At 49.1% G+C, this 139100-nt stretch overlaps 7 protein-coding genes and 1 long non-coding RNA gene across 12 annotated transcripts; 4 read left to right on the forward strand and 4 right to left on the reverse strand.

The window, feature by feature from the left end:
* Window positions 1-1695: 1695 nt before the first annotated feature.
* On the reverse strand, window positions 1696-8204 carry MRPL27 (mitochondrial ribosomal protein L27). Its single transcript, XM_030534974.1, has 4 exons — window positions 8078-8204; window positions 4885-5007; window positions 4008-4075; window positions 1696-3541 (listed from the first exon to the last, which is right to left on the reverse strand). Exons 1-4 carry the CDS (start codon window positions 8115-8117, stop codon window positions 3335-3337), a joined length of 438 nt encoding a protein of 145 aa, XP_030390834.1. The 5' UTR covers window positions 8118-8204; the 3' UTR covers window positions 1696-3334.
* EME1 (essential meiotic structure-specific endonuclease 1) lies at window positions 8151-16299 on the forward strand. Its single transcript, XM_030534968.1, is given in 10 exon segments — window positions 8151-8206; window positions 8703-8884; window positions 8887-9567; window positions 9650-9780; window positions 11182-11271; window positions 11692-11813; window positions 12115-12253; window positions 13247-13362; window positions 14266-14455; window positions 15791-16299. Coding segments are annotated over 9 exon segments (1788 nt in total). The 5' UTR covers window positions 8151-8206; window positions 8703-8742; the 3' UTR covers window positions 15968-16299.
* A 402-nt stretch (window positions 16300-16701) lies between these two features.
* On the reverse strand, window positions 16702-27035 carry LRRC59 (leucine rich repeat containing 59). Of its 2 annotated transcripts, none has more exons than XM_030534970.1 (8): window positions 26961-27035; window positions 24399-24507; window positions 23760-23819; window positions 23023-23181; window positions 22548-22652; window positions 21230-21302; window positions 19692-19865; window positions 16702-18891 (listed from the first exon to the last, which is right to left on the reverse strand). In XM_030534970.1, exons 2-8 carry the CDS (start codon window positions 24501-24503, stop codon window positions 18647-18649), a joined length of 921 nt encoding a protein of 306 aa, XP_030390830.1. In that variant the 5' UTR covers window positions 24504-24507; window positions 26961-27035; the 3' UTR covers window positions 16702-18646. The 2 variants fall into 2 exon arrangements, with proteins under 2 accessions (XP_030390830.1, XP_030390831.1); XM_030534971.1 differs by having other exon boundaries at window positions 24399-24510; window positions 26961-27026.
* Window positions 27036-39800: 12765 nt separating this feature from the next.
* On the forward strand, window positions 39801-91932 carry ACSF2 (acyl-CoA synthetase family member 2). Its single transcript, XM_030534267.1, has 16 exons — window positions 39801-40735; window positions 53414-53609; window positions 55175-55303; window positions 56371-56424; window positions 60242-60360; window positions 60889-61051; window positions 61511-61606; window positions 62005-62153; window positions 62652-62743; window positions 63764-63840; window positions 88697-88804; window positions 88929-89080; window positions 89718-89859; window positions 91130-91240; window positions 91522-91590; window positions 91690-91932. The coding sequence occupies exons 1-16, from the start codon at window positions 40644-40646 to the stop codon at window positions 91738-91740; spliced, it is 1800 nt and encodes a 599-aa protein (XP_030390127.1). The 5' UTR covers window positions 39801-40643; the 3' UTR covers window positions 91741-91932.
* On the reverse strand, window positions 65307-76442 carry CHAD (chondroadherin). The gene is made up of 4 exons (XM_030534269.1): window positions 75554-76442; window positions 70454-70617; window positions 70082-70227; window positions 65307-66325 (listed from the first exon to the last, which is right to left on the reverse strand). The coding sequence occupies exons 1-3, from the start codon at window positions 76331-76333 to the stop codon at window positions 70086-70088; spliced, it is 1086 nt and encodes a 361-aa protein (XP_030390129.1). The 5' UTR covers window positions 76334-76442; the 3' UTR covers window positions 65307-66325; window positions 70082-70085.
* A 685-nt stretch (window positions 91933-92617) lies between the features above and the next one.
* LOC115635463 lies at window positions 92618-95970 on the reverse strand. The gene is made up of 3 exons (XR_003996597.1): window positions 95651-95970; window positions 94329-94424; window positions 92618-93498 (listed from the first exon to the last, which is right to left on the reverse strand). It is a non-coding gene; the product is annotated as an uncharacterized LOC115635463 (long non-coding RNA).
* Window positions 95971-104849: 8879 nt separating this feature from the next.
* On the forward strand, window positions 104850-114668 carry RSAD1 (radical S-adenosyl methionine domain containing 1). Its single transcript, XM_030534885.1, has 9 exons — window positions 104850-104987; window positions 107228-107361; window positions 107795-107999; window positions 108300-108665; window positions 109198-109261; window positions 109443-109590; window positions 110493-110547; window positions 112292-112395; window positions 112473-114668. Exons 1-9 carry the CDS (start codon window positions 104850-104852, stop codon window positions 112579-112581), a joined length of 1323 nt encoding a protein of 440 aa, XP_030390745.1. The 3' UTR covers window positions 112582-114668.
* An 8422-nt stretch (window positions 114669-123090) lies between these two features.
* On the forward strand, window positions 123091-138711 carry MYCBPAP (MYCBP associated protein). Of its 4 annotated transcripts, XM_030534721.1 has the most exons (20): window positions 123167-123255; window positions 125332-125423; window positions 126582-126709; window positions 127346-127505; window positions 127682-127788; window positions 129182-129365; window positions 129753-129868; window positions 130562-130712; window positions 131100-131215; window positions 131398-131513; window positions 132476-132584; window positions 132927-133116; window positions 133663-133850; window positions 134437-134583; window positions 134798-135142; window positions 135885-136006; window positions 136817-136932; window positions 137492-137625; window positions 137849-138031; window positions 138559-138711. In XM_030534721.1, the coding sequence occupies exons 2-20, from the start codon at window positions 125405-125407 to the stop codon at window positions 138658-138660; spliced, it is 2733 nt and encodes a 910-aa protein (XP_030390581.1). In that variant the 5' UTR covers window positions 123167-123255; window positions 125332-125404; the 3' UTR covers window positions 138661-138711. The 4 variants fall into 4 exon arrangements, with proteins under 4 accessions (XP_030390580.1, XP_030390581.1, XP_030390583.1 ...); XM_030534720.1 differs by lacking the exon at window positions 125332-125423 and having other exon boundaries at window positions 123091-123255; XM_030534723.1 differs by lacking the exons at window positions 123167-123255; window positions 125332-125423; window positions 126582-126709; window positions 127346-127505 and adding an exon at window positions 127965-128121 and having other exon boundaries at window positions 127696-127788.
* The last annotated feature ends 389 nt before the right edge of the window (window positions 138712-139100 follow it).

Here is a 139100-nt window from a genome sequence, read left to right on the forward strand (position 1 = left end):
AACTCTTTAGAAACAGCAGTTGGCCTAGAATCTCCTCCTGCACGCTTATCTAGTTGGCAACGTGGAAAGTGCTGCTGTTCTAAGAAGAGTTCAATGGATGGCCCAGAGTATTTAATTTTAGAACTGTGGCAACGGTGTGAAAGAACTCACATAAACCTGTTCTATAGCATGGGGTAATCTTCGCCACCATGTTTCTGCTCAGTATAATGGATTCCTCTTTCCTCTCTAATAGCTGCCACCTCCCTATGACCAAGCCCTAAGGCATCCTCCAGCTATCCTAGGAACTGGAGCAGGGTCAGAGTTACCAGATGGACACAGATTGCTGGACACATTCCAGGCCTCTGTCAGCTACCAAACTCGAAGGAACACAGCTGTGTAGAATGGGAATCAACCCTGGAACACCTCCCCTTCCTTCTGTGGCAAGGACAGCAGGGCCTGTGCTGTCTCTCCCTTCTGGCAGGGCAGAATGGAACGTCATGCCTTCATCCAGTCACATGCAGCTGAGAACCCCTTGTGCAAATCACAGGCAAAGCAATGGAGATTTCCATCAATGCATTCCCCTACAAGAACGAAGGTGGATTGAATACCAGGATCTATTTACGAGCCAGCTCTCTCTCCCAGAAACAGTGGACTAAACCTGAGGGGATTTCTGCCCCACTATTTTCACTCTAGTAACCTTATCTTAACCAAAGACCATGGAATAATCCTCAGCCATTTCTGCTGTACATGAGGGGGCACAGCAAAGGTGATGGTCCACTCAGCCAAGGACTCTGGAGCAAAGGCATGGGGCTGTGTCACTGTAACGTACGCCTCTGTGGGGCTGCAGCAGCTACTGCCGCACACTCCAAGTATTAAACCTCAGAAGCTAGGCATCTCGTCAAATGCTTTATCTTATCTACTTCTTATGTTGTAAAAACATTTACCTTATCAGATACCAGTGGGAATCCTGACCTGCAGGTGACAAAATGAATGTATTTGTTTTAGAGCTGCTATCATCAAATCATAGCTCCCTGCTCCACATTCCTCGGGGATTTAAAAATGCTATGTGGAGGAAGGCTTGTAAGTTCAGACAAAATAAAGGTTCAGCAAGGGCTAGGACTCTTGTGATTGTACAGCAAGTTACTCCACAATGCTGTAAACAAAGGCAGGGAACAGCCACATTTCAGAACAGCATGAGCTGTATGCCAAATCGTGCAGCTGACACTTCACCCTGAAAGGTGCAAGGGTAGAACCATGCTGATAACACCCTAAGTTACTCGGTTCCCCTTCATAAACAAATGGCTGTTTGAATTCTGGACATTAGATCATCTAATTTCCCCAGTGCTGATGTAACTGCAACTCACATTTTCAACTACTTTTTTGTATTTCAGGACAAACTCTGAAAATGTTGTTTACAATGTTGTAGATAAAACAGGGCCAGTCCAATCACAAGATGTCTGCTGTGTGAGTGCTGTGGAATGACTGCAGCCTGACAAGACTGAAGTTTTGTTGTTTGGATTACACCTCTTTCACTCTTCAGCTGATGAGTATGATGCTCTCACAGACTTCTTTGCCCAGTTGGGAGTTCCAAATTTAGACAAATTAGCTTTGGAACTGTGAGCACATCACCTCCTCTAAGTCAAGGGGACATGGAGTTAATCTGTTGACAAAACCTAATCAGGCTTTCATTTCTTAATATTTCCCCCACACACACCCTTTTTTTTTTTTTGGTGGTTACAAAAGGGGAAGAGAAAAATCTCTTCTGCAGGATGTGGAACCTAAAGACAGCAATATAGTGTCAGTGACTGAGAACCAGGAAGTAAAAATGACTTGAAGTTGAGTAATCTAAAGAGGCAGGAGGCACGGATAAGGATTTTTTAAATGCACACTATGCTAGAAATTATAGGAACAGAAGTTTAATACCTTCTACGATTAAAACCAAACATTTTAGAAGTCATCTGGCCTTATTTTTTCACTAGCTCCTCTGCCTTTGCACAATGCTGTAGTATGAGCATTAAAACACGGGAGGGACTCAAAATCCAGACAAATTGCTTTGGAATGAAACTTTAGGATGTCATGAAAATATATTTCTATTGACCGTAGGGTTTTATTTTTGGCCACAATGTGGCAGTTTCCCTTTTGAATATGCTCATCATGGCAGGACTGGACATCGTTCTAAAGCTATTGCATGATTAATTCAGAAAAACATTTTATTCTCATTCTCTGAAACTGTCTTTTGGGCAGGGAGCTCCTGGAGTTCCCTCTTCTACCTAAGCAGACAGGAGTTTTACAACAAAACTTCTGGCAAAGATGCCGGCTTCACACAGTACAACCAGAGTTCACCATGTGAGCAGAGCTGGCTGTTTATGTCTCCCTGGACTTTCCCCTCAGATGATAAGCACAAACAGTGGAGACAGCTCCTTCTGGTACTTGTTCATGCCAATAAACTGCAGTAACTCCTTGCATAAAGGCTTCTAACTGTTACCAATATGCTGCAAACTCTTTCATTAAGAGGAGGGGGAGTGACAACAGGGATTCAGTTCAGCCTCTGATGTCCAGTGCAATTAGCTCCCACCTATTAGAAACAATGATTATAGTTAGTCTAATGATGATGCCTCTTGGGGTGTGCTGACTCAGTAACTCCTAAGTAATGATCCTGACACCGGAGCCTTCAGCAATCTTGTGCCTCAGTTTCCCCATGTCCCATGAGAACAGCTGCTTTCCTACTTCACACACGTTGTTATGAGAGTTCATGTTTGTAAATGTTTGAAGGCGTGGTGGTGGTTATCCCGATTTTACCGATGGGGAAACCGAGGCAGAAGTTGAGGCTCAGTGCTGCAGAGTGAGTTGGTACCAAAGCTGAGATTAGAACTCAGGTTCCCCTTCTTGGACTGACTTCCTCCCCCACACCCCATTCCCTTTTCAGAATTCCCACTGTACATCAGGTGCAGTAAGGAGCCATTCCAAGCAATGTTGAGAATCAAAATGGCTGTTCCTAGAACTAGAGAATTCCTGTGCAGAAATTGCAGTATATCTGGCTGGATTGGAGCACAGCTGTCCAGACGGGAAAGGCAGCTTTATTGAGCCCTTTTTGTTCTACATTTATTCCATATACACCCTCACACTGTTAGAACATCTATTTGATATATATTTCTCCAAAAAACTTCAGGGCAGTCCAGATTACCTTGTAACTCTCAAATCCACACCCAATGAGTTGTAGGAGCAGGAAACTGCAGTTGCCAACAAGTCATTTCAGACCTAGAGGAGTCCTCAGACGTCTTTTTGATTGAGTGCCAGGTTTGTCATGGTGATCAGTCCCACCCCACCAGTCGTTACTGCGTGAGGCAGCAGAGCCTCAGAGCATGGTGACTAGCTTGAAGCTCCCCACTTCTTTGGTGGGGACAACATTGATGAAGGTTTTGTAAAGCACCACCCCTTTTGGTAGACGACAGATCACTTCCCTGGTCTCTTTGCTGCGGGGTGGTGGCACATAGACCTCCTTGGTGAATCGCACAATCCCATCCTCCAGAGCATAGAGAGTCTTGTTACAACCCATCCCCACCTGAAAGAGATGAACGATCTATTGTTAGAAAGGGGAGGAGGTGTTTAGGTCACTATGTATCATTTAACAAAGTGGACCAAGCCACTAGTCTGATATCCTGGCTTCAGCCATAGTCAGTACCTGATGTGTCAAAGGAAGGCAATACACACAATGCACTCAGGGAACTGCAAACCATTCTGCATGGTGGGGAGGAGAGAGATTCTAATTCTGAAGCATGAGAACCAATTCCCTTAACTTCATGTGCAAAACTTTCAATAGTAATAATCAAAATTCTCCAGTTGTTTACTAAATCTGGCTCATGCACTGACCTGGTTCTGAATGAACTGTAAAAAGCGTTTGGTAATGAAACAATGATTTCAGGATTTTATAGAATACAACTGAGGAAACAGAGAAGAGCCGTGAGAGGGCTAAGGCTGGATTCTGGACTTTGCTGTGCAGAGCTATAATAAATGAAAAAGTAACTCACATGAGCCCCTGGATGCCAGCGTATTATCCGTTGGGTGGCTAATGTGTTGCCTGCATGAACAAAGGCGCCTGCAACAGAGAGAGATGGATTCAGATTACAAAAGAATAAGTATCTCTATAGCCTGAGTGCTGACAGAATGAGAACTGCTCACAGGCTCACAAAGCCAGCATTCGTTGGGATGTTTCCTAAGGAGGAATTATCCCAAACTCTAAAAACATTTAGCGCAAGAATGCTCCAACCAGGGAATACAGGGCTGTTGATATGTAATGGCAAGAAGCAGTTTCAGCCTTTGAAAAGATTAGTTCGAGGGCACAAGGCATTTTCTGTTTACTGCAGGCATTTTTTTTTTATTGCCTTTTACATCAGTTTTTTCCATCAGCAAACCCACCCTAATTGTTAGGCACTCAGTTACAGGCATCTGTACTTTGGCTTCTACTAAGCCTCATAATTCTCCTCTTTATCAATACTTGAAATGCCCAGCTTCTGAGCTCAGTGTGAGAGGAAAGGGCACTTAACTTATCAGGTGCCCCCTGGGGTGTTCCTCCTCCAGATTCCCCAGAGACAAGTTAAATTAGAACCAATGCATGTTTCTTATTGGTAACTTCATTTGCTGCACGTAGGCAGATCTGGAAGGGAGCTTGTGTCACTCTAGCCTCCTGCTGGCTACTCTCACAATGGTAGCTATGTATGCAGTGTTGTTGTAGCCAATGCTGGTTGGACCTTCAGGTTTTTTTCTCTTGCAAAAAGTCACAAACAACCCCTATCTGAACTTAGAAATACACAGCAGTTTCACATGTAACAGCCCTTGATAACCAGGCAATGTGGGGAGGGCACATTCCAGAGTGTATAAAGCAGCAGGACAGACCAACTGACCTACCCTCTGTTTTCTTATAGCCATAGTGTTTCCCGGGGCTGTGGCCACCGAGATTTTTTGAGCTGCCTCCACTCTTCTTGGATGCGCATCGCACTGCAATCGCAGTCACCTGCGGAGCAGCCAAAACTATATTCAAAGGAGGAACAATAAAAAAAGTTAAAAATATTATCTACAACAATGAATTCAAAATGGGCAAATATTTACATTTCCTTTTAAATCAGGGTAAAAATGGATTCAAAGTGTCATTTCAAAACAAATGTTAAAGCCAAAGACAAAAAAGCCCTTAGAATAAATGTATTATAAAGATAATTCATATTTAACCCATTGCGTCTCTCCTGCACACAACCAAGTCGCACTTCAGAAAGCATCCTGCTATCTAAATGGGAGTAGCAGAACTCTAAGCAGTGCATCTAAATGCAAACATTCTGCTGTTAGTTGTGGCCAAGCACTTTAAATTCTGAGCTACAGAAACAGTCAAAAAGAACAGGAGTACTTGTGGCAACTTACAGACTAACAAATTTATTTGAGCATAAGCTTTCGTGGGCTACAGCCCACTTAATTGGATGCATGTAGTGGAAACTACAGTAGGAAGATATATATACACACAGAGAACATGAAACAATGGGTGTTACCATACACACTATAAGGAGAGTGATCAGTAAAGGGGAGCTATTATCAGCATGGCTGAAAAAGATCTGTTTGTAGTGGTAATGAAAATGGCCCATTTCCAACAATTGACTAGGAGATGTAAGGAACTGAGGGGGATAAGCATGGGTAAATAGTTTTACTTTGTGTAATGGCCCATCCACTCCCAGTCTTTATTCAAGCCTAGTTTGATGGTGTCCAATTTGCAAATTAATTCCCATTCAGCAGTCTCTCGTTGAAGTCTGTTTTTTTGTTGTAATATTGTGACTTTTAGGGCTAACTGAGTGGCCAGGGAGATTGACGTGTTTAATATAGCCACCTGATACGAGCACAGCACTGGAATTCAGGACCTTTGGAGTTTATCTTCCACTAACTTAGTTAGTAAACTTGAGACAAGTCACAAATATTGTATGCCCCAGTTTCCCCATCTGTGAAATGGGTATTAATACTTAATCTCAAATTGTGAGGTATTAGTTAAAGCTTTTTACAGACACTAACAACCCCAGATAAGTGTCTATAAAAATGCACAGTTTCATTATCAAGACCCCGATATAGGACAATACATAAACACGTATTTAATTGCTGTCCTGAATAGGGATGAATTTAAGCACATGCCCTAGTATACAAGGTCTGGGTTTAAAAAATAAAGTTGTTACAGTAAGTGATTCGTTTTTCTCCTTCTTGGAACATGTCGCCTTTTCACATCACAGAGTTCTTCCATTAAAAGCCAAATACACAAAATCCATTGTCAATAAATAAATTCAAATGTTTAAAATCAAGAAAGTCGACCCGTTTTGTGTCTCGGATATAATTAGTTCTTTTTCATGCAATCAGCAGCCAGTTTCACTTTACTCTAAATCCTTCTATTCAGCTGTCCAAGTAGTGTTTCACTAAACAGGGGTTACCACAAGTGTCTCATTTCCTTATTCAAAGAATAGCAGATGAATTTTATCTTACTTCAATTATAACAGATAGATACTAGTCACAAAGATTTGGGGCACGATGTCTTTATATACACACACACTCCTGGCAGAGTATTTTTACTAGATTGGGATTAAATTTAATCCGTATCTAAATAAAACTACCTTCCTTTGTTTGATCTCCTATGTAATTATTTTATATGTTAAATCATTCTGTGCATTGGTATCTCATGTGAGGACAACAAAGCACTTTACAAATGTCAGTTAAAGCCACATAACATCAAATGTAGTAGGAAAGTATTTACATTTTATAGATGAGTAAACTAAGGCACAAAGATCAAGGGATTTACTCAAACTCTATGAATGGTGACAGAATTCAAAAGTTCTGAGCCTCTCCTGGAGAATGCACTGTCAGCAGCCCTCTGGTTTTTATTAAGAGAGGACTTTTAAACTTGAGCACTCGATCTGACCTCCCAGCCCACCACCAGTTTCAAAGAGAAATGGAGATTAGGAAGTGGGCATCCACTGGATGGCAGGGAGGGAGAGGAGCAACAGACTTTTTATTTTTTTTTAAATGAGAACTTGGATTTTCCTTTTTGGGCACAAAGGCTGCTATGTTAAAGGGCCCACCTGAACCCATTCCAATTCATCAGTTAACAGTAAAAAGATAAACCTGACCTGGTGCAGAAGGATTACATACTACATACTGCTCAACAGGCCAAGTGTAAAACCAGAGTAACTCCACTGAAGTCAATATGCAACCAGGCATATGTAATATATGCCTGCCTACTCCCATGTCAGATCTTATACGTGGGCAAACTCTACTCTCAGATAGACATGTAAAAACCAGAGTAACTTCAGTGACTTTAATAGTTACGATGATGTCACTGACAGCAAAACTGGCCCAACCTATAAGAACTGGCATGGGCAGATGTGCATGGCATATAGATTTTAATGTCCCAGACTTGGCAGAACTATACACTTCTATTAGTCCTATTAACACATCAGACTACTCTAACTTCAGATGCTCTGCTAGGGATCAAGGCATGATAGAGAACGCTAGACAGAGTTACCAATGGGCAAAAAGGGGTAGCTAAGAAGGGGGCAATGGCGGTTAATAATACCTAGCACTTCTAGAGTGTTTTTTATCCATTGATCTCAAAGTGCTTAAAAAAGGTATCTGGCACCTACGGGCACACGTACAACCTTGCAGCTAGATCACAGCAGGTACCCAGTCCACAACCACCTCTTTGCGCCACCCTTCCTGGCACCTTTTAGACTTTCACTGGTTCCAACATCACTTCTGAAGCCCAGGCAGCCCTGCATTGGGCTGTAACCCCGACAAACAGGTGGCGCCACAACAGCCCCCCTGCCCCTACCGGTACTAACAGCCCATAGGCTGGTTACGGGGCTCCCCGCCTTCCACACGCACCACTGGGGAGGCCGCACTGCGGGAAGGGGCGATTTCCTACCCCCGCCCGGGCCGCACTGAGGTCAGGGCGGGCGAGGCCCACCCAGCCCCCTGGGTCCCACCACTGCCTCCCCCTGACGGACTCTCCGCTTCCAGGGCTAAGCCCTACCCCCAGCCGGTCTCCCCCGACCCAGGCCCCTGCTCTCCCGCGCACACTCACGCAGCCTCTTCACCGCCGCCAAACCCCCCAGCACCGCCATCTTCCTGCACCGCCACTTCCGCTTCCGGCGCGGGCCGCTTCCGCCTCCGGCGCAGGATTTCCGGTCAAGACTGAGAGGAGGCGGAGGCGGTAGGTTTCAATGTGGGGGCGGGGTCAGAGCAAAGGCCGCGGCCGGACTCGGATGCCTGGGTTCTCTCCGTGGCCTGGGGGGGCGGCGGCCTCGGCCATCGCCTCTCCGCGGACAAGGCTGTGCTGAGCGCCCAGCCCCCGCGCACGGCCGCCTCGGGGTATCCTGCGCTGACGGGGACCCCCCCCCCGGCGGCTCGTGCTCGGGGGGGAGGCCCCCCCCGGCCCCCGAGGCTGTAAATTGGTTTATTTCTCTGGGTCTTGAAGCCCGAGATCGAGTCACCTCTCCGGGGCGCGCGCTGACAGGTCCCCAGAGTGACCCAAGTTACCCAGCCCCTTCAGGATCCCCACCACAGCGTGGGGACTGACTGGAGCCGGTGTAACGACAGAAGCAGTAACCGCTCCAGATTCCCGACTTTGGCTGCACCGAGCATGCGCAGATGAGGTTGCTCAAACTGACGTTACACCGGCTCCTCATTGCTCTGCTTCCCGATCCTAGATGCCGCATGCTGCTCGTTAGAAGGTACTGACTGACCACGATGGCCCTGCAGTCGGATGAGAGCGACGTTGAGGACCTGCCAAAGTTCACTTTTCTGAAGGAACAGCCTCCTGCGGTAAAAAGCAGCAGCTGCCAGACTCCTTCAAAGGAGAGACTTGTGGTGATCTGCAGCTCTGACTCAGAGGATCCTCTCCTCCTTCCCCGGGGCTGGAAAAGTTCCCTGGCAACCAGGATTCTGACCGAGCCAGCTCTTGTAAGGATGCGATTGCAAGGCTGAGCAGTGAGAGTGAGGAGGAAGAGGAGATAATACCCTTGTCTGAAAGACTAAGGGGGAAATTGGTGAACAGCAAGTCGTCCAAAACTAGTATTCTGCTTTCTGAGGCCCAGCAACCGAGTAGCTGTGATGCAGTGTGTAAAGCTAGGGGTACTATGCTCCGTCAGAACTACAAACAAGTGGTTACTGACTGCAGAGAACAGTTGCTGCCAAAGGCTTCTGACACCCAGACAAGAACCCCTGTCTTATCCTGGGAAATTTCAGATAGTGACCAAGATGATGCCACAGAGGATTCCAAGAGGGTACTTTTGCACCAGCCTCCAGTTTGTCTATCAGACTCTCCAACCCAGAATAGCAGGTCTCTGGTGGCAGAGGCAAGTTCAGAAATGTCACCCCCTCAGAAGAAGTCAAAACACAGCCAAGAGGAGAGAGAGAGGGCTCGTCAGGCTGCGTTGCAGAGGAGGAGGGAGCGGGAAGTGCAGAAGGGGCAGCGGGAACAGGACCGAGAGAGGAAAAAGGCACTTGCCAACATGCTGAAGGCCCAGCGACCAGAGGAGTGCCTGAAGCACATAACAGTGGTGCTGGATCCGGGTACCATTCCTTATCTTTTCTTTCAGCTTTGAATTAAATGACAGCCCTCATTGTGAACCCCTGACCTTTGCACCCATCTCAGTTCTCTTGCAGATAGAAGGAGGTGGGCAAGTTCTCAGTGCTTTGCAGTCCATGAACTGTGGCTGTGTGATTGAGAGTCAGGCTGTTCCCTGTAGCATCACCTGGAGGAGAAGGAGGGCTGGGTCATCTCAGGTAGGGGACCACAGTGTCTGAAGTTTACACCTTTTTCTTCCTCTGTGCTTAGCACCTGGCGTTGTGTTGCCTGGTGATCTCCAGTTACTGGTGGTAACCTTGTATCTGTCTGTGAGCTACCCAGAGAATCTTAAAATGAGACTGACTTCTTTTTGGTCTATCCTTGGCATGCAAAACTTCATTTCCCACTTGTTCTCACTAGCTCTTCTCCATACTATGTAACTAAAAACTCCAAGACTTACTTTTCCCATCTCATGTCTTTTTTCCAGTCCCAGTAACTCTGGCTACTTTCTTCTCAAGCTTCCTGTGTCGTCTCCCCCGCCCCATTTAACTGTTGGCATTATTTCTAGTGAGATAACACCCATTTTGACACTAACTGCTTGCTATGACTCTGTCAGCTCCTGGTAGACTAATTTCTGAAGCATTCAGCAGTAAGGTCATTCTCCTGAGTTAAAACTCCTTTAGTGATTTCAGAGACATGGAATAAACCTGGGTCACAAGCCTTGGTTGCCAGGGCAGAAATCTTGTAATGTTCTCCTTGATCTGAACTCTTTCTGTTTTACCTCTCCCTTGAGATAGGGCCAGGCCTTGTCTTGGCCTTACTCCTCTTAAATGCATTATTCCCATTCTGGACTATTCTGAATCCCTTTCTTATGGTCTTCTTAAATCTCAGCTATGCTCTGGCCAGACTACTTTTCCTCCCGGAAGTGGAACCGTTACATCCCCATCCTCCCTTTGCTGATGTCTTAGCCATCTTTGAATCCAATTTCAAATTCCTTTGCTGGTATTCAGACTTATCGATAGACAAGTCTGACCTTGTGCCCATCTACTGCCCCAATCACTCACTCACTCTCTCTTGTTCTCATCCCTCCCCAGAAGGGTAGTTGTTGTTCACTGTGATCTGGAACTTGCTCCCCTCACTTCAGGCCACTGTGCTGCTTCCTTTGTTGAATCTTTTCTACCAGTGACACTCTGTAAAGCAGATTGATACTATCTATTACTGCTTTATAAACACAGTGAATTGTCCATGTCCTCAGACCCTTCTTTCTTCTGAGCTCTCTTAATGTTCTTCACTTTGGTGTCACATTTCTCTGCTCTCTATAGCCACACTGGTCTCTTGCTGTTCCCAGCCTTTTGCACATTCTCGCTCTTGGGTTACTAATAAACTGATGCCACATGTGCACTATAAAACTCATCAGCAGTCAGAGTAACTCTGCCCTTCAGCTTCCTTTTAGTGAGCAATGAGCAGGAGCATCAACTTAAGGGGGATGGGTCATTAACAAGCTCTCAGACTGAAATGTTTCATCTGTGGCTAAAACCCTGGGTACACAAGAAGCTAGGATCAGAATAGGATCGCTTTCACAAATATCTTGAATTCAGTATGTGTTCAACTCTGGGCAGGTTGAAGAAGGCAGTTGGATAGAAGAACCCAATATCCTGGTTCTGGTTCGCCTGGAGGATTTTGTATCCATGATCTACAGCTACAGACAGGTGAGGTTGCCCGTGGCTTCTGTGCGCTGTCCGAACATGCCTTGCTCAGACAGTTGGGTTACCCATTTCTCTTTTTACAGAGGTTTGTTTTGGAGGCTTAGGGTGAATAACAATTTACCTGTTTTAAAACAATATGAATGTCCAATGTCGTCAAGGTTTCTGAACTGATGAGATGGAACCTCCTGCTCTCCGTCCCCACCTCGCGCCATTGCTGCTGTATTGGAAGGAGGCCTTGGGAGTGCAGAAATCTCTCTGCATGTTTGACTTAACTGCAGCACTTAAACCTGAGACTCCAGTTCTGCAAGTGGATCTGCACAGTTTCAGTTGCAGGATTGTGGCCTGAGGTTCTCTTTGCTAGTGTTGTCCTGAACTGTATGGTTCAAAGGGGTTTAAATGCTATTTTCTGGCTCTCCTTTGCAGGAAGTCCAGGGTGGCACAGAAGGACCGAAAGAGACTTTACGGAGCTTCGTAGCTTGTGTCATGGAGAGAGCTCCTGGGAAAACTCTAGCCCTGGCTGTAGTTGAACTAGAAAAATATTTCAGGTTAGAATTCTTCTTTCAGAGATTTCTATGCTGTTTCTTGCAGAATAAGTGCTGGCAGTGGCCACAGCTAGAATGCCAGAGGTGTTCTGCATCATTACTTGTACTTCCTACTGGCAAAGGCTGAAACATGAAAAACTGCAGGAAGAGCCTCTGTAACCAGAGTTCCTTCACTGTTTCATACAGCGTCTCCTACTGGGGACAGCTGGTAACTGTGAGCTCCCCAGCAGCCTGCACTCCTGTACCATTCCCACAGTGGCACTGGAGCAGATGTGGACTCCTGGGCTATTGTTTCTCTTCTCAGATCTCACAAAGTTCAGTCCCGGAAGAAGCTGCGGCAGGCAGTGCTGAATGGAAGCCAAGTAGAAGGACAAGGGAAACGGAAAAAACGGAAGGGAAAGCGGGATTCTGGCCCAGAGCTGTCCAGGGTGAAAGTGGAAGAAGTGGGTAAACTTGGAGCATTATTCTCCTTTCCTGGCTCTCTCGATGATTTGGCATTTTTTACCTGAGAAGAACCATTCTGTGGTGAGGGGAATTCAACCCTCTTTAATACCTGAGTTTGTGGGTAGGGCCTTTCAACCTCAGCTCTCTCCCATAGGCAAAGAGAAACAGACCTGAACATATCTAATAGAAACAGGATAGGCCCAGGGATTCTGATGTTAGTGAGAATCAGGTACTAGTTTTTGTCTCTCTCTTTTGGCCGTGTTGTGTCTAAGCGCATTCTCTCGCACGATCCTTGCTGCTGGGGAGGCAGCCTGAATGAGATGGAGATTTTCATCTGTGATTAGCTGCTAGAAGACCCTAATGCTGCACATGTATCCCACCTCCCTGGAGACCAGGGTGTCTCCTCCATGTCAATTCCAGATGTCATTCCCTTTACGTAGCTCTCTGATGTAACACCCATCATTCTTCACAGCCTCCTAACCAGAGTGTGTGCAGTAGGTGGCAACGAACACTGGATGGGGTAAATGGTGCAAAACAGGCCTCTTCATGGAGACAGTCATCTGCTACAATTTAAATTGCATTAAATTGTCATGCAGTACATCTTTATATAGAGCAACTCAAGAGGCAATGGCTAGAACATCCCAAACTGTATCTTTTAATGCTTCAAACTAGCCATTCCTAGGTGGGGCAGCCGGCTAACTTGAGGCAGCCGCCTTGTTCTACAGCAGGCTGTAATAAGGGACTGGGGCAGTGTCTGAAAAACACCTTGCCACCTCTGATACTAAGTCCTATGAAGGCCCCTGTCGCTTCACAATCTTGTGTTGTTTGGTTTCTTGATCAAGTGTGGCTGTTTTCGGAGGCTTCTTGGGTTTGTGTCCCCTCCCTAAACACCCCTAAGCAAAAAGGGTAGGGATTGGACTTGAGACTGGTATGTACTGGAGAAGGGTGGGGAAAGTCACCTCACTCACTCTTGGGCCCTATCATATCTACAGGCATTGGTCGATCTGCAGCTTCACACCGGAGTCCAGGTTAGAATCCTCGAGAGTTGGAAGGAACTTGGAGACTTTGCCAGTATGTTCACCAAAGCAGTAGCTGAAGCACCATTCAAGTGAGCAAGCATACGGGATTTATTTTATAAGCTAACTTGCTTTTGGAGAGGCCTCATTTCCATGAGCATGGAGGGAACAGTAATCATACAGCCTTACTTCAGTGCTACATGGCATAGTACATTCTTTGCTGCAAAAAAGAGGGCGTGTTCTTAACTCAAGTTAGCTAACTCAGGTTAAAATAGCAGTGAGGACACAGTGGCTCTGCTTTAACTTGGGTAAGCAACATGAGTTAAAGCTTATAGAGCAACCTGGGGTTGAGACACACTATTGTAATTGTTCTCACAGGTCATTCCCCAGCAGTGTAAAGTAGAACTCCATACTAGCACACCCATCACAGTAGCTTCACTGTCTGTCTCACAATAACATCCATGAAAACGCACAGACCTTTAAAATTCTTTTATATGCTGCTTATAATGTCTCTTTGACAGCTTGAATCCTGTTTCCCCAGATTGCACATGCATTGGTTTGTTGCAGGGTTGCTCATAGTGCAGGGCCATTGGTATCAAAAATAAAAAGAGAGATTATTTGGGCCAGTTTCTGCCCTATACCCAGTTCCTTTTGTGCTGCCAAAAGGGGGCCTGAGGCTGCTCTTGCTAAGAGGAATCCCTTGGTAGCACAAAGCCAGCATAGCTGCCTTTGTGCCCTTTGTTATAGCCAGCCCTGCTTCTAATGTGCCAAGCTCTGGTTATTTTCCACCCCAATAAAAGGATCTTGCTAACACTTGTAGGGAAGGTAAATCAGATTTTGCACATCTATCTTGATATTGATCTCTCCAATTCTGTCCTGGATGTGAGGGTTCTCTGCTCTGTGGCCATTGCATCTCTCAACAGATAACTGGAGAGAGAAACAGAAGATAAGTTTTGTGATTGTCTTGTTCTTCTTCCCTTCTGTGCCCTCTGCAGGCAAGAGCGAGAGAAGACCGGCTTCTCCTTCTACCTGGAGAGTGAGTGGTGTAGAGGGGTGAAGGTGGACCGCTCAGGGAAGGGACTCTCGCAGGTTTGGAAGAGGCAGATCCAACAGTTCAACCGGGTGAGTCTGGAGATGGCCAGTGCCATTGTGGCCGCGTACCCTTCTCCACTGCTTCTGGATCAGGTAAGGGCGCTCTGCGGTTATTGATACAATTGTGCAAACACAGCTACTAATGCAATGAGGGGAAGAATGTTACTTGTGTTAAATAACTTCATAGAGATTAATTCTGAGATACTGATCCCATGTCAGCTTAAAATACTTTGTTTGAAACACCCAGTCCCCTCATGGCAGTGCGTGGGCTAATCGTGGCAAACACTTTGTCCTTCCATAGTGCTTTTCATTGGTGGCTCTCAAAACACTTCCAAAGGTGGCCCTTATCCCCATTTTACAGAAGAGAAAAGTGAGGCACAGATTGTAACCCAGCCCCAGCACTCCAATGAGTTAGTAACAGAGCCAGGAATTAAACTCCAGTCTCTTAATTCCTCTACTTTAAGCATTTGATTGCATCTGAGGGAGATGTTAACAACAAGGAGAGCTGTTTTTATAAGACACCAGAGTAATCTATGGAAGAACTGGGACTGCCTGACAGCCTCTTTTCCTGTTCACTCCCACTCCCCGCCCCTCCCCTCCCACAAATATTTGAAATAATTAGTGGTAGTTCATAAGGAACCTTCCATTGTGTTTCTGGCAAGAGGTACCTCGAGCCTGAATGTTTCAGATTTGAGGCATGTCTGCATCTGAAAATTAATCTGAAATAAAGCAGGGTGTGAATTTAAAGCAGACTATTCCTGATGAATTGAATGTGTGGATGCTTTGATTCAAGACTTATTTTGGCTTAATCCACTCCTAAAGTGGATTAAACTAATTTGGAATAAGCATCTACACTTGAGTTAATCCAGAATAACTCTTCTGGATTAACTCCCGGTGTAGACAAGTGGCTCACAGGCTTTGTTGAAACTCCTCTACAGGGGTGACTGATGCAGTTTGAGTCGAAGGCTTTAAATGACAGAAGACATGACTTCTCTGCAGCAACTGACTTTGGCAGAAAGTCACAGACTGGCGTTCAGAGCAGAATGAAGCTATTGAGAGGAGATCTGTCTTAAAGTTCAGACCCTCATTTGCTTGAATAAGTGTTCCTCTTGCAGAGAGGGAAAATGTATCTCCAGTCCTGCATAAGTAAAGCAGCACTGGCTGTTCTAGAGGTATCCAGGCTGCACATTTTTCTGTTGCAGTTGTGCTCATGGCACAATCCTAACAGTGCACATAGTCTGTACGTATTGAATTCCTGCTGACAGTGGGTGCTGCTGTTGGCTACCAAGTGAGGTCTGGTGGGAGAACTGATAAAAGGAGTGTAAAACATGAAAGGCTGAAGCAGTGAAGAAACCCTTCCCCTCTGTCCTTTTTGGACAAAGGAATGTGACAATGGATGAAATCACCATTCCTTTGTCCTGTTTTTAGGCCTATCGTAGATGCCTTTCAGAGCGGGAGCAACAGAATCTTCTCGCTGACATACCTGTGCGCCGTGGCAATGGCGTAACTGCCACATCACGGCGGATTGGACCAGAACTCTCCAAACGGATTTACCTGCAGATGACCTCTCACCATCCTGATCTCTCTCTCAATGTAACTGGCTAGCCCAAGAAAACATGGATTTTACTGGTTGCCTGGTTAAACGTATTCATCTCCCTTCTAGGAGGAAAAGTGTATTAACTAATAAATGGGAGTCCTGGGTCTTGCTTGTAAAGACTTAATCTCCTGTTTCTGAAGCCTGCAATGGAGAACACTTGCCCTGTGGCACAGGGATGCCTGAAATGCTCTACAGGTGGTGGTTTCAGATGGCGCTGAGATGTTTTCCTTGGCCATGGTGCTGTGCTACTGCCCTCAAGTGCTGTAGTGATAGCTTCTTTCTGCCTGGGATAAACTGCATTTTCTGTCCTGGGAATAAATCTTCTCTGGTCTTCAATGTAGCAGGTTTGCTTTAGGACCTATTAGGATTGCTGTATGGGGCCAGCTCTCCTCTATGTGAGCTAAGCTATTTCCAGAGTCATCCTTTAAGGAAATCAGCTGCTACTATTTGTACTTTCCCACACCAGTGAGTTTAAAAAAAACAAAACACAACCTAACGCTAATACTGGAGAGACATTGGCTCATTCGTAGCTGTCTAATAACGCTTGGAAACAACACAACCCTGTAGTCTACTAGAATGGGAGAATTTTATCTCTGGTATAGAAAGAATTCCCCCCCACCCCTCAACAATGAAAGATGTTTTGTACCCCACTCACAGAGTTTAGACCTGCACTGACTCAAAGGCTCCAGCTGCAGCTTGATCTATGGGGGCCTGAAGTGTGATTTATGGATCAGAGAATGAGTGGAGCTCTAACAAAACAGGCTTTATTTGCAGCAAGAGATGCTTTAAGCTAGGGAGCATCTACCTTTGGATATGTGCACTTCACTTCCCCTGAAGCCATCAGCAATCAAATACATGTGTGAGGGCAGCTGAGATCTTTCAGTATTCATGTAACAAAGCAGTTATTGAAATGAGTACTAAGTAAAGTCAAATGCTATGCACTGTATATAACTTATTGCACTTGTGACACTACAGAGCAGACAATATCCATTTTTCTCTAATACATCCATGCTGGGATCATCACTACAGCTAGTAAGTGATTTTTTGCATTGCCATTAAGGCTTTTGGGACAGTCCTACTGTTAGCCTGTGATATACATTTTAATATTGTTACCAGTACATCAGCTGACTGCTACAGGTCTTTCTCCCATGAGGCAAACTTCACTAGAACAGTTGTCCGGTAGAACACACTCCTCTACTAGCAACAACCTGTGCCTATAAGGGGGGTACTGATGGTTCATAAAGAGTAGTTGCAGCACCTCAGAATAACATGCTATTCAGATAAAAAGCAAGCACTTGTTTCAGCATTATGGTGGCAGTGTATGGTACAACTGTCAGGTACTCCATGTCTGAACTTCTCTCTGTGGGTTAAGTAGTGTGCCACTGGAACAGCCTCCAGTGTATCTTCCTTTTAGCTGAAACCCCCTCACCACTCTGTTACAATGGAGCCAGGGAGCAGTACCATTACCTTTTGTCCAGCTGGATTAAACAGCACAGGGGCAGGTTTATCTTCCTTTCTGTGATGAACTGTTGGAAATTAAATACTGGGGATGTGTGAGTACAGTAATCCCACCCACTGCTGTACAGCAACAGAACAACTGTGCTGAATCTCAGGGGCCAAACCACCAGAATGTGTTGGCTGTTACAGTTTAAACACAAAGGCAATACAAGATCCTATATTGCTAAGGCCCTAGCAGACAAGGTGACCTACAGAAACAGGAGGATGCTAATGTGAAGCTGGCCAGTTTGAGACACTTTATGGAGAATGGCTTCTAATATATGATGGGTTCTGTCCAGGTGTCTTCATGACACCTATCCTAGTGTCACCCATTAATTAATATTGTCCCTAACATAGGTTGGAGGTGAAAGGTTCTGTTTTGGTGCCTAGTTGTAGCACCACTATCCTCTTTCAACAATCCTTCTGGAGCCTGCTCCAGCTCTCACTCAGGATAAACTAGCCTGCATGGCTGCCAAGTCTTTCCTTTGAATAGATGTTTTGACACGAGCTTGCTCAGGTTAGTGGTCGCATTATGATGTAATAGTAAAATATGTTAGCATGCAAGCTCCTAATCAGAACTGAGGCACTGTACAAATGTGTGTAAACAATGTAAATATCCAGCTCAGAATCAAACACCAAACTGCTGCGAAAACTGTTCTATTGACAAAGCTGACAATTCTTATTTCAATAGCATTTCATCACTCCGCCACCCTGATGTATCAATACACAGCCATCCTACATACTTCTAATGGGTCCTGGAATGGGCTTATGTATATTTCTATACCATACAGCCACAACACCACTGATTTTAGCAAAGGTTTGCATGAACCTTCTTGCAGGTGTCAGTAAGAAGATGGATATACTCCACCGCCTTACAGGGCCATAGTTACCCAGATGGGTTATGGCTTTTCTCACTCCTCTGTTGACTGGCAACCTCCTGCTCCATGAGTGAGGGAGAGAGTCTTAACATGTTCTAATTTAATGTTAGCAAACAACAGGAGTTGCAGACCAGCTGAGACACAAGCACAACAAAAATGATCTAAGCAGTAGTTCTGCTCTGTTCTGAATGGACCAGCAAATCCAGTGCTGACTGATTAAAGGTAGTTTCACCAAAACATAATTCCATAGGAATTCTGGCTGTGTCAATGGTGGCAAGAGATGCTGACAATGCACATGTCCAGGTAGCAGCATCATTGCTGCGAGTTCTGATGTAATACATTTTGCACAATTTTGTGGCTTTGCAGAGCAGTTACCACATTCTCATAGAGAGCATTCACGCTGATGCACAGAGACTGGTGCTGCAGCTCTGTCACCCGACAAACAGCCACTGTACTAACGGCACACAGAAATATCAAGAGCAGCAGCTTCAACAATGCCTGGAACCAGGAGCGCCTCTGCCGGGGCAGCTGAGATGGATGAGAAACTGATGAAAGCTCTGTAATGATATAAATTGTAGGAAAGAGAATGGGAAGACCAAGTCACTTATCAAGAGAAATCTGTACCCCTAAGACATCCAACATGTAGATCTGAGTCCCTTATGGTAAAATTATATGCCACAAGTTTAGCTCTCCCATAACAAGAAAACAATTACTACACCATCTCAGATTTCCCTAGCTTTCCTCAGTTCTAAACATATGCACAGACCCCATCCACAAAGGATGAAACAATACATATTTCTTTTCAAGAAGCAGATGTTTTTGATCTCTCAGAAAACCACCATAATGCCCACATCCAGATGAGCAAACAGCTATGAAGATGATGAAATGCATTCAACTCATGTTAAGAAGCCTTTTTTGCAGGTATTTTTAAGGTACATTCATTTTTTTGAGGCAGAGGAAATATTCCTTAGCAGCAATTGCAGAACTTTGAATCATGTAGATAAGTAATCAAGAGCTCCATCAACTGCAAATATGTTGAAGTTCTGCTTGTTCTCCCAGAGTTATTCATATGTTGCAAGATTCTGAACTAGCTCTACCACTGTGGTCTGATTCCCCCACCTCTTGACCATATTCAACACGAGGGACTACTTCCTACCATCTTGCTACATAATCTGGCACTATTAAAAGCATGGTGGAGCTGGAGGTAGATACACTTCAATGGTAAGGTTCTTGCTTATTCTCTTCCACCTAGTTCTCCTACACTGTGCCAAAATATAGATGAGAAGAGTTAGACTACTCTACGGAATACACCCGCTCCTTGGTGAATATTTCTCATTTGAATCTACAGTTGACTTACCTGGGATCTCACTGCTTTCTTTTTTCGTTTGTGTTTCCATCTCCTGCCTTGCCGCTCTTAGTGCATCATACTCCCGTCTCCTGCGTTCCTTCTCTTCTGCCTTCTCTCGCCTCCGGAGTTCCCTCTCCTGAGCCTCCCTTGCTCGCTGCTCTGCTTCACGCTTCTTCTCCATTTCTGAGGACCAACACAAACATTTTTTCCCCTTCTGTAATAAGTGCTGCATGACTGCTCTTCCCCACTGGGAAGGTAAAGCAATGAAATAACTGCCCCATTTTATCATCCAGAAGTGCTGGATGCACACCCTGTCTTCCTCCTTTGGATCTATTCTCTCCTGGACTCAGTCTTATGTGAGTCAGTGAAAAAATCTACACAGTCCTCATTCCTTACACTTGGTCAATAACATCTCTCATCCAGAGATCTCAGCACTTTACAAGCATTAACTGAGCCACACAATACCACATATGAAGCACTGTCCCCATGTTACAGATGCATAAAATGGAAGCACAAAGGTTAAAGGGACACTGTCAACTTAAATTTTATTAACGGGATTAATTTTAAAGAAATCCTAGTTTGATAGAGGACTCTTTATATAGTAGTCCCTGAAAAGTAGTAGTTTAATTGTTTTTAAAAAATTAAAGGTTCTTCTGCCCCCAATAATATAAGGGTCTGTTTCACAAACAACTCTGCACCGAGTATTGTCAAATGCACAAAGTATATTGAAATAAACATTTGTCACTAACTTTTGAACTATAGTAATCTTCAGTATTAGAGTTTTCAGACAAATGTGATTTTTCAGTTTGTTAATGTTCCTTTAAGGCTTCATTTACATTCAAAGTTTGTACCCATAATTCATCAATGGTAACAACATTCGTGCAAGCACTTTATGGAAAGGCCTCATGCCTTTTTAGCACTGTTGAGGTAAAACAACTGAACCTTCTCTACACTAGCACTTCTACTTGTGGTGAATTAAAGCTCTGAACTTTGTCAGTGTAGACTAGACCTATGTGACATGTTCACAGTGAGTAACAGTAAGACTCCCGTTCTCTTGCTCCAGCACTCAAGCCACACTACCTTTTTAAGAAGGGAAGAAAGAGAAGGTGCTTATGGAAAATGATCCCCTTTAAGAAGAGAGGCAGTTCTCCAGTACGGTGTATCAGCATGGAAATCATTTTCCAAGATATACTGAAGTAAAATCAGCCTTTAGGTTTTAGTGGGCCTCCCAAGACATATCAGGAACCCACAACCCATCAGGCCTTTTTGCAGTTACCCATCTGATCCTCCAGAGGCCCATGCCTCTCCTCTAGAGTGCACCAGGCCTCTCTCCCCTTTCACAGGATTAAGCAGTTGGCTATTGAGGGACCTCTTCCTCCACCTCCAATTCAATACAAATATTCTGTATGTCCTTGGTGCCAAGATATTTGGAACAGTCTTTGTTAGCTGCCCTGGAAGGGCAGAATCAGCTGGTTTGGATATGTAATCAATGGACCCAGAAAAGAGCCTAGAGCGGTAAGTGGGTGGGGGGGGTGTCATGTGCCTACCTCGCTCTGCTTGTAGCCTTCGTTGCCTTTCTCGATCCTGCTCAGACTGGATAGTTTTCATATGCTGCAGCACCTTCAAGATCCAAGACAACAGCATGAGATCTATGCAGCAGATTCATTGCATTATCCTCTTAATATGGAAACAGCATTAGAATGCAGCCATAAGTAGGAGAAGGAATGCATTCCTCTGGGATTGACTTCTAATACTATGTAGCAGAATACAAGGGAGTCCCAAGTGGCTCTTAGAGTGATGCCACAACCTTCAGGTTTACCCCACAAGCTCCACATTGAAGGCATGCATCGTCACTACCAAACCCCCCGCCGTCATTCAGTGCTAGGACAAGCTAATATTTTAGTTTATTTTAACAAGAGGAGACACCATGCTGCTTTTATGACTTAAACGTGAAAATGAATAATACAAACAACCACTTAATTTTAAGTGAGGCTGCCACAGACTCCACGAGCCCTTGCTTAGGTCCAACTTGCCTCACAGTACACTGGGCTTTGACCATGAAAGTGAGGTAACAGACACGTTAATGATGAAGAAAGTTGTGACAATAGACACTGATTTGACTTTTCTACACAACCCGATGATGTCATCTACCAGGATACATACACGTCTGATAAAGGAATGTCTAATAAAATCTGCATTGGGCTAGATCCTCAGCTGGTGCAATTTTGTGCAGCTCCGCTGAGACTTCCGTGACTTTGCTGAGTGTTTGGAGCACTGTCTCAGCTTTGGTCCCAAAACTGCTGCTTCAGGGTCAGACAAAATCTCTCCATTAAAAAAAGAAATCCTCCTTGCAGCCTGTGCGCTGGTACTAGCTGTATCCACTGCTCCATGATCACATGGTTTTTCTAAGGCTGAAAAAGGGTATGTGATCCCTGCCTCAGGAATGGCAGAGAATTGCAGCAGCATAGGCTCCAACCTGCTCCAGCCTTGCTCCGTGGCTCCCAACAGTAATTCTTCACACAAGCCTACAGATGGCCAGCACTTCTTCAGAAGCGCAAAGATGGATATGGATTATTTCTCTCAGTACATCTTTTTCCTAGTAATCAACATTTAAATGCTCACTCTTAATGTCACCTCAGGCTGAGCACCCTGCTTAGCTCACTTCCTAGATCAATGGTCAGGGCACTTATGAAATCATTGCAGGATTAATACTGGCTTTGAATGGGATTAGCCTGTCCCTCATTGCCCTCCTGACCGATACCTTAAAAATTGCAGTGCTGAGAGCCTCCAAGCAAGAGGAGGAGAAAGAACAGCCATGGAATCCATGTAGAAAGACAAGAATAAAATGCAGAGCAATTTCCTTACTCTGATAGCGGCCTGTTTACATTGCTTCTCATCCAGGCAGTCTCCTGCCACTTTGGCCAGGGTAGGATCCAAGGGGTTGTCCTTCAGATCCAACCACTTCAGATTCTGCAGGAAGGAAACACAAATGGAACCAGGCTAGAGTAGGCACACAACAGCACAGTGATAAAGAAAGAGCACAAACAAGGCTGTGTTCATTCTGGAGAGTTCAAAGCAGAAACAAAGAGCTATTTAGTTGTCACGTGAATGAAAGAGATATGGGAAACAAGTTTACATTTCAGGCAGGAGTTTAATTGTAACAAAACTGTAGAAGTTTTGTCAAGGACAGTGCTGCAGATCCCAGTTGCATTTTGGAGCTTATAGTGGTCTGCTGGCAGAGAGACTGACATTTTACTAGAGAAATCAACTTCAGAAGAATCATGGGACTCTGGGCTGCACTCCAAGGCCTTACGTAAACTGCCTAGCAGAGGGGTTTTACCTTGAGCTGTGCAAAACTGACTGGTAGCATAACTAATCGGTTGTTCAGGAGGTCCAGGTGCTGCAAGTTAACCAGGCGACCAAAGTCTGAGGGGAGCTGCTGAAGCTGATTTTTACTCAGATCAAGTTTCACCAGGTGGGTCAAACTGCAGAAGTCCGACTAGAACCCAAACAGGAGTGAAGAAGTTTACAAGCTGGTCAATCATCTTTACTAAGGAATAATAGATATAGCAGCTAGCGTAAGTTGCACAGTGCAGGGAGCTGAGGAAGATCTACATGGACTTGGACTCATTACAGAGCTGCTTGTGTGATGAAGGAAAGTTACTCTCTTCCCCCTCTACCCTCGGACTGTGAGGCAGGGAACAGTGAATACTCTCCTAAAGAGGGTTACACATAGCAATATAATTACAATGAAAATAAGACATACAATGGTGCTTTTGGTATCCAGCTGGTAGAACACTTTGGAATGAAAGCTGCTAGAATCTTCACAGAGTACACTCTCATTTTCTATAAGAAAGCACAGCTAATATGCTATGCCAGCCAACCTCAATAAAACTCAATCACTTAACTGACCCCTCTGTAATGGTGGCAGTGTCACTCATCCTCCCAAGAAGCTAAGAGAACTGCTAGTTACCACACTCCCGCCTGGTCCACCCATGAAGGAGGATGACTGTACCTTTCCAAAGATATTTCCAAACAGACCCCTCCCTCCTCCACAAAGCTTCTCTCTCATCTTACCGGTAGGGAAGTGAGGTTGTTACAGGACAAATCCAATATGGTAGCCTTTGGAAGGGCAGCCTGAGAAAGAGCCAAGGAACCAAATTAAACCTATATCAAAGCTACAGTACTTTAATACATTTGATACCCTGCTGTTTAAGTTTCTGTTTCAGTCTCTGGGATTTCTCCCATACATGGAGTTTTAAGAACTCCCCAGTTGCTACCATTTGAGTTATCTTTGAGACTCTTACATCTCACTCAAATTCAGGGGCTTATGAACACTGCTCCCCCTGAAACAAGTTCTTCACCCAAAGCATCAGTTTAACCCACAATCCATCAGATTTGTTATATCAGTTGGGAACCTTCTCTTCTTCAGGTCACTTCAACCACCAAAAGTCAGGATGACAGGAAGAGTTCAAGATTGTGTATCCTTCTCTTCCCCTTTTCTTCAGACCAGGAGAAACAGAGTGTGTGTCTTCCAAACGCACAACTGGCAACACCTCGAGCTGATAAAATCCAAAAAACTTACACAGGGCCCAAGGCATTCCCAGGAATCACCCCACCTCCATCCCCCATGATCAGTACATTCACAAAGACCGGGTGTAATCTCAGAAGCTCCCCTGCAATACCTTACATCCCCCAGGAAAGACTGATACTGACCAGTTCTTTGACTGGTATCTCATTCAGGTCACTCAGGCTCAAATCCAATTCATTGCCATCAAGTTTGTCTTTCAGGTTTACTCCTTTTCCTCCAGCTTTTGCCATGATCCTGTTGAAAGATAAATTCAGAGTTTCAAGTGGCTCAGCAAAGAGCCTTCATTCTTGGAACGGGAAAAGGACAAGGAATGGAGGAGAGGGCACCAGTACATTTTAGCAAGCCTCCAGATTTTCTTTTAATCTGTATCTACCTAACAAGTACAGCAGGAGTAATGACAGCTGTCATGCCCTGCAAGTATGCCTCAACTGTAACCTTTAAGGACCTCCTTTAGAGGCCAGGGATATTTTAGTTCCCCTGGGCCATTCAGATCTTGCTGGTCCAGGTGCAAGTGTTTGCCAGTTCAGGCTAACTGAGGATGTGGTTTTTGCAACCTGGTTACTGGGAACTGGATTGACAGCCCACCAACTCATTTAGCAAAGGCTACTGAGCAGCCCACCAAATGGGAAAACTATTGGTTGTTCCTCTTTACCAATTCAAGCTGGAAATGGACTGGCAACCTCGACGTGAGATGCCTGATAGAGATCCCTAGTGTGGGTCTCAGCATGCACCTTCAAGGCTTTTCTGACTGAGCAAGAGTTTTATTTTCTCAGAAATAATCCAGTGAAAACATAGTGAAGTTTCTATTTGTCCCACTGTCTGAGGGTTGAGGTTTTGGGGTCCCCAGGGTGTTTGTGAAGAGAGCTCTCTGTCTGAAGGGGAGAAGTACAAGAGGGGTAACATGAACCCAAGTGGAGGGGGTGACTGGATAGAGGGGGAGGAGGCAACGCTGAACAGTGCATTGCCCCAGCTCCCTGACTCTGGCCCAGCACATCCTGCTGCCACTTTGCTGCTTTTATTCTCTTGCTTCTGGTAAAGGGGGCGGGGAGCACAAAGGCTGGAGTGGGGTGTATCCCCAGGCGCCTCAAGCCGGGGGGGCTTTACAGACACAGCATAGAGAGAAGGCGATCCCGGGTCCCATCAACCCCATCCCCTGTGGGAGTGCCCCAGCGCAAGCAAGGGCTTCCCCCCCAAGGGACCAAGAGAGAGTCTCAGACTGACAGACCTCCCCCATAATCCCCGGCCACCCCCGCACAGGGATCCTCCTCATCCCAATACTCCCCGGCCACCCCCGCACAGGGATCCCCCCCCATCCCAATACCCCCGACCACCCCCGCATAGGGATCCTCCCATCCCAATACTCCCAGCCACCCGCACACAGGGATCCCCCCATCCCAATACTCCCTGGCCGCCCCCACACAGGGATCCCCCCATCCCAATACTTCCTGGCCGCCCCCACACAGGGATCCCCCCATCCCAATACTCCCCGGCCACCCCCACACAGGGATGGATCCCCCCATGCCAATACCCCCGGCCGCCCCCACACAGAGATGGATCCCCCCCTATCCCAATACTCCCCGGCCGCCCCCGCACAGGGATCCCCCCCATCCCAATACCCCCGGCCGCCCCCGCACAGGGATCCCCCCCATCCCAATACCCCCGGCCGCCCCCGCACAGGGATCCCCCCCATCCCAATACCCCCGGCCACCCCCGCACAGGGATCCCCCCATCCCAATACTCCCTGGCCACCCCCACACAGGGATTCCCCCCATCCCAGTACTTCCCGGCTGCCCCCACACAGGGTTCCCCCCATCCCAATACTCCCCGGCCGCCCCCACACAGGGATCCCCCCATGCCAATACTCCCGGCCGCCCCCACACAGGGATGGATCCCCCCTATCCTAATACTCCCTGGCCGCCCCCACACAGGGATCCCCCCATCCCAATACTCCCCGGCCGCCCCCGCACAGGGATCCCCCCATCCCAATACTCCCCGGCCGCCCCCGCACAGGGATCCCCCCATCCCAATACTCCCCGGCCGCCCCCGCACAGGGATCCCCCCATCCCAATACTCCCCGGCCGCCCCCACACAGGGATCCCCCCATCCCAATACTCCCCGGCCGCCCCCGCACAGGGATCCCCCCATCCCAATACCAATGGCCGCCCCCGCACAGGGATCCCCCCATCCCAATACTCCCCGGCCGCCCCCGCACAGGGATCCCCCCCATCCCAATACTCCCCGGCCGCCCCCGCACAGGGATCCCCCCCATCCCAATACTCCCCGGCCGCCCCCGCACAGGGATCCCCCCCATCCCAATACTCCCCGGCCGCCCCCGCACAGGGATCCCCCCCATCCCAATACTCCCCGGCCGCCCCCGCACAGGGATCCCCCCATCCCAATACTCCCCGGCCGCCCCCACACAGGGATCCCCCCATCCCAATACCAATGGCCACCCCCACACAGGGATCCCCCCATCCCAATACCAATGGCCACCCCCACACAGGGATCCCCCCATCCCAATACTCCCCGGCCGCCCCCACACAGGGATCCCCCCATCCCAATACCAATGGCCACCCCCACACAGGGATCCCCCCATCCCAATACCCCCGGCCGCCCCCGCACAGGGACCCCCAGGGGCGCCGACCAGAGCAGGCGGAGCGACCCCTCCCCTCGGGCCCCGCACTCACCGCGCGGCCCCACTCCCAGGCTGCCAGCCACTTCCGCATCCACGTCCCCGTCTCAGCCCACCAGCGCCAACGAGCCGGCCCGCTGGCCAAGAGGGCCCCACGCTCAGGCCGGAGGAGGAGGGGCAGAGCGGCGCCCTCTGCAGGGCCAGCGGCTCTCAGCTGAGCGAGCGAAGGGGGGGAGGGTGGCTGAGAGTGGGAGCAGGGGGCGAGTGGGGAGAGGGGAAGGTGGGAGTGAGGGGAAGTGGGAAGGGTTAAGGTGAGAGGGGGGCAGAAGTGGCAGGGAAGGGGAGGGGTGAAGGTGGGAGCAGGTGGGGAGAGGGGAAGGTGGGAGTGAGGGGAAGTGGGAAGGGTCAAGGTGAGAGGGGGGCAGAAGTGGCAGGGAAGGGGAGGGATGAAGGTGGGAACAGGTGGCAGGGGGACAAAGGGGAGGGGTGAAGGTGGGAGCAGGTGGCAGGGGGACAAAGGGGAGGGGTGAAGGTGGGAGCAGGTGGCAGGGGGACAAAGGGGAGGGGTGAAGGTGGGAGCAGGTGGCAGGGGGACAAAGGGGAGGGGTGAAGGTGGGAGCAGGGGAGAGGTGGAGAGGGGAAAGGTGAAGGTGGGAGCAAGGAGGAGAAGGCCGTTGCTAGCACTGCTTTGTTTAACACAGTTGCGGGTGACACGGTTTCCCCTTAGTTGCTGTGTCTGATAGGGGCTCTGAAGCCCCGTTATTAAACCTATACCAGAGCTACAGTGCTCTAACGTATCTGACACGTTGCTCGAATTTCTGTTTCAGTCTTTGGGATTTCTCCCATCCAGAGAGTTTTAAGAGTTTTCCAGTTGTCACCATTGTGATCTCTGCCATAAGTCACTTCTGAGACACTTTTAATCTTCCTCAGATCCTCACTCAAATCCAGGTGTTTATTCTCCCTGAAATTGGTCCTTCCTCCAAAACAACAACTTCATCCTCCAGCTACTAAATTTATTAGATCCATTTTTTTCAAGCTACATCAAGCCCTGTTATTCTGGGGAGGTGGGAGCTCCCCATGTGAATCAGAGAGCCCATGAGATACTGGATGCTAAATCTCTCTGCACACATGTGTTGATCTCTGTTTACATGACAAGCCTGGGTGCTAAAATAAACCCAAGGGGCTAGCTTTGCAGCCCTGATGTAACTGAAGTATCATGGATCCAAGGGAGTGCCATGTCTCCTCAAACTGGGGCAATTATTTAGCATCTATGCTCCCTGTGGAACTGGCATTCTGTGGTCTCTCCCTGCTTATCTTGCCATGGGGCTGCTTGTGCCTCAATTTCCTGATCTCTGTGATGTGGTGTGTACCCCATGGGCTGTGAAGGGGTTAATGTGGGTTTGAGGGGCCGGTTAGGTTACCTGGGTGCATCTGGAGGGAGAGTCACGTCTAACTGAACAAGAAACCCAGTTGGCCAGGAGTATAAAGCCAGGAAGTTTGCAGCAGAAAGAGGCTGCAGGGACAGAATCCACAGTTGCTCTCTGGGAGCAGGGAGGAGGGGAGGAGAAAACCAAAAAGGGAGAATAAGCCCTGGGGTTCTAGCCCTGGGAGATGGGTCAACCCCAGAGGAGTTATGGCAAAAGGAAGCTTGAGAAAGCTAGGTGGGAAGAAGCCTAGGGAAACAGCAGCAAGGGGTAGGATTGTGTGGCTCTTGGCTGCTTGTTATAGGATCCTTGGGCTGGAACCCAGTGTAGAGGGTGGGCCTGGGTGTGTTGCAGGTGCCCACTGGACAGCTGGTCCAGAGATACTTTATTACCCCGGAGGGGAGGCCTCTATATTGACTCTATAGTGACCTGGCTAGAGAGCTGAGTCACGAAGAGAGAACACCCTCAGTTGTGATGGGAGAGCGAGGGGTCACAGCTTGAGTAACTGACAGAAGAGGCTGCCAGACTGGACGAGAGCTGATTCCCCAGAGCAGTCACAAGAAGTCGCCACCTATATTGAGAGAACCCATCATCGCAGTTGTCCTCCTTGGATTCAGTTGGCACCTCTGGGACATTGGTGAACTAGGCTGTCATCCCACAACCTTGTCAGGATCTGGATCAAGTAGGGTTGCCAACTTTCTAAGCACACAAAACCAAACACCCTAGCCCTGCCCCTTCCCCGAGGCCTTGCCTCCCGTTCACTACATTCTCCCACCCTCAGTTGCTCGCTCTCCTCCACCCTCACTCACTTTCACTGGACTGGGGCAAGGGGTTGGGGTGTGTGAGGGGGTGAGGGCTCTAACTGGGGGTCTGGGCTCCAGGGTGGGGCCAGAAATGGAGGGGTTATGGTGCAGGAGGGGGCTCCAGGCTGGGGCAGGGGGTTGGGGTGCGGGAGGAGGTGAGAGCAGTGCAGGAGTGCAGGCTCTGGAGTTGGGCCAGGAATGAGGGGTTTGGGGTGCAGGAGGGGGCTCTGGGTTTGAGGGGGTTGGGGCACGGGGTTCCCTCTGGCAGCTCCCAGTCAGCGGGGGCGCTGAGGCAGGCTGCCTGCCTGTCCTGGCACTGCACTGCACCCTGGAAGCAGCCAGCAGGTCCGGCTCCTAGTCGGAGGCATGGTTGGTGACACTGCATACTGCTCTCACCTGCAAGAGTAACACCGACAGACCCTGATTGTCAGTGGGCAGGATTGAACCTGGGAACTTTGGAGCTAAATGCATGAGCCTCTACTGCATAAGCTAAAAGCCATGTGGCTCTTAGCTAAGGCTGTAGAACAGACACATTAATCCCTAAGTGATCTCGGTACCATTACATGGGACAGAGCACCACACACAGGAGGCCTGTGGGTTACATAGGCACTGCTCTCACAGGTCCCATTGGCCGTGGTTCCTGGCCAATGGGAGTATGGAGCCAAGGCTTGGGGTGGGGGCAGTGTGCAGAGACCCATGTCCCCCCTGTCTAGGACCGAGACCTGCTGGCCACTTCTGGGGCACAGCGCGGAGCCAGACAGGTAGGGACTAGCCTGCCTTTGCTCCGCATCACCGCTGGCCGGACTTTTAATGGTCTGGTCGGTAGTGCTGACCAGAGCCACCAGGGTCCATTTTCAGCTGGATGTTCTGGTCGAAAACTGGACACCTGGTCACCCTAGGGTCGAGGTTCCTGGCCTGGTTGTCTTTATGTAGCAGGTCAACCACTTGTGCTTTGGTTAACTTCTTAAAGTTTAACTCTTTTGCACAGCTGTATCATCTGTTTCTTAGGGAGCTGATAATATCTCCTCTTCATTGTCAGTCCTTTCCTTCTCTGTACCCCAAAGAATGTAAACTACTGCACTGTACAAACAGTCACTAAATAATGTTACCAGTAGGCACTGGACTGTGACTTTCTATTTCTGGCTCAATCACTGATCTCAGGCAAGTCATTTCACCTCACTGTGCTTCCGTTTCCTGGCCACCCTTTGTCCAGCTTGTGCAGGCAGAATGCAAGATTTTCGGGAGGGGGACTGTGTCTTATGATGTGTCTGTCCAGTCCCTAGCACAATGGGGCCCCGATCTCAGCCTTGAGGAGAGCCTACCACAAGCTACATCCTCCCTCCTTGCAGAACAGTGTGAAGAAAGGCTGGAAAATTAAAATACAGAAGCCAGATTTTACAACAGAGTCTGATGATTTTAGGTGCTCAACCAGAGGCAGCTTAACCAGGCCTGATTTTCAGAGAGTGAGTGCCCAGCACTTTCTGATATTCAGAGAAGTCTTTGAGAGTGTCTCAAGTTGGGCATCCAAAAATGGAAGCACCCTAAGCCACAGTGGTCTGATTCTATTCTCACACTCATGGAATGCCACCAACATCAGTGGAGTTACTCCTGATTTACACCATTGTAAAAGAGCAGAGAATTCGGCCCATAGTGTAGCTTCATGTAGCAAATCCCACCTCCACTCTCCTCATTGATAGTCCTTCCATCTGCCTGCCCTCAGACTGTAGTCCTGCTCTGTTTGTCTCTCTTGTTTTGGTGCCAACGCAGCAAACACTAACTCATGTGTTAGTTACTTAATTTATGTGAGTTAGTCCTATTAAAATCAATATGTAAATACAGGAGTAACTTTATGCATGTGCATAAGTGTTTGTGGGACTGGAGCCTTTGACTGTAAAGTCACCTTGATTGATTGGTCCTTCAGCTCTCATATAGATTGCACCAATCACAACGTCTTCCATTCTTCTCGTATCCTGGCCTTCCTTCTCCATGTGTGGCCGTGTCTTTTCATGATAAAATCTTCCCATCTCACTGGAAGGCAGCTGAGTGGTCATTTCAGTTCCCATGGGTACCACTCGGTGACAGCTGCAGTCCATCTGTTGTCGGTGAGCCTTGCTATATTTACTGTAAGGTGTTCAGGGCAAAAATAATGTATTTTTATCTGAGTCGATAGTGCCCCATGTTAACTGTCAGTGCTATATATGGCAGCATCTCAAATGCATTGTGTGCTTGTGCTTTACAACCACAGAGGCTCAGGGCCGGCTTTAGGCCGAATTGCCTGATTCCCGGGATTCGGGCCCCGCGCCTAAGAGGGCCCCGCATCTTAGGCATTTTTTTTTTTTAAACACACACTTACCCCGGGTCCCTGGCTGCGGTCTGCTCCAGGGTCTTCCGTGGTCCCGCTCCTTTGACCAAAGTGCAGGCAGGAGTGCGGCAAGCCCCACGGCCCTGCTCTCCCGGCTGGAGCTCCAGCCGGAGCGCCGCAAGCCCCGCTGCCCCATTCTCCAAGCTGGAGCTCTGGGCCCTTTAAATAGCCCTCAGAGCCCTGGGGTAGCGAGGGGCTCCGGGAGTTATTTCTAGGGCTGGGGCTCCAGCTGCCTCTGCCACGCTGGTCCTTTAAATAGCCGCCAGAGCCCCACCACCCCCTGTGTTCTCCAGGGCTCCTATGGCTATTTAAAAGGTCTGGGGCGGGTAGAAGCTGGGGAGCCCCGGGCCCTTAAATAGCCCCCAAAGCCCTGGGATAGCAGGGGATTTGGGGGCTATTTAAAGGGCTGAGCTCCAGCTGCCTCTGCTGCACCCCCTGCCCTGCCGGCACCAGCCCCACCCCCCCGCCTGCAGTCAGCTCTGCACCCTGTGCCCACAGCCAGCCCCTGCCAAACCCCCTGCCCTGTCCCCAGTCAACCCCTGCCACACACTCCTGCGGCTCTGCCCAAAGCCAGCCAGCCCCCCACAAGCTGCTGCCTGTACCAGCCCTGCACGCCCTGCCCTGTCTCCAGCCAACCCCTGCTGCACTCCCCTGCCTGAAGCCAGCCAGTCCCACACTCCTCTGTCTCCAGCCCTGCCAACCCCCGCTGCACCCCCCTGTAGCCCTGCCTGAAGCCAGCCTGCCTCACACGCCTCCTGTCTCCAACCAGCTCCGCACCTCTTGCCCTGCCTGCAGCCAGACCCTACCTCCAGTCAGCCCCAGCCCTGCCTCCAACCAGCCCCATGTCCACTGCTGCCCTGCAGTTCCCAGGGCAGTAACCCTGCACACCTGTTTCAATGAGGGGGGCAGGGAGCAGCTGGGACCCACACATGTGCAAGCCCGCAGGGAGTGGCGGGGACCCACACATGTGAAACGGCGGTCATTAATAACCAATCAACAGCATATATGATGCAATGTACATAATATATAATTTTATTATTTATATAGTTATGGAAAGTAAATAATACACGAAAGAAATGAAAGGCTTTTTTTTCCACTTTTTTTTTTAAGTCATCCCTGCCAGGGCCCCACCAAAAATGTTCGAATTGGGCCCCGCAATTCCTAAAGCCGACCCTGCAGAGGCTCTGACCCTAAGAGCTTACAATAAGTGTAGTAAGATAATTAATAATAATAAATTCGGTGTCAGTCTAACCTCCCCACTTTCAGAGTATCAGCCTACATGGGTGAATCCCAGTTACACATTAATCCAGGTAATATGCAGAAATCCTTGCGACTGACCCCTCTGGCGAAATGAGGGCACACGGTCAAGGCTGTCAGAAGAGTGACAGTATGAATGAGTGAAATCTTGCCTAGGGTTGAGTAAGATTTTAACTGTCTCCAACTAAGGCACAAGTCTTAAAATCTGCCTCCGAATTCATTCAAAATGGGGCAACTTGGCAGATCTGCTGTGCAGCTGTGACCTGTGCTCTCATTTCCTGCCGATAAAAGCCAAATGCTCCTGACCCAATTTAAACCCAGAACCCAAAGTCCACGGACACTTGTCTGGATGCCAAAAATTATTGGCAATCTGCAGCAAAGCAAATGAGACAAGCCCTTTCCTTACAGATACAGAACCTGCTCCTGATCCCACTAAAATCAATGAGAGGTCTGGCACCAGAAGCAGGATTGGACCCACAATATGGCCCATGGCGAGGTCATACTCAGATGCCGTACTGTACTGTGCCCTGACCGTTTGGCTGTCAGTCATCTTAGGCCCAGGGCAATGCTGCAGTCAGAGATGCAGGATCCTTGGAACTTGCAGCTTCTTCTAAAGTATCAGGGGAGATTAGATACAGTTTTATTTACCTTTAGAAGAGTTATTCTAAACCACTTTGTTAACCGGCCCAGGCTAAATCTACACTATGTGTTGGAGTTTGGGGCAGGGAGCTCAAGCAATTCTGTCCTTTTGTTTTGTCTTGAGGGCCACAGGGAATCATTGTCTCCATCAGGGGATCAATGGTTGGGTGATCCAAATAGCTGTTTATCCACCACCCCTGCCTGATTACCTACTCTGGTCCTCTTCTGCCCCCAGTCCCCTGTTGTGTAGGGACATGGAGAATCTCTGAAAAATTGGACCTCACTTTTCCCAAGGAGTTCATAAGAACAGCTGTACTGGGTCAGACCAAAGGTCCATCTAGCCCAGTAGCTTGTCTTCTGCCAGTGGCCAATGCCCCAGAGGGAATGAACAGAACAGATAATCATCAAGTGACCCAACCCCTGTCACCCATTTCCAGCTTCTGGCAGAGGCATACCCCCTCTATGGGCTCTAATTCTGGCCTACTCTTGTGAGGCAGAATTAAATTGTAAAAAAAAAAAAAAAAGGGGAGGGGGAACCAGTTTGTTATTTGAGCCGATTAATGTCCCTTGCGTTGCTCTTAAATCCCCCACATACACACACAACTCACCTGTCCTCAGGTTCTACTTCTACTAGTATATTTTGAAGCTGTCAAGCCATACAGAAATCCCTATTTTCTTTTTAGTGATTTTGACTAAATCGTTTATAGTTCAATAATTTAAATTAGATTGTTCCTTTGCCTGCAGCGGCCAGCACAAATTGATCATTTACAGACACACTCACTGGGAAAGGCCCATTTTCTTCAGAATGAATGGCTGTAAAGGCTTCTCAGGAAAGAAAGCACCTAGTGACACTAGCTGTCATCACCTGACCTCCCCTTTGTATAATTTGTTTTATTGCTAAGGTTTTGACAGGCGTGACTGCACAGAATAATACTGCCAGAACCCGGTTTATTATTAAACCAAGCATTCTCTTCCTTAACACTTAACAATCCTTTTAACAGTTTCACAGCCCCCAAACTTTGCAGTGTTTATTTGTGCAAAAGCTTCTTTTAACTTCTTACTTTTAATTAAAAAAAATCACATACTTATTTCCCAGCGTGATATTTTTAGACAAATTGTTTTGGCAGCTTTCAGCTTTTAAATAATTTATTTATTTTTACACTTATTTAACTTAGCACACTTGGCCTGCAAAGCTGTACTCACTAAATACAGTCCTTGAAGGACAATTCCTTTTTACTTTGGATTTATGCAAATAGGTAACAGACATTGTTTCTCCCTGACCTTTTAGGATTTTATTTCCACTTAGTTTTTCTTCTTTTCAACTTTCCTTTGCGCTTTATGCTTTTTACGTTCATTCCTTAAGGTGGCATATTTTGTTTGTGAAGTTTTAGCCACCAGAAACAATCCTTGTGAAACTGCTGCCTTGATCTGGATGTTCCTTGCCTTGGGGAAATAAACTAGGTACTATTTTTCTATAGCTGGCAATGGGTCCTGTTTTTTTTTTAAATTGTAGTGGCATTTAACAGACCTTTGCTGTGCTTAGCCAATACTTTATTTATGGCATTCAATGGACCTCTACTATCTTCTGCCAAGCATTCTTTTTTCCCTCCCAGACCACTCTCTGGAGTTCCTTTTTTACCTAATCCCAGTCTACCCCTAATACTTCCCATAGGATCCTCCCTTAGATTTAACCTCTCTCTTCAGCTAGCTTCATTATATTAAAACCCTTAAATCCTTTCAATGCCATTTTCCCTTAATGCTCGCTTGTGACCCTCATGCTAAGGAGTTTCTACGTTATCTGCTCCAGATGAGCAGATCCGAGTCACAGTACTGATATGTTGGGTAGCCTCTGAGACCGTATCCACTTAGGAGTATGTTAGGGTGGCTTTTGAGACCTTATCCACTCGGTTCCCAAGAACTCAACTCACCTCCGAACTCATTATCTTGTTGGCATACAGTCAAACTACACTTGAGTTGATCAGGCTTAAGCATATGGGGTGGGTACAGGGCATACCACACATCCAAAATCACACTGCAAACCTCTTCCTTTATATACATTTACTATACATTGCATTACACGTTGTGGAATTGGCTTAGGCACTTCACAGGAACCAGTCCCAGTACAGCATATGCCATCCATATACTCTCCATGTATGACTTTCTCTTTATCTCATCTTTACAAATTCCTGACGTATCTTATCCATTGTTATCTTGTCCACTGTAAGTGGCTCCTTGAGCATTCCCCCTTATCTAGCTAGCACAGACAGTCTGTTTACAGCCTGCCAATCCATTTACCTCCCTAATCTGTCACTCAGGAAATGAGGCCTCATCTCTTACTCATGTGAAGCCAGGCCTACAACAATCAGGGTCCTGGAAGTTCCAGGGGAGAGCAGCAGGTTTAAACCCTGCAAAATAAGCAGTTAACCCAACTGATTGCACACTGTGATATTTTACTGTAAGAGAACGTCAAGTAAGATCATTTAGGAAAGCTTGTCATGCACGGAACGGAATAGCCAAGGTCAGATATGTATACAGGTTATGAAGGGGTGTGTGTCTGTACATATAGAAAATTGTAAGTGTGTTGTGACTTCAGCCTCATCTCACAAGAGGGCAGTGAAGCAACCAGGCAGGAAAGGGCTACTTCACCAACCAGATGAAACCGGCTTCAAGAACCTAGGCTTATCCATCCCAGGAAAAAATGAGGAGGAACATCAATGCAAGTTGGAACAGCTTGAACCTGAAAACAAAACCCTGGTGTTCAGAAACCAAGAAAGGAAGAAGTTTCCCCCACTTTTAATATCTATAGAGACTAAAGAAACCCCCCACAAACCCTTTTAAAGTGGAAGGGCTTTGAACTAGAGACCATCCAGATCTTGGGGGACAACCTTAAGGCAGGAGGCTGTCTGTGAACACTGTAGCTAAGGGGTACATTGGGAAATGGTTTTAAGATGGTAGGTAACTTCTTTAAAAGGGATTAGATGTAATATGAGAGTATAAAGCCTGAGGTTGCATCTTTATATTTATTTTCGGTCTACTTTGTATATGTTTGCTTTCCCGAACCATTTCATCTCCGAATCTCTGCTTTTTCTGTTAAATAAACGTTGTTTATTTTTATACCAAGCCAGTTTCTGGGATGCAAACTGTGTGGAGTGTGTATGCCAAGGTGAGCTAGGACCTGGGGGGCTGGTTCCACACTTTCGGGGTTGACGTACTAGAGGGGAACAGTCCGAATATCTGGTCACTAAGAACTTGGGGAGATCTGTGACTGGAAGAGCTATTGGTGTCGCCCTCCAAAGAGAAACTAGGTTTGTGAAAGCCAGGGTGAGACCTTATGCCTGTAATGCTTGAGAACTTAGTCAAAATCCAGTGAATGATACTTTTTCCAAATGGGCTAGCAATTGAATACGGTATGATTTGTTGATTTAAGGATATGACCTTTGCATAGTTTGACATGTGATGTTGACTTTAAAGACGTAAAATGTTCAGTTCTTAGCATTGGCACCAGGATTAAATATTTTTATAATTGCTACATGTTCACTACTATTGCTAAGTGTGCTGAGGCCATCAGAAATGTAGGCAGGCTGGTATAGATGGCATCTCTGTCACTTGCCCTCACATAGCTCTGTCCTACCTTATCAAAGTGTGTATTTAAGGTATCTGCTTCCAGCATCTCCAGTTACATAAAGTGGAACTCAGGCCTACGGTTCAAGGGATCTGTGCCAGCAGATCGCGGAGTTTGCTAGAGGAAAGTGAAGGCAGGAGCAGCCTCTCAGTCTGAGTGAGCCTGAGTGACTGAATCAGAAAGGGGCAGTAATGCCAAACAGGCTGCTGCATATGAACCCCATCCAACCCCTCCAAAAAACTGTTGTGAAACCTATCCTAGATATGTCTTAATGCTGCCTGGGCTTTGGCAAGTCTTATGTCCGTATGGTGCTGGTTGGCGCTAGCATTTCAGTGTCCAGTGAGGGCAGTTGTCATTTTACAATCAGAGTAATTTCTCCAGTCCCCTTTGTCCCTAAGGTTCAGTGCTGCTGTGATCGGCTCAGGATTGCTTTCTCCCTGAATCTGAGTGCTGCATAGAGCTGAGTGCCTCTGTTCTGGGGCTGGGTGTCTGGATCTGCCTTGGTCTCTCAGGTGCAGTGATCATAATTCAGTGTTTCTGGAATAGCTGTGCAGCTCCCAGCTGCTCTTCCTACCCGGTGAAGAAATGTGGGTAGCTGGGCTCCGATGCCCAGATTCACCCTGGGACAGGGAGATGCATGATCATTATGGCATGTTTGAAGCTAGCGGTTTGGGAGGTGGGAGCTGTACTTGTAAAGTGAACGGAGCTGAAGGGCATTCGATAAGTTATGTAAGGGGGCAAGGTGATTCCGGAAAAAAGAGGCCAAGTTGTGGGCAGGCAATTTAAGGTTATCTGGAGAGAGGCAGATGTTAGTGTAGAGGTAGTTTGGAGAATAGGTTTTGGGTTGGAGAGGGTGGATGCAAATAGGGCAGCTTGGAGAACAGATAAGGGATGCAGATAACAAAGGAACAGATACCAGGTTGTGCATGGTGGGGTAGAATCCAGGGAAGAGGGATGGTTTGGGAACAGGAGACAGTGGCAGGACAGGTAATGAGCTTCAAAATTCTCAGTCTCTGTATTCTCCCCCCTTCAATTAATTTAAAATTGTCCTTGATCTCTCTCTGTGTGTGGAGTAGTGATTTGCTGCTCCAGCTCACGCAAACATTTCCCTCTTAGCTTGTTCAATACTCCATGTCCCAGACTGGGAAATCTGTTCTTTGTTTTAATGGAAAAATTATGTTTTCTCACAGCAGGAACCAAGCTGGGAAGCAGCAGCACCACTCAGCTAACAAACTGAGATGAAGCAGCTGTAAGTGTCCATGTGCTGCTTCCAAGAAATACTCACAGTATGTTGATATAATCCAAGGTGCGTGACTGTACATGGGGAGGAAGGGATGGAGACTTTGCAGTAGGTTCCGGAGGGGTAAATCTTCCCCCAAGACATTCCTCTCCTCTCCTCTGCCAATTACCTCTCCCTTGGTGCAGTCTAGCCCATTCTAAAGGCAAATCAGTAACATGCCATTTCTGGCAGGATGATTGACCAGCATTCTGAGAAGTGAGAGAGAGAGAGAAAGTGTGTGTGTGTGTCTATCTGAGGCAGAGACATCCGCCACCCCCTTCCATTTGAACAAGGGTGGTGGAATCTGTACAGAAGTGCAGCTGGCTGGCTGGACAATTGGTAAGGCTCAAGCTGGTGGGAGAGAGTGGAGTTGATCTAGTGAAGTTGTGAGAGGTGTGGGAGTTGCTGAAGCTACTGCAGACACCGAAGCAGGCTGCTGCCTTGCTTGACCTTACATGTTGCACCTCAGTGTGTGCTGGCTGCTTTTCAGGACATAAACCAAGACAGGTTCTTGTCCCAAAGCGTTTCCAACTTATTCAGAACGGATAGAACGATGCTTCTTATGTTCTGCCATCTGTTTTTGCACAGGCTCATTTGTCCATTTTCCTGGCCCAATTATTACCCTTACATAACAGATTTTCTTTTTCTCCTGCCTCCCTGCAACCTGCCTCCCCCTTCCCCCACCACCTTTGCATCTAGAAGGTTTGGAGTTTGTCTTCTCTGTGGACACTACCTCTTAAAGAGTCTTTCCCCTGCCATCCCCGGGAGTGGTGGCTGTGGGTAGCATGCCTGTGCTGGGAAGAGATAGTGTGCTGTGAACTGGAGTGTGGAGGTGCCAGGGGTTATGTGGGTGGCTCACCACTAACTGCCTTTCAAGCCTGGTGTGGGAGCTTTCTGGGGAGGGACCCTGCCTGCAGAAGTGGCTGGGGCAGCGTGGGAGCTCGCTGGGGAGGAAGTTGGAACCCTGCCTGCAGAAGTGGCAGGGGACATTTAGGGTCATGTGGGAGCTCACTGGGGCAGTTTGGGGCCGTGTGGGAGCTCGCTGGGGTGGTTTGGGGCCATGTGGGAGCTCGCTGGGGAGAGACTCTGCCTGCAGAAGTGGCAGGGGCAGTGTAGGAGCTCGCTGGGGCGGGTTGGGGCTACGTGGGAGCTCGCTGGGTAGGGAGTCTGCCTGCAGAAGTGGCAGGGGACATTTAGGGTCATGTGGGAGCTCACTGGGGCGGTTTGGGGCCGTGTGGGAGCTCGCTGGGGCGGTTTGGGGCCGTGTGGGAGTTCGCTGGGGCGGGTTGGGAATATGTGGGAGCTCGCTGGGTAGGGAGTCTGCCTGCAGAAGTGGCAGGGACAATGTAAGGCTGTTTGGGAGATCACTGCGGCAGTTTGGGAGCTCGCTGGGGAGGGACCCCCCCTGCAGAAGTGGCTGGGGCTTTTAGGGCAGTGTACAGCTCGCTGGGGACGGACCCTGCCTGCAGAAATGGCTGGGGCTGCGTAGGAGCTCGCTGGGGAGGTTTGGGGCAGTGTAGGAGCTCGCTGGAGACTGACCCCGCCTGCAGAAGTCACAGGGGCAGTGTAGGGCCGTGTGCAGCTCCCTGGGGACGGACCCTGCTGCAGAAGTGACAGGGGCAGTGTAGGGCCGCGTGGGAGCCCGCTGGGGACAGACCCCGCCTGCAGAAGTGACAGGGGCAGTGTAGGGCCGCGTGGGAGCCCGCTGGGGACAGAGCCCGCCTGCAGAAGTGACAGGGGCAGTGTAGGGCCGCGTGGGAGCCCGCTGGGGACAGAGCCCGCCTGCAGAAGTGGCTGGGGCTGCGCAGGAGCTCGCTGGAGACGGACCCCGCCTGCAGAAGTGACAGGGGCAGTGTAGGGCCGCGTGGGAGCCCGCTGGGGACAGACCCCGCCTGCAGAAGTGACAGGGGCAGTGCAGGGCCGCGTGGGAGCCCGCTGGGGACAGACCCCGCCTGCAGAAGTGGCTGGGGCTGCGTAGGAGCTCGCTGGAGACGGACCCCGCCTGCAGAAGTGACAGGGGCAGTGTAGGGCCGCGTGGGAGCCCGCTGGGGACAGAGCCCGCCTGCAGAAGTGGCAGGGGCAGTGCAGGGCCGCGTGGGAGCCCGCTGGGGACAGACCCCGCCTGCAGAAGTTCCTTTAACACAGACTCTTTCCTGCGCGCACCTCCGCCCCTGCTCCGCCCCTCGCCGGGCGAAGCTGTTGGCTGTTCCTCACTCGGAGCGTTACCCGCCTCCTCCCGTCCTCTGTCCCCAAACTCCCTCTCAGGCTGCAGCCGAGCCGGTGCCCGCCGCTGGCTGCTATCCCCGCTGGCCTGGGGCTGGGCTCTAGGGCGCAGCCCCCCCCTACCCCGCCATGGCTAGCGCAGCCTGGCTGAAGCTGGTGGCTCGAGAGGTGCTGGCTGCGCTTGGGAAGCGCCCTGGGCTCTGGGGCGCTCAGCGGGTCAGGTAAAGCCGGGGGGAGGGCAGATGCCCAGGGATGGAGGGAGGGGAGATGCCCAGGGATCGGGGAAGGGGGAATGCCAGGGGAGTGGGGGAGGGGAGGGGTCGTTCCGGGCTAGCTGGGGGAGGCAGGTACCCGAGGGGGGCTCCTGGGGGACAGGAGGGGTGGCAGTGGGTGTGTTCTGAGCAGTGAAGAAGATGCCCTGCAAGGTGGGTGGTTTGGGAAGGGTAGCGGGGCAGGTGCAGGGGGGTGATGCAGTTGGGCAGGTTGCCTGGAGAAGGGCACGTTGAAGGTAGGTGCGGGGACATGCACCAATGGGGGTAGTAGGAAGAGGGGGCAGATGCCAGGGGAGGGGTGCGAAGAACAGGTAATTTGTTGCCGAAGTTCTCGTGCTCTGTATTTCAGCCCTCATCCCTCTCTGATTCTTCCAATTCAGTGGTTCTCAGCCTTTGTGATAACAGGGACCGGCTTGCTGTCTTCCTTCACTGTGCCAGGGAGAGCTCCTCACCCTGTATCCCCAGAGCAGTGAGTGTGTGGTGCTCTGTCCCTTGGGCAGTTCCCTACAACTTGGGAGCCCCATGGAGGGGCTGGAGGCCGTGCTTAAAGTGGGGAAGGGGCGCTTATAAGGGGTCACAGACCTGGCTTTTTTTTAAATTGAGTTGGGTCTGTGAGGGGCCCACTTTACATTCTGCTTTACAGAACCTGCTACAGTCAGATTATGCTAGACCCTCCTCCCCACCCCCACACTTTTTTCAGATCCCTTTAAACACTGGCTGGAGGCTGTGGCTTTGGGTGCAGGGGGATTCACAGGGAGCAAGGGCATCTCAGTGCAGTCTCCTGCCCCAGATCCAATCTTTCCTTCCCCATCATGTATTCTTGATGATGATCATGTGAAAACCTCTCAAGTGGCTTCTCCAGCTCATTCTGTGTTACTGATCCCAGCGGCTGATTTTGCTTGACTCTGTCGCGGGCGGCTCTACGTATTTTGCCACCCCAAGCATGGCAGGCAGGCTACCTTCGGCGGCTTGCCTGCAGGAGGTCCCCGGTCCCACAGATTTGGCGGCATGCCTGCAGGAGGTCCGCTGAAGCTGCAGGACCAGCGGACCCTCCACAGGCATGCCGCCGAAGGCAACCTGCCTGCCGCCCTCTTGGCGACCGGCAGAGTGCCCCCCGTGGCTTATCCGCCCCAGGCACGTGCTTGGTGTGCTGGTGCCTGGAGTCACCCCTGGCAGGAGCCCCCTGGGAGTGAAGCATGGGATCTAGACAGAAGCATCCTTACAGTGTGTGGATCCCCAAGCTTTATGGGGCAAAGGTGGAGGGGGCATTGGGTGGTGACTTAATCCTGGGCAGCACGCTAGGAGATGAAGCTACTGTATTGGAGCTGGAAATGGTTCTTTGACTTGTTTGGTCTTAAAGCTGGCTCTGGGACAGGTGGTGGGAAAGGGCAGGTAGCTATGGTCATGGAGCTTTCAAATCCCACCTGCCCTGCAGGAAGGGAATGGCTTTTTCATGAACTCAGGTGAATTCCCGGCAGTGCAGTTGAAATTAAGGTTCATCCCAGAAGCAAATGGGAGGAAATACCCATTTTATTTTTCACTGTATAATTTCTACCTGTTCTTTTATAACAAGAGATGGGGCCAGGAGGGAGGTGTTCATCTGTGGCTCAGAGACCAGGCTGGGGTTGGGAGTGCGTTCAAGGGCAACAAAACCAGACAAACTGTTCTTATGCAATTACAGCTGCCTCTGCATGGGGAGATAGGCCCTCTTGTGGTCTGGAAGCCAACCCAGGACTGTAATTATAAGGGTGGGTTTGGGTTCAAGGTTCTGGGTGTCTTACTGAAACTCTTCAGAGCAGATTTGTTGTCGGGAAGGGAGAGGGTAGTGGAAACTTTAAGCCAAAATTCTACCAGAATTCAGAATGCTAAGGCTCCATTAAAGCTCGGGAAACTTCCAAGTCCTGGATGCATAGAGTATAAAGCCAGAAGGGACCACTAGGATCCCGGAGTCTGATCTCTTGTATAACACAGGCCATAGGAGTGACCTAAATTAATTCCGACTTGAATTGGAGAATATCTTTAAGAAGAATATCCATTCTTGGTTTAAAAATCCCCTAGTTCAAAACTAGTTTCTGGGGAGTAAAACTCAAGATGGGTGTGTCTAAAATGTCTGTCTTTAAGAGTGGGGAAGATATGAGGAAACAGCAGAATGGGGTGAATTTTCCTTCCCATCCCCACCCTGCCAAAAATTTCAATTTAGGTACATTAGCGCCTTAGTCATGAGCTGCTATGGTGAGGGCAGAAGGAGTCTCCCCAGAGCAGGTGGAAACTGGGTTGGGGAGGAGTCCATGAGCTTTCCCCATTGTGCACTTGGCCTTCAGGAGCTACCCAGACAGGCAGAGGGGAGGATGCCAGACAGGGGAATAATAACCTTTGTGATTGAGTAGCCAGAGCCCTCTCGTGTGCTTCACATGGGGGGGAGGGGCAGAGAGTGACGTAAATGCATTGCTTCCCCAGGGCCCATTCACACTGCACCAAGTCCTGTCCCTTTCTGTAGTAATTTCTGTAGGGGAAAATATTAGAGGGTGAGAGAGAAAGCTGCTTATCTTGAATCAACAAGTGTAGAGAAGTGGCTGAGGCTGTGCAAAGATAGAGACATGCAGCGCAGCTCTTTGTCATTGCTGAGAGTGCCTGGGTATGTGCCATGCTTCCCACCTGTCCCCACCAGGGAGGAGAACTTTCGGATTTAGCTGCCCTGCTCCTGCAGGAGGAGGTGGGGCCTTTTCTTTATTTGGTGCAGACATCGAACAAACATCTCTGATACATCTGTGCTCTGTGCTCACAGCAGAGTCTGTTCTGACCCTCAGACAGACCTGTAGCAAGGGCCTCCTCTTTTCAGGACCCGCTATTGTGGTTGACTCCTTATCTGACACCAGAGACTGTTTTGGCACCAGAATCTGTTGCTAAGGCAATGTATGTTCTCTCAGGGAGAGTGCTTTCATTTGGCATCCCACTCTGCTCTCCTGGCTTTCAGATTCCTTTGCTCCACACATCTGACAGGGAACGGCCATAGCAGATCAGACCTGCGGTCTATCAACTCCTCTGTCCTGCCCTGACAGACGCCGGGGGAAGGTAATTGGAGCACTTTCTGCCAAAACTCATGCCTTTCTTTTCATCTCTTCCCTGTGGAAATGTTCCTTCATGCTGTGTGGTGCATTCACCATTGGCCAGAGGGTGTAGAGACTGAGTATGTAATTTCAGTATGGCATTAGTGATAATTAATACTTTGCAGGTTGGTTCCTTCCTTCCTATAATCTCAAAGCATGTCCTAAGCTCTTTGTAATCCATACAGCCCCCTGAGAGGTAGGCAAGTAGTATTGTTCCTATTTTACAGATGTGAAAATGACACTTCTGAGATCACAAAGCAATTTGTGGGTCGGGGCAATGCTGGGAACAGAACCCTGACTTTCTGGCTGTCAATCTTCAGCCCCGAGGTTGTCCTTCCTATTCAATACATTTATAGTGATTTTTATGTCTTCAGATGTCAACCAGTCCATCCCCAAACATGTTGATGAGGTAGGTGACTAAGTACTGTCCCAATTTCAGAGATGGAAAAACTAGATTGTCTAGTTCAAGGCCACACAGTAACTTGGTATCAGAGCCAGGATTAGGTCTCAGGAGTTGCTAGTCCCCAGTCCCAAACTCAGTCCTTAAACTGTTTGGGGTGATTTTGGCAAACCAGTAAAGTGCCTAAACCACTATCGCTTGTTGCTAACAGTAGTCAGGTTAGCAGGCCAAACTGAACCATTCTGGCTTATTGCTAAAAGTAGCCAAATCAGCAGGTCGTAAATTGTTCATGCAGTGGCCTCAGTGTAACCAGACTTGGGGGGGTGGGGAAGGTTTGGGGTTCGGGTGCCATAGACAGGGCAGCTTGACCCTGTGCCCTTCCTGCTCAGAGTGTTGAAATTGCTGATGCATGCATTTTAGAAAAACAAGAAGTCTGTTTATATGTGTCTCCAGGAATGTTTGTCAGGGCCCAAAGGCATGGACACTCTGGGGGAAAAAAAAATCTCTGCTCAATTGATCATCATAAGATGTTTGACCTTTTAACCCTGCTTGCTTAGCAAGTTTCCTTTAAGGGACATGTCATTGTATTACTAATGAATAAATAAGGGAAAAAGTTTGAGGCAACTGGACTTCTCAGGAGGGGCTCTTCAGAGACGCTCCCTCTGGACGCATCCTTGGGTCCCCACCAGCAGACGGAAGCCTGGCCAGCTGAAGCCTGTCACGGTGCCACTCGAAAGCCATGCTCAGTTTTGGTAATTATTGAGGGTTGGGGGTGTTTTACTAACTTGTTGCGGACGTGTGTAAGTGCTTGAGGCTAAGTAAAGTTTAGCTGTAAGTGAAAGCACTCTTGTGTTGTCCTGTTTGTGCCAGCCATCTATCGGTCGGATGGCCGTGTCTCCAAGGATTTATTTCCTGACACCACCTCACACAGAGTAGACGTTACCAAGAGCTTGGGGTTGAAGGAACTCTGGGTAACAAAACCAATGGTGCCCAACCTTTTTCAGTCCAGAATTGTGGAAAATATCGATCAGTGACCCAAATGCATGCTGCCTCCTTGGCAATAAATGTTTTTATAGAATGGCCCATGCTCAAGAGTGATCATTCTCTTTATTGATTTTTTCATTGCTTAAACAAGGTTCAGTTTACTCTCCGAGAGCTATTTACGTCCTCCACGCCCTCTACGCTTTGTTTCCTAACTCCATAGCCATAATGTTATAAAAGTTACCATGACTTCCTGAGGATCCTTGCCTGTCCTTAACATCCAAGCTCTGTGCAACAATTGAAAAAGGGAAGGCCAAATTAGGGTGCCCAGACAGCAAATTTGAAAATTCAGGACAGGGGGTGGGAGCTAATAGAAGCCTATATGAGACAAAGACCCCAAAATTGGAACTGTCCCTATAAAATTGGGACATCTGGTCAACCTAGGTCAGATTCAGCCTACACTGAAATCTGTGGTGTTACAGTTGCTCACACAGGTTTGTATTTGGACTAGAGGGTTTCCTATCCAGTCTTATGACGAGAGTGGAGGGAGAAGGAATGAACATGCTATAATGATAAAATAACAAACATTACCACCTTGGGGTCCTCTCTTCCCTAGTGCTGTCCTTGTGCTGTGAGGAAAGTTCCATTCTTTGGAGAAAGCTGGATGCTTAGAAGGATCCCAGATACATGAGTTGGGTAAAAATCCCTTTTGTCTCTTTCTAGTGGGCAGACTGTCTTTCCCTCCTCAACTACAAGCTGTTGGGGAAGATCTGTATGTATAATCCTTCTTGGTCATTTTTAGGGAGGCTGGGAGCTACCAGGAAAACAGTCTGCTAACTTACCATGTTTGTTTTGTCTCTCTCAATGTCAGGATCTCATGCATTATGAGAGCTACCAGGATGCTGTGTTTTTTATTCAGAGGATTCTGTATCAGCTTCATAAGGCATGAAAACAAATGAAGTCTTTTTTTGCCCGCTCCCTTTTCTTTCCTACTGCTTTCATTTCAGCTTTAGCCAGCGGGCACAGAGAGGTTAAACATGCAGTGCATGGGGGCAGCTGGATTAAGGTAGATGTATCCTCTATTTAGTGGTAAGCAAAGATTCAGGAAGTCCTGGTTTCTGATCCCTGGTGTGACTCTGACACCTTGAGCAAGTCATGTGGGCCGCTGTTGGGAAAAGTGAGAGTGATTTGGACTGCTTCAGTTTTTGGGTGCCCAACACACGATAACTTTGGCCTTAATTTCAGGGCTGCTGAGTTTAAGTTTGAGATGTGAATGCTTGGGCCTTCTGAATATCGGACTTGAGGTGTCTTGAGTTGGGCGCCTAAGATCAGTAGCCACTTTTGAAGATGTTGGCTAAACACCGTCTGCCCCCTCAGTTTCCTTATCTGTAAAATGGAGCTGGACTGAAGAAATGGTGAAAGTGAAAAGAAGGGTAAGAACATAAAGCCCCAACTTTCCAACCTCCTGAAGGAGGCAGTGCACCAAATGATGGGGCAGTGCCAGCATGAACAATGTTTAAAAGAAGATAGACTAACTGCTTGAGGGCAGGTGGACACTTTTGTGGGGTATTGCTCAGCAGGAGGGACTGGATTAGGTGTGTTTCTTCACCTCTCCTTTCTTCAGCGTCCCTTTGTTTCTTTTGAGCCACATGATGCTGGAATATGTGCCAGGCCATTCCCCCTCCTCCCACCCAGTTAAGAGCTGTTCCCTCATACCCAGTCCCCATGGAAACTGCAAAGGAGATGGAATGCTGGCGGCTTCACGCATTCTTCAGGCCTGATCCTATGAGGTGCTGAGCATCAACTCCCAGTGTCTTCAGCGGAGTTGCGGGCGCTCAGCAGGGGACTCTTGTATAACCTGTTCAGCAGTGGCTGCCTGATCAAGCCAGTCTCTCCTTTCCATCTAAATCTTTGCAACTGAATGCACTGCTTAGGCAAGAAGCTGGCACTCCCAGAACAGCTGAGGTCAAGAAGAAAATGAAGCTGTTAGGATCAAGTTCTCCCACTAAAGCCCATGATCACTTTGCCTTTTACCACAGGGGTGGGACTAAGGTTTGGTTTTTGGGACTAAAGTCCTGTATCAAGTGAACACCTCAATGCAACCTTCTCTATACTGCCTCCCTATATTCCTCCAGCCTGGCCCGGAGGGACCTCTGCTAAAGTGAATGTGCGCTATAAAAGTGCCCGGATGGATGGAGTTCAGTCCATTCAGTCCTTTCTCTGCCTAATAGCAGTGCTAATGCTAAGACCGCTCTGCTCTTAGCAGCTGGACCATTTATTTGAAGCTGCTGAACAGGGGTCCAGAAATAAAGACTTTTGAGCAGCCAGTGACCTGCTCTTTAGTTGAAGCAGTGGTCTAGCCAAGAAACATTGTAGCAGTTTCTCCTGTATATCTGAAGAGGGGCACCCTGGCTTCCTTGGTTGAGGGAGAATTTTTCTAGGAAATAAAAGCTCCTTATAAAACCGCCTCTCTCCTGCAGCTATCTTTGTTTTACTCTCACTCCAAGTTTATTTACATGCCCTGCCTTGCAGTTTCCAGACAATAAAAGTTAATACTAACATAGGCCTGTCTTTATCTCCTCCATTCTCTCTCACACTCCCTCACACCTGCCATCCTCCCCTCATAGTGTCCTGGGTGTAAAAGTCGGCTGTACTGAGTCATATGAGCATAGCAGAGGCCAGAACTTGCCCCTCTATGTTTTAGGATAGAAATGGGCTCCGGGGAGGTGGTCTTCTTTTTGCCAGCGGCAGGAGAACACGTCTGCGCCAGTCAAAGACAAATACTGGGCAGAACATTGCTTTTGCGATGCCTCACGATTCGAATGATGGAAATCTGAGCTCCGTCTGATCTATTTTCCTCTCTAAGAAGAAGTCTCATTAAAGACATTAGTCTCCTTATGTTTTTCAAGGAATCTGTACATGCGCCCCACAGTCCCATAAGCTGATGAACCCAATGGGTATTTATTAACCCCTTCTCTCCTGATGTTTCTTTCATTCAGGAACAGGGTGGGGTGGGATGCAAAGCAGGAGACGGGAAAGGAGGAACAGAGGAATCAGGCTAGCTGGAGTGAAGTGAAGATTGCAAGCCCTGTGCAGCTGGGCTGGCAGCCCAGAACTGCGGTGGTTGTGTGCTAGTAAGTGGTGGGTTGGGAAGAAGGGCTGCAGAGTTGGCTCAAAGGATCTGGAAGGGTCCTAGCTTGATGGTGGCGTTACAACCCTTTGATCAAGTAAGGTGTTCTGGTCGTCAGTGCTGTGTATTACACCAGAAGGGTTAAAATAATTGCAAGTACTTCTTGTTTCACTGCTCTGGCCCTGTTGCCCTCCCCCTCTCCAAGAACCATTTCCTCTCTCCTTCGGTATCAAATTCAAGCTCCTCATTGTCCTCTTCAGTGCTCTCTGCAGCCTGCACTGCTTAGGTTCTTGTTTCCTCCTACAACTGGGCCGTCTATCCTATATTCCTCCTCCAGGCCCTCCTGTTCCCCTGCTTTCAATTTCATGCTACCCCGTACGCTTGCAGCAGCAGCATTCCTCTCTGCTTTACAGCCAGCTGCTTTGGCTCTGCCTTCCCTCCTGATCTTTCTGCTGAGCAGATCAGCAACTCCTGCTCTTCGTTGTTACTAGCTACAAGACTATATCCCCTTTAGGGCCGGACACTCCTCCCCCTGAGCTTGTCCACATCTGTGGTGTGTTATACACAGATCATAATGTGAGATTGCCACTTTATTGTGGCCTCACTTTGTTTGATCTTCCCCCACAAAGTTTTTAATCTGCCTAATTAAAACCTTCTGTCTTTTGAATCCTCTTGAGAGACAGATGCTATGTCTTTATCTGGCTTTATTTTAACCCCCTTTGTCTCTCTTTTATCTGCTTTTACCCATTATAGTTAATCCAACATAAGGGATTCTCCTACAAACTCTTGGTTTTTGTTCCAGAACTTCAGGGCAATTTCCACCTTTTCATTTCCCAGGCAACTCAGTAGTCGTTAATCTCTCTGCTTCGCACAGGAGAAGGCAGGGGCCATTAGCTGTCCAAAGCGCACAGCAGTGTTTCAAGAGAGATTGCCTATCAAACAAAATATCTGCAGCACAAAGAACATCAGGGCTGGACCAATGGGTTAGGACTAGCACAGTGTCCTGCCCTGTGGGAAACCACCGTTTGGATTTCAAGCTCTAAGCAAGCAGAGCTAGGCACACTGTGGCTGGACGTGGATCATCCTCTGGAGCTGGGATGGGTTAAGTAAGGGAGTCTCACTGCCGGGAGGCCCCTCCTAGGCCTATCGCTACATTTTCAAGAGTGTCCTCTTAATTTTTGGATGCTTCTGTCTTTGTGCTTGAGACACCAAGGACCTGATTTTCAGTGGTGCTGCCTGCTCCCAGCTCCTGTTGGTTTCAGCTGGAGTTGTGCATGCACACTGATGGATGTATCCAGGCTATCCAGCTCCAATAACAGGAGCAGTGAAGCTGTAGGAGCAGGGGCTGCACAAGCCTGCCTGGGACCCTGGGTGTATATTAATAGCAGCAAGAGCTAGATGCTTGGTTTGAGCTAGTGAAGTCAGAGCTAGCTTGCATATGTCTATGCATGCTGTGGTCATACCTCTGATGGCAGTGCAGATATCCCCCAACTCTGAAAGTCAGGCTCTATAACAATGGGCAGTCAGAAATGGAGGCGACATAAAACCCATAGTCGCTTTTGGCTGAAGGAGCTGCATTGATTGACTCTGTGGGAAACTGGGTCCAGGGGTTTCTACTAGAGGGAAATTTTCTGTAACAGGGCCCTTGCAAGCAAGGAGGAAGTTGAGGGTAGGGTATATGTCCATCGTAGACACTTTTATAGCACCAATTGCTGTAATATCCAGGTACCTTTTAATGACTAGGAAGGACGCCACCTACTGTGATGTTTACTTGTAAGGGGATGGGATGGGGAGAAGGACCTTTCACCTTTCACCTTTCATCCCTCTGTCTCTGGAGGGTGGAAAGTATCTTTATTGCCTCAAAAACTATCCAGAGTCCAGTTCCCAGTTCATTTGGGAGGAATGCATTAAAAAAGCTCCTGCTGTTGTATCAGAGCAATAAAATCTCTGGCCCACTTGGGCACCTGCACTCCTTGTGTACATACAGTGTATAGCTGGCCTTCAGAACTCTTGTTCTGCATTGTCGGTGACAGATTGCAGGGACATTACCTGCTCCCTGGTGAACGTGCCCTCCCCTTCCACAGGTGCTCAGAGGAAGGACTGTAACTTAGCTGCTTGAGAGACAGACGGTGGAGCTTGTATATCCTGACTGGGACTGGGCTGAAGCCCAGGAGGAGGAATTTTCTGTTACTCTTTAGCCTAGGTTAATTTGTGTTAATTCTGGCTATAAACATTGTGTCAGACCCTCAGCTGGTGTAAATCAGTACAGCTCTGTTCACTGGAATGGAACTACTCCCATGTGCATTTGCTGATGATTTGGTGTGTTCTCTCTTGAGGAAAACTGTTTGTGCCTGAGTTATGCTGAGGTTGCATCAGCCTGCCAACTTAACGCTGGTGTCTTGGTTTCAAATGACTGGGGAATTTAACCTCTCACACTGCTTGTTTTAAAGGTTTCCATGTTTGCCATGAAAGATGGAAAATGTAACTCTGTTCTGATGCTTTCTCTCTCCTTCCCCCCCACCCCCCTCACCCTTTCTTGTGCACACAGCAGCCTCTCTACCTTCTCTTTCCTTTTGCTCACTCAGGTAATTCATTCTTTCCAATAGAATGGAGAGCAAAAATACTTGTCTGCACTCTGGTAGATGAGGCTGAGATCTGGGATGCTGAACACCCACTATCCCAGATAAAGTCAGGGACTGAAGTGGGGCTCAGCAGCTCTGAAAATCAGGCCCTATGTGGCAAATGCACAAGGGAGTGAGCTGAAGCCTGATAGAAATAGTCACACAAGAGAGGTTAATGTCCTTGTTCCTCCCTCCTGCCCAGAGTAACATGTGGGAAGGTCAGCACGCAGCTCTCTGATGCTCACATTCCAGAGATCTGAAAGCACAAGATGAACCTGCCATTAGGACTTGTAATGTCTTCTTGGCCAAATAAAATGCAAGGTTTTTTTTCTGCTGGTACCAGACTGGCAGGGATGGTTGAAAGGACACATGGAGAAGGATGGTCCAATGGTTAGGCTGCCCACCTGGAACTTGAGACTTGAGTTCAGATCTTTGCTATGCCACAGACTTCAGTTGTGATCTTGGGCAAGTCACTTAGCTGCCCTGGGCCTCAGTTTCCCATCTGTAAAACAGGAACAGTGTCACAAAACAAGGCAACTGCACCTGTATTCCCCCTCTATGGCCCACCTAGGGCACTCGTGCTCAGGCTTCTGGCTCTGTGCCATCACCTCTCAGGCAGAGACATGTGCCTCTCTTCCTCCAGACCAGGGGTTTTCCAGGCTGCACAATCCCCTGTCTACCCTGTGAATTCCCCAGCAAGTCAGACTGCCTCAGCAGGTCTGCTTTGCCTTCTCCTCGGATGCTATAAGTAGCATCATTGCCTACTGTATAAGTTACCATGCAGCCCTTTCTAAGCAAGTGCATTGGTTGTTAAGGTGAAAACAGCACATAGAAAACATTACAAACAATGAAAGAACCTGCACACATTCTGATAACCTGAGAAGAGATCATCCCAACCCCAACAAGGCTTCTGGCAGGTGACCAGTCCTTCAGACTCCACCCGCGTTTTTGTCCTGTGGTCACAAGTCCATAACAGCTGTTAGCTCAGAACAAGCGGCCCCAGGAATAGATCAAGTCCTTCCAACCTGTCCCAGAAAGGATTGGGGCCCCCCTCGAACAGAAGTTGCTGTCTGTTTGCTAGATCCAGAAGCCACTCCGGAGTCAGTTTAAACGTAGCTTATTGTTCCAAAAGTCCTTTTGTTGTCCGGTGGTCTCTAGAGAATCCGGTTTGAACCAGTATATGTGAATCTCTCCGGGTGGTGGGACCTCTTGCGAGGTGTTACAACCTGAGTGAATTTGCCTAATCACCCCCACCCCACTACACACACTGTTCTTAGTTCCTGGAGGGGCTATGGTCCCCCTTCCCCAGGGAAGTACATACAATCCCTGGCCCACAATGATACATACACTTAATTCAATAAGTTGCTATATCTTTCACACACAGCACTTCCCTACCTCACAAAGATGTTGGGAGGACAAACACATTAGAGGGTGAGGTTCTCAGATACTATGTTAATGAGGGCTATATTAGTACCATAGATAGATGGCTGTGGTCCAGCGCTCTAGTAGCTGTGTTGTACTATATGTAACGCTAACAGACCCCGGTCGTCAGTGGGATCGATCCTCAGGCCTCTGGAGCGTAGTGCATGAGTCTCTACTGCATGAGCTAAAAGCCAACTGGCTGTTAGCTAAGGCTGTGGAACAGACTCATTAATCGTCCAGACTACCCGCCGTATCTGCGGGTTAAAATCGATTGCTCGGGGATCGATACATCGCGTCTAATCTAGATGCGATATATCGATCCCCGAGCGCGCTTATATCGATTCCGGAACTCCATCAACCCCAACGGAGTTCCGGAATCGACAGGGAGAGCCGCGAACATTGATCCCGCATGGTGTGGACGGGTGAGTAATCCGATCTTAGATATTCGACTTCAGCTACGTTATTCACGTAGCTGAAGTTGCGTATCTAAGATCGATTTCCCCTCCGTAGTGTGGACCAGCCCCAAGTGGTCTCAGTGCCGCTAGATGGGACAGAGCACCACGCCTAGGAGGTTTGTGGATTACATATATCCCAAAACACTCTAGTGACTAGACCTCTGTCTTGTTGGGATTGAGAGTCCCATGACCTGTAAATCCTTTGTATCTACATTGTAGTGCAGTGATGCCAATGTGAGTATAAGATGGCCCCAAAAGAAGGAAAGTATCAGGGGGTAGCAATGTTAGTCTGTATCCACAGAAACAACAAGGAGTCTGGTGGCACCTTAAAGACTAACAGATTTATTTGGGCATAAGCTTTCGTGGGTAAAAAAATCTCACTTCTTTAGATGCAAAAAGAAGGAAGGACAGTAGCCTAGGGAGTGCTGTGTGAGTTGAGTATCAAAAGGGAGACCTTACTAGTGACTGTCTGTCTCCCAGCTGTTGCTGATCCTCGTCTTTTCTTTTACAGTGCCCTGCACATAGACACGGCCCCTGTCACACCAGTATCAACCAACAGCTACATCCAAGGGACTACAAACATTCCACTGCTCACCAAAACCGTGTGTCAGTGCCTGGAGGAGACAGTCCATCGGTTTCCAGACCGGGAGGCCCTGGTGTTCTGTCGAGATGGAGTTCGGAAAACGTTTGCCCAATTCATACAAGAAGTGAGTGGCTGACGTGCCTGTTACAGAGTCCGGTCCTTTACCTCACCACCCTTGAGAATTTGCAATGCAGCTGAATCACAGTATGAGTGGGTGGCTTGATCAATAGATCGGATAAATGAAAAAAAGTGATTTCGTCCCTGGATTGAAAACAGAGGTTGGGCTTGTTTGGTTTGGATTCTGATCCTGGCTCTGAATACATAGCAAAGCTGCATGTTGATTTATCATCTGATGTGTGTGATAAGGTGTGTGTGTGTGCATACTTACCCTGTCTTCATGGGCTGCTCTGTAAGGCATGAGAGCAAAGGGAGAGGGCAGTGCCCAGAGGAAGTACTCATGCGTAATGCAATAAATGCACGTCCTAGATTGCATTACTGCACTTAGGAAGTGGTTCTCTATCTATCTGACTTATCTTGGGGCAAGTCCTGAAGTCTAATCCAAATCCCACTGGCATCAGTGTGACTTGATTTTCAGAGGTACTAAGCACCTGTAGCTTCCTAGTCGTTACGTAAGTAAAACTCTCATTAAAATCAGTCAGAGTTTTGCCTGAGTAAAGACTGCAGGACTTGGCCTGTTTATAATAATATGTATGAATTGGCGTTCTGAATATGCATACAATATTCCATCTGGAAGTGGGAGGGGAAGGGAATTTCCACTAGATTTGCCCAATGATCTTAGATGTGATGGATGGCCTTGATAATCCAAGGTGTTCACGTATTGCTTTTTGTAGATTTGCTAGAGTTTTGTTAATTTACAAGAATAAACCCTATTCGCAGAACTCACTAATTTTTAAAATATTTTCTGACTCACCTGAAAAATACCATTTCTTAAACAGAGAACCCTACAAAGAGATTTTATAAACAGTTATGTGGACTGAAATTTAGTTAATCTTGGAAACACTAGAAGGAGAGAATGTCAGAAAGTTAATGAAACGTTACTGAGGAAGTTGGACCGTGTATGTCCAGCCCCAGCTGAAATACATTTGCCGTTTTGCAGGATAAATGATGATCTTAATATAATGCCTGGGTTTTGATTCACGTGGATAGGGTTCAAAAATGAGATGGGTCAGACTTCTCGTTAAATTGTGTTCTTAATCCGAATTATTTCCAAAGTAAGAAATAAGCCCGTATGATTAAAATTCACCCTGTACATGGATCCAGCAGCACCATATAAGTCCTATTTTGAGGGCCTATGTAGGAGTTAAAGGATGCATAGGCCTTGACTGCACAGGAATGATGTCACCTATACATGTCTGATTTACTAGAATCCTAGCTGCCTTTGTACGCATGTTCTGAGTTTGCGCCTCTCGTGCCGTCAGTCACCGGATAAGTGTGGGCGATCTGTTCTTTGTACGTCCACTAGGCACTGCTGTTTATAGAACAAACAGCGCCAAGCAATAAGCTGCCGGACTGCACAGTAGTGCTGTATAATGCTTGATTTCCGTTTCCTAAACTGGGGGCTAAAATGAAGCTCAGCTGCCTTCAGGTTAGCATGTGAGAGATTGAAATGCCTTGATGTGCCCTGCGAGGTAACTTCTCTCCCTACCTGGCGTCATATGTGTTTTGCAGGTGGACCAGGCAGCAGCTGGACTTCTGGCTATTGGCTTGAAAAAGGGAGACCGGCTGGGCATGTGGGGTCCCAATAAGTATGAATGGGTTCTAATGCAATTTGCGACAGCCCAGGCAGGAATCATCCTGGTAAGGAGACTTGTCTGTCTGGGCACCTGGATTTTTTAGGGCGAGGGGGAGACAAAGGGGAAGCCTGGAGATCTTGGAGAAGTTGAATAATGTGCTGCGTAAGGGAACTGAAGTGAAGAGTGGGAGCAGATGTCATGCAAGGTCTGAGCAGTGATCATTAGTCTGACCCTCCATTACGCAGAAAAGCACAACGCCAAGCCGGTGAGAGGCAGTGGGAGACCCTGGGACATAATTTACAACTGTTGATGGCATGAGGGAATGTATAGGGGGGCTACACATTTTTATATCTAGTCCTGGTGCCCCCAAAGGACCAACTAGTATTAAAATTGCCTCTTAATACTTTCCATGGTGCCTCTGGATGAAAATCATTCGCAGAAAGTGACCATTTAAAAATGTAATATACTAAGATGTCTGCCCCCCCCCCGCCATCACCCGATAGTACCATTAGGGCTTTGTCTTATTTACATCATGAGGTCCTTGGGGCAAGGCGTGCAGTCTGTCTTCCTGGAAGTTTTGTACAGCATCACCCGCTGTGGTGGCATTCAACAGATACAACATTAGACAGGGTAAATAGATGGGTTTAGCTTAGTGGGCTACCAAAAGTCTAAATTTGATGGCTCAACTCAACTTCAGTGGCCAGAACTGCTTCTATGGTGTTCCATGTGTGATAGTGAAGTTTTCACTGTTTGTGTTACCCAGAAAGGATTCTGATTGTCCCTGCAAATGTGAATTACTGTGGTGTAGTGGGCTGAGCATGAGCTAGGAGTCAGGGGGCCTGGATTTTATTTCTAGCTTTGCTATTGACATGTCATTTGACCGTGTGCGAGTAATTTTACTTCCAGGCCCTATATGTAAAAATGGGGATAAATGGGCTTCCCTAGTTAACATGAAATTTGAGTGGTTCTCCTGATCCTGGTGTCCTATACAAGGAAGAAGCTGCAAGTGTGTTTTCACTGAGTTTTTTTCCCCTCCAAAGCACCTTTCTCTTAGACTAAATGGTTAGAAGATGGGATCTTTGAGGCTTTTTCAGAGCCTTGATTAATTCTCCTGTCTCTTCCCCATTCTAGGTGTCTGTGAACCCTGCATATCAGGCCCAGGAGCTGGAGTTTGTGATCAAGAAGGTACTGTAGGCCACCTACGGGTAACGCCACTTGATTCTGCCCACAAACACTTTGAAATGTGGAGCTATTAAAGGCAGAGGGTAACCATGGGAACTGCACCAGCAAAAGAACTTCTGATCAGGGAGGGCACTTGAGAAATGCAGGCAGCAGAAAAACTTCTTTTTGGGGCAGCCTGTGAGAACAGGGCTGGGGGGAGGGGGGGTATGTGGCCACATATGCAGGGGGCCCCACGGTGCAGCAATTGGCCCTATGGAGTGTGAATGCCTAGAAGTAAATCTCCTCCATTATTGTTCCCTGTGGCCACCCTCTCGCCTGTTCCACAAGGAGATTCCTGCGTCCTCTCCTCTCTGTCTCCAGCCATCAGTTCTAGACTAGGTGCTAAGGAAACCACACAGGTGCCGAGGGTCCAGCATAGGGCCGGTTCTACTCACCTTGGACAGCAGAGCATTGGGAGCGACCGATCATTCAGAAGCTTTGTGCTGGGGTGACAGCTGGCTGACGGGGCAGCATTCCTCCGACAGCCAGTTCTAATTCAACTGGCACCTGGGAACTAACACCAGTCTGCGCTTTTGGGCTGCTGCGACTGCAAAACCACAGAGCAGACACTGATCCAAGTGACTCTGCCCCTGTAGTAGGCCCCTGTCAGTAACTGCAGGAGTCCGGCCTACTTTGGAATCCCCTGTGAACGACCCTTCTTTGAGCCTTGCTGGGCTGTTAGTTCTGTGTGTACGGTGGCAGTGGTTAGGTATGATAGAACCATAGGGTGAAATCCTGGCTCCATTGAAGTCAATGACAGAATGCCCATTGACTGCAGTGGGGCCAGGATTTAACCTCTTGAAACCAGAGAGGGGAAAATCCTCTGGAGGTGCCAGCCGCGTCCATCACTGCAGGTTTGTTCCCAACCATGTATTTTCCAGTGCACTGCCCAGTCTGGCTGGGCTCTTACACATTTGTCCATATGTTTTATGTTCTGTTCCCAAGCGACACATGCTGCTGTGCTTCAATCCCCACATGCCTGCCTTGGTTCCAGAGCTGCATGGGACTGTTCCTCAGCTCTGTGTCATAACATGCAGAGGAAGATCCAGTTTCTAATCCCCAGTAATGAGGGATTAAAGCTATTTAATCTCTTATGAATAAAATTAATCCTTCTTGGATTAAGGGGCCACTTACGCTCCTGTTTGAACTTGTTCAGTTTGGAAATCTGTAACCCTAGTACAATAGGAGACGGAACCAAAATACCAGTCTGGATTTTCCCAGCCCACTCCCTACAGGAGATTGAAATAGAGAATTCACAGCAGCACTGAGTGATCCTTCGCCCACCTCAGTCCCTGGACGGTTAGCCCCTGCCCTTCAGTTTGATGGCCCAAGTTGTCATCCTGTTAAATCTGGTGTGTTAAACCCACCAAGGTGGCTTCCCCTTTTCAGAGTCAGACAGAGCTTTTCCTAGCAAACGGCTGTCTGTTCCTGCCCCAAAGTTTCTTTAGTGCCCACCCTGAGCAGAGGAGTGGGAACAGATGGCTGCGTTTAGAGAGGAAGGAAAGGTGGTCTCTAGAGCTTGGATTCTGAGGCCTGTGTTAGCTCTGAGTGTTGGCACCAGAGGGTTTTCATAGCGCCAATGCAGCTTTTGTTGGTATCCTGTATCTGCGCCACTCTGGCTTGCTTTGTGCTTTCCATTCTGATTAGCTCCGTAGGGACAACAGTAGCTTCTCTTTCCTCCTCCAGGACTTGGCTTTTGTTTTTATCTTGGTCTCCTTGGTTCAGATTCTGCTCTCATTTACACTGGTGTAAATTCAGAATGACTCCATTAAGGTCAATGGAATCTGTCTGGGTTTACAAAGGGGTGGTCAGGAGCAGAATATGCCCTCTTGATTTCAGTGAGAGTCACTTGTATGCTGTGGCAGGAGAAATGGTTCCCTGGTATTTATGGTATTGTAGCTTTGACATTAAGGCTGTCTGCCTATCCTCAGCTCCTGCCAGCGCCTTATCTCTCCTTAGATTGCTGTTGTTTGTTAATGGAAGTCTGCAAAACAAAAACCCTTCCCTCATGGGCTTGGACTATTGAAATAGATTCACCACAGAACCCACCAGCAGCCTCATCCTTTTCCTGCCACTGCAGAATAATTCCTTCCAGCACACAATAATAAATAGCCAGTTTTCCTACCTGCTGCTCCCTTCGATCATTTTCCTGCACCAGATTTCCAGAGCTTTGTAAATACAAACTGATCATGGCTTTCCCAGTGCAGGTCCTTTACAGAAAGATCTACTGCTAACCATTGCCATGTCTGTTAAGAGGGACCCTCCTGTAGCAATTCCTCTCCTCACATAACTACCTTTACAGACAAGGGGCTTTGGAGTTTTCGGATTAGTATTGTGGCTTTAATTGTCTAACCCTGATCATGGTGTCCCTGGAGTTAAAGGCTATGTCTACACAGCAACTAGACAGCCACAGCTGGCCTGCTTAGGATGTGGGGATGCGACTTCCAGGCCTAGGCTGGAGCCCAGGCTCTAGGACCTGTGGGGGGGGGGGGCAGTCCCAGAGCGCAGGCAGTCTACACCACAATGAAACAGCCCCACCAGCCTGAGTCGGCTGGCGTGGACCAGCCCTGGGTTTTGCTTTGCTGTGTAGACATACTCTGAGTTACAAAGCCCCAAACTTCCTTGTACAGATGAGGCCTCTGGTGGATTCAATGTGACCTTTCCGAAAGGGAAAGCAATTGTTGCTTTCTCCCATTGCAAATCACAGAGTACTTGCAAATAATTTCTTGGTTAAAACTGGCATATCTTGGCCTCCTCTTGATATGGTGAGGTTGGGGTTGGGGTTGGGGCAGCAGGTAGCATTTGTCCTGTTTTCATGCTAATCGGAAAAGGAACTGCAGAGTTTCAGCGAAGGGTCCAGGAAGCAGCAGAAACCCACAGCTGCACATGCAAATCGGTGTGTGACAGCAGTGCAGCTGCATTCTCCTGGGCACATACGCTGCTCCCTGCTTTGACAATGTGGCTGTACGGATTTGAGCCTCCTCTCGCATATACATCTGTGTCAATCAGGAGTAGCACCGCTGACGTCAGTGGGGCTGCAGAAGAGTAAAAGCAGTGGAAGTGAGAGGGGAATCAGGTCCTTGGTGGGTAAACAGTACCATTTTTAAGCTCTGTCAACCCAATACTAAAATGGGATGTAAAATGGCTTTCAATCTGACGCTGGGTCCCTCAGTGGCAGCGTCACTTTCAGGAAGGCTGTTCCTGCCAGCATCAGATTCAGGAACGGTATCTTAAATGGAACATACAATTTATGTGCTCTGGGCCAAATTCAGGCCTGGTGTAAACAGGTGCAGCCCTGCTGAAGTCTGTGGAGTTGCACCTGCCTACACCAGGGATGTCTGCTCTGGGAAGAGAAGTGTTAGAATGCTGAAAATTAAACCCAACGTTGCAGGTGGGTGTGAGCTTGGGATCTCGGGGTCACCGTTCTGCTGGGAAATGGGGTTGCTCATGAGGGCAGCAAGGCACAAGGAGGGTTGGACTCCTTAAATGTCTCCTGGTGTGGTGTAGGAGCTGTCCCCTGCTTCTAAGCCATCTTACAAGAGGTTCCTTCTAGGAAGGGTTTGAAAGCTCAGTCTAGACAGGGGCCGTTGTAATACATACTCATAGCCGAACAAGTCCTGGGAGGAGCCCCAGGTAGTGTTAAGGTTTCTCAGGGTGTGTGTGGTGGTTTTCCATCATCAGTGAATGCAGGTGCCCTGCTGTCAGGTTTCCAGGGACCGTTCATTACTCCCTGGGCAGCGGGTGTCACTCCAGCCTGACTTCCCTCTTTCTCCCCACACAGGTTGGCTGTAAGGCCCTGGTGTTCCCCACTCAGTTTAAAACCCAGAGATACTATGAGATCCTGAAGCAAACTTGTCCTGAGCTAGAGAAATCCAGTCCAGGGGGAATAAAGAGCAAGAGGTGAGTGCGAAACACCAGAGATCCTCTTGTGGTTTCCCAGGGCTGTGCCCTGCACTGGGTCCTCACACTTGCAGGGTGACAAACCTACTACTGAACCCAAGGGAAAAGAGGTCCCTCACAAATATCTCTGTCTAGGCTTTTATACCCTATGGCACCCATCAGCCTGTTATCTGAGCACCAAATAGACTCCAGATCACCGGCTGATAACAACTGGGACCTGCACCCTATTCCAGTAAGGAATCAGCCATTATCCTTCCCCAGCAAACAGAGGAGATCTCGCTTAGACCTACCTGGGCTGGAGCTGAGTGCCCTTTGTTATACACAGCTCCTCCCACGTAACCTGCATGCCAAAGAGGAGAAAGGAAGAAGAGTCTAGTATGGCATTATCCCATGTAAGCTGCCTTAATCAGCTCCTGCTTCCTGTGTCCAGGTGATACAGGGGCCCTTGGGCCCCTAGCAGCGCACAAGCACCAAGGCAGTCTGTCCTCCTGACTCCACTGTTGCTGACAGTATTTTGCTTTGTCTCAGGCTGCCAGACCTATCCATTGTAATCACCTTAGACTCCAAGCTGCCTGGCACGTTCCAAATGAGCGAGGTGATGCAGGCTGGGGACAGCAGCCATATGAAGCAGTTACGAGAGGTCCAGCAGACTCTGTCCTGCAACGAGCCCATCAACATCCAGTTCACTTCTGTAGGTACCACATGCTGCTCTGCCCTGCAACGGACACCAGATCAGGTGACCCCTGTGGCCAGTGCTAAGCAGGCTGCTCCCCTTGACACCTGGTCACTTGAGTGGATACTGTCCCATCTTCCCTGGCCCTTTCACAATAGGATTTAGGAGGTCATCTAGGATTTTCCTCTTTTTTCCACCACTCCCATGGCTTGCCCCTTCCCCAGGAGCTGACAGCAGGGATGAGATGGGGGGCCTGCATGCCACAGAGCTCTGATCCCAGCTGAAGTTGGTCTGTGTCATATCATTTGTGGGGCTGTCAGATCAGAGGCTGCCGGATCTGGAGGGAGACTAGAGGACAAGTGCAGAGCAGAAATCTGTGGGGTGGGGAGGGGAGGGAACACCACAGAGAAGCTGTGCACCTGCCCCTCTGAAAGGACGGTCGTACCAGAGAATCTTGTAATGTTCTCTGTCTTTCAGGGCACAACTGGAAGCCCCAAGGGAGCCACCCTCTCTCATAGAAACATTGTGAATAATGCAAACCTGATTGGGCTGAGGCTGGGAGTCAATCAGCAGGTGAGTCTGCTCAGTCAGTGGGGGATGGGCTGTGCTCCGGCCGTAGTGGGACCGAGCACATGGAGAAGGCGGATGACTCCGCAGCAGGACGCAGCGAAAGACCCCCCAAGTTGTGGGTGAGGGGAGCTGAGAGCGCTGTTAGTGAGGAGCCCTCAGGACGGCGTATGGAGCAATGTTGTGCTGCGGTGGTGCCAGCAGAGGGCACTCCCACAAGACTGGGTTTGAGGCACAATGACAATTCAAGCAATTCCTTCCCCCTGCTATCCAGCCCCCATATCTCGTATTCTTACCCCATGGGTGTAAGTGGTTCAGGGAGAACCCTGTGTTAGGCCCATGTACGCCAGGCATCAGAATGGTTCCTATCTCCTCATTGCTGCCTTTGTTTGGCTTGCCCCTAGGAATGCCGGACTGCCCTCCCCGTCCCCCTCTACCACTGCCTGGGCTCTGTTGGAGGCAGTATGGTGATGGCTGTGCATGGCGCCCCCGCTATCTTCTCGTCCTTGAGCTTCGAGGGGAAAGCTGCGCTGGAGGCAGTGGCTCAAGAGAAGTGAGGATCATGGGCCCTGGAATGTCACCTAGAGGGGTCACTTAGCTCAGCTCTGCTGGCAGGCAGCTCCTGCCCCTGGCCTCTGGCCTCCCTGCTGTGGCAGAGGCATAATCTTTTGTTTGCATTAGCCCTGGCCCTATCGTGCCCAGGAACTTGTGAAATGCCCCACTGCCCATTCCAAGGTGCCCTCGTCACTGCTGACTCTTGCCTGGAAGGCAAGGCATGGCCTCTCCTTGTTTGGATTAGTGACTGGTGTGAGTCTATACATAACCAGCTGCCTTCTCCCTCCACCATCCCCTCCACCCCAGCGCTGGCTGCATTGCCGAGGTGCTGTCTGTAAAGCAAAGGTGCTGCTGCTGCATGATAAATCCATTATTCCCAGGCCTGCCCAGCGGGCGCAAAGGCCTGACCCAGGCACAGTGAGGAGTGGGCTACATAGGCTTTACTGCCACAGGCTCTGATTCCTCAGCTTCGCTTTTTCTCTCCTGTCCCTTCAAGATGCTCCCTTTTACACGGCACTCCGACCATGTTCATAGACATGCTCTCCCAGCCCGACTTCGACAGCTATGACCTCTCATCTCTCCGGGGAGGTAAGTGCAGCAGGACCCACAGTAACTGGCCTCCGCTGGGTCTCCTTGAGGAAGCCACCTGGACAGGCAGATGCTCATGGGCCAGGCTGTGCAAGCAAATCACTAGTGAGGAAGAAAAATGTGTGTTGCAAGCTCTTCGCATCGCCCTGTTAATTTGCTGGTGTGCTTTCCTACTTGACAATCTTCTGCTCATGATTTCCATGTTTCTAGCACCCTTCTCCTCTCTTCAGAGCAATGGCCTGATGACTTGAAGATTTAGGGGGGGGTTATCCAGCTGTTGTGTCTTATGGAAGCAGAGAGGGGATGTGCAGGAAGGATTGTACTTGTTGGACTTCCATACCTCCATCCACCAACATGTGGCAGCAAACACACGTTCCCCAGGGTGCAATGGGCAGTGCTGCAATGGGTAGTGAATTTCCTACATGTAAAATTCCCTGCTTGTTTAGAATTGCTACCCATGTTTTTAGGTAGCTGATGTGCAGCTCATTTGTATTGGAGCTTTACTTTCCCTCCCAAAGGATCAGTGATAGAAATGTCCTATAGCAACAGCTGAAGCAAGTGGTATAGAGTTTATGGGCAGCATTGGCATTCAGAGACTGCTGTGATGGGTGAATTAGAAGTACCTGGGTAGCGCATCTGAAACTCCCTGTTATCTGAGGAAGGGGCCTAACCCTATCAAGTCTGTTGATTACACTGAAAATCGACATTGTAATGTCTCAGCTTGTGCAATGTCAGTCTGATCCTGAAGGTTGTGAATCTGTGCTGTAGAATTAACTCTCCTAACAAGTAAATGAGGCCACCCCCCAACCCAGGCCGAGAAATGCATAGCTCTTGTTGCCAGGCTAGTGCTTTGGGAATAATCAGTACCCACAGCTAGGGAAATGCTGAAGCATGTAGACAGGACCTAGTGCCTCCCAAAGGCTATGTCAGCCGTCAGATCTAACTGTACCGACCCCTTTCAGTAGGATTTCCTGGGGAAGGAGAGTCTCCAGCGTAGTCCTCTTGCTGTCTCTCTTCCAGGAGTCATTGCAGGATCCCCTGTGCCCCCTGAGATCATGAAAAAGATTATAACCAAGATGAATATGCGGGATATTGTGGTGAGTCGTTTTCCATGCTTGGGCCTGGGCTGCCTGGGTCGTCTCCCCTCCCCCACCATCCACTGGAAACCAGGAACCTGAGCATGTGTGACTTGTGTACAGAGCAACGGAACTGGAGGCTCCCTGAATGAATGTGTTCATGCGTGATGGGATACAGAGGCCTCATTCCTTCCAGGCTTCCAAGGGGGTACAGGGTGGAGTAACTGGGCTGGGGATCAGAGGCCCAACCCATCTTGGGAGGGACACAGGAAACTACAAGGACAGCTACGGTGAGAAGGGAGATCATTGCACCCAGCGTGGCCACATTGGGTCGTACCCCAGGCTGGGACATGTCTCTGTTTATTTTCTGGTTGCAGCAACCAATTCTCTTTTCCGTATTGCACATGCTGTCTCTGAATCCTCAAGTATAAACACTGATGAAGACACTGGCTGACTCAGAACGGTGTTGTGTTTTGCTGCTGAATTAGCTGATTCCCTTCACCAGCATGGATGGCACTCACATGTTCAGTCTCCGGCATGATTCGTGCACACGCCCTGAACCTGAGCGTGTGGAGGGTCAGATCCAGCGCCATGCACGCTGCAGCCCTTCTTGTGTATTCTCACACACACACAGTGTCTGAGCAGGACTTGCACTCCGTCACTAAGCATGCATGTGTACCCTCATTCCTGTGCATGAACAACGGGGTGTTCTGAACGTCCAGCCTTGTTCCATCCATCATTCAGTGGGTCCCGTAGGGTTTAGCTGATGCATTTTGCAGTATGTTTAGCATAGTGGAGCAATGTAGCTTTCTGTGTAGTCGGCCCCAGATCTCACCCTCATTATCTTTTTGAAAAACAGATCTGGGAGTACTTGAAGGCGAGCGAGTGTGCACAGCCTGATTGTTCTGCTTTAAAGGAAGTAACAAGCTGCCTGTGAAGGCCAAGGAAACAAACTGATGTGGTGGGTTAACCACATGGGACTAGGCGTCAGATTTCTGCTCTATTGCTGGCAGCTTCAGAACGTGCCGGCACCAAGAGTTTTGTTGGCCCTGCTGTGTGCTCTGGAACGGAGCATCACGAAGGGAGTGTGGGACAACTGCTCTGGAATGGGAGCTCTGCGGCTTTGCTTCTTGTGTGAAGCCGTTAGGGCTGAGTTTAAAACACCAAGGGCCAAACTCAGCTGTGACCTAACTCCATGGACTTCAATGGAGTGGCAGCCATTTACTTTACAGCAGCTCTATATTTGGCCTTCCCAAGATGTTCCCCACCATTATTACAAGGGAGCCAATACTTGGAACGTGTGAGTCACCTCTTCCTTCACAGTAGTAGGGCTGATAATAAAACTCTTTTCTTCAAAATGATTTTGTTCTGGACCTGCGGGCAGGATAAGGGGGGACTAGGGTCTGGATTGAGCTGTGTAGCTGGACTCACACCCAGTTCGCAGCATGAGTCACCAGGCCTCAGGCAGAAACTTGGAAACCTGTTGATTCATCTTTGCAGTGAGAGCTTTATACAGAAGATGTACATAAGAAAATATACAATTTGTTTTCTATATAAGAGTAAGAGGAGTTTTCATCCCCCTAAGAGTCATTTACACTCAGTTACAGAGGAATAAATATATATATATTTATATAAATCTTTAGATAAAAAAATGCAGTTAAGTTGAAATTGTAGTATTGTAAAATCCATGATGATAAACCACAGTCATCTTGTGCTCCCGCTAGGTTTTCTGGGTTAGGGGCAGGGAGAGGAGGAGGACTTGAGAGCAAGATCGCTCCCCAGATATAGGCTGATATGGTGCATACCTCTCCCCTTGTATGTGTAGGTGCTTTGTGAGACCACTTTCCTGCAGGGTGAGAAGAGAATCCAATCTCCAAGCTATTTCAGTGTTGAGGTTCCCCAACACTAGCAGACCTCAGCCTGACCTAGAGAGGTCGCCCCCTCCTGGACTGTAAGGGAAACTCACTCTCCAGGCCCACTGAACCCTGGACATTGCTTCACCTGTGGTCCTCTGCCCTGACCTGCAGGGATCACCTCTTCAGTTGGGAGGAGGTTTCTGTCTGCATGAATTGAGACGGGATGGCTTTCCTGCTGGAGCAGTCGGGGGCTGGGCGAGGGAGGAACCCTTATGGTTTTCTATTCACTTGCATCCCACTGGAAGGAGAAGGATGAAAACAAACACCAGGGGACATGGGTTTAGGTTGCCTCTGGAAAGATGACTGTGTTCTACTGGCAGGATCTAGGTTAGCTTGTCTTAGCATTGTCATGCATAGTTTAGTTTAAAAAAATGCCTCTTTTAAAATACATAGATGTCAGAAAAGATTGAAAAGTTGGATTCCATCCTGCAGTCAGCAGATAGGCGAGGATTGTGAGGAGGCTGGAGGTGATCAGATGCATCAGAAATGTCTCTTGACAGATGGTAGAAGCTTACAGGTGGACTTGGATGGAGTCAGTAGTTTTCTGATTGGTTGAATCGGCCAGTCACCTGGACAAGCCATACCAGGGCCTGTTAGGGCGGGGGAGGGAGAAAATAAATCTACATTTAAAAGTTTTTCAAGCAGACAGGGGCTTGAGCCTTTTTCATGGTCTCATGAATGGCATACACAACTGTGAGTCAGGAGACACCTCACCTCCATTTTAGAGGTGCCAAACAACCCCAGTTTCCACTGGACACCAGGCCAGTGGGTTCTGTGATCTTAGTTCTTCCACTGTTTTGCCATTTGACTCTTAAGTAACTTACCTAAAATTTTAAACTTGGCTGCCAGAACACAGACACCTGAGGCCTAGATTTTCAAAAGCAACAAGTGATTTTGGGTGCCCGGGCTGAGACACTGCAAAGAAGCCTGGTTCTCAGAGCACCTTCCCTCTGGAAATCAGACCCCCTTAAAATATTTCAAGTTGGGCACCTAAAAGGCACAAGAGATTACATCTTAAATCAGCATATATGGGAATCTCAATAAATGACTTGCCTCTCAGAGGTGCTGAGCACCCACAACTCTCAGTGCAAGCACGGGAAGCTGAAGATATTTGACCCTTGTAAATATCAGGTCACTTACTTAGGTGCCTTAGAATGGATCTATGTGCCTAGCTTGTAGGTATTTAGTTTTTACATCTGTGCAACAGGAATAAATTCTCCGACTCACAAGTTGTGAGAATCAGTTCACTGATGTTCGGAAATTGCTTTTCTAGAGCACCCTCCGTGTGAGGATCTCAAGGCAAAATATAATCATCGTCGTCATTGTTTTGTTATTCCTCCCTCCTGGAAGAGGGCTCTGGAATGGGGGTTTGGCTTTCTCCTCTTCCTGCCCGTGAAGGGAGAGACTCCTACATACGCTAAATTAAGCACTGTGGTTTAGAAAAGTGAAGTTTCCACTTCCAGTGTGGAAGTCTACCAGCCCTGCCTGGAATGGCTGGTGTTTCCATTTGTAATCCATAACATCTGCCAGCCGTCCAGGAGAAATAGCATCACTCTGGGAAGGGGTAGAAGAGCTGGTATCTCTTCGGGCACTCAGGACATACAACTGGGGTGACCAGATGAGAGGAAGAAAATATCAGGACACATGGTGCGGGGGTTACCGGCGGAGCAAGAAAAAAAAAAGAGTACCGTGAAATATCGGGACAAAATTGCGTCCCAACCAAAGGTCGGTTAGGACAAATGCCTAAATATCGGAATAGTCCTGATTTTATCGGGATGTCTGGTCACCCTACATAAAACTTTGTTTTCACCATCTCTTTATCCATGAAGAAAACAAAGGCTCCATAAGCACGTATCTGTATTTTATATGGTGTGGAAACTGCATTATGGAGGAGGTCCTCAATCTGATGGCCTGTTGGAGATCTGACAGAACTAAAATATCCTCAGAATTTCTAAATATTACAGATGACAATTTTCTGCCTCAAAAAGTGTTGCATCCAACCAGGGGCAGTTCTATATTCGACCTCGTCTTGACAGACAAAGAGGACTTGATCATATAACTAAAAATTAATGGTAGTTTAGGCACAAATGATCACAATTTGTTCACGGTTGTTATGTGCAAATAGAATAAAGTCCAAACTCATATACTTGGTTCTTCAAAAGGACCAGTTTCATAAAACAATTATGAGCCAAATCAGCTGAAAGAGAGAATTTGAACAGAAAAATGTGAATGATCATTAGGAATTGTTTGAGACCATTTTACAAGATACCCCAAAAGCCACATTCAATAAAGAAGGCTACACTGGTTAAAAAACTGAACTAGCTTAGAGGGGAAATGAAAGCAGCTATAAAATAATTCTGTACACCCAAGCCAAATGGAAGAAAATGGAAGTTGATAGTTGTGAATATAAATCAAAAGACAGGAATTGTAGAAAATTGTTAAGGCAAGCTAAAGGACAGAAGGCAAACTCTATGGCCAGCAGAGTTAAGTATATTAGGAGCAAAAGAATCCTAGCAGAGAGATTGGTCTGTTTCTAAATGGAAATGGTAAATTGTCAGTGATAATGCAGAAAAGACAGAACTGTTCAACAAATATTTGTTCCATATTTGGGGGAAAACTAGATGATATAGATGATTAAACAATTTCCATTCCAACAGTAATTTGGGAGAATGTTAAAAAGCAGCTACTAAAGCTAGACATTTTGGAATCAGCTGGTCCAGATAACTTTCATCCAAAGTTCTCAGACAGTTGGTTGTGGTGCTCTCTAGACCATGTATGTTGATTAACAGTAAGTCTTGGAACACAGGGAAAGTTTCAGAGGATTGGAAGAAAGCTAAAGTTGTGCCAATATTTAAAAAGGGTAAACGGGATGACCCGGGTAATTCTAGGTACGTCAGCTTGACATCAATCCAAAGCAAAGTAATGGAATGGCAGATATGGGACTTGATCAATAAATAATTAAAGGAAAGTAATTAATGCCAATCAATGGAATTATGGATTTATGGAAAATAGATGCCATCAAACTGACTTGATATCTTTTTTGAGATCACAAGTTTGATAGATAGAAGTCATGATATTGATGTAATAGACTTAAAACTTTTGTAAGGCATGTGAATTGGTGTACCACGTGACATTTGATTAAAAAAAAAAAACCTAGAAGGATACAAAATTAACACAGCACACAATAGATTAAAAAGCTGGCCGAATAATTGATCTCAAAATGTAAGTATAAATGGGGAAATAATTTTCAAGTGGGTGTGTTTGTAGTGGAATCCTGCAGGGATCAGTTCTTGGCTCTATGCTAACGTTTTTATCAATGAGCTGGAAGAAAACTTCATCAGCAATAATTTTATGTTTGCAGATGATTGCACACAGATTGGAGGAGTGGCAAATAGTGAAGGACAGGTAATTGATACAGAGCACTCTGCATTGGTTGGCAAGCGGGGTGCAAGCAAACAATACATGTTTTAATGTGACCAAACATAAGGTCATACATCTAGGAACAAAGAATGTAGGCCACACTTACAGGATGGGGGACTCTATCCTGGGAAGCAGTGTCTCTGAAAAGGATTTAGGGGTTGTGGTGGATAATCAGCTGAACATGTGATACTGTAGCCAAAAAAGCAACTGTGATCTTTGTATGTATAAAAAGAATATGGAGTGGGAGTAAGGAGGTCATAGTAAATCTGTGGCTATGTCTACACTACCGCGGTAAGTCAATCTACGCTACACAACTCCAGCAGTTACAAACAATCTCCATTCCTGAGGTGTTCATAACTCTGAGGTTCTACTATAGTGAAAGACTAAGGCATGTATTCTATTTATCTTACCAGAGGGAAGATTAAGGGGTGACTTGATCTGTCTGTAAGTACCTAGGTGGGGAACAAAACTTTGGCAGTAAAGGGCTCTTCAATCTAGCTCACAAAGGTACAACAAGATCCTATAGCTGGAAGTTGAAGCTTGTAAAATTCAGACTAGAAATGAGGCACAATTTGTTAACAATGTTGGTAATTAATCATTGGAACATGGTTGTGGGAGATTCTCCGTCACTGGAAATGTTTTAAACCGAGGCTGGACGTTTTTCTAAAAGATTTTCTCTAGTTCCAACAGGAATTAGCCCAGGAGAGTTCTCTGGCCTGTTATACAGGACATCAGACTAGCTGATTAAAATGATCCCTTCTGGCTTTATGACCTATACATTTAGGTCAGGGCAGGTAAATGGATTAACTGGTTTGGAAGCGATCCTTAGTCTCATTGACTTCAGGGGAACCAGGACTTGGCTTAAGTCTGTGTGAGATGGAAGGAGAAAGAAGAAGAACAGGGTGTGGTTGTGAAAAGTTTCTTACCTGTTTAATGGCGGTTTCCTTTCCTGGGCCTCTTGGTGGGGAGTTTGCAGTTGCGGAGTGCGGCGGTGTCTCTTATCTGCTGCCCTCGGTACTGAGATGGTGAGGCACAAACCGCATCAGGGCGGGAGCGGCTGGACTCCAACCACCTGGGGAAGGGCAAACAGAAAATCCCTAAGCTCCAGAAGGGAACAGACGACGCTCACCTGGGCAGAGTTGCCAGGGGAGACCGGAAACTGCATTACTGACCAAGTGTCAGGTTATTGGTATTGCCTCTTCCTCCTCACCAGGCACAACTAACCGGGACCTTCCCCCTGTGCCTGGTCAGTGGGCACCAGACTGAGTAAGGCAGCGGCAGAAGTGAGTGTCTCTTACTTGCGCAGAGCTACTAGCTGACAGGAGCAGAGCCAAGGGTTGTTGGACAGGGTGAGGTTCTCCAGGCTGCTGAAGGGGAAGTTCCCAGGTAGCTGGTTAAGTCTGTTGTTCTCGATGTGAACAGTCTTCAGTGTGGTCACTCCAGCAAATGCTTTATCTGAAAACTAAAGCACAAGGGGAGATGCTGATTGCTGTGCCTCGGGCGAGTGGGAGATGGTCTCCATTCCCTTCTTTTCCAGGCTGCCTGTGTTCATGGCCCTTGGTGACAGCAGTGGGGCTGGAGAGAGTGGGAGAGGGTAAGAAGCAAGGAATCTCCTCCATGGCCCCCTAGAGGGATTCAGGAGGCAGACGCATGGAAGGTGTTTTCCTTCTTGAGTGACGGATTTTAATTCCTCCCACCTCAGGGTGGCTAAAGCCCGAGCCCCTCCCCATTTTCTCCTTGCCTTCCCCAGGCACCTCCATATAGCCCAAAGAAAAACTGAGGTCTGGCCAGTCCCATTTGTTTCTAAAGCACGTTCCTCCTCTCTAAGTGAGCCGAGACATTCCCTGGGTACAAACCTTTCCAGGGCCTGTTGTGTTCCTGCTCATGAAACTGTTGCTGGAGGGAGTGTTTGTGGAGTCTGAAGGGCCTGTAGGCTTTGGCAGTGCCCCGTGGACTCTGAGTGGAAAGTTACACTTGGCTTCAGAGCACTGTAGATGCAGCAGGGCAGGCGTCCAGTGCCTTGGCCTCCTCACCTCTCTCCCTCCCCTCCCTGATGGGCTGTTTACAAGTCTGGGTGTTCATGGCCTATGGGCAGGCTTTAAAATATAGCCCCGTTCACGCACCTGAGAATAAAATGCGGTGTACTGGAGAGATAAAACTGGCAGTTGTGCACCTCCTGTTAGCTGTCTCCCCTTTTCCCCACCCCAGTCCTACTTAGTTTGGAAGAATTTGTGTAAAATGCAAACCCATCCACGCAAACTTCCCTGGAGCCCATTAGTTACAGAGGAAACTGTTGACTGCAAGGTGGGGTTCTCTTACCCAGGGGAGGCTCTAGGCAAGCAGGCCCAAGCACGGCAGGCAGGCTGCCTTCGGGGCTTGCCTGCAGGAGGTCCCTGGTCTCACGGATTCAGTGGCACGCCTGCAGGAGGTCCGCCAAAGCTACGGGACCAGTGGACCCTCCACAGGCATGCTGCTCTTGGCAATAACAAACCTGTTTTTTTCCCACTTCCCTGTTCTTTTCAGAACCCTGGGGAGGGGAGAAAACAGATTTGTTATCTCCATGGGTCCATCAGAAAGCTCTGTGTCAAATACTCATCTGTGTATTTTCATGTCTCACTGATCATTCCCCAGACACGTCCCCTCAGCGTGAGTCCCAGCTCCTGCAGCTATGCCATCTCGGGCTGAAAACCTGTGAGATCTGACAAGCCAAGCAGTGTCGGGTTGGATTACTGCTTGTGTAAGAGACCTCCAAAGTCCTGCAGCAAGTAGTGTTGGGAAGTCAGCAGGGGACAGTCCCCTATGGTTCAGCACTGAATAAATCCCAGCAGGTTCTGCTATGCTGCTCCCAGTGCTGTCTCTCCAATGAGATGTGAAAGCAAGGTCCTGACCACTTCTGGTGCTTTGTGCAGCAGGGGTGTTTGACGCCAATGTCCTGGCCAAATTCCAGTTTGGGTAATTCTGTTCTGACCACTTACATTCCCCGTGTGGTTTCAATCTAATATGGCATTCTGTTTCACTTCCTGTTCCAATTGTTTGTGTGCGGTTAAACAGCTGCTGTGCTTTATCTCCGAGCTTCAAGCACTTTGGGGTCCTCCAAGATGAAGGTTATTATGTAGATGCAAGATGTTTATTGTTCACTTTTTTTGTGGCACGTAGCTAATATGGTCCTGAGCCCTGTTAGAAATGGCTATCGTAATATCTTTGGTTAAAGCTTCAGAGAAGAGTTTGGTCTCTTTGTTTCCTTGCGTGTGAGAGGACTTCCCGATACTAGAGTTGCAAAATTGTTTAAGATCTCTTTCTTTTCTGGTGTGACAATGGTAATGTTCATTGCAGCAGTGACAGGGATTCTCATCTGGAACAGTTTCGCACATCCAAGTGGCTATAGAGTTTTGAAACCGCACAGAAGAATCCAACCCTATCAGAGAAGAGGAGCTCAGAATTGTATTTGGGGGTGTGTGTGACTGCAACTCAGATATTATCACCATTGCATACTTTAAATACCACCATCAAATGGCCATTGTGTCTAGGGAGACTCACATACATACATATGGATCACATGGATGCAAGGCTTCTGGCAAGTGTGAGGAGAAAATGCATTTGGGTGTGTCTAGGCTGCAATCAGAGGTGTGGCTGCAGCATGTGTAGACGTACCCAAGCTAGCTTTGATCTAGCTAGTTCAAAAACCAATAGCAGTCAAGCCATAACAGCATGGGCTAGCTGCTCAAATAATTACCCAGCGTCCCAGGTGGGCTCATACAGCATGTGTTGGGCTATGGCTTCCCTGCTACTGTTATTCAAGTTAGTTAGATCAAAGCTAGCTTGGGTATGTCTACACACGGGTGCAGTCACTCCTCTGACTGCAGTGTAGACATACCTTTAGAGTGAAAAAATGAAAACCCTGGAGCAACCATGGTGGACCATGTTCATAGAGAAATAGGAATGATCATCTGGTGGCACGCCTCTCTCGTTTGTACTAATCAAATGGTCCAGACTTTGTTATGAGGGCACTTGGCTGCAGGAAGTGGCATGTTTCATATGAGACCTCAAAGTTCCTGTCTATTACTGACCACTAGTAGGTCATTAAAGAGTCCAGAGCACTTTTTTTGCAAAACTAGGAATGTTAACCCTCGTGTCTTGGCTAGTTTGTATGATTCTGCTCTGCCTAGCTAAACTCCTGCCATTTAGGTTGGCTCTGGTATACTTTTCCACTTTTGCATACAAAGGAAGTGGTGTGTGCACTGTTAAAGAGCTGCTGTGTTCTACCCCAGAAGGGACTACACTGGTGAATGAAACGGTTCCTCTATGTAGCTTTTCTACCAGTAACACATGGTTGGATCCGTCCAATCTGAAAGAATCTGCAGGAGATGTGAGATGATATCAAAGGTAGTTTTTTATATTGGAATGTTGTTAAAATGATGTCAAAAAGTATGAAAGATGACGGACAGTCAGTGCACAGAATTACACCGAGACAACTATATTAAAACAGCAGTGCAGCATGAGATAATATACATAACAAACAACGACCATTGATCCATTGAGCAAGTTCACCACTGGTGAGAATAAACATAACTCTAAGGACTTCAGGCAATGCACACACGTAAGTCAGCAGTGACTAAACCCTTCATCTCTAGCTAGCAACCTATTGATCAAACAGATGAAAGAACTGACCCCACATCTGTTTGTTGTCCAATTCGATTCTTATGCCCAAGATACTGTTCTCCAGATTAACGAGGTCACTGCATAGCTAGACTGAATTCCTAGACTTCCAGTTTGTTCAGCTAATTCCTTGATGGTACAAAGAGCACTTGCATCTGTAGAGCATCCCACCATCTTGGACTAGTTAAATCTCGTCTTGTCTCTGGTGTCTCTCCATCTAGTTCTAGTATCACATGTAACCTGTATCTTTCCATGCGTGCATGATGAGACCAGATAGAATCTGAGTTGGTGCCCCCAGTAGTGACATGGCAGCATCACTGAAGGACAATGTGCTCGGATTCCACAGATGTGTCAGCAGATAATTTCCAGGTGAATGAGTTTGATTACACCAATCCTTACAGGGACTGTAATCTCGAGATGAGATATTGACGAAGGGACACTGTGCTGCTATAGATACTGTCATCCTCAACCTAGATAAATTCCAGCTTCCTAGCCTGGCATTCTGGGATGCTGTATTACCTTTGAAACGTGGATGTGCTTTAACTCCCACCACCGTTTGGCAGCTCTCTGCTACTATTAGGTTGTGTCCTTCTGAATGCAGATGCTCTGCACACCCCCAGCACAGTATGATGCTGGCTCTGTGTTGCTACAAGGCATTCATCGTTTTCACTGGGATGTTCTCCATCCCTCTGCACCACATGATGGGGTACTGCCTTGCTCTGAGGTGCTATCCTATTTCCCCTGGATATGCTCCATCCCTGTGCTTCTTGGCACTATATCCTGGGATGCTGTGAGCTGCTCTTTCATCATCCTGTTGCATCCCAACAAAGCATTGTGGGACACTGCTGCTTTGAGGTGCTGTCCTTCCTGAGCTGGATATGCTCCTTTACTTGCACCCCTGCCTGGTATTCCAGGGGTCCTGTTGCAAGTAGCTTCTTCAGCGTGATGCTCCTACCTATGGTCCTGACTTTTTCCATGAGAAGAAAAGGGGTATTTTGCTGGGTTACCGGAATGTCCCTCCTGCTCTCTGGGTAGAAACAGGGCTTCTTTGTAAAAGGCTGCAAGAGTTTCTCTTGAGAGCTCAATAGACAAACCTTTCTTTATAGAGTGTAAAGTTGGAAGTTAAAAAAAAAGGTAGAAGATGGACATGTGTGGATTGGGTACCTGTCTGTGCTGCACTAGGAAGAAACTGCTGCTATTCATAACTCCTCTGGAGGAATTTCCCGCCCCCCCATACACACTTCAAACCGACAGCAGGTACCCAGGCTGCAGCTCAGGAGACAGGGCAGTTAAGTTCTGCCAGTCCGCTGTGCCCTGCCGTTTGAGCACGGAGCAGCTCCTTGCCTCTCCTTTCCCCTACCCTACCTCCCAAGGCTAGGAGCTCTTCAATCCTTTATTTTAAAGCACCAGAATACATTTCCCATTGGGGTGGTGCAACCAACTGCTGGAGCGGGACCCATCACCCTTCCGATGGGCGCAGTGAGCCCAGGAGAGCTTGCGTCTCATAGCACAAGAGGAAGGGGTCCTCTTGTTTTTATTCATCACATGGATGTTCAAAGATTCAGGTGCCTTTTTTTATTGCTAGTGAAGCCTTCACTCTTCTGCCAAAACTGTGACTCTGATTCTCCTTTTCCCTCACACCCGTACGGATCAGGACAGAAACGTGACAGCACTGTAAGTGAGAAGAGAACCAGGCCCTATGTTTCGATTTGAAAGAGGAGAGAGGGTGAAAAGGAGCCTACCTTTTCCAGGCCCATGTTGTCCAGACTGAGTGTCTCCATGTAGCGCCCGAAAGACTGGAAAGCATAGTCGGGAATGACCTTCATGGGGTTGTGAGATAGCTTCAGGTCCTCCACTACCCTCAGCTTGCTCATTGCAGCCACCGGGTAAGTGCTCAGCTGGTTCTTATCCAAATGGAAGACAGCGAGGTTTTCCACGTCGTCCAGGGCCCCGGACTGGACGGAGGAGAGGGAGTTGTCAGAGAGGTAGAGCCAGCGCAGGTCCTTAGCACCACTGAAGGTCCCTGATCTCAGCTCTCGGATCTTGTTGCTGCCCAGCTGCAGGATGAAGAGGTTAATGAGCGGGGAGAGGAGCCCCTTGGGCAGGTCCGAGATCTTGTTGTGGTCCAAGTACAGGTAAGTGAGCTCCGACAGGTCGTCGAAGGCGCCCATCTTGATGACGCTGATATCGTTATTGGACAGGTAAAGGTAGACGAGCTGCTTCAGCCCCCGGAAGGCGCCGCTGGAGATCTCCTTGATCTGGGAATGCTGGAGGTGGAGGGACACAAGCCCTTTCATCTCCCTGAAGGCATTCGTTGGCAGGATGGGGAAGTTGTTCCTCTGCAGGTTGAGGAGCCGTGTTTGCTCGGACACCTTGGGGATCTTCCTCAGCCCAACGTTGTCGCAGATGACGTGCTGGAGCTCTCCCCCATGGCAGTGGCAGTTCGAGGGGCATGCCTGGAGGATGGGGAGGAGGCACACCAGCAAGCTGAGGAGGCTGAGGAAGAAGACTGACCGATCCATGGCCAGCACTGGGATCTGTGTGGGAGGGAAGAGCAGCAGCAGTGGCAGGAGGAGGAGGGAGACGAGCGAGTGAGAGTCTGCAGCAAACTGAACACAGCCCTATTTATAATGCTGTTATTAAAGAACGAAATCCCATCCCACAAACCGCAGGCAGCAGCCAGACTGACTTGGAAGCGACTGAATTTGGGAGCTCAGTGTGACTTTAACCCCTTTGGACTTCTTCAAACCTCCACTGCTCTGCTGCAGACACCAGGCTGGAGCAGTTTTCCCCACGGGGCAGGGAGGTAAATGGGCAGAGAAAACAGTGTGCGCATCTGCCTTTTGGGGGGGGTCTCTTCGCTCCCCACTGAAACAGATGGTGATAAAACCCTCGGTGACTCAGAGGTGGAGAACCAAGTCCAGGGATAGGGGTGCACAACACCATCGACAGGAACACAGAACCTGTCCTCCTTCAGTGCCAGGCTAACTGGTACAGGGCCCACCTCTCCTGTACTGATGTTTTCCAAGTGTTTATTGGTGATATTTTAACATGGGCGGAATCTTGAACTATTTTCAGAGGCTTTAAAGACAGGGAGGCACCTTTCCCTGTTGTTATATAGGGACAGACCGTGGCATCCTTATTCTGTCCAATTCCCGCTTATTTCCTGGGCGAGGATTGAGTGAGATTGGGAACCGTTGGGGGTAGGTTCAGTGTGTGGACAGCACCGAATGTATTGTGGGTGCTACTGCAATGCTGATAATGGATGAGAACTTCAGGATGTGTCATGGTCAGAGAAAGATGAGGTGGGGAGAAACCTAGTTCCTCCTGACCAGCCTGGGACTGAAGGGGAGCTAGCCCCGTGGTGATATCTGAGTGAGCTACAGGGGACAGTGGCTGGCACACTACCACACCCTGCCGTTTGGTGATGAGACCTCCATGATGTGGTGGGGGCAGAGACTGGCTGAAGCCTCGGTAGGGAGAACTGTAGCCAGAATGGAATAATGGGGTTGTGACCCAGCTGATGTGATACCCTGGGGAGCAGTGGCTAAGGTGCGGTGTGGTTTTCAGGTAGCACCTGGGGCTTCTGAGACAGAGATGGGGGAGAGGGGAGGTCATGATGGCTCGGACTTTGGTGAAGGGGCTCATGTCACATCAGGCTAATGGCATCACAGGAAATGGGACTGGGTGCTTTGGTCAGGATAAGGGGTTACAAAGAATAGCAACAAGGAGGTGAATTAAAGATCCGGAGGGTGCCCCTTGCTGTCTTCCTGGAGGGGAATTAAGGGGAGAAGGTAGGAGGATCCCTAGGTTTCTCTCCCTTTCTGAGTGTGAGAGGGAGAGATCAGGGGAGGAATTGTGGTGTGGAGGTGGTAAATGGAACATTTTGAGCTGGTTTCTAGCCAGTTCCTGGCTGTAGCAAACAACTGAGAGCCGAGCACATAACTGGGAGCTTGTTGAGGGTTCCACCTCTGAAGCTGGCTATAAAGCCCCGACGGAGTGTTTATGGAGGTGAGACAGTCTCAAGAAAGGGAGGAAATCCAAGGGCTGACTTAGGACACAGAGACTGGCTTATTCACAGGGATCTCTGGGTTTTTCCATTGTTGAGATGTGGAATTAGCCATCCCTCCTGAGCATGCTCCAGAGGGTGTTATGCAAACTGGCTGACAGCATCCAAGCTGCTGTTTTGCAGATGTACATTTTACTGAGGCTGTTCACTTTATGTTTTCATTTTGGGGGTGAACTTTGTTTTTCTTGAACTTTAGAGACAGCTAACATTGGCTGAATGGAGATGTAATATAGACAATCTGGTGCAAACCGTGCCATGCAGCTCTTCCAGTACTCCTCAGTCCTACCAGGCCACATGCTGCCATTCAAAGCCTGGATCCTCTTCTCCATCCTCGGTATGTGAGGAGTTTTAACTGACTTGTCTCCTGAGATGGAACAATAGAGGAACCCTGGGTTTTTGAGCTAGCTGTTCTGTGGTCAAACATCTGTTAAACGGGTGCCACAAAACGTGTTTGTTTGTGGCCTAATAAGAACTGGAACTGGGGTTTCCAGAACTGAACAGCGAGGGCATTGACCACTCTGACACCTAGTTTAATGCAGTGTTGTTGTAGCCATATTGGTCCCAGGATGTTACAGAGACAAGATGGATGAGGCAACAGATGTTGGTCCAGTAAAAGATATTATCTCACCCACCTTGTCCACCAGATTTAATGTCTCTCTGAGAATCTTGATCAGGACTTTGGAGCAACTAAAGAAGTGGCACCCCAGCAATTCTTTCCCGGGCTTTCCACTGAGCTTGCCCAGTGCAGGCTGGGAGCTCCATCGTACTGTGAGAACCCCCATACAGCATGGGAATTATCAGTAAAGCAATTTTAAAAATTTCATATTTCTCTTTCTATCTGTGAACAGACTGTGGCTTTCTCAGACTTACTCCAAGTTATTTACTGAATAATTTTTGTAAATAATACCTGAGCTGTATCTTGTGTGTGAACAGTTCATAGTCAGCATTTGAAATGCAGTTGTTTTGTTTGGACACCTAGGTCACATGGTATATCTCTGTTCCTTGGTTGGACAAACGTAGCTCTCAGAGTTAGGTTTCCCGTGTAAATAGTTGGCATTGTACCTTTCAGCATTCACTTTCTCCCTCTTCTCCACAAATAATGTTAACTAACAGTTTGGTTTCCATGGACATGCCTGCCAGCAGGGGTCAGACTGAGAATAAAGATAGTGATATTCTTCCAAACTCCACCCATAAAATAAACGTCTCCCATATGTGTCACCTGTGGGTTGCCAAGTGGTTTAAAGTAAGGGAGACTTGGGTTTACCCTTTAAAGATGGGATGGGGTGTTTTACCCACTTGTGGCTCATGGTTTTTCCGCTTAGCTCTGGGGCTACTATTTTTCCTGTGCATTTTTTTTGGGGGGGACCACGTGTGATGATGCAAAGATGCAAACCCTGGCCCCACGCCCACCGTGATGATGCAAACCCTGCCCCCATACTTCTCAACCTCTCCCCTTGCCCCCCCCACCCCGCTTTTGGGTGGCTTTGTTAGACCACTCAGGCTTGTTTCTTTGAAATGTTCTGGCTCCAGCAGCACTGTAGGCTCCAGTGGGCTCATTGAGTATGACTCCCCCTCAGTGGGGCTTGAGCATATCCCCTGGGCTCTGCTAGGCTCCTGGGGCCTGGCTGCTCCCTAGCTGGGAAGAAATAAAGAGGTGCTACCTCCCAAATGGTGCTATCTGCACCAAAATGAGGCGTTGTCCACACTTAAATCATGCAGCTGTCACCCTCCCTCTCCTTTCTCACACCAGCGATAAAATAGTTAACAGTGATGATACTTAGATGATCGTCACTGGACCTCTGAGTTAACCCCTCCCTGAGATGAATGAGGCAGCTCACACCTTTCGGAGCTGTTGTTCCAGGCTCCCTGCAGCCTTATCTCTGCATCCCTGACATTTTGGAGCGTCTCTTTACAACCACAACAGCTAGAGATGTTTTCAGATGAAGGCTGAGGGTTTATAGAACGAGACAGTAGGCTCAGAGCGGTGCCAGCTCAGCGTATTGGTGCAGACTGGCTGCTTTTGAGCTTTTCCTGCCAGTGAGCTTGACTGTTCACAAGGATAGTCATCAAAAGCAAACGCAGAAGGGCCACAGCTGCCATCTAAGCGAGTTTACTTCAGAATTCAAAGGATTTTTCATAGTTATTTTACTGTTCTTACCCAGCTCTCCTCTGAGATTTGTTCCCTGTTGTCCTGTCTCAATGCTGGGATTTAAGGAGCTCCCAAACAGGGACAGAGCCTTTACTTTGACCCTCGCCCCATCACAAACCCCAGTTGAAATGGTGCATGTGTTGCATGAGTCTGACCCAGCTCTACACGATAGTGTGAAGGAACAGGAAGAAATTCCAAAATTCGCTGCATGTGCTGATGGGAACCTTTGTCCCCCAATGAAGACCAGTGGGTACCCATTGGCCAGACACCTGTCTGACACCACTAGGCAAGGAATTAGTTAGCTGCGAGAATGAGATAGCACAGGCTGAGACGCTAGAGCCAAGAGCGTATATGTGTCCCTTGGGCAAAGAATGCACATCTCAGGTTCGCCAGCTGGAGCCTGATCAGACCTCCAGCTGCTATTAGATGATCAGGTAGCAGCAGTTGCCAGAATAGCATTTTTCCATCTCCATCTGGCCAAGAGATTGCAGCTGTTCTTTGGATGCTCACCCTGCTATCATCATCCAGGCCTTTGTCGCTGCAAGATCAGATTCCCGCAGTGCATGGAGCTGCACTGTCAGTCCTTTCAGAAATGGACACTAGCATGGAGTGCAGCAGCCTGCTTGCTGAGAGGCTCTATCTCATCAGTAAAAGCAGCAAAGAGTCCTGTGGCACCTTATAGACTAACAGACGTTTTGGAGCATGAGCTTTCGTGGGTGAATACCCACTTCGTCGGATGCATGTAGTGGAAATTTCCAGGGGCAGGTATATATATGCAAGCAAGCTAGAGTTAACGAGGTTAGTTCAATCAGGGAGGATGAGGCCCTGTTCTAGCAGTTGAGGTGTGAAAACCAAGAGAGGAGAAACTAGTTTTGTAGTTGGCAAGCCATTCACAGTCTGTTTAATCCTGAGCTGATGGTGTCAAATTTGCAGATGAACTAAAGCTCAGCAGTTTCTCTTTGAAGTCTGGTCCTGAAGTTTTTTTGCTGCAGGATGGCCACCTTAAGGTCTGCTATTGTGTGGCCAGGGAGGTTGAAGTAACCTCGTTATCTCTAGCTTGCTTGCATATATATACCTGCCCCTGGAAATTTCCACTACATGCATCCGACGAAGTGGGTATTCACCCACGAAAGCTCATGCTCCAAAACGTCTGTTAGTCTATAACGTGCCACGGGACTCTTTGCTGCTTTTACAGATCCAGACTAACACAGCTACCCCTCTGATTCTTTCTCATCAGGAGCACGACTGCAATAGCTGTGCTCCCTGCTCTTTCACCCCTCCCTGCACCTCCTGCACTCACTTCCAGTGGAGTTTGAGGGGCTGCGTTTGAGCCACTAGGAGGATGTTCTTCATGTGGGGCCCCTGCTTTGGAATGTGCTCACATCCCTGTCCCAATGAGCCTGAATCTCTGTTCCTCAGTCTAGGGGACACTGCAAAGCGCCATCTGTTTCCACCATCTTCTGGGAGGGGGCTGTGACAGTGTTTGGGGGCGGGGGGATGGGATGAAGATTGCCTGCTGGATTTGCAGCTATTTTTGCGCTTTATATTTTTTAATGTCTCATGAGAGGTTCCCAGAGCAGGGGTTGAATGCATAGATGGAAATAAATAATCATGGGGTTCAGGCACTGGACTGGGACTCAGGAGACCCGGGTTTGATTCCTGGCTCTGCCACAGACTCCCTGTGTGACCTCATGCAAGACACTCATTATCCCTGTGCCTCAGTTCCCCATCTGTACCACTGGACTAGTCCCTCCTGTCTCCCACCCCGTGGGTGTGTCTGCACTGCAAACGAAGGCGAGTTCTTAACTCAGGTTAGCTAACTTGGGTTAAAATAGCAGCGAAGACCTGGCAGCTCGTCGTTTAACTCAGGTTAGTAGCTCTATAGGTTTGAACTCAAGCTGCTAACCTGAGTTCAGGGCCGAGTCACTGTGTCTTCGCTGCTGTTTTAACATGAGTTAAGAACACCCACTTCTCTTTGCAGTGTAGACGTACCCAGTGTCTGTCTTGTCTCTTTAGATTGTATGCACTTTGAGGCAAGGACTGCCTTTCCCTCTGTATGTGTATAGGACCTAGCACAGGGATTCTCAAACTGAGGGTCGGGACCCCTCAGGGGGTCACAAGTTTATTACATGGGGGATTGTGAGCTGTCAGCCTTCACCCCAAACCCTGCTTTGCCTCCAGCATTTATAATGGTGTTAGATATATTAAAAAATGTTTTTAATGTAGAAGGGAGGTCGCACTCAGAGGCTTGCTACGTGAAAGGGGTCACCAGTACAAAGGTTTGAAGGCCACTGGCTTAGCACAATGGGGACCTGAACGCAATGGGCCAGGCAGTAAGGCAGATGCAAGGGGTCTGGGTAGCAGGGTTTATTTCCTCCCCAAGGATGGGCTCGCAGTGCTGAGCACACCTCAGACAACCCATTTTGCCCAGCAGAGGTTAAATGGATGCCATGTGCCTTCCCGTCAGAACACACCTACTGCGGGACAGGGCCTGGACACTGCCTTCAGGGGAACAGAGTCTGGTCTCACGTTCCACTTCAATGCATATAAAAGTTTAATAAAAGGAAAGTTCTTTCTGCTAATGTTTTTGACTCCTCTGCTTCAGTGAGCAGATTCCTGCCGGAGACTTGGAGCAGGTTGGCATCCTGCGCAAGCTGGCACCGTGCCCAGCTGCTGGGAGGGGCCCATGGTCTCACAGCTGTTTGTATTTGAGTGTCTTGCTGCCAAGCAGGCAGGAGCTGGTATTTACTCATTGAATTTCACAGCCTTTGACTGGGAATGAGTAAGGACTGGGCAGCAAATGGGCAACGAGCCACAGAAGTTCACAGCTTGCCTGGTGCATGCCAGTGTCTCATGGGTGGTATGTGGTGTGGTGTTGACAACAGGTCTAGTGTTAGTGTTCCTTTTGCTGGGGCCCCTGTTCAGCCCTGGCCCTCGGAGATCCCCCAGGACTGGCGCTGCTGGGACAACTCAGAAGAGGAGGGATTATCCTGCACTCCCCTGTTGCTTAATTGATTAACAGTTCTGCAAACATTTGCTGTTCTACAAAGAGCGTGAATCTGGTGCCTAGTAATTTATGAATGTGTGACTCTCCTCTGCTTCTCCTCAGAGGCCTTTATGGGCTACGCCAGTAAATATACAGCTTTTAAAAACAGCGTAAATATAGATTTAGGGTTTTTCTCTGGTGTCTCAGGGCAGGGCTGTTCTGGTGTCTTGTTTTAGCTCAAGGAGATAGTCGTGTCCCCCCCCCCACCCCAGTGATTTATTTTTATTAGAGTATCCTCCTGCGTAGAACTTGTTGCACTTGAAACACCCCGCACTAAAAGAGCTGATTGTCCCATAAGCCAGTGTCCCCTGTGTGAATTCGGCTCTAAGTCCGCGTTCTCGCTGGTATAAATCAGGAATAACTCTGCTGACACCAGTAGGATTACTCTGGTGTAAGAGGCCCTCTGTGTCTAGCTGGGGGGAATAGTATAGGGACAGATTCTTGCCAGCCTCTGTGTTGATGCACAGGGGATTCCTCCCACAGTTTACACCCTTGCACAGTGGCAAGAGAGAGCAGGGGTGTAAAGTAGGGGAGGCCAGGAGAACGGGCAAGCGATGGAGCAGGGCGAATGCTGCACCTGCTGCAGGGCACTACAGCGTGTGCTGTCTGGGAGCTCCTTGGAGCAGTTCTGGCTCCATCAGCCACAATTCTGCTTAGTGACCCAGGTGCTGCAGAGTCCCCCGCCAGCCTGGGGAAGAACCTGGCTCTTAGTCATGATTGAGCTTTGGCTCCAGGGGCCTTCAGCACTCACAGGTTCAGAATCCAGCAGGGGGTTTGTCTGGGGGTTTGTGGGCGCCCGCCACCACCGCATCTAGAACCCAAAGCCAGGCACCCCTCACAGCAGTGCCTAGGGCTCGGGCCCTGCATCGGGCACCCTTCACTGCAGTGCCCAAGGCCTGTGTCAGGCACCCCTCACTGTGGTGCCTAGGGATCGGGGCCCTGTGTCGGGCACCCCTCACGGTAGTGCCAAGCGCTCGGGGCCCATGTCGGGCACTCCTCACGGCAGTGCCTAGGGCTCGGGGCCCGTGTCGGGCACTCCTCACGGCAGTGCCAAGGGCTTGGGGCCCATGTCGGGCACTCCTCACGGCAGTGCCTAGGGCTCGGGGCCCGTGTCGGGCACTCCTCACGGCAGTGCCTAGGGCTCGGGGCCCGTGTCGGGCACTCCTCACGGCAGTGCCTAGGGCTCGGGGCCTGCATCGGGCGCCCCTCATGGCAGTGCCTAGGGCTCGAGGCCCGCGTCAGGCACCCCTGACGGCAGTGACAAGGGCTCGGGGCCTGCGTCGGGCACACTTCACTGCAGTGCCAAGGGCTCGGGGCCCACGTCGGGCACCCTTCACTGCAGTGCTCAAGGGCTCAGGGCCTGCGTCGGGCACCCTTCATGGCAGTGCCAAGGGCTCAGGGCCTGCATCGGGCACCCCTCACTGCAGTGCCTAGGGCTTGGGGCCTGCGTTGGGCACCTCTCACTGCAGTGCCCAAGGCCTGTGTCAGGCATCCCTCACTGCAGTGCCTAGGGCTCAGGGCCTGCGTCGGGCACCCTTCACTGCAGTGCCAAGGGCTTGGGGCCTGCGTCGGGCACCCCTCACTGCAGTGCCCAAGGCCTGTGTCAGGCACCCCTCACTGCAGTGCCAAGGGCTCGGAGCCCGCGTAGGTCATCCCTCACTGCAGTGCTAAGGGCTCAGGGCCCACGTCGCGCACCCTTCACTGCAGTGCCTAGCACTCGGGGCCTGCGTCGGGCACCCTTCACTGCAGTGCCTGGGGCTCAGGGCCTGCATCGGGCACCCTCAAATGCCTGCCACAGAGAGCTCCCCGCCCCGCAGTTAGTGGCCAGCCGCCATGAGACTGCCGCTTTTTGGTAGCTGTAGGCAAGGCAGCTTTCTTCCCACACCCCATCCACTCACACTCTGCCAGCTCAGCTTCCTGCTGGCATCTTCCACCCACCCAGCTGCCTTCCTCTCTAATCCCTGGCCACCCCTCCGGCTTTTCTTCTCCACAGCTCCCTGATGCTCCCTGCCTCGGCCATGGAACCCCCCCCAGCTCTCGCTCCATCCTTCACCCCATCACGCGCCTGTGTGGTAGTCAGCCTGGACCTCACAGATGTTGTGGGGCATCTCCCACTTCTATCTTCCCCCATCCTGCTCTCCCCAACCTGAGTGCCCCATTGTCCCCTTGCCACAACCCTCAACCCCCTCTATCCTCTGATGGCCCAAATCCTCCCCTTTTCATTCCTGAATGTGACCCACACGTGCCTAGGAATGGGAGTGGGGTTAAAGCTCTCGAGACCAGTGATCTAACTGGGTGTCCTGGACCAAAGTCTCCTCTTCCCCTGCCCCGCCCCCAGCCCTCTTCGCTGAGCTGTGCAGAAGGGGGAAGGAGAGATGGATCCGAATGGTGAGTGGCCATACAGGCTATATAGGCAGCTCTGTTCCTGAGGTCCCAGGGGCCGAGTGCGTTCAGGACAGTGGTTATTAATAGAGCATCTAATCGTCAAGGTACTGGACTAATAAAGTGATGCTTGCAGTAGGTGAAGTCCATGAGAATTCTGCCATGGACTTCAGCAGGGGCAGGATTTTGCCCAGTTTGTCCTCAGTTTTACTTGTGGGATGCCAGCGGCTGGGAGCCTTAAGATACCCTCCAAGCCAAGGGGTTTCTCTTGGTCTTTTCTGTCTTCCTCAGTCTCTGTGTGCTTTCTCTCTCTCGATGTGTGTTGTATTCCCCCACCCCCGGTTGTCCTCTCCCCCCGTCAGGCCAGTGGGTTAGTTGCATAGTGAAGGCATTTTTCAAGGCGTCAATAAAATACCAAGTAACTGTCATATGCCTCATTGCTGGCCAGTGAGCGGGAGTTTCTGAAACTCTAGCCAGGCTGGAGAAATTCTTACGAGCCTCAAGAATGCTAATTGGCCTGGAAAGAGGAGAAACAGCTTGAACTCCAAACCACCAGGAGCAGTTTGTCCTACAGTAAAATAACAGGAGGTTGATTTTCAGCAATGCAGGAAAGCAGCAATCGCCTGTGTTGAGTCTAAACGGCTGTTCTGGGGCAAAGCCGTTATGCCACAGCGAGGACATTGCATTGGCTATTTGGGGGATTCTTTAAGCTGGCTTAGACTGGGAGCTTATTGTGACTATCTGTATAGGTGGGATCTCCAGGAATATGGCCAACTTTGGAGAATTGTCCTACAAGGCAAACTTGTTTGCTGCCTGATGTTGCGGCATAGAGATGTCGCTGTCGCTCTGGTGGCTAACGACATCGCAGTGTAACGCAAGTTGGAACATATCCAGAAGTCGTTGTTGGGCAGTAAAATCAACCTGGAAAATCCAGGTCGGACCCATAAAATTTGGGATGGAGGGGCAACTCTGGAGAGCTGCTGAGGCCAGCAGAGCTAGACCCCATCTCCCCAGTGAACATTTGAATGAGACAAGAAGGATAATGAGTTAAGGACTGTTTGGAGCTAGCTGCCAAGGGAGGGTCTGGAATCGACTTCAGTTCAGATCGTCAGAGCTAGACAAAACATCTGGCACTGGTTTAGGATAATGAAATCCATCCTCTGGGTCACAGGGGGCTGGACTGGCAGAGCCAGCAAGAGAGCCTTCAGCACTTCCTTTGGTTTGTTATTTGACTTTCTGTTGTTTGTTACACCCTCTTTGACGCCTGAAAATCACTACTTTTCCCAGCCGGTTCCTCCCATCTCTCTGGGGCCAAGAATGTCTCCCTGTGTTGCTAAGGGAACTGAAATGAGCATGTCTTTGGAGTTCTGTTGGCGTCCCAACATCATTGTGCAGCCCCAGTACTATTGTGTAACTGCTGCAGAGCCAGCAGGGGAAACACAATGGTTTTGTCCCTCCATTTGCCCCCAACCAATAGAATAATAGGTTGCAATTACAGAATACGGTTATCTGAGGACTCCCCTAATGCTCTAGGGTCCTGATCTCTACTCCAGTCCTACCCCAATTGAACTCCATTTTGAGTAACACAGTGATGAATCAGGCCCTGTACTTGCAACCTATCAGCATCATTTGATGGCAAAAGGGAGTGAGTGTTTTTATCCCCATTGTACAGATGGTCAAACTGAGGCACAAATAGGTAACTTGATGTGCCCAGTGTTGCCCAGCCGGGAAAAGAACCCAGGCATCCTGACTCCCAGTTCTATGCACTGGACCACTCTGCCTCTCAAATGTTCACTGCTGAGACTGGAGCAGGGTTTGTTATTTTTTAAACAGCGTTGCCTGATCCATACTGGCTAATATTTATAGAGTAGCAAAGAGTCCTGTGGCACCTTATAGACTAACAGATGTTTTGGAGCATGAGCTTTCATGCATGAATACGTCTGTTAGTCTATAAGGTGCCACACGACTCTTTGCTGCTTTTACAGATCCAGACTAACACGGCTACCCCTCTGATACTATTTATAGAGTGTTAGCTGGAAATGTTTGTAAACCCTGTTTAAAACTAAACACTGCACCGGTCTGCTAAGGTACAGGAGTTTTCATTCCCAGTTTAGACAAAGACTCAGAATTCACAGAGAAAGCAGCATTTGTCACCCAACAAACTGTGAAGCTGTAATTTAAAATGGCATTTAGCATTTCTGAGCTAATCCTGGGGTGATCAGGTTGCTGAAGACTGATGGGTCCCATGCTGCCCTAACAGGGTTTACAATCAGCTATATTATATTATTGTATTCGCTATAGCTCCCTTCAAGGCAAAGGTTCCTAGGGACATGGTGATTTCTGTATTGCTTGAAGTCTTTCAGTCAAGATTAGATTTGCTCTAGCTCAAACAGAAGTTATGGGCTTGATGCAGCCAAAGGGCAAACATAGTGCCCATCTGTAAAAAGGGAAATAAAAACAACCCAGGAAACTACAGACCAGTTAGTTTAACTTCTGTGCCAGGGAAGATAATGGAGCAAGTAATTAAGGAAATCATCTGCAAACACTTGGAAGGTGGTAAGGTGATAGGGAATAGCCAGCATGGACTTGTAAAGAACAAATTGTCAAACCAATCTGATAGCTTTCTTTGATAGGATAACGAGTCTTGTGGATAAGGGAGAAGCAGTGGATGTGGTATACCTAGACTTTAGAAAGGCATTTGATATGGTCTTGCATGATATTCTTATCAATAAACTAGGCAAATACAACTTAGATGGGGCGATAATGAGATGGGTGGATAAGTGGCTGGATTGGGAACCCTGCTGGAAAGATATAAAAGTGGGGTTCCGCAGGGGTCTCTTTTGGGACCGGCTTTGTTCAATATCTTCATCAACGACTTAGATATTGGCATAGAAAGTACGCTTATTAAGTTTGCAGATGATACCAAACTGGCTGGCTGTGGTGGAGCAGAGGCAGGACCGTGGCGAGTGCATCCAGTCTCATTGTTCTTTGCCTTCCTGTCTCCTGGGGAGGAGCCTTTCAGTAATGTCTTCGGTGGTAGTAATATCTGGAGCTGCCCTGACGTACACCTGAAGATGGGAGCGTTTGCCTGGTGACCCATGACTTGTGAAGAACTTCTGCATCCCCGACGTCCTCCCCTGTACTGACTGCTAGTTTCCTCCACCTTCGCTGTAGAACTTGGCTGTTTCTGTTTCCCGGCAGAGTCCCTGATGCATATCCCCCCACCTTTGTGTTTGCAGGTTGCCTACGGGACCACAGAGAACAGCCCTGTCACCTTCATGGGATTCCCACAGGACAGCATCTCCCAGAGAACTGAGACGGTGGGGTGCATCTTCCCCCACACAGAGGTGAACTTTGTCTTCCCCACCTACCCTAGTTTTACAGTCCCCAGCAGAGCACCACTGCTGCTGCCCTTCCTCACTCCATGGGGCTTGCACTGTGCCTGAAGATCCTGGCTGTCCTGTGTTGCAGGCAAAGATTGAGGATCCTGAAACTGGGGAGATTGCCGCTCTGGACAGCCCCGGGGAACTCCAGATTCGAGGCTACTGCGTCATGCTGGGCTACTGGGAAGACCCCCTCAAAACCAATGAAGTGATCACTGATGACAGATGGTACAAGACTGGGTGAGTTTGGGAACTACCTAGAATCTGCTCTTTCCCCCTTTACCTCGGTTCTGGAGGAAGGGCGCAGGTATATGGCATTGGCTGGCGATGGATGTGTCCGAGTGGGAAGCAATAACTTCTAGTAACAGGCCAGAATCAGCCCTAGTGGCAGCATGGCCAAATCCATGAACTTCAGTGGAGTCGGACCAGTTTACACACGGGCAGAATTTAGCCCATAGCATTTAGTACAAACCATTACTGGAGACAGGACACTGCGCTAGATGGATCTTTGCACTGTCTCCATGGAATAACCAGATGCATATGCGGGTGGGGTGGGGTGGGGAACGTAGAGGAAGGGAGGGGAATGAAAGGAATTCCAGTTTAGATTGAGTTCTGATGCAGGTTCCTGGAAGTAAGAGTTATTGGGAACCCTTTGATCCCTGCATGGGAGTCTCCTCTTGGGCTTGCAGAAAGAGTGGTGCATCCTTTACGAACTTGATGGTGGAAAGTCTAACCTGCTGGTCAGGGTTAAGAGCTGTAGGCTCTGAACATGACAGTGGGAAGATTCCCTCTGGGCTGATTGGATGGATGAGCCATTCTCCAGCCAGCTGGGAGATCTGGACCGAGGGCTGTGGAGTTGACTCAGGTGTTATTTCAGGGACATTGCTGTCCTGGACAAGTACGGCTACTGCAAAATTGTAGGTCGTTGCAAGGATATGATTATCCGTGGAGGGGAGAACATTTACCCAGCAGAAATCGAGCAGTTTCTACACACCCACCCCAAGATTGAGGAGGTGCAGGTGAGTAGGATGGATAGGCATGGTGGGGTGGGGGTAATGGGCATGCTGCCATCCAGAACACTTTGTCAGGAGCCTGTTTGCTTTCATCCATGCTCAGCTTTTCCCCTAGCTGGCAATTTCATATACAGGGAGAGGATGACTTGTGCTTAAAATCCAAGAGTGTGAGTAGAACTCCTGAGTTCTGTTCCTGTCTTTGTCACATACTCATTGGAAGCTTGGGCAAAATCCCTGCGCTCCAATTTCCTGTCTGCCAAGCTGGAGAGTAACTCTTCCTTTCCTCGCATTCTAAACTCACAGCCACCTGCAAAGTGCGGTGAGATCCGCTGAGGGAAGGCCTTATGGAAGGGCACATGATCATTAACCACAAATTATGAACCTAGAAATCAGAACGGACTCTCTGCCTGTGCTGAGTCACTGCGGGGGAGGAGCTGCACTGAAGGTTCCTTTGTCTAGCCAGTAAGAAGTAGGATGCAGCTCTGGCCAGCCGCTCCCAATCTGCTGGGAACATCATCCAGTTCTCAAGACAAACCACACCTGGGTGTGCTGGCTGCACGACCAGTTGTTGTTTAACCCATAAATAATCCAGTTCTTTAATTACTGCTCCGTTTGCTCCAGCATCTCAGTACAGTAACCCCAGTATGGAAGGGCTGCACTTTCCGGGGCTTTGGGTCACTGTCTTGGGAGTCAGCACGATCTCTGTGTGTCTGGAATTTCAGGATGTTGGCTTGGGATGGTGAATGGTGGGAGGGGAGACAGGGAAATTGTGCAACCAAACTCAGGGGAATCACTTAGGGGAAATCCAGCTCCTACATGGAATGATCTGATCTTCCTAACTCGGTACGGAGTAGGCCTGTAACCTTAGCCATGGTAGGGTTTTGCTGGGGATTGTGTAGGGAACAGAGTTTACAATATTAATAAGCTTTGGCCTTCTGTAACCCCTTTTATCTGAGGATCTTAAAGCACCCCAATTAATTAAGCCTCACAGCTCTCCCTCTGAGGCAGGGGACCTCACGTGGGGGAAATGGAGGTACAGAGAAAGTTGCCCAAGGCCTGGGAATAGAACCCAGAAGGCCTTGCTCTGAGTCCACTTTTCTAATGACTGGAGCACAGGGTCTCAGCCAGGAGACCAAAGTGAGGGCCAAGGGTGGTGACAGAGCACTGACCCGAGGGAGGGATAAAGAGCTTCCATTAGGGAAGAGAAGGGACCAGATGACTCTTGAGAGACGAGCACTTCCTAGAACTGATATGTTCCTCCCTCTCTTCCAACCAGGTGATTGGCGTGAAGGACCAGCGAATGGGAGAAGAGATCTGTGCCTGCGTCAGAGTGAAGGCTGGGCAGGAGTGCACGGCAGAGGAAATTAAAGCCTTCTGCAAAGGGAAGGTAGGATCTCCCCATCCATTCCCAGGCTGTGCCCATGTTTGCTTTGTTTTTCTCAGTAACTCAGCACATTAAGGGCCTGATCCCCAGTTGGTGTAAATGGCCACAGCTCCATGGAAGTCAGTGAAGTACTCTACACCCGCTGGGGATCAGGCCTGAAACCGGTCCCACATATTCTTGACATGAGCAGTGATTGCCATAACACAGCCCTTTGTAACCAGGGGTGATAGACGATGCCCTGCCTGCTGTTACTTGCAGGCTGTAGCTGTTGGCTCTCTTTTCAGATCTCTCACTTCAAGATCCCTCGGTACATAGTGTTCATGAAGCAATATCCACTCACCGTCTCAGGGAAGGTAAGGGACAGCCCATGGGCCTGGGTGCTGGGGCACCGGGGACTAGCTTCTCCTGGCTGTCACTCCTCTGACTCTCTCTCCTCCATGCTCCAACTCCAGATTCAGAAATACAAGTTGAGAGAGCAGATGGAGAAGCAACTTCTGTTCTGAACACAAAGGTGGAGGATCGAAGAGAAGCATGAATGGATCCACCTCCACCTCTGGTGTCTCTCCATCCACACCAAGCCAAGAACAGCAGCTGGGAACTGGATCCCTGCCCCCACCACCCTGTTATACTGCTGGCTACCTGAAGTCAGCCTGGTGATGCTGTCAATTAAAACAAAGAAAACCCTTTTTTTTCCAGCTGAGATTTTTTCATAAAGAATCAGAACAGTGTGGGGAGGAAGGATGGAGGGTAGAGCACAGGAGGGGGCATCCAGATGACTAGGTTCTACTCCTGACTGCCACTCCTTTGATATGGCCTCTGCAGGTCTCTTATCTGTGTATGTCTCACGATGCGACTTCCCTACCTTCCAGGGAGTTGCAAAGTGCTTGAGATCCTGCGGTGGGCGGGGCTAGAGAAATACAAATGATTCATGTTTAAATATTTAAAAGGTTCTGCCCCATAAGGGTCTGAGGCTGTTGTAGGCCACCTGTGCTTCAATTCCCTGGCAAAGAAAACCCCAGGATAGCTGCATCACTCGGAAGGAAGGTGGGACTAGATTTCCTGTGATATGATGCTGCCCTGGACCTGCTGCTGTCCAAAGAGTGAGGATCTGGATCAGGAGAAAGGGCTTTAGGAAGAGCCAGCCAAGCTCTGCCTCTGTCTGCCCTTCCTTGGCGCTCAGAGGATGTCCTCATGAACAGCAAACGGGGCCCAGAGACTCCCAGGTATTTAGGCTCCTAACCTCCATTGAATGCAATGGGGGTTAGGAGCTGAGCTACATGTGAGGATTAGGGCCCTGCAGCTGAATGGATGGGATGGAGTCCGAGGACTGGTTCTGTTCCCAGCCCTCCCTTGGGTGTTTTGAAATGACATGAAACTCTCTTTGATCTCACAACCGTTTATTTCTGCCTGGAAAGGAAGCTCATTAGACATGGTACAGAAATGCCAAAGGATCCGTCCCATCGGAAGCACGAGACAGAGCGTGCCTGGGACGGTGGTTTTACGGGAGTTATTTGGCGCCTCCCAACCATGAAACACTGAGCAGAGGGGCAGTGGGCTGAAGCTCCTCTTCCGCTCCGTTCACAATGTCCCACTCCAGCTGGAGATCAGATAGACGACCGATGACGATGATCCTGCACCACTGACCTTCCCGTCTCCCTGCTGCTTGCTGGGCATCTGCTGTGGCAGAGCCGTATGGATTCATAACACTTTCTAAAGAGCTCTGCTAGGGCCATCCTTGAACTCCTCCCACCTGAATCTGGAGTGCACTGAAATGTAGAGTGGAGAAAAACATGCTCCAGAAAGGACCCCGAGTTCTTGTTGCTGTTAAAGTTGAGGCATTTCTGCAGTGGAAGAGAGAGCGGAACTGCTGGATTTGATCACAGGAGGAAGCCTCTGGGTCAGCCCTTCACAGCTCCCATTTTTTACAGAATGTGTAGAAATCCAGAGTTGCTGCTGGTTGTAAGGTGCAGTCTCTTGCTCTGATTGCAGGGATTGATGGGGCAAAGCTAATGCCTGTTGAAACTGGCCTACCCAATGCCCAAACACTCTGCTAGGGGACAAGAATAGTTTAACCTCTTCTTTCTCCCCAGTCCAGTGTCAGAAACACACACGCAGGGAGGAGCAGCGAGAGCAGGAGAAGGGAGATGGGTCAGTGGATCCTTTGTTTGTTTACCGGGGTCTTAAGTCTCACAGCTGTAGAGTGGGCTCTACCCATGGAAGCAGATCCCCAGAATGAAACATCCGAGGTTCTTGCTTTTTATCTGAAAGAAAACAAATATGACAGTTTGTTTCAAACCCAGAAGCTTTGGACTGGCAGTGCTCAGGGTCTGGCAGTGTGTGTGAGTGTGTGATATGTATATATGGATGGAGACACCCACAAATAAACAAACACTATTTGTGGGTGTTTCCACCCATTTAACTGGAGGTGAAAGGTGCCATTTCCAGCCTGCTCTTGTTGCTGCATTCCTTGGCCAGCAGGGAGCGCTGACGTGCAGCATGCGCTCCCTTCACTTTGCTCTGTAGCGTGTCACCTGTGGGGCAAGGAGATTTGAATAGTCTCCCCCACTGAACCTGTGACAGTGGCGTTGGATGCAGAGATTCACTTCTCCTTTATCCCTAGTTCCTAAGTCAGACCGTTCCCGTAGTAGGTGAACAGAACTCATTGGCTTGGGTGTGTGTTACACAAAGGGGGCTGAGTATAACCCAAGATGGTAATGACTCAAAATCAGTAACATCCTAGCAAAGATAGGGCAGATCTACAGTTCTGCCATCACAGGAAACAGAGAGAAGGGAAGTGAGCTAATGTCTTGCACTGGGCCAATTTCTGTTGGTGAAAGAGACAAACTGTTCAGAAGTTGGTCCAGCAAAAGATATTCCCTCACCCACCTTGTCTCTTGAATACCCTGGGCCCAACACGATGACACCAACAGTTCAAACAGTCAAAGGAAACACATTTTAACTCCCTTCTCCCAGTGTGAACGTGGTGGTGGGGAAGGAGGTAGGTCATGAGAGGAGGGCTCCCCAGCGCCCGTTTCATAGCAGTGCTTTTGGCACAGTTCTCGTGTTTGATGGAAGCATGCTGTATACTCACTAGGGTAGTATGGCCCCTGCTGATTGACAGAACAAAAGGGTAGAAAAGATCATCATGGCATCGGTAAGAAGGAAAACGAGAAACCATTGTGTTACCCTGCAATAAATACATCAATAATTGATTACAATCGGCAAACCAGCAACCTGTAAAACCCAGTATCCTGCCACACACACACACACTTTTCTCCCTGTAGCCTGGGACATCTCAAACGGGCCTTCATATTTATGCAGCAAAGCGGCATTGCCAGGAACCTCATTAACATGGTGCCAGTTTGTATGAGTTATATCTGAAGCCAGCATCTAGCAACACCCTCCCTCACTGGCACACTGTTCTTCTCCCACGAGATGGTGCCATGTGATCTGTGCTCAGGTATTCCAGCAAGTGGACCTCAGTGTTTCTGAGGCTGTAGTGCCAGCCTGGTAGACCCAGACATGGAAGTTCTCTTTACCTACAGACCAGCTACAGAGTGGGCAGCAGCAATGCCTGCCCTCCCAGAGCATCTTCCCAGTGGGCCGCTCTCTGCCCACCTCTAGGTCCTAGTCCCTGGCCCTTGACCACAACTGGGGCAGTCAGAGCAGGAATCAGAGGCTGGAGGCAAGGCAAAGGTCAGAGGTGGGCTTGGCTACTCAGAGACCAGGGACAGGGCAGGAAGGCAAGAACCAGGAGTGTAGCAGGGAAACAGGGCCAAGTGGGGAAAGCAGAGCTCAGGAGTCAGGCATTGTAGGCAGGGTCCGATGCAACAGCCAGCTAGGAATTCTCCCAGTTGCACAGACAACTTGCTTTGTCTCTTTCCGGCTTAACTAGCGCACCCAGCCCAATCCTCCACTCAGCTTCTGGGGACGGGGAGATCATTAGCGGAGCATAAGGCCTTAGGGCTCCCAGTTCTCCAGCCACTAGCAGAGCTATTGGGCAGTGGGGCGGGTGCAGCAGCCACCCGGGCTCAGGACCCAGACCCTCACGCCATCAGGAACTCAACAGCAGCTGTCATTGCCAGTTGTGAAGCTGTTTCCTTTGAAGTGGAGACCTGTTCCCTGGGAACCAGACAGAGACCACTTGCTCCTTCCACATAGGCCTCCCATCAGCCACTACAAGGAGCAGCATTTTGTCACTAATTCTCTGAGCTGGATCCTAACCCAGGCCTAGAGCTGAAGGCTGTGAGTGCCGTTACCCATCTCCAGATCCCCTCCCTGTCCAGCAGCTTCCCCTCTGTGTGAGCACACTGAGATTACCAAATGCCAGGAGAGTGCACTAGGCCTTGTCCTCTCCTGCACTGTCTCTCTCTCCCCCCGGGGGTCAGAGCCCAGTTCTCAGCATACACTCACCCGGCGGGAAGCAACGAAGATCTCAGGCTGAAGCACTGCCGTCTCTTCTCTCTTGCCCTCTCCAGCTGTTGGGTGCATCTTTTCTTTTTATAGAGCGAACCCCGCAGGAGGAAATTCCAAGCTGACCTCAGCAGTTTCAGGCTGAGTCAAAGAGGGACGTGTCACATCACAGATAGGCTGGAAGGCATCCGGGTCTGATCCTGTGGCAACTTCTCTTTTTCAAGGGTTTTTTTCCCCTCTCCCACAGAAATAATTAATTTCTCCAGAGCTATTAAGAGAACAAACCCGAAAAACAACCGCACAACTACTTGAGCTGGCACTCAGGAAAGGATATGATGCACATGCCATGGGGGCTGGGAAACTTCCTCATGCCAGGCTTCCTTGAGTCAGGGTGAAATGTCCTGGGTGTAACTGAGGGCAGAAGCAGAGATACTCAGTGACTTGGGGAGCAGGGTTCAGGGGCTGGGGCTGCCTTGGGTGACCAGATAGCAAATGTGAAAATTCTGGACCCTTGTTTTCGTGGGAGGGGGGGTATAATTGCATCTGTAACACAAAGCCCCCAATATCAGGACGTCTAGTCATGCTAGTGCTACCCCGGTGGATGGTGAGGGGTGGGAGGTGAGCTAAAGGTGTTAGCAGCACCCCATGGATGGGAACCAGTGGGATACTCCGCTGCCTGATGGAGGCATTACCAGTGGGTGACAGTGGAAGTTGGGGGCAAGGGAAAGGAGACAGAGGAAGAGGTGATGCCCTGTTAACTGACCATAGGGAGGCCAGCCCTTGCCAAAAGAAGGGCTGGGGTAGGCAAGGCACAACAGGAGTTGAGGCAGGGGTTCTCACAACACATTTTTGGTGGCCTCTCAGCGTGGCTAACAACTCTTGCTGGGAGCTGCTCTGACAAACCCGTCTCACTGCCATGGCCCTTCAGCCAGAGCCCGCCTCGGGGAAGGTGGGTCGGGAACTCACCAACTGCCTGCAAAGTCTTAGGGTCCCTGTGCCCCAGCCAGCTGCCCAGGGAAGTGCCTCAGCGAACAAAGGCCACAGCTGCCTCCACTGTCAAGCGCCACCTCTGGTGCCGCACACACCAGCCTAAGTGACTCCAGAGATGCTGCGTGGAGCCCCTGAGGAGGCTGGGCAGTGCAGGGCACCGATCCTGCTGGTGGTGTGAGCGCAAACACCAAGGCTGCGAGGCAGTGCTTACGAATGCGCATGTGCCCAAGATGGCACGGCCTGAATTCATGTTTCTTAACCCCTCCCCAGCTCTGCCGTCGGAGCTGAAGGCACACACGAGCTGAGGGTGTGAGGAGGGCAGGAGGCAGCCGTTTCAGTGCATGACTCCTTTATAGACAGTGTCAGGGGCGGGGGTGTTGTGTGTGTCTGCCCAGGGCTGGCTCCAGCTTTTTTGCCACCTCAAGCAGCAAAGAAAAAAGAAAAATGTGATTGAGCTGCTGCCGAAGTGCCACCAAAGAGGAAGAGAGGGAGTGAAGGACCCACTTCCAAAATGCCATTGCAGACGCGGATGTGCTGCCCCAATATCGGAGTGCCATCCCTTTCTATGGGCCGCCCCAGGCCCCTGCGTCCTTTGCTGGTGCCTGGAGCCAGCCCTGTGTCTGCCCGTCCTACTCCCTTCTCCTCCAGCAAACAGGATCTGCTCTTGCCGCTTCAGCCCACGTGCTTAGCCCCTGTCCAAGTCTTGCCGGCAGGTTTCCATCAGGAGACCTGGATTATATTAATACAAAGCCAGTATCTCTCTGATCCAATCTTGGTAATGTCCCAAGAAGCTGCCCAGAGCCCTGTGTGCCTGAGCACAGTGGGAACAAACAGCAGTAGGCAGTTTTCTTGTTCTCAGTTTCTAAGTCTGCCCCTCCCTCCAGCCAGTCCTATGCCCCAGGAGCTCTGTCCCTTGGGGCTCTCTCATGCCTTCTTCTCTCCCTTTCTGCTGGGTTTCGCCTCCAGCACAAATGCATCTTGGCTCCTGCCTTTGCACCGAGTCCCACGGAAATCCCTAAGGACACTCTTAGCCTCACTCAAGCTTCATGGTGCAGCCAATTGTCTTGCAGTAGCATCAAATGTCTCCAGCGCTCTCACCCCAGCCAGAACTTAATTGCTCATTCCATTTAGCCTGAGGCCTTGGCTACAGTGGCGCTTTACAGCACTGCAACTTTCTCACCCAGGGGTGTGAAAAAAACACCCCCCTGAGTGCTGCAAGATACAGCGCTGTAAAGTGCCAGTGTAAATAGTGCCCCAGCGCTGGGAGCGCGGCTTCCAGCGCTGCAAGCTAATCCCCATGAGGAAGTGGAGTATCTGCAGCGCTGGGAGAGCTCTCTCCCAGCGCTGGCGCTGTGACCACACTCACACAGCGCTTTGAAGTTTTGAGTGTAGCCAAGCCCTGAGCTAGCTGGTTGATGCCCCACTGGCTTTAACCATGTCTGCGATGTTTATAAATCAAAGACTAGCTTGATGGCTGCCATTAATACCTTCCAGCATCACACTCCTCTTCCCTGAGACACTTTTCTCCTAATCTAGTGACCCTCAGGCACTGGGCAGGACACAGCACAGAATCCCATTGACTGAACGGCTGGAATTTCATCAGGTGTGTGTCTCTAGAAACCAGGACCGGAAAAGGCCTCTGCTGGGGCGGAGGTGAGGAAAGCCCTGCCCTCTGGCCCCGGCCCAGCAGCATCGGTGTTGCACAACAGCCTGATCGGTCTTGCAGCATAGATGAGCACACAGCTGCTCTCGGGGGCTGGCTCAGGGATGTGACCACACACAGCCTGGGGCTGTAGCCATTAGAAGTGGGAGGATAGAGTGGACTGAAGGCAGTGGCATTGGTGGACTCTCAGCCATAGCAAAGGCTGTGCTGCTACTCTAGCCATGGAGCAAGCTGGAAAGAGCAGGAGCAACAAACCCAAAGCCTGGTAAGTTTCCTAAAGGTTCAGGAACAAGCCCTGGTGCTCCAGCAGCGTTTCACCTCCTGTTCCAACACACTGGGCTTTTCTGTATGATTACACTGGCATTGAGTGACTTATCTTCTCCCACAAGAAGGGTGTGGACTGTGGCAGAGTAACTGGGGGAAGCCTTCACTGCTATTGCCTGTGCTATGTGCATGAGTTCAGGGGAGAGGGCCGCAGCCTTGCTTTCATCAACTTGCATCAGCAAAGTGTGTTTGGTTCTGGTCAGCTCTGGGACGAGAGGGATGGTAGGAGCCAGAACCAGCCAGAGTAGGGACCTGCTGCACTTGGAACAGGGGTCAAATAGGGCCCAGATGGGGCCACGCTTCATCCCAGCATCCCTGCGACTCTGCAGGAGAGACTCACACATGTACTCTGGGGGCATTAGGACCCATGTGATACCTCCCTCCCCACTTGGCCTTGGAAAAACTGCAGAAAGGAGCCATCGAGGCCCCAGCTCCACTATGAGCAGTTGCAGAACCAGCCAGAGCAGGGAGGGACCTTCCGACATTCAGAGACCTTTCGACTGGACTTTCTCTGCTGATTGCTCCAACCATTACCCACCCCCCAATCTCTTCCCCTCTGCTTTATTCCACCTCTGCCCCTCGAACCTTCTCCACCCCTGCCCTTGCACCGCTCACCCTTCCCTTTTCTTTCCATGTAGCTCGTTCCCTCCCAACTGACCCCACCAAAACCAAACAACACAACATTTGCTGCCATCCCCCTGGTCACTCCGCTTGTATGCGCTACCTCTCCCTCCGTGTCTGTCTGGTCTGTTTGCTGTGAGCTCATTGGGGCAGGGACTGGCTAGTACCCTGTAGAGTGCCTAGCACAATAGCTTAGCCGGCCCGTAGGCACTAGCACAATAAACACCATTAGTAAGACCAGGCTGCTGCAAGAACTGGCGTTGGCAACTTGGCTGGTGGCGCTGGTCTCAGCCAACACGAAACCAGATTCCCCGCATAGGCTGCGGCAGTGGTATGCTGCAGCTGGTGCCATCTTTCAAATGAGATGTAAAAAGGAGCTACTAGCAGCTGTAGTCATAGAGACTGGGCATTAAAGATCACATGGCACTTTAAGTAAGAGAGAGGGAATTAGCTCCAGTGTCCAGGTTTGGGATCTTTCCTTCTGCCCGAGCCAACTCCCTCTGCTGTTTTAGCTGGCTACTCTGTTCTTCATTGCCTGCCCAAGATGGCTGTATGATGCTGAAGTGCTCTGTTAAGGCAGCTGCCCGTGGCCAGCAGCTTTTCAATGGTGGGTGGAGTGGTTCAGACGCTTGCAAAGCATTTCGGGCTCCACTGAGCTGAAAGACCCAGTATAAATGTACCTTGTTCTTACTGCTGACACGCTGGAGCGGCTCCAGTGCTCAATTCACTTGAAACCACGCTGAAAAGAGATTTCGCTGGCAAATGAAACCCAGGACAACACAGCAGGTGCTGCCTCCCTGCAGCTCCTCCCAAAGGATGCTCCAGCTCCTTGCTCTTCTGGGCACCAAACGTAGCAACTGCTGCCTTCACTTCGCTGTGCACACCTGGCAGATATTCATGCACTTGCCTGGCAGGTGAGACTTTCCAACTTCACCTTTGGCCCAAGGCCAAGCAGGAGACGTGTGAGCCCAAAACAGCGCTGAGAAGACCCCTTAGAGGTGGGAATTAAGAGTTCAGCAAGGCAGGCCCATCTCTCCCTCTTCACTAGTGCCTAGTTACATGTTGTTAGTTCAGCCGGCTGCTGCAAACGTGCCACCTGCTGTTTGGCTGTGGGAATTACTGGCAGGCCTGGTAGGATTGGCCTTTTAATGTTATTTAGAGATCTATCAAAGCACACCCATGATGAAAAGCTCAGTACACTGTCTACACAAACACTGGTCCCCAAAGCACTGCCTTAGTTCTCCTAGGCAGTCCCCCGCAACAGGCAACATTCTGAGTAAACAGCTGAGCTTTGCCCCCTGCCCTGAAGGTCAAGAAAATCAGGTGCTGTCACTCCCCGTGCTGTTAGCAAAAGCAGCCCAGCAGATCCTAGCCATGGCAAAGACTCTGTGAGGAACCAGACAGGCTCCAAACCATAGTGAGCTATATGAAGCTCAACGCAAGCTCCTTGAACTGCAGCTGGAAGCTAATGTGAGCTTTGGCGAACAGATATAACACGCTCCATGGGCTTAGCAATGCCGTGTGGGGAGGCAGTGTGGTCTAATGGATAGCAACTGACTGGGACATATGATACCTAGATTCTGTTCCTGGCTCTGCCACGGGTCCACTGGGATAACCTTGGGCAAGTCACATCACCTGCCTGTGCCTCAGTTTTCCCATACGGACAATGGTACTGACCTCCTTTGTAACATGCTTTGAGATCTACCAATGAAAAGCACTGTATAAAAGCTATCAGTGTTGTAGCCATGTTGATCCCAGGATATTAGCGAGACAAGGTGGGTGAGGCAATATCTTTTATTGGACCAGCTTCTGTTGGTGAGGGAGACAAGCTTTGACCTCAGACAAGTCATTTCTCCCTCTCTGTGCCTCAGTTTCCCCATCTGTAAATTGGGAAAATACTTTGAAATCTGTGGTTGAAAGGCACGGACTAAGAGGCAGGTATTACTAATTAAACACACTGGGCATACCAGAGAAATACCACCTGAGGAGTTAATGAAAAGGATGTGACCAGCAAGGCCTCCCAACAGAGCTTGAAAAATGCACTCACTGACTCGCTGCTGCCAAGAGGGAAAGTTGCCCTGGTAATTAAGCTACTCACCCGGCGTGTTTGCAGGATAAGGGCCTGCATACATACTTTATAAGTACCATATTCTTTGATAGTTTCCTGACTAGAAAGTCCAGGCCTAGCGGGTATAAATTAATGAGACACAATATCCTCTTGAGAATGTTCCAGTCATTTAATTATACCTGGAAACACTTATTGTTAAGGAAACAGCTTGGTTTTTAGTACTAAATGTTGGGGAAGTGAGAGTTGCCTGAAAAATGGGAGAGTGGAAAGTCCATCCCACGTGCCCAGGACAAAATGCAGTTGCCTTCTCTAGACTGAGCTGTGTGTTTTCAATCAGGAACTTTATCACACCCTGACCAATGTCATGCACAGAATTATGGGCACATGGCACCATACAATACTAGCTAGGAGCCTGCTGCCTCTGTGTGCTGCCGTTCAACAGAGCCTGTGCTGCACACAGAGTGTGTGGCAACCTCCAGCTGGGTTGTTTCAGAGACTGGGACTTAATTCTACCCCCAAGTCCCCTTCTAAAGCTCAGCTGAGCACCCAGCCCTCTTGCACCCCAACCAGCCTCAACCGTCACACTGTAAAAAGGCTCTTTCGGTTACTTGTCCATTTTCGCTGTGTGTGAATGGGGAGGACTACAAGAGTGGGGGTAGGAATGGGAAGGTGTGTGTGGCTGAGGTTAAGACTGGAGTGGGGGTGGGAATGGGGTGAAAGAGTTGGTCAGGAATGAGGGAGATGTGGGGTAAGAATGGCGGGAGGAAGGGATGGCTGTGGGAGGAAGTGGTGGAGGGAGGGCTGTGGGTTAGGAATGGGAGACTAAGGGGTGCCTGGTTAGGACTGAGATCAGGGGATGGGAAGCCAGGGGTAGGAACAGGGAGGAAGTGGTGGCTGGTTAGGGTTGCAGGGGGGACAAAGCGGTGGCTGGTGTGAGGCTGTGGGACAGGAACGGAGACACAAAGGGTGGCTGGTTAGGGTTGGAGGGGGACAAAGGGCTGACTGGTTAGAATCATAGAAGATTAGGGTTGGAAGAGATTTCAAGAGGTCTTTTCAGGTATCTAAAAGGGTGTCATCAGGAGGAGGGAGAAAACTTATTCACCTTAGCCTTCAATGATAGAACAAGAAGCAATGGTCTTAAACTGCAGCAAGGGAGATTTAGGTTGGACATTAGGAAAAAGTTCCTAACTGTCAGGGTAGCTAAACACTGGAATAGATTGCCTAGGGAAGTTGTGGAATCTCCATCTCTGGAGATATTTAAGAGTAGGTTAGATAAATGTCTATTAGGGATGGTCTAGACAGTATTTGGTCCTGCCATGAGGGCAGGGGACTGGACTCGATGACCTCTCAAGGTCCCTTCCAGTCCTAGAGTCTATGAGTCTATGAGGTCATCTAGTCTAACCCCCTGCTCCAAGCAGGACCAACACCAACTAAATCATCCCAGCCAGGGTTCTGTCAAGCCGGGCCTTAAAAACCTCTAAGGAGGGAGATTCCACCACCTCCCCAGGTAACCCATTCCAGTGCTTCACCACCCTCCAAGTGAAACAGTGTTTCCTAATATTCAACCTAGACCTCCCCCACTGCAACTTGAGACCATTGCTCCTTCTTCTGTCATCTGCCACCACTGAGAACAGCCGAGCTCCATCCTCTTCGGAACCCCCCTTCGGGTAATTGAAGGCTGCTATCAAATCCCCTCTCTTCTTTTCTGCAGACTAAATAAGCCCAGTTCCCTCAGCCTGTCCTCCTAAATCATGTGCCCCAGATCCCTTATCAGTTTTGTTGCTCTCCACTGGACTCTCTCCAATTTGTCCACATCCCTTCTGCAGTGGGGGGAGCGGGGAACGACCAAAACTGGATGCAATACTCCAGATGTGGCCTCACCAGTGCCAAATAGAGGGGAATAATTATTTCCCTCCATCTGCTGGCAATGCTCCTACTAATGCAGCCCAATATACCATTGGCCTTCTTGGCAACAAGGGCGCACTGCTGACTCATATCTGGCTTCTCGTCCACTTTAATCCCCAGGTCCTTTTCTGCAGAACTGCTGCTTAGTAATTCGGTCCCCAGCCTGTAGCAGTGCATGGGATTCTTCCATCCTAAGTGCAGGACTCTCCACTTGTCCTGCCTGAACCCCATCAGATTTCTTTTGGCCCAATCCTCCAATTTGTCTAGGTCACTCTGTATCCTACCCACATCCACCAGCGTTATCTACCTCTTCCCTCAGCTTAGTGTCACTTGTTAGGGTTGAAGGGAAGACAAAGGGGTGGCTAGTTAGGGTTGGATGGGGACAAAGAGGGGCTGGTGGAGCTGTGGGATAGGAACAGAGAGACTGGGGGGGAGCTGTGGGGTAGGAATGGGGACCAAGGGGGGGCTGGTGGGGGAGCTGTAGGGTAGGAACAGGGGGACCAAATGGGGGCTGGTGGGGGAGCTGTGGGGTAGGAACAGGGGGACCGGGGGGGCTGGTGGGGGAGCTGCGGGGTAGGAAGAGGGACCGAGGGGGGCTGGTGGGGGAGCTGTGGGGTAAGAACAGGGGGACCAAGGGGGAGCTGTGGGGTAGGAACAGGGGGACCAAGGGGGGACTGGTGGGGGAGCTGTGGGGTAGGAACAGGGGGACCAAGAGGGGCTGGTTAGGGCTGAGATCGGGATGGGGTGGTAGGAAAAGAGTGGGGAACGGGAAGACAGGAGCAGAGGGGACGAAGGGTTGGCTGGTTCGGGTTGGAGGGGGACAAAGAGGGGCTGGTGGGGGAGCTATGGGGTATGAACAGGGGGACCAAGGGGGGGCTGGTTAGGGCTGAGATCGGGATGGGGTGGTAGGAACAGTGGGGAACGGGGAGACAGGAGCAGGGGGGGCGAAGGGGTAGCTGGTTCGGGTTGGAGGGGGATGAAGATGGGGCTGGTGGGTAGGGCCGGGGGGCTGGTTAGGGCTGAGATTGGGATGGGGTGGTGGGAACGGGGAGACAGGAGCAGGGGGGACGAAGGGTTGGCTGGTTCGGGTTGGAGGGGGACAAAGAGGGGCTGGTGGGGGAGCTGTGGGGTAGGAACAGAGGGATCAAGGGGGGCTGGTTAGGGCTGAGATCGGGATGGGGTGGTAGGAACAGTGGGGAACGGGGAGACAGGAGCAGGGGGGATGAAGGGTTGGCTGGTTCGGGTTGGAGGGGGACAAAGAGGGGCTGGTGGAGGAGCTGTAGGGTAGGAACAGGGGGACCAAGGGGGGCTGGTTAGGGCTGAGATCGGGATGGGGTGGTAGGAACAGTGGGGAACGGGGAGACAGGAGCAGGGGGGATGAAGGGGTGGCTGGTTCGGGTTGGAGGGGGATGAAGATGGGGCTGGTGGGTAGGGCCTGGGGGGGCTGGTTAGGGCTGAGATCGGGATGGGGTGGTGGGAACGGGGAGACAGGAGGGGGGGACGAAGGGGCGGCTGGTTCCGGTTGTGCAGGAGGAGAGCGGCCTGGGCGCGGTACTGGGGGGTTCCCGCTTGGGGGCAGCCGCGGAGCCGGCCGGTCCCTTCCTCTGACGGGCGGGGCGGGGCGGCTCATGGCGGCGCCGGGCTGGCGGCGCCCTCGGGTGCTGCTGACCGCGGCCCTGCGCTGCGTCCGAGCGCCGCGCAACTGGAAGCATCGGGCGCAGCAGGCGCCCCGCGCGGAGCCGGTCCAGGCGGCCCTCTACGTGCACGTGAGTGCGGGCCAGGGAAGCCCGAGCTCGCGGGGGGCGCGCCCCGTGCCCGTGTGAGTGCGCGTGCCCATGCCCATGCCCGTGGCACACGTGTGCGCTCTCCCGGGTGCATGCTATGCCCTGCGTGTGGCCGTGCAGCGTGTGCCCGTGTGCGCGCCCCTGGCTGGTGCCCGTAGGGCCCGGGGGGGGCTCCTGCCACCTCGTGCGTGGCGGGATGTGCGGAGGGGAGCTGAGGCACAGGGCAGGGGCGAGGGATGGCCCCTCTGAATGTGGCCGATCACTCTAGGGAGTGGGACGGGGCTGGGCCGGGCGGCTCCAGCCCGTTTCCTGTGATCCCATCCTGCTCTGTATCGTTTGGCCACCTGGGCTGGAGTCCGGGTGTGCAGGTGGGTTGGCCCGAGTCCTGTGCAGCAGGTGGTGAGGGCTGCGCGGCTGTGTCCGCACTAGAGTTTTAGAAGGTGTGAGGAGGGGCGTGTGACTGACGCCTGGGCACTGCAAGCCTCCACGGGACCAGCAGTTGGGGTAATGCCCAGCTCAGGTGTGCATGCACTAACATTGGTCAAGTTAGTGTGCTAAAATAGCCGTGCAGGCACAGCCAGCACCCCCATGCAAGCTGAGGTCCTAGGGCACGTGCCCAGGTGGCGAGACCAAGCCGTCCCTGCCAACAAAGTCACCCAGCTATTTTTAGGTGCTAACTGGAGCACAGCTAGCACACGTCCGCTTACCCAAGACGGGAATTACACTTCCCGGTTGCAGTGTAGACGTATCCTTAGTCAGGACAAGGCTTTGACCTGTATGAGCCTCTGGGTCTTAACTTCCGTACTATTAGGAATGTAGTAAGATGGTGCCATCTTTACTGGGAAGATAACTTCCCCTGGATTAGCAGTGAGGTCTCTGGTATAATCTATGGCCTAGGTCAAATAGCTGGCAGTCGAAATTAGACAAAGTCAGACTAGAAATAAGGCACACGTTATTTAGCAGTGAGGGTAGTTAATGGTTGGAACAACGTACTAAGGGTGGATTCTCCATCACTGGATACTTTTAAATCAAGACTGGGTGTTTTTCTAGAAGTTCTCCTCTAGCTCGGTGGGGCTTGATCTTGGCTGGTCCCTGGGCACTGCCGTAATACAGTAGAATCTCAGAATTACAAACACCAGAGTTACGACCCCAGTAGGGTTGCCAGGCATCCAATTTTCGACCAGAACGCCCAGTCAAAAGGGGACCCTGGTGGCTCCGGTCAGCACCGCTGACTGGGCCATTAAAAGTCTGGTCAGTGGCACAGCAGGGTAAGGCAAGCTCCCTGCCTGCCCTGGCTCCACATGGCTCCCAGAAGCAGCGGCATGTCCCCCCTCCAGCTCCTAAGTTCAGGGGAGTCCGGGAGCTCCATATGCTGCCCCCACCCCAAACACCAGCTCCCATTGGCCAGGAACCACGGCACCTGGGAGCTGTGGGGGTGGCGCCTGTGGACAGGGCAGCTTGTGGAGCTGCTGGGCCACCCCTGTGCCTAGCAGCCAGAGGGGGGACATGCCGCCACTTCTGAGATAAGCACTGGCTGGAGCCTGCATCCCTCACCCCCTCCAGCACTCCGTTCCCCTGCCCCAGCCCTGCGCCCCTCCTGCCCCCAAACTTCCTCCCAGAGCCCGCCCCCAACCCCTTGCCCCAGCCCTGAGCCCCTTTCCTGCCCCAGCCCAGTGAAAATGAGCAAGGGTGGGGGAGAGCGAGTGACGGAGAGAGGGGGGGATGAAGAGCAGGGACTACTGGGCCTTGGAGAAGTGGCAGGGCAGGGGGCAGTGCAAGGGTGTTCGGGTTTTCTGCAGTCAGAAAGTTGGCAACCCTAGACCCCAGTCAACCACACACCTAATTGGGAACTGTGCAATCAAGCAGCAGCACAAACAAACAAAAGCCAGTACAATACCGTGCTGTGTTAAATGTAAACTACTAAAAAAATTAAGGGAAAGCAGCACTTTTCTTCTTCTTAGTAAAGTTTCAAGGCTGTAAGAAATCAGTGTTCAGTTGTAGCTTTTGAAAGAACAGCCAGAACATTTTGTTCAGAGTTACGAACAACCTCCATTCCCGAGGTGTTTAGAACTCTGAGGTTCTCCTGTAAACATATTAATAATACAAAGAGGAATGAATTCAAGGAGCCCTGTGACCAGTGTCGTGCCAGAGGTCAGACTAGATGGTCACAGTGGTCCCTTGTAGCCTTAGAGTCTATGACTCCTGCTCCCCATGTCTCTTAGTGGCCGTACTGCCAGAAACGCTGCAGCTACTGCAACTTCAACAAGTACATCCCCTGGGGCCTGGACGAGGAGTCCATGAGAAGCTGTCTCACTCGGGAAGCCCAGACCCTGATCCGCCTCAGCCAAGTCCAGAGGTGGGTCCTGGGCAAGAAAGGGGAGAGCGGCGGTTGGGGGAAGGGGAGGTAATGTGGTTCTTTGTGGCTTTACACCAGAGCCCTAACAGCAGCCAGGGAAAGGGGCATGTGGGAGGCAGAGGTTGTGAAATCCGCCCTGCTGTATTCCACAAAGGCTGCGCTGGCCTCTAGCTTTGAACCTGACCCAGAGTGGCCGGGGGGCTGGGCGTGGCTTCTTTCACACTGTTCCCCTTTCCCGCTGTGGCAGGAGCTGAAGCTGGGTCATTGCAGTAGGGGTCCAGTGAGGTACGAGGGTGGGGATGTCCTGTCTGAAAGCAGGTGTTCCCTGGGCTGTGGGAGGAGGATTCCTTCGCTGCAGTGAGTCTAGAGGTAGCCTGCATAGCAGCCCATTCACCCTGTGAGACTCTGGGCCTCTGTCCCCTCTACCCGGCAGGATCAGCTCAGTGTTCTTTGGTGGGGGCACCCCGAGCCTGGCCAGCCCGCTCACCATCGCTGCTGTCCTGGAGACCGTCTCCCGCTGCGCCCACTTGGCGGCAGATGCCGAGATCACTCTGGAAGCCAATCCCACCTCGGCAGGTGCCTCGCGGCTGGCAGGATTCCGGGCATCGGGCGTCAATCGCCTCTCCATTGGCATCCAGGTGAGAGAGCAGGAAATTTCCCCTCCTTATCCCTCAGGCACATTTCCCCTGCTGCCCCCTATGCTCCTCTCTCAGGGACACTCTCTACCTTCTCCCACAGGCTCCTGCTCTATCTTGCTCCTTCCTTCATCCCCTGCTGCACTCCCTCCTTCACTCTCTTTCTCTCTCTTGCTGTCTCCTCACGTGCCCTTCTCATCCCTCTCGGGGGCTTCCCTGTGCTCCCTCTTCCCCCTGCCCCCCATCGTCTCTATACCAGGCAGCCTAAAGCACCTCGCCGCCGGTCATTCTCATTCTCTGCAGTCATTGGACGATGTGGAGCTGAGGCTCCTTGGGAGGAACCACACAGCTGATGAGGCTCTGGGGACCTTGGAAGAGGCAAAGAAGCTGTTTCCCGGCCACACGTCCGTTGACCTCATCTTTGGCCTCCCTGGCCAGAGTGTTTCCTCGTGGGCTAGAGGGTTAGAAGAGCTGCTTCAGCTGTGTGATGACCATGTGTCTCTGTACCAGCTGACACTGGAGCGGGGCACCTCCCTCTTCAAGCAGGTCCAGCGGGGCTCTCTGCCTGTGCCCAAGCAGGAGGTGGTGGCGGAGATGTATGAATCTGCCCGGGAGATGCTGCGGGACGTGGGATTCCGGCAGTACGAGGTCTCCAATTTTGCCAGGAATGTGAGTCCCTCTCCTCAGCCTGTCCCTTTTGCGGTGTGTCCCAGATCTAAGTGGGGGAGAATAAACTCAAATAATTCAGAATTCAGCTGGTGAGAGGATCTGAGCTCCCCAAGAGGGGACGTGTTCCGGGGTGAGATATGGGGGAGCAGACGCGGGCCCAGGGGAACTCCTCTCTCTGGATGTTGGGAGTGAGGACAAGTAATGAGCATCCCCTCTGCTAGCAATGTGTGCTGAGATTCCTTCTCAGCAGGGAGCCGGGGTGGGCAAGGAAGCTGCACTGTCTTCTCAGCCCAGGAGAGAGATGGGAAGCCCAGCACTGAAAGGGAAAGCCCTGCTTACTCTGCACGCTGTGAGGAAGATAAACCCAGAACCTCACATGATGGGCCTGATCCTGCTAGGTGCTGAGCACCTGTGAGTCCCATTGAGTCCAATAGGGAGTCACCGTACCGGAAGCCTTGAGCATCTTGCAGAAATGGATCCAAAGAGATTTGATTCCTTTTTCTAGCTTACTGTGTGTTGTTTTCTCCTTCAGGGGGCACTCAGTACCCACAACCTGTCCTATTGGCAAGGCAGCCAGTACATAGGGATCGGGCCAGGTGAGGTCCAGTTGAGGAAGCTCATCCTCTCCGGGTTCTGGGTGATGACTGACCCTTCAGGCACCACCTCTCGCCCCCCATCCAACAGCCCCATGGCTCTGACCCAAGGGGTAGTGCTGCTCTGGGGGTGATGAACTCTGGCAGGGAAGGGATGCTGCAGAAATGCCTGTCTTTATCCTAGGAGCTCATGGGAGGTTTGTGCCACGAGCACATGGCGAGAGCCTTCGGGAAGCCAGGATACAGACCCTGGAGCCGGACAGCTGGATGAAGGAGGTGCTGGCCTTCGGACACGGGACCCGGAAGCGAACTGTGCTGAGCCAGCTGGAGGTGTGCGTATTGGGGCAGGGCCAGCAGTCTGCTCACCCCAGGTGGTGTCTGACTCCTCCTCCTTAGCATCTTGGTGCATGCGGCCTTTCCTGCAAGCTACTGAGATACAATAACTGGGGTGCAGGTCACTTGCCGGGACTGTTTGGGTATATCTCACCATCTCTTCCCTGCCTTTGCAGGGCCTCGAGCATTGATGCACCTTGGTCCTGCCCGTTCTCTGCCTGTGGCACATATTGGGTCTCCTGTGGACTGTGAGACTTTGGGCTAGTTTTGGTTGTTGGGTTTAGTGTGCGGCTGCCGGCAGGGCCGGTTTTAGGAACTGCGGGGCCTGATTCGAATACCCGGTGGCGATCTGGGACTTCAGCGGCGGGTCCTTCACTTGCTCTGGGTCTTCCGCAGCACTGAAGGACCTGCTGCCGAAATGCCACCAAAGGCCCAGAGCGAGTGAAGGACCCACCACCAATGTGCTGCCGAAGACCCGGACTACCGCCGGGTAAATACAATTTAAAAAGTTAGGCGCTCTTCCTTATGGTGCGGGGCTCTCTTAGGCGCAGGGCCCGATTCAGGGGAATTGGCCTAAAGCTGGCCCTGGGTGCTAGTGGTGACCTGTGACATGCAGGAGATCAGGCTAGATGATCTGGTGCTCCCTTCTGGCCTTAAACTCTATGATTCTAACCGAGTGGGAGCCCGATCCTGCCATTCTCCTGCTGGCTGAAGTATGAAAGATGTTGGGAGCTTTGCCAGCAGGGCTGCAGTCTCAAGCCCTTGAAGGAGAACAGTGTGGACTGCCGTTTCCCACCTGCACTCAGGTGCTCCCTTTTGTCTTCCTGACACCTTCAGCCCCAGATGCAGGACTGCCTTCTGGAGACCCCGCAGCCCTCCAGTATCGCTCTTTGTGTTGTAGGTTGGAGGAGGTGTTGGTCCTGGGGCTCCGCACGGACACAGGAATCACACACCAGGTGAGAGCTGGTTCTTCGTTGTAGCAGCCTGCCCTGTGGGGGTTTGAACTCTCCAAGCGTAGCTTTTGCAGCTGGCAGCGGACAGGGCCAGTAAGAGAAACCATTTCCAAGGAGAGTTCTGGTCAAGAGCTGCATGTGGACTGGCTCGGCAAGGAATGGTCTGTTCTCTGTTGGGATTCTGAGCAGCTCTGGAACTCTCCCAGGGATTCCCTTAGTCTGAATTGCCAAGGTGTCACCCCCTGGCTCAGTACAGCTGGTCTTGGCTGAAGGCCCCAAGGGGCAGATGTTTAGAGGTATTTAGGTGCCTACAGATGCAGGTGGGCATTTGAAATCAAAGGGAGTTATGTACCTGGTAGCTTTTGAAAATCCCACTAAGTGCCTCAATGCCTTTGAAAGTTTGGCCCAAGGTCATCAAGTCCAAATGGTGAATTCAGTAATTCCACAAACCTTTACAGTCAGGATACGGGTCCCAGTCCCAGTCACATGCGGTAGAACGGGATTTGATTGTATGTGGCGCCTTTGGTATTCCAATCTCATGCTTGGATCACACACTGCTGGGCATGGTATACAAAGTCCAGTAGTACCTCAGAGTTACAAACACCAGAGTTACGAACTAACCGGCCAAGCACACACCGCATTTGGAACCTGAAGTATGCACCCAGGCAGCAGCAGAGACCAAAACCAGTTCTGCACTGTGTTTAAACATAAACTACTAAAAAAATAAGGGAAAGCAGCATTTTTCTTCTGGATAGTAAAGTTTCAAAGCTATATTAAGTCAATGTTGTAAACTTTTGCAAGAACAACCAGAACATCTTGTTCAGAGTTATGAACATTTCAGAGCTATGAACAACCGCCATTCTGGAGGGGTTCGTAAGTCTGAGGTTCGACTGGAAATGCAGTTTACAATAATAGACACTGACAGAGCAGTGATTGTGAACCATCGTGTGCTTAGCAGCCGCTTTCCCACAGTTGAATGGTAGAAACTGTTCATTGGCCAGGACTCCTGAGTTGTCTCTGTCTCTAGTCTTTGTCATGAAATATCCTGAGCTCTTGAACTCCCAGCAAAGACAGACAGAAGGTATCTCTGTCTAACGCCTCCCCTCAAAGGGCAGCGCATTCAATACTGCAGCCCTACCACCAGGGAGTGCAGCATCAGCCCTGGCTAGGAACCTGAGTCCCGGTGCGTGAGACTTGGCAGACAAGTTCTCCCACCCTTTAGCCCTGACTTCTAGGGGTGAAGGAGGAGTTCAGTCTCTACTGACCAGTCAGCCCTGGTCCGTTAGAGGCAGGTGTATTACCCACTGGGCCATGCAACCGGCTCCTTGGACTGCATGCCACAGCCAGAGTTTTAAAGGGGCTGCTGTTCAGCCTCCTTTTTTAATGGGCACCTGGAGATGCAAATCTTGTCATTTAGGCAGCTGGCACCTCTGATTTCTTTGTGCGATCGTAGCTTTCACATGGCCCCCATCACTGCAGCATCAGGCACAATCAGGGACTGAACCGTCTAAATTAAGGGTGCAAAGCCATGTGAGAGCCTTTTTGCAGGAGCAGTGCAGATGCAGAAAGGCAGGCAGCCCTGAGAAAGGCTGGGCCTCTCTGAGAGGCTCACACCCTTCCCTCTAGAGCTTTGTGTGGAATTTGTTATCAGGCAGGTGAAACTAACCCACAAAATAAAAGATCAAAGCCCCAATAAAGTGTGTCAAGTCCGTATTTGCAATGAGTCTCTCCCTCGCTTCCCTACCAGCACTGGCAGCAGTTTGCCACCAGCCTGAGCCTGTGGGACATGTTTGGAAGTTCAGAGGAAGTGAAAGAGCTGGAGGATCAGGGCTTGCTACTTTTGGACGATAGGTAAGGGATGGACTGTGGCTGTGGGAAGGGCCCTGTTCTCTGATGGGCGGGGTGATCCATGTCCTGCTTTTTTCCAGGGGGCTCAGGTGCTCTTGGAAAGGTTTGGTGGTGCTCGACTCTCTCCTGCTGACCCTTCTCAACCAGCTCCAGCAGTCCTGGGCAGACAGAACAGCCCATCGGAACTGAAGCTACGCAGCTGTCAACCAAGAAGCAGCAGCCTTACCAGCAAACTCCAGCAGGCCTGGATGGACAGGGCAGACCCAAAGATGGACAGATCTTGCATCCAATCTGGAAAGCATTTCAGCAGGGGAGGCCGATCCTAAGTGTCCAAAGGAACAACATGGCTCTTGGCTGAAGTCAGTTTGGAGCCCTCAGTTTGCAAAATCCAGGACGAGGGCCGAATCCAGGCTTGGAATAAATTCGTGGTTTTTGCATCTGCTTATAGCAGAGAGGATGCTGGTATTTTTTTTTATGTGCACAATATTTGCTCAGTGGCTGCTGCAGAAAATAGGGTAAAAGCATTTTAATTTTAGATTGAATGGAAAGATACATAATAGTGTGGGTCTCAGTGACTTAAACTCTTTCAATGAGGAAAGTCAGTCTCTTCTCTGCAGGCAGCCTGCGATACTGTCTCCGTCCAGCAGATGGAGAGGAGTGAAGCAGAAATACTGCAATGTCAAACCCCATGGAAGGGCGAGCAGATCATTTCCTGCCCGAGGCTCTGGACTGAACTCCCCATGGTCAGCGCAGGTGACCAGGACCAGCCAGAGCTACCTCTCATTCTGGCTGAGTTTTCGGAATCCCTCTGCTTCATGCCCACTAATAACGCATGTGGGTGCGCCTTGCTCCCTGTCCCCCTGGCCTAGCTCTGTAGTTCTTTAGTAAGCTGGCCAGGTGAGCTAAGGGCTCCCTTGCAAAGGCTGTTGGTTATTCTCTTTGCCTTTCCCTTGGACTCTGCAGAGTAGCTTGCTGGGCTCGGCAGCTGCCACCCAGTACAGAAGCAGGGCACCCCAAGTCTAACTCCGTCTTTCCCTTACTGGCCTGGATCCCGGAGCCACAAGCAGAGGGAGTATCACAGAGACACACATCCCCCAACGCCGGAGAGCTGGGAAGGTGCAGATTATGCAGCCAAGAATAAGACATTATTGAGCCCCATTTTCTACCAGGTGCATTAGCGCCTGGGGTATCAGTTCACTTCTGGAGGGAATTCAGTGCTGCCGTGACAGCGCTGGGGAGTGAAGTGCTTTTTGCCTACCGAACAGCCACAGCACAGGCACTGGCAGGCCAAGGCCTGCCTACCCCATCCTGCTAACACGCCATAGCCCTGACTTTGTGCTAAGAGGAGAGTTTGTCTTCAGTGGCCCTTTCACCCCTCGGCCTCACTGCTAGAGACCTGTCTTTAGATGGCAATTCATATGACAGTAGCACCTAAAGGCCCCCATCAGGATCAAGGCCCCATTGTGCCAGGTGCTGTACGTACACATAATAAGAGACAGTGCCTGCCCTGAAGAGCTTACAGTCTAATCGGACCAGACAGACAAAAAGTGGGAACGGAAACAGAGGTCACACAGCAGGTCAGTGGCAGAGCCAGGAGTAGAACCTGAGTCTGCCGAGTCTTAGTCCAGGCTGCAGGGCAGGTGTTCAGCCTAGACATCACTTCCCTTTTACACCAAAGCAAATACAGATATTACTGCACAGAAACTTTTGTTTCATTGTGATCCTTGCATTCCCCATGCGGCGGAGACAAAGAGGTGAGTGCCACATGTCTTGGATCAGATTCAGGCCCATTATATTAGGCCTAGCTTTGGTGAAGAGCTGTGCAGCTATTGCACGTTCCTCTGGTCTCTGTCGAATGCAGAGTGAAGAGCTCGGGCACACTTGCTGATCTAATCGGGTGTTCTGATTGCTACATTCTTGAGTAAGAAATTGTTTTTTTTAATAAACCAGCCTGCAATAGTTTGTCTCTGACTTAGTCTGGTAATTGCAGTTTAGCTGTAAGGTCAATATTTGGATCCCGTGATAGATTACTCATGCAGTTTTCAAGACTTGGTGGCAGTTGTTCAAATAGAGAGTAATCATTTTAAAATATGATCTTGATTTGATTTGCAATTTGTCATGACTTCCTGGAAGATGAAGAGGTCAACAGAAAAGCAGATTACCTGGCAGACAAGAATCAGTACCAAACAAGGGTTCTCTGAGTGCTTTATAATGGATTCAATTCCATACTGGCTAGGCAGCAGCTCTGGGGGCAAAAGCACCAGCCGTTCTGCAATGAACAATAGCTTGTACATAGTCCTGGATCATAGTACCTGCTTTCGATAGAGAGGATGTGAAAGCTGAGACGCTCCGGTTAAATGTGATAGTTCTGTGCCCCCAGAGATGGGTAGAAGGGATCGTAGCTTATACAGCTTGAATTTACCACCCCTTTCATTCTGCAGCGTCGGGCTATCGTCAGCCTTGGGAAGGAGAAGTCCTTGTGTGGCCGTGGAATATTTTGATTGACCTTCTGGCCCACAGACAAGAATGCTACAGTGTCAACAAAAGTTTATGTTGTGCATTCAGCGGTTCCAAAATCAGATTAAATCCTGGGGCTCTGCCCTAGATATGTGGCTGCATGAACTATATTTAGATTTTTTATAGGTGTTATTAAAGATACTAAAGAAATTTAGGTCCGAAGTTTGCCTGACACCTTCATTGTTATAATCAATGGGGAAAATCTCTCTGCATCCATACAAGCTGAGGGCCTGTCCTGTGTCAGGGATTATGAGTAAGCCATGTGCCAGAACAGCTGTAATTATTTTGCATTGCGAATTCTAGGTCTATGTTTCAGATGTTTTCGTTTTGCCTTTTCCCATCCTCCACTGCTATTCTTAGCTCAGAGTGACTAAGGCTTTGGCTACAGTGGACTTTAGTCGATAAAACTCTTGTCGTTCAGGGATGTGAAACACACTTCTCCCCGAACAACAAAAGTTTTACTGACAAAAAGCACTGGTTTGAACAGTGCTTTGTCGGCAGGATTGCTCTCTGCCAGCAAAGCTACGGCTGCTCATTGGGGGGGTGGAAGTTTTTTGTCGACGGGAGAGACAGCAGCTACACTGCACGCCTTTTAATGGTACAACTGTAGCAGCATGGTTGTGTTGCTAAAAGGTGCGTCATGTAGACATAGCCTAGAAAGTAAAATTCTGAGTGCTACTGCAGAAATAAGGAATTTTTTATGATTTATTTGTTTTTATTACACAAGTGCTTAGAGACATGCCTGGCATCAGGGCCCCATTATGTTAGATGTTGTCTAGACACAGAGTAAGAGATGGACCCTGCCTCAAAGAACTTATAAGCTAAATAGATGTGACAGATAAAGGGTGGGAGATAGGAAGTGAAATACACCGGACCCTCGCTAGAACGCGTGTCTATATAGCACAAATTTGCATATAACGCGGTCGTGGCCATGGATCCCAAATTTAATTACTTTAATTGCAATTCATTTTAACTTAGTCCCCGCGTTAACACGGTACTGTGCATGGATCCCAAATCCTGCATTCTAGCAAGGGTCCAGTGTAATTAATAGGAAATTCCACTTGCTGCCATCTGTGGCTTTTGCTGAGGAGTCTCCTGCAGATGTGAGTTAGGCAAAGTTAAACTATCTTCCCCATAAGAAATTTGCATGGCCTGTTGGTCTTGTCAAATGGCCTCGCTTTAACTGATTTGGAAAACAAATGCCATTTTTCACATTTGCTGATCATCTGGTGTATGGCACCTTTGAATAGATTCCATAGGAGGCAGAATGTTCTTTTAAAAAAACCTATCAGTTTCCTAAGGCTAGATCAACCCTCACCATGCTGTGGCAAAGAAGTGACTTTGTTAACATTTTACCCCCCATGGCGGTGGGATCCAGAGAAAATAGTGTTCTTCTTGGTGATTTCCAAGAGTGTTGATGTAATTGATTATGCTAATGAACAAATAAGGACATTACCAAAATCAGGCAAGCTCCCCTCCCCTCCAGTAGGAGAATGGGTGGGAGAAACAGGAACAGAGTTTGCCAAATGCAACTAGACAAATATTGTGCATTAAGTTACACCTCCACCATCCTCTTGACTTTAATGGGCGTAAATGAATCCAGATGCATCCAGAATTGGTAGGGAAAGAAATGTTGAGGCTTTGAGAAGAAGCTATATGCAAAGGAGTAGTAAAATCAGAATGCCAATATTTGAACTGTGTCCCTTTGAGGAAAGCACACTGTATGGATTGCTATTACTGTTCTTGTGAAATCCATCATAGCCAATTTCAATATATTCACATTCAGATCTACTATACTATGGGCACAGAAAATTCCTGTTACCAATAACTATTCTACATCCACGTTCAGGGCCTGATCCAAAGCCCAAAGAAGACAGTAGGAAGACTCATCGATGTCAGTGGGTTGTAGATCAGGATTGAAAAGGGCAAGAGAGCCCTTTGTTGGCAGATGAGAAACAAAAGCGTGCATCGAGTGATGCTGTTCTTACTCATCCCAGTATATACCATTGATTTGGAGCTATTCCTGATTTACGCCAGAGTCAGTGAGAGAAGACACCGCGGAAGAATAAACATCTGATGAGAAGGGACATAAATAGGAAGACTAAATTCCAGCTCTTAAAAACTTACATTTGGTCTATGTTAAATTACAGCTGTGAAATATGGACATTCAAACAATTGATAATAAAGAAACTACAATCCTTTACACTGTGGTGTTACAGAATTCTGAAACTTATCACAGATAGACTGTAACCAATGAAAAAGTATTGCAGATGACTGGAACTCCACAAATGCTAGTGAGAGATCTGATTAAAAGGACGATTTGATTTGCAGAGCATATTTTAAGAGGTTCAAGCAGCAGTGCATGTTTATGGGCACTGGAAGGGAAAGTTGATGGCAGAACATGAGGCAGAGAAAGAAGATTTTGAGTGGTGAGATTATATCCTGGGTGGATTAAAAGGACTGCTCATCCACAAAGAGGTTAGAAGAGGACCATACAGAATGGACTACCATTGTTGCAAACCTCCAGTAATGGAGATGGCACAGAAGAAGAAGTACTTGACATGAGGGCACATTATTTTTAAAATCTTTTAATGTAATTCACAATCAGTCAAACATGTTTCAGATCATTACAGTTGTTGTTATGGGAGGCGACGTGATCTGCTTGACAAAGAAGGAAATTGGAAACCAAGAGAGCTGGGTTCTGTTCCAGGCACTGTCACTGATGCATTGCTTGACCTTGAGTAAGGCACTTACCCATGGTGTGCCTCAGTTTTACAGCTGTACAATGGGGATAATAGCCAAAGTGCTTTGAGATCCCCAACGGACAGGTGCAGTGGAAGCACATAGCATTAGCACAGTCTCACTAAGGAAGGGGAAATAAGACACCCGAAAGGAATGCAGTGAGGTGATGAGGTGCAAGGGCCCAATTATTCCTCATTGACACCTTGATTGTCATTAATTAGTGGCCTAACAGGCTGAACTAGTAATTTCACCCACTTCCACTGATTCAAATGAATCCCCACTGGTGCTTCCAGAAGCGAGGAGGAGTTTGCCATCCAGGTGAGATCCATGAGTAAGCCTTCCCTGAGTCAGTCTCACTGAGCCTAAGAAGCAGTGACTCATGGTAACAGTCTCTGACACGTTCCCCTCATTATCAGCCTGCTGGATGCCATTTGGTCTTTGCTTTAGGCAAAGGGGCCAGTTACGTACGCGCTGCTCTGTGAAGTGGTAAGGAATGTGCTCGGGGCTGGCAAGCTTCCATCAGTGCTGATAAGAGCAGTCCTTGAATTTGTCCTTCAGTATGTGCTCTGTGTGGTTCTGGGAACAACCATGGGGACAGTAGAGGGTGACATATGCCGGAATTAAAGGGTGAGTGCTTTGCTAGAAAGAGTAAAAAACCTGAGTCCGTCAGCCCCAACTCTTTTTGAGGGAGAGAGTGTCAGAGGACATGGTTTCCCAACTTACAGTGCATATCTGGGACTAAGATAAGGCCACCCAAACTCATGTCACCCAAGGCCTTCAAACGCTGCATAAACTCAGGTGCCTTGAGTTGAAAACCCTTTAGCCTGAGCCAGTACAAGGTTTCTGAGGTAAATATAGGGGGACTTGTTTCTGTTTCCCTAATATAAATCTTCCCTTTCCCTTTTTAGCCTAATCCAGGAAATTCTCATTTGGTTTAGTGGCTGAAGATTTGTTAGTGGACATTTTTGAAGCGGGAACATGGTCTCTCCCTCAGCCTGGGCTGCAGAGAAATAGTTTTGCAGTGCTCTGTGCCTTTGACATGAGGAAGCTCTGGGTATAGGGAGATGCAAGGCCTCAATTTGCACATACGTGTGTGGTGGTGATGGCACTGAGAAGCATGAATCTCCTGAAGACATTCCTAGTTTCATTCAAGGGCTGTAACTGGTGCACTACAGCTGTTACCTTAGGAAATTATGAACAGAGCAGAAATTAGCCTATTGGAAGGCAAACGCCACATTTGTCCCATCGTTCTCAGTTGAAGACAGCTTCACTTGACCAAGCAGATCAGTCACATAAGGCCAATCACAACCACACTGTGCTCATCACTGGAAATTGAGCCTAAGCCTCAGCCTGCTCTTTTCCTCCAGGTGTTTGCTCCACAACCGGATGAGCAAAACAGGGATGAGCCCTTGAGCCAGATGAATGTACTTGCCTGGAGAATCTTTTACAATAACTGTCCATCATGATGCTGCTGAGTAGTGCAGGTGAGAGGAACCTTCTGTCTGACAAGCACGTAGTGCATGCTGGGACCTTTAATCACTCTCGGCTGTACCGCTAAATTATAAAGAAGGGTCGATGCCATCTGCTTCATTGGTGGGCCCCTGGGCTTCCAGCAGGCTGCCAACGTAGTCCCTCTTTGGGCAGTTTAGGTGCCTTGGACAGAAAACAAATATCTTTGGAATGAGCAGCAAGCTTCCTGTTGTAACTTGCTTTGGCCATGACCTGGTAGCACATAAATGCTTGCAAGGGCATTTTGCATTGATCTCTGGCAGCATTCCCTGCTTTGTGGATGGTGGAGTAATCCACACCAGCAGCTCTGTTTCATGCAATAAATTGCAAATAAATATTCAGAAGGGGACATTTCCTCCAGCCATGTTCTTGAGCTGTTGTCATGAGTTGGGGGTTTGTACCCACCATTTTGAGAATATTGAGTATTTGGTCTTCTGTTCATGCTCATCAGCCAAGTAGCCAGACAGTGTGCCCATTTGCATTAGAGTTGGGATTTCTTTGAGGAGAAGCAGAAGATCCAAATATCCGACTCCAGTCACCTACTCCAGGACAGGCCCAACAAAGAAAGTAACAGAACGCCACTAGCCGTCACCTTCAGCCCCCAGCTAAAACCTCTCCAGCGCATCATCAAGGATCTACAACCTATCCTGAAGGACGATCCCTCACTCTCACAGATGTTGGGAGACAGGCCAGTCCTCACTTACAGACAGCCCCCCAACCTGAAGCAAATACTCACCAGCGACCACACACTACACAACAAAAACACTAACCCAAGAACCTATCCTTGCAACAAAGCCCATTGCCAACTGCGTCCACATAGATATTAAAGGGAAACCATCATAGGACCGAATCACATCATACGCACCATCAGAGGTTCGTTCACCTGCACATCTACCAGTGTGATATCTGCTGTCATGTGCCAGCAATGCCCCTCTGCCATGTACATTTGCCAAACTGAACAATCTCTACGCAAAAGAATAAATGGACACAAATCAGATGTCAAGAATTATAACATTCAAAAACCAGTCGGAGAACACCTCAGCCTCCCTGGTCACTCAATTACAGACCCAAAAGTCGCAATTCTTCAACAAAAAAACTTCAGAAACAAACTCCAATGAGAAACTGCAGAACTGAAATTAATTTGAAAACTCGACACCATTAAATTAGGCTTGAATAAAGACAGGGAGTGGATGGGTCATTACACAAAGTAAAAACTATTTCCTCATGCTAATTTTTCCCCTAATGTTACTCACACCTTCTTATCAACTGTTTGAAGTGGGCCATCCTGATTATCACTACAAAAGTTTGTTTTTCTCCTGCTGATAATATCCCACCTTAATTGATTACTCTTGTTAGAGTTGGTATGGCAACACCCATTTTTTCATGTTCTCTGTGTGTATATATCCTCCTACTGTATTTTCCACTGCATGCATCCGATGAAGTGGGTTTTAGCCCACGAAAGTTTATGCCCAAATAAATTTGTTAGTCTTTAAGGTGTCACAAGTACTCCTCGTTCTTTCTGCAAATATCCTGAAGGCATTCAGTCTAGGAACGCCTCATTATTACTCACATCCTCTCAAATGAAATTAACATGGGGTGACAGTGTCAAAACCTGCCATGGTGAAGACAGGTTTTTCAACAGGAAAGGTTTTATGAACTAGGGCCTGGCTCATGTGGGTTGCTAAGCTCTGTATGTTGACTTCAGTGGGAATTGGGGAGACTACAGTGTTCGACACCTTACAGGATTAGGCTTTGAATTCTCCTTTAATTTGTCAGAAATATGCCACTTGATTGGTTGCTCATTGCCAAACTAATTAGTCAGAGAACCCCAGGACACATGATCAAAACCCGCCAAGAATTTGCTGTAACCCTCTTGCTTTATCTTAAATCTGTTTCTCAATATTGGAAAGCACCACGTTGCAAGACACTGTGATGAGATAAACTAAAGCAATTATATTTTGGGTCTCCAAATGGTGCTGGAAGTAAGATATAATGCAAAGCTCTCAAAAGCCGAATCTGTGACACCTTTAAAATGTACGATGAAGAAGATGGAAATAATAAAAAGGCACAGCAATAAATAGCAGTGGAGGAAGCAGGGAAAGAAACAATGTGCCATTCATTTAATTGGTGTAAAGTTTGATATCACCTTGGTTTGAAAAATCAATATTTCTTATCTCTTAACATAACGCACTAATAACGCCTTGTTATCGTGGGTTGAGGAGAGGTAAAATTGGAGCTAAAGCATGGCCTAAAATGGATGAAAATAAGCACAAAAGAGCTACATCCTTTTGTGTGGTCAAGAACTATGGTGCTATGAAGAAGAGGTGAATCAAATCCAGCTCCCAGGAATTCTGCAATCTGCTCTGCTGGTATCCCTCATAATTAAACATAGGGTCAGGCCCAGGGAAATCACTGGGCCAAGCACGCGATGCTTCAGTGTGATCCAGGTGGCACTTTATTATGGAGGGTGCTGTGCATCCCACAGTTCTGGAAGATCTCAGCATGCAGTGATCAGTTATGAGCCAAGCAGCACTTTAAAACCAGGGAGATGACAGGTCCCAGAATACAATCCCCCATCTTTAATGTGGGGGGATGGGGCAGACTTTGAGAAGGCAGCCCACAGCAAGGATAAGTCCCAGCATGCACTGCACCATCTTGAGGAAAGCAAAAAGCATTGCATTTTGGGATCCAGCCCTGTAGCTCAGGGGGGACATGAGGAGGACTGCCCCCTCCCTGGACATTTTTTTGTCCCTCCCTCCCATTGAAATAAGATGTGTTGCAGGTGTTTTCTCTAGTTTCTTAGCTTGTCCTCAGATGTTTAATAGTAGCCCTAAGGCCACAGAGTAGTAGTCACGGTTCCAATAGCTGAAGTGTGGAGAGAGGGAATGCGATTGACCATGTTTTAGCTAACTGAAAAGTGGTGGCTGCATCACGCTGCTGCTATAAGAAAGCATGTGTGCAACCCTGGTAAGAAAGTGTCTGCTGAGAAGGCCTCCGCATAGAGCTTGCCAAGCGGGGATATAGCATTCTGTGCTTGGAGTTTCTGTGACCAGACGCTGCCTTCCTGTTTGAAGGGCAGAGAAGGCGAGAGGAGAGGGAAGTTCCTTTTGAAATGGGAGTGAGCAGAATGCTCCTTTTGGAACACACAAGAGCGTGGATGAGCTGCCAAGAACCAGAACGTTCTTCTGTGGCCCAGAAGAAACCTTGGGTGGACTGTCGAGGGGCTGTGAAGCTACTGCAGAGTCAAAGGGGATGTGAATATTGACAGGCACTAGGGCTGTGGGCCCGATCTCCCCAGTGCCTTGGCCTGGTTTAGACCCATCTCCATTTTGCGCTGTTTTTCCATCACTCTAACAACCCCCTTTGGGGGAGGTTCGGCCTCGTGTAGGGCAGGGAAGCCGCCTTGCTGAGAGGCATTTGCCCTGGAGGGAAGGAATCACAACGCTGCAGAAAGGCCCAGTGGGCTGGAGGTGCCAGCGGGGGGCTGGGGCGTGGACGGGCAAGCCCCCGAGCCCATCAGGGCAGGGGAGGAGGAGGAAGAGGCAGACACTGCTGGTGGCTGCTGAAGGACATGGGGCAAAGCACGGGCACCGCCTCTCACAGTGCACTGCTGCCTCGCTAATTGTCCCAGTCCTCGGAGCAACGTCCCCAGCAGCCCCATTGCCCTTGTGACCTATGGGCTCAGCAGGGCTTGCCCAGCCCCAAGCAGCTCTGAGACTGACACTGCGCACGCGCAGGCTCAACCGGCTTGCTAAGGCATGCGCAGTCTGCCACCTGAATGGATGGCGCATGCGCACAATCGCAGCCCTGCGTGCGGGGAGTTCGCTTCCCCGGACTTTAGAGTGCGGGAGGCGGAGCTTGTCTCCCGAGGAACTCGCGCAGGCGCTGTGGCTGTGGCTGTGGCGGAGGGGTTGCCAGGGAGACCGGCCCAAGCCTGTTGCGTGCCCGGGCCCTGCGGGATGCAGCCGCCGGCGGCGCCGCCTCAGAGCTTGAAGAAGGAGGCTCGGGGCGGCCGCAGGGTCCCCTCGCTCGTCGCCGTGTCCGAGACTATGAACAAGTCGAGCAAGAAGGACTCGCGGACCAAAACCCCCCAGGGTAGGGGCGGGGCGCTGGGACCGGCAGCACAGCGCCCCCCCCCCCCCGCGGCATGGCTGCAGGGACCCCCCCCTTCCGGGCACAGTGAGGGGGCCCGGGGAGTCCCCCCGGAACAGAGACCCCCCCCTCCGGGCACAGTGAGGGGGCCCGGGGAGTCCCCCCGGAACAGAGACCCCCCCCTCCGGGCACAGTGAGGGGGCGCGGGGACTCCCCCCGGAACAGAGATCCCCCCTCCGGGCACAGTGAGGGGGTCCGGGGAGTCCCCCCGGAACAGAGACCCCCCCTCCGGGCACAGTGAGGGGGCCCGGGGAGTACCCCCGGAACAGAGACCCCCCCTCCGGGCACAGTGAGGGGGCGCGGGGACTCCCCCCGGAACAGAGATCCCCCCTCCGGGCACAGTGAGGGGGTCCGGGGAGTCCCCCCGGAACAGAGACCCCCCCTCCGGGCACAGTGAGGGGGCCCGGGGAGTCCCCCCGGAACAGAGACCCCCCCTCCGGGCACAGTGAGGGGGCCCGGGGAGTCCCCCCGGAACAGAGACCCCCCCTCCGGGCACAGTGAGGGGGCGTGGGGAGTCCCCCCGGAACAGAGACCCCCCCTCCGGGCACAGTGAGGGGGCACGGGGACTCCCCCCGGAACAGAGACTGCCCCCCTCCGGGCACAGTGAGGGGGCCCGGGGAGTCCCCCCGGAACAGAGACCCCCCCTCCGGGCACAGTGAGGGGGCCCGGGGAGTCCCCCCGGAACAGAGACCCCCCCTCCGGGCACAGTGAGGGGGCGTGGGGAGTCCCCCCGGAACAGAGACCCCCCCTCCGGGCACAGTGAGGGGGCCCGGGGAGTCCCCCCAGAACAGAGACCCCCCCCTCCGGGCACAGTGAGGGGGCACAGGGAGTCCCCCCTGGAACAGAGACCCCTGGGCACAGTGAAGGGGTCTGGGGACTCCCCCTGGGCACAGAGACACAGTCCAGGCACCTCTGCAGGGACCTCACCCTCCCAGGCACAGTGACAGGGGAAGGCCCTGACAGGGCACAGCCAGGGCCGGTGCAACCTTTTAGGTGGACTAGGCAGTTGCCTAGGGCGCCGAGATTTGGGGGCGCCAAAAAGCGCCCCCAATTTTTTTTAAATGGTTGAGCAGCTGCTGCTGCTGGGACAGAGAGGGAGTCTGAGCTGCCAAGAGCAGCCGCAGCCCAGGGTGTCCCCTGGGTCAGCACGCCGCCATGGCAGCCGGCAGCCCAGGGGCGGGGTCCCCTGGCCCAGGGAAACCCCCGGCTGCCGCGGCGGCAGGCAGCAGTCCAAGGTGTCCCCTGGGTCAGGGCACCGCCGTGGCAGGCAGCACTCCAGGGTGTCCCCTGGGTCAGGAGGCCGCCGCGGCAGCCGGCAGCCCAGGGTGTCCGGAGGGGGCGGCAGGCAGCTCCCGTGGAGCTGCCGCAGTCGTGCCTGCGGATGGTCGGCTGCTCGCGCGGCTCCGGTGGACCTCCCGCAGGTACGACTGCGGCAGCTCCACCGAAGCTGCGGGACCAGCGCGCTGGGCAGCGAAATTGCCGTCCGCCTAGGGCGCTCAGAACCCTAGCGCTGGTCCTGGGCCCAGCACTGGCACCAGCTCCAGAGCCCTGCCATGCTGGCATACAGCTAAGAGGTATTGGTATCACTGCCAGGGAGTCACTGGGGCACGGCTCTGGTACCACCTCGGGGTCCCTAACGCATTGGAGGCTGCACATCCTGCCATCGCCCAGGTAGTGTAGCCAGAGATCCACCGGGACAATCTGGGAGCCCTGACAATGTTCCCATTGCCCACTGTCACCACCGCCAGCCATGCATGAAATGGTGATGGAGTGTCTGAGTGGACCTTGCATTGCCTTGACAATCCTGCCTTTGACCTGTTGGGACATAGGCCTGGGAGTATCCAAGTGAAATTGACCTTGCTTTAACAGCACCGTGAGGACCACACGCTGAACTGGGATAGAAAGTGGTTCTGATACTGTTACCAGCTGCCTATTGTGCGTTAACTTTATAAAAGAAAATCTCATCCCTGCCTGCCCTTATCTAGACTTATACCAGGTGGTTGTTTGTTTGTTTTTTAGAGGGAGGCAGGACTCAGCAGGTTAAATTTTCCAAAAGCTGCACCTATGTTGGAGAGGTAGCAGCAACTCCAGTATGTCTAATTGGGTGCATGGTAAGATGTGCTTTAATATTTTCAGCAGGTGACAGAAAAGGAACATATATGCCTCCAATGAGATTGCAGAAATAACTGGGCAGGTCTGGATGGCTTGGCTAGCCCTACCCTCAGTATACATCCAAGTGATTTGTCACAGACATATCCATATCTAATCCACTTACCCAGATAAATATTGGAGTCCTAGGGAGAATGATTTCCAAATACCGATTATAGTCTGTGAGAAGACTGCTAAATCTGCCTCTGAGTACTGCAGTGCTCTCATATGTTTTCAAAATACGTATTACATAAAATTAAGAGGTTTCACCCTGATATTCTTTTTAATGTTTGGAAGGGATTGAAATATAATACTACATATTCCTAATTATGTTAACATACCTGTCTCAAAAAAAAGTGACAGACTCTTACTACTGATTTTCTTTCTGGTTGGAGAAACTTTTGTTGCTTTGAGTCAAAGGTGGAGAAAGCCTTTTAAAGCTCGGATTATTTCTTATTGTATAGTGGTAACACTGAGGGGCCCCAACCAGGGTCTATTGTATTAGGTGCTGTCAGGCACCTAACAAAAAGATAGTTCTTACCCTGAAAAATTTACTACAATCTAAGACCAAAAGGAGAGACAAGGAAGATATAACATCACAAGGTAATGAGGAGAATGCCACAACTCAGGACCTAAGCAGAACAAATTATCAAAGCCGTGATGATCAATATGCATTTTATGAGCAGCAATAATGTCTCCCTGAATATACAAATCTGATATTTATGCACACATGATAAGAGTTTTTGTTTAAGGACTATCATGCAGTTGAGTGTGTAACTGTGTTAAAGTTCTCTGTTTCCATTTCCATTTGAAATAGGAAACTTTTGTAAAAGTTCTTTGTTTCCATTCTGGGTTGTTGCCTGCTGGAAAGGTACTACTTGAAAATGTATTGCATTGTGACTAGGCCAGGGTGAAGGGAATGGGGCAGATGAAACCCACTGTCCATGTTCAAATCATGTGGATACCATGATGTGCTGAGCACGGACAATACTGAGTTCTAGTTTTCCATACATCTTGAAGACTAGTACTGCCTTTAAGGCTTTCTCAGTTGTCCAAAAGAAAGAAGGGGTTTCCCTGGGGGAGAGAGACAAAGTGTTTTTACTTCTGTGCTTGTGTTTCAGATAAGAAGAGAGTGAAGACATTTGAGCAGCCCTCCCCACCAATTCAAGAGGAGCCTGAGCCTGTCAGCTCTGTTCTGCAAGGAGATGAAATCCAGGCTCTGGCAATCAAGGTGGAAGATCTAGAGAAGGTGGGTATAAAATCTTGTGTCCCTTGTCACAAGGAGTAGCTGCTTTCACTGAAACTTTCTCTTTATGGGGGCTTGGGGGGGCGGGTCTCATCAAAACAAACTATAGGAGCTTTGCTCTTGTTCCACTTGTCGCTGTCCTATTTCTGATGGCCTGTCAAATCATCAGAATTTTTAGCTAGTCTTTGTGAAAAAGCTGCTGAAAGTGGAAGATTAATTTTATACTAAGATCTTAAATGTCAGGATGAACCATCTGGTGCGTTCAGAATCACACTTCCAACTATTTTGTTTCTTTTAAGGTTTCTATGGTTTTGAAAAAAAAATATAGCACCTTTATGAAACCCAAACTGAACTACTTAAGAGGTAGCATCTGCCACTAAGCTATAGTGCAGAAAATTCTTGGGGAGGCTACTCAGAGTTCATTCCCCTGCCCCATCAAAGCAGCAGAGTCAAAATAGGATGTTACTTAATTTGATAACTGTAGTTCTATATACCACACCTTCCTGAGGAGGACCAGAAGTGTGGAGACAGACCTTGGTGAGTTCTTTACTTCCAGGCCCTCCCCAGCAAGATCAGAAGGGTGGAGATGTGGCAGTGCTGTACCTAACCTCATTGGGACTGTGTATTCTGTTTCTGTAGCTCCATACTCCACGCCTTCCCCAAGAAGGGGAAAAAACTCCTGTTGCCAGGAAGTTCATCATTCGAAGACACAAACCCCAAGAGGCTGGGAAGAAGGCACAGCTCCTGGTAGCATATCCTGCTGATACTGATGCATCCAAGAGACCACTGAGTTATTCTGGTAGGGTTAAACTTCAGCTCTTACCTGTTACTCTTGGTTTTGCTAGAACTACCTGTGGCTAGACCTTTCAGAGTCCAGAAATGAACCTGAAATTCTTGTAGTCTGTTACTGTTTCTGTCCACTGTGTATGATATGGGGCGCTCTGTGATCTCACAGTCTGTCTTGCTTTATTGCAGGGCCAGAAGGACCATTTGTTGATAACTGTGAACAGATTCTCCCCCACAATATCTTAGGAAGTCTCCAGGAATTCAAGAGAGAAGCCTTAGCTAGAGGAAATGCTGAGGTTGGTTTATAAAGTTGTGAAATGGCTGCCATCAAATGCTGTCCTAGAAGTAGAGTGTGAGTAGAGTTGAATGGATTTTTTGCATGAATAGATTATTCACTGAAAAATGGACTTCCAGCTGAGCCAAAGCTATTTGCAAACTTTTCATTTTCAACCCTAAATTTCTTTCTGGCTAGATTCACAAGCGGATTTGTGTGGCATAAGGAGGTGGTGAGGGTGTCCCCCTTATGCCCAGTAGTCCACTGGCTGGGGAACTCAGCATGGATGTGGAAGACTTGGGTTCAAATTCCTCCTTTGGTGCAGAAACTTGAACTCAAGTGTCTGCCCTCCCAGGTGAGTACTCTAACCACCAAGCTATTGGATATTCTGGGGAAGTCTCTGGCTTTTCTGTTGAAGCTTTCCACTTTTCATGAAATATTGACATGTTCATTGGGTCACAAAGAGAGAGAAGTAAGATTCTATAGCCTGGTGGTTAGGGCACTCACCTAGGAGCGGGAACTCCTTGGTTCAGGTCCCTAGTCCAGAGGAGGGATTGGAATCTGGGTTTCCTGCATCCCAGGTGAGTATCGCCACAGGGTTATTAGGGTCACCACTGCCATGGAAACTGGAAAAAAATAGTTTGGGGTCAGTCCAAAAAAAATTTTTTTTTTTTGTTTGGGTAGTGAACCAAAAAATCTGTTATTCACACAGTCCTAGTGACGAGTGCAGTAGACTTAGGTTTAACTGAAAATGCTTCAGAAAATTCTCTGGCCTGAGACATGGTTTGCCCATATGGGAGGAAATTGCTTGCAGAGTAGCTGCAATGCCAGGCCTAGTAAGTCCTGTCTGGAGAAGAGTAAGAGAAATTGGACAGTTCCAGGCTCCATTTCCATCAGCAGTTTTGCTGAGAGCACCAGTACTGAGTAGCACATAGAGAAGTGAGGTGATGAGATAGTGCCTTTCCTTATGTCTGACTATTCAATGTAGCATAGTCTTAAACAGTCTGTGAGTGATGCTGTGAATGCCAGAAACTGTTGATACAGAAGTGCTTGCGTAGAGACAGTGCCAATCCAGAATGCTCTTTTCTTTACCTCTTTGCTCCATTTGTTTTTGTGGTGCCTGTGCATGGATGGGTAGGCTAATCTAACTTTTTAATTTAATAATAATAGCCCACCTTAATTGATTAGTCTGGTTATAGCTGGTATGGCAACACCCATTTTTTCATATTCTCTGTGTATATATATCTTCCTACTGTATTTTCCACTGCATGCTCCCAATGGAATGGGCTGTAGACCGCGAAAGCTTATGCCCAAATAAATTTGTTAGTCTCTAAGGTGCCACAAGGACTCCTGGTTGTTTTTGCTGATATAGACTAACATGGCTGCCACTCTGAAACGTTTTAATTTCTGTTCAGTTAGCTGAGCTGATTACAGACTCACATCTGGATGGTACAGTGGCAGCTTTAGAGAAGTACAGAGAGAAAAATGGGGATGGGAAGAGGAGAAAGTGTCTCTGGGCCCCTCCGTCACAGCACAGAGCCCTCCAGAACTGGCATCATAATGTGGCACTCAGGAAGAAGCAGCAGAGAGTTCTGAGTAGTGAGTAAAGCTGGGACAACTTCATTGTGTGGAACACTATGTAAGACTGTGTGAACCAAACACCATCACAGTAAGTTATTACTGCCCCAGGCAAACCAAGGCCTGGCTGATTTGGGAAATTGGATAATTGTGCAGCAATACACACATTTTCAGTGGTCCCCAGACCCTAGTTGTGCTGAATGAGGTGGTTCAGCACATTCAGGCTGTGAGGATGGCCTTGGTGGCTTGTATGGTCATGGCTGGAAGTAGCAGTGAGGCAGATTGAGGGGGGGAGTGTAACTGGAAGAGAATTACCATGCTGGAGAGGCAGGTAGCTGGAAGGAGTGAGGCTGATTTTCTGGAGACTCTGGTTGGTAAAAGAGGTGATTCTGTTTTGCTTCTTTTTAGAGTTTCTTCAGAAACCAGAAAATGAACTGCTGATGAATCTCTCTGAGGATTACAGACGAGTCCAGGAAGAGCGGTATCTTATCGACCGGAGCCTCCCTGCTCTGCACTATGGGAAGGTGAGAGCCCCACTTCTTCAGAGTCCTGATTATTCCGGTCTTGTGGAAGGGGGTCATTTGGGCTAGGATGTTAGTGTCATGAATAATACTGTTGGGACTGGCATAGAGGCGCCATCTTTAGGCATCTACCATATCCACTGCAGGTCCGAAATGAATTACGGAGCTTCCAGTTATTTCAAAGAGAAACATCATTTGATTTAAAAATGGTGGTGATGTAACAAGTATTGGTTAGATATAACTGATGCTGCTCTTGTGGGCTCCTTGCTAAAGAGCTTTAGTGCATGGGGCACTGCCATGCAGTGAGCCTCCTACTAAGGACCAGCACAGGCTGGGGAGATGGCATGGTCGTGTGCCAGAAATTACTATTACCAGACAACAAAGATCTAATGGCATCAGGGCTAGATGCAGAGGTTCCCATTTGGAAGGTGCTCTGAAGGGAAATGTTCCTGGGCTAAAACAAGGGAGTCATTTGCTGTGTATTTACAGCACTACAAAAAGGATTCACATCAATGGGAATATATTGTGTTAATATCATCTGATCTTTCATTCAGTCAGAGTGTCCATTTGGATTGAGGAGAGGTCATAATTGGTTAAATCTTCTTATAAACAATCTGTGATGCCTTCTGCTTAGTTCCTGTGAGACTGAGAGACAGGTTATCATTGCATGGCGGCAACCTTCTTTTTCCTCCCTAGGGCTACCGTGTAGGAAGTGAGTTCTGGAGCCAGCCTGAGTGTATCGGAGATGAACTCACTGGTCTGATGATGACATTGACCCAGAGGGAGCGAGGCTACCCAGAGCCTATCACTCATGTAGGGAAACCTCAGAGTGTCAAGATGGAGATGGGTGAGGAAATGGGTGGAGGCACAACTTTAACGGGGAGGCATGTGGAACAGCGAAGATTAACTAGCCAGTAGTTTTAAATTGCTGCGAGGAGGCTCGTATTGCTAGGATCCCTTCTGGCAGTGGAAAGGCATTGATGTGAAGCAGCTTACGCTGTCGAGCGTCTAGTCATCACATGGAGGGACCTGCCAAGTTGAAGGCTGCACTACTGCAGTCTTAGGTGACACTGCCAGGGCACTCCTAAGATTAAGTTCACACTGATGGAACTGTGTTTCACAGAGATACAGTTGGGGTTATTTGGACTGTTGCAAGATCAACTGTCGGGGAGAAAGTGAAACCAATAGGCATGTGGTGTATAAACCCTGAACTCACATGTGATTAATTCCACAGGTTCCAGATCTGCAAAGGAGTCCCCTTTCCGTCTCACCTGGGATAAGAGTCTCTTCCTGAGGTATCGACGACAGGAGCTAAAATCCGTCCTAGAGGAGCTGGATTTTAATCATCCTGTAAGACCAGTGGACTCTCTCCTAAGCACAAGACACTGTTTTTAAGGCAGCATACTGTGCTTCTCTCCTTCCTTAGCAAAGGATATACTATAGCTTAGTTTGACTACGTCTGACTCCTGTATAAGAAGAAAAACTAATAGATGTCCTTTTTCTTTTTTTTATGTCTATTACCTTTTGTGAAGGACCTAGATGGCCTGGAAGTGATTGGTAAAGGGCAACCTTTCACTTCTGTCTCAGCACAGTATTTCCAGCTGTGCCAGGAAAATAAGGAAGGCACCATTGAAGAGAGAGTGAGCGTGTAAGTTATGTTTGATGATAGTGATAAGAATTGTGGATACTGACCAGCAGTCTTTGAGGATTTCTCACTTGTCCTTATCCAGAATGGGTCAGATTCTCCACAGAGGATAGGGAAGTGGCCTTAAGAAAGCCAGAGATAGCTAGTAGAGAACTCCCCCTGTGCAGGGGGAATTCTCCACTGGTGGAAACCTGATGGAGGTAGCTCCAGTGCCTCCAGTACCAACTGCCATCCTCATCCCAACGTAAGGGGCCTTGTTAAGAGTGCTCCAGGGTGCAGCATAGGTGGAAAGAGGAAGAGGTATGGCAGAGTGAAGCACTGCTATGGTCAGTTCTCCATTGGCAAAGTTAGAGGTGCTCCTGTGTGACTCTGAACTAGCACTGGGGCTTCATGGCTGAGGATCAAGGAGCTGAAACCAACTTCTTGTGGCCCACCCTTTTCCACTCACTTTGCCCTAGGTTAAGCAGGGTGGAGAATCTTCCTCTAGTTATTCCAGACTCTGCATTTCCTTCAGGTGTCTTCAGTCTTCCATCTTCCTCAGATTTTTTTTTCTGCTCATGGTAGGCATTACCTTTGGTCCATTCTTTGGTGGGTACTGCCTCTTCACTTAATACCCTGTCCCCGGCCTTCCTTAGGCGGTTGTCTTTGTCCATTTCATCAAGTATGAGTTCCATCCTGCCCATTCTTGGTGGTGACAATATCAGTCTGTGTTTGGAGTTCCTTCAAGTTTAGACCCTCGAAGCTGCAGTCTAATGCACTGTCTGTAATCAGAAGACTCTGTGATTTGATGAGTTTTCAGTCTGTTGGCTACAGTGGAACCCTACAGATGAAATGGTTAATCAGAAATGAACTCTCTGTTTCTTGGTTAATGAGAGTGTTCTAAACTACCACTCTGTTCCTCAGTACTTGATAATAACTTGCTTGAACAGTCCCAAGAGAATATTGGCCATTGCTCTGTTTAACAGTGATCCCTTAGAAGATTATCCAGATGTGGTTCCAGAACCAGTATTGGGTCCATCTTTGCAGTTTTGTGGACAGCCAGCTCGTTGGATCAACAGCACCACTTCTCATAGGGTAAAATTGCAATTGTTTTGAAATATGATAAGGCTAAGTTTTCTTTCTTTCCCAAGTCATAGCTGTATATTGAGTGTAACCAGCAGGGTTATTCTGGACATCATAGAGTGGTTGCTAAACTTGTACTTGTTTTGGAGGGATCTAGAAACAGAGACAGGGAGTTTTGTTTATGTTTCTGTTCAGCCTTAGTCCACCTCCTGATGGTGGCAACTTGGTGGGTGCCTTGTACCACTTTCTGTCAAGCTGGATCTAATAGTTTAAGCAGCCAGCTGTAGTATCACTTAATTTGGTCATGGGAAGGCAAATCCTGTGGTTACCTTTTTCTTTCTTTCTCCCACGCAGGATGAAATTGGCATTGCTGCCCGGGTCACCTTTGAAGTTTTGGCGGGTGAGAAAGCTGAATCCTGCCTGACAGTAAGCAATGATGGCACAGCTGCCATATGGTATGATTGGCGGAGGCAAGCCCAGCCGGTTACCTTTGAAGAAACTAAGGAGAAAGGGATGCAGTATTTTTACTTTAACACCAGACCAGGTGAGATGTGGCTCTCTTAAAGATTACCGTATAGGCTTAATACCCATGCCAAAGCAAACGTGAGGTGGACATGTTCAGGGGGTTATCTGAGTCAGGCCACTGCCAAAGCAAACATATGTGGTGATTCTCCTTAAGAAGCTACTTGGGGTTCCCAGATCAGATTAATGCCAGAGGAGATGTGTGAGAAAGATCCCTTTCAAGGGTGGTTGGAGGAAAAAGGATAAGTCCTAGCCAGAATTTGTATGGGTAGAATATCTAAAACCGCATGATTTTCTATTGAAAAATTGGGGCAGAACATGTACTGAGAGTGTTGAGATCAAGGTAAAATTAGGGATTGAAAGGGTGAAGAGAAAAAAACCATTCAGCAATCTGATGGATGAGAGTAAACCTGGAAGATGGATGTCGATATTAGCTGTGATATCTGGCTGAAGAACAGGCACTGACACCAAAAAATAAGCAGATTTGTGAAGTATTTGGAAGAGGATTCAACAGGACAAGAGAACTCTTGTACTCAGGTGACTGATGTGCTCTCTCTGTTATTCTTAGGTGTCATTCTGCCTGGAGAAACTAGAAACTTTTCCTTCTTTTTCAAGTCAGGGAAGGCAGGAATCTTCAGTGAGTCCTGGGAGTTTGGTACTCATCCCATGTTATTAGGAGGGGCTGTCCTGCAAGTATCCCTGTGGGGTATTGCTGTGTATGAGGATAAGTTGGCTGGCCTCAGAGATGAATTGGAGGTAACCAAGTGGTTAGCTATGTGAATGTAAGCTTCAGACTCAATGTGTAAATATAGTACGATATGGGTGCTGCAATGTTCTTATTGCCATAAAATTGGGACTAAGGGTAAGATTATCAGTCTCCGATATAGCACTTGTTTTTTGTTTATCTTTTCTAGTTTTAGTTAATTAGGTAGTTATGCAGGTTTTCCAAATGAAGTGGCATCAGCACTCCACATCACCTCAATCTATTTTCATGCCTCTTGTATAAAATCTAATGATGTCTGTCCTGAAATACTTACTTTGTCCTTTTTTTAAAAAAAATCCTTCTACCTTTTTTCCTTTAAGTTTTAGTTACCGGTATGTTTGGAGTTTAATGACCTACTACGTAAAGTCAAATTAAATAATAATTTTAAAATTATGCCAACATCTGTAAAATATAGATGTTTGTGTGATGATTTTAATGACCACCGTATTGGATGTAAATACATCTGTGTATTTGAGTCCATGCGACTGAGCATATATGTTAATGTATGCCTATAGTTTTGAGTGTGGCGGGGGCGGGGGATCAAGGAATCAAACCTCTTTGGTTACTGTGGTGCCCCAGAGTGAGCTGGCTGCACGAGAAGTTGCTGTCATAGTGAAGGAGAATCTGAAGGAGCTGCTTGATCGAATTCGGACACCGGAGCGAGTCCTATCTCCTGTTGATGCTTACATCACAGAGGAAGAGTTATTCCACAGAAAGAATCCAGAGGTACAGTTTGCCACTAGATATTCTACACTGAACTGAGCATAAGTACTCGGGAATGATGATGCCGTGGCCTACACGGTGCATCCCAGGGTTTCTAAGCAGGAAGATAGAATAGTCTAGCTTGTCGATTTAAGCACTCGATGGTGTTCTAGATAGTTTCAAAGTAAGACTTGTTTCACCTCTCTATTTATCTTTTCTTTTTTTTTTGTTGTCACAGTTGCACTATCAGCACCAAGTAGTGAAGGAGCTTCATGAATTGTGGAGGCAACACATGAATTTTCCCTCAACTTCAGAGGAAGAGGAGATTTCGCGCCAGAAGAGCGTAGTACAGCCAGTCTCAGGCCAGAAGAGCACTGTACAGGAAATTTGGTGCCGGAAGAGTGCTATGGACGTTGCTTTTCAGAAGAGCATTCCCGGGGAGATCCCACAGCTGAAGAATACTAGGGAGGAGATCCCATGCCAGAAGAGTATTGTGGAGGAGATCCTAAGCCAGATGATTAATGTGGAGGAGGAGGAAGTGAGCCAGACAGAGTGGAACCTTTCCTTTGAGGATTTTAAACAGGTTCTACCCCTCTGTCCTTGTTAAAATTGTGATGGGTTGACAAGGAATGGAGCTGTAACCATTTTGAGATTCGCTTGCTTGGGAATAGTCTGGTATGTTCCAGCTCCCAAACGAATGAAGCCATGTGTGTATCAGAAGTTTAAGTAAATCACTGCAATGAGGTGAGAGGGGTGATTCACTGAGTATGTCAGCAAAAGCCTAGCAGGGAATGAATCATCCTTCAGCACTGCTGACCGTGTCCTGGGTTCTCTTGTGAAGAGACTCCTGAGGGAGGCTTTGCGGCTCCTGTGTGATGAAGGAAAAAGAATTGGGTAACATTGTACATGTTCTGTGTTTAGCAGTATTTAGCTATTGGAAAGCTAAAGCTTTTAGTATGGCGGAGAAGCGCTTGTTGTTTATCCCAGTATTTAGAATGTGAGGGGTGGGGTCATGGTCCAGCCCCCTCTGTTTCCCTTGTGCTTGAAAAGTTCTCCTTATCCATCAGAGAACTTGGGGGCCTAGTGCTCACAACAGGGTCCAGATGAGGTATTTTCCAATTCTCTCCCTCACTGCAGTGTTAGTTTGGACTTAAGATAGGCAAGTCTGGACTCTTATCAGTGCAAGTTTTGCTGCAGCGCACTTTTGGAAACCTGTCTGTTGCTTTTATAGTTTTATTCCCCATTCCCTGCCGTTTTGGATCCCCAGGGTCCTCATTCTAGCTCTGAAGCTGAGGAGTTGCTCACTGAGCTTTCTATCCCATCAGGCTTTGCAATTAATCCCTGAGGAGGAAAAACGAGAAGCGGCCCTGACCCAGCTCAATAAGGCAGCATTGGCACTTTGTGTGGAACAGAGACCAACTCAGTCAGACCTCCTGTACCAAACATGGTATGTTACCATTGCAGAGAAAAGCCCTTTCATACAAATAACTTTGCTTAGTAGCACTGGCAAACTCCAGCAGAGAGTAGACAAGTGTGTCCAGCAATATGAGTTCTATCAGTCCTCTACATGCAAGGTTTTCTACACCTTAGGGATAGCAGCTGTCCAAGTCGTAGATCCCATTTTACTCTGGAGATAAGTCAGAATATTGATCTCGTGCTGCTTTGGAGAATACTTTAGATCTTTTCATTCTCCGAGATTGTTATCTGGCAGAATATTCTGTGTTACCTTTATGAGGGTCTCACCTGGCAGGCAGTTTTATCTGACACTGTATTTGAAAAGGTTGTTGTATCCCATATTCTGTCATTCACTCTTACTTTAGGGCTGTAAACACACTGAAAGTTTCTGTTCACCTGTAAATCAGAAGGACACAGGAACTCCAAGATGCAGATGGGAGTCTGATCCACATTGACTTATGTTGAAGAGGAAGAAACCTTATTTCACTGTATTTATGGATCCAGCAGACCTCTGTTTCCCGAACTATTGAGAGCCATGGGGGTTATAACTTCATAAAATAATTTCTTCTAAAGCCATCTATGCACAATTGTCAGACCTTGGATGTTAGCACATTGAGTTAGTTGGAAGCAGCAATAGCTCTTACTGGTTAAGGTGTTTTTGTTCATGGGCACAGGGTAGAACAAGATGCTGGGAGAAGCAAAAACCCTGCCTTGTCCTGCCCCTCCTCCCCCCCCATGTGCATACGAATCCTCTCCTGCACAACTTCTGGCCATGGCAAATACTGACGGTTTTGTTTCTCAGTCTCCAGCTGTGGCGTGAAGCAGTTGATGGTCTGGTGAGCCGCTCCCTAATGCTGAGATCCCTGCTCAGCATGCCTGAGAAGGACACTTCTGTAGAAATTATTCCAGAAGAAATAGGTAAATTTATAGTCTGAGTACACCAGCCTGTAAGCCATTTAAGCAGGTTTTCCTGGGCCTTTTAAGGGGATTTCAGTTCCATTTAATTTCTGGTAATTTACTGAGCTTCAACTGAAATGACTGCTTGAGCACTTCCCCCCCCGAGCCCTTTGTGAGGCAATATATCAGAAAAAGTAGTCCAGATTATAGTACTCGCGGATTCTCAAAGATACAGAAACCTGTTGGCTTAGCATTAGTATTTGTATTTCTATTAGCATTTAGGCCTGTTTCTCACCCATACTAATAAAAACATTACCATTATTGCTCCTTTACATGCTAGCTCTACTGTATATTTTTTGCTTCTTATGTCCATCCTTAAATGAGACTATACCTGAGAAGTCAGTGTATTGTACGAATGCTAATTTTCAGTGTGCTTCCATAAACATCAGATAGATAGAAAGAGGAAAATACATTATATTACAATGTATTTTCATTTATAATGCACAGTGGCATTGGATTTGCAGCTCTGTACTGGATCGTGAAACAATGCTCTGGGATCACTGGAATTTTTTGTTTGCAGTGGATCTGAAGCAGATTGTAAAAGGAGGAAAGGAGGACCGGAAAACCTTGCAGAAAGAAGAGAAGAAGACAGCTGGGGGAAAGGAAAAAGAGGACAAAAAAGGAGCAATAAAGTCAACAGGAAAAGATAGAGAGGTATGTGGTGGCAATCTAGAAGATGGAAAGTGATTAACTGTTTTTTGAGAGAGTATGTGACAGATTACAAGGGTGTGTATATTGGGTTTCTAAACCTCCATCTTCCTGTGGAAGAGTTGATTTCCTCTCTTTTGAATGAACTGCTGTCTCTGATGTGCAGCATGCTCTGCAATTTGAAGGATGCTATGGTCCTACCTTTGTCTGTCTTTCTGTGTATGATCAGGAACGTTCAAACAGCAGGAAGACAAAAGGGAAAGATGAGAAAAGAGTCAGAACTCCAAGTTTCACACGGGAGGTGAAAGAATTCACACCACTGGAAGGCATAGATTCAGACCAAGTAGATTCTCGCCAGGAACCAGTAGATCCCATTGTACTTGAGAAATACCGTGAAAAACTTTATGTTGAAGTAAGTCTGGTCTTATCTTTCCATGTTTCTCGTTCTCCTGTGTATTTTGTCACCTTTTCTCAGTTGCTTTTGTTCTCTGCTGTCTCCTCTTCTTTGCTTTTAAGTTTAGCGTGAAGGTAGGTGCACAGCTGAGCATTTTATCGGATTAAGAAAACCTAATGAACAAATTGTCAGCAAATGTTAGCATGGGCTGCTATGTCAACCGATCCCCAAGCTGGAATGATTCCATCATGTATTCAGCTGCATGCCCCAGTTCTGACCTGGAATTTCTTCGGCATGCTTACAGATTCTTGAGGGATCATCATACTTAATCTATGTCAGATAACGTTAAACACACTTTCCTTTAGTTCAGACAGCTCTTGTTAGGGATAAAAATGTGTAAAATCCAGATATTTCTTTGAGCATTACAAGCATTGTGTTGGCAGCAGAGTTGTATATAAGCGAGATGCTTTTGCTTCAATCAGTCCCTTTCACCAACATTTGTTATCTTTTCATTAAAAGGGTCTTTATATTGTTTTCTGTTCTAGGTCTATGGCCTTCTGGAGTCAATGGTGGGCAATATGGTTTTTCTGTTTGAAGAGCTAAAGAGAGATGCCAAAGAGCAGGAGAGTGAAGCATTTTCTGTCTAAAAATGCATTGTTGCTGTTCTTTTTAAAGAAATAAATATTCATCTTTTTACAGATCCAGTGTAGTCTCCTTTTCTGTATGAACCTGGCAAAAGTGACTAAAAAACACCAAACCAGGATGGCCCTCTTTTCACATTTTGCTATTGGAGAGCCATCCGGGGAGACATTCCTAGGTCATCTGTTATTTTGACAAAGAAATATTGAATCGGGAGAGTTCAGTGCATGGGGGTGTCACAGACTCAGAAGTGGTTGAGACTAAAAGAAACTGGAGAAATTCTGCCTGTGGAAGAGAGCTGAAAAGTTCCAATAGCTCAGGGCACATTGCCTGTCTTTGTTTCTCAGTCTCCTGTGTCTGAAGCCAATGAGGAGAGAGAGAGAGAGTGCACCAAGTGTTCCTGAACCCAACCATCTTGACACCAACACAGAGAAATATCATTAGAAAT

This window comes from Gopherus evgoodei, chromosome 15, assembly GCF_007399415.2.
Source record: "Gopherus evgoodei ecotype Sinaloan lineage chromosome 15, rGopEvg1_v1.p, whole genome shotgun sequence".
Taxonomy (NCBI): domain Eukaryota; kingdom Metazoa; phylum Chordata; order Testudines; family Testudinidae; genus Gopherus; species Gopherus evgoodei.

Excerpts from the sequence above, each read along its gene's own strand:
- MRPL27 (XM_030534974.1), bottom strand. The coding sequence starts at position 8,117 with ATGGCGGTGCTGGGGGGTTTGGCGGCGGTGAAGAGGCTGC. Across the intron at positions 4,076-4,884 it reads TGGCTATAAGAAAACAGAGG|GCGCCTTTGTTCATGCAGGC; the intron begins GTAGGTCAGTTG and ends TCTCTGTTGCAG. Across the intron at positions 3,542-4,007 it reads GCTGGCATCCAGGGGCTCAT|GTGGGGATGGGTTGTAACAA; the intron begins GTGAGTTACTTT and ends CATCTCTTTCAG.
- LRRC59 (XM_030534970.1), bottom strand. The coding sequence starts at position 24,503 with ATGGCAAAAGCTGGAGGAAAAGGAGTAAACCTGAAAGACAAACTTGAT. Across the intron at positions 23,182-23,759 it reads ACAACCTCACTTCCCTACCG|TCGGACTTCTGCAGTTTGAC; the intron begins GTAAGATGAGAG and ends TTTGGGTTCTAG. Across the intron at positions 18,892-19,691 it reads AGAAAGCAGTGAGATCCCAG|AGCTTTCATCAGTTTCTCAT; the intron begins GTAAGTCAACTG and ends ATATCATTACAG.
- ACSF2 (XM_030534267.1), top strand. The coding sequence starts at position 40,644 with ATGGCTAGCGCAGCCTGGCTGAAGCTGGTGGCTCGAGAGGTGCTGGCT. Across the intron at positions 60,361-60,888 it reads GGGGGAATAAAGAGCAAGAG|GCTGCCAGACCTATCCATTG; the intron begins GTGAGTGCGAAA and ends GCTTTGTCTCAG. Across the intron at positions 61,052-61,510 it reads TCAACATCCAGTTCACTTCT|GGCACAACTGGAAGCCCCAA; the intron begins GTAGGTACCACA and ends TCTGTCTTTCAG.
- CHAD (XM_030534269.1), bottom strand. The coding sequence starts at position 76,333 with ATGGATCGGTCAGTCTTCTTCCTCAGCCTCCTCAGCTTGCTGGTGTGC. Across the intron at positions 70,618-75,553 it reads ACAACATGGGCCTGGAAAAG|TTTTCAGATAAAGCATTTGC; the intron begins GTAGGCTCCTTT and ends CTTGTGCTTTAG. Across the intron at positions 70,228-70,453 it reads CAGCTAGTAGCTCTGCGCAA|GTGGTTGGAGTCCAGCCGCT; the intron begins GTAAGAGACACT and ends GCCCTTCCCCAG.
- RSAD1 (XM_030534885.1), top strand. The coding sequence starts at position 104,850 with ATGGCGGCGCCGGGCTGGCGGCGCCCTCGGGTGCTGCTGACCGCGGCC. Across the intron at positions 109,262-109,442 it reads GTACATAGGGATCGGGCCAG|GAGCTCATGGGAGGTTTGTG; the intron begins GTGAGGTCCAGT and ends TCTTTATCCTAG. Across the intron at positions 112,396-112,472 it reads TTGCTACTTTTGGACGATAG|GGGGCTCAGGTGCTCTTGGA; the intron begins GTAAGGGATGGA and ends GCTTTTTTCCAG.
- MYCBPAP (XM_030534720.1), top strand. The coding sequence starts at position 123,120 with ATGCAGCCGCCGGCGGCGCCGCCTCAGAGCTTGAAGAAGGAGGCTCGG. Across the intron at positions 129,366-129,752 it reads GCAGCAGAGAGTTCTGAGTA|AGTTTCTTCAGAAACCAGAA; the intron begins GTGAGTAAAGCT and ends GCTTCTTTTTAG. Across the intron at positions 136,933-137,491 it reads AATTATTCCAGAAGAAATAG|TGGATCTGAAGCAGATTGTA; the intron begins GTAAATTTATAG and ends TTTTGTTTGCAG.